General features: G+C 36.1%; 18 protein-coding genes across 22 annotated transcripts in view; 7 read left to right on the top strand and 11 right to left on the bottom strand.

The window, feature by feature from the left end:
- LOC116026696 (AP-4 complex subunit mu-like) overlaps positions 1 to 4,460 on the bottom strand; it is a 6,193-nt gene extending 1,733 nt beyond the window's left edge. Inside the window, exons 1-9 of the mRNA XM_031268057.1 lie at positions 4,293 to 4,460; positions 3,237 to 3,331; positions 2,841 to 3,044; positions 2,331 to 2,447; positions 2,103 to 2,231; positions 994 to 1,120; positions 694 to 797; positions 505 to 609; positions 265 to 359 (exon numbers count right to left, since the gene is read on the bottom strand). Coding sequence (XP_031123917.1) covers positions 265 to 359; positions 505 to 609; positions 694 to 797; positions 994 to 1,120; positions 2,103 to 2,231; positions 2,331 to 2,447; positions 2,841 to 3,044; positions 3,237 to 3,331; positions 4,293 to 4,350 — 1,034 coding nt within the window. The 5' untranslated portion in view covers positions 4,351 to 4,460. The remainder of the gene's footprint in view (positions 1 to 264; positions 360 to 504; positions 610 to 693; positions 798 to 993; positions 1,121 to 2,102; positions 2,232 to 2,330; positions 2,448 to 2,840; positions 3,045 to 3,236; positions 3,332 to 4,292) is intronic.
- Positions 4,461 to 8,832: 4,372 nt separating this feature from the next.
- LOC116028013 lies at positions 8,833 to 10,086 on the bottom strand. The gene is made up of 3 exons (XM_031269813.1): positions 9,850 to 10,086; positions 9,619 to 9,765; positions 8,833 to 9,330 (listed from the first exon to the last, which is right to left on the bottom strand). Exons 1-3 carry the CDS (start codon positions 10,069 to 10,071, stop codon positions 9,196 to 9,198), a joined length of 504 nt encoding a protein of 167 aa, XP_031125673.1. The 5' UTR covers positions 10,072 to 10,086; the 3' UTR covers positions 8,833 to 9,195.
- Positions 10,087 to 10,688: 602 nt separating this feature from the next.
- Positions 10,689 to 14,602, bottom strand: LOC116027988. The gene is made up of 5 exons (XM_031269790.1): positions 14,468 to 14,602; positions 12,211 to 12,290; positions 11,706 to 11,918; positions 11,475 to 11,621; positions 10,689 to 11,186 (listed from the first exon to the last, which is right to left on the bottom strand). The coding sequence occupies exons 2-5, from the start codon at positions 12,226 to 12,228 to the stop codon at positions 11,052 to 11,054; spliced, it is 513 nt and encodes a 170-aa protein (XP_031125650.1). The 5' UTR covers positions 12,229 to 12,290; positions 14,468 to 14,602; the 3' UTR covers positions 10,689 to 11,051.
- Positions 14,603 to 16,510: 1,908 nt separating this feature from the next.
- Positions 16,511 to 19,006, bottom strand: LOC116026859 (H/ACA ribonucleoprotein complex subunit 2-like protein). The gene is made up of 4 exons (XM_031268281.1): positions 18,767 to 19,006; positions 18,576 to 18,645; positions 17,696 to 17,801; positions 16,511 to 17,147 (listed from the first exon to the last, which is right to left on the bottom strand). The coding sequence occupies exons 1-4, from the start codon at positions 18,900 to 18,902 to the stop codon at positions 16,986 to 16,988; spliced, it is 474 nt and encodes a 157-aa protein (XP_031124141.1). The 5' UTR covers positions 18,903 to 19,006; the 3' UTR covers positions 16,511 to 16,985.
- Positions 19,007 to 30,615: 11,609 nt separating this feature from the next.
- Positions 30,616 to 34,160, top strand: LOC116026743 (uncharacterized protein At5g64816). Its single transcript, XM_031268120.1, has 4 exons — positions 30,616 to 30,765; positions 32,037 to 32,108; positions 32,219 to 32,334; positions 33,531 to 34,160. Exons 2-4 carry the CDS (start codon positions 32,056 to 32,058, stop codon positions 33,941 to 33,943), a joined length of 582 nt encoding a protein of 193 aa, XP_031123980.1. The 5' UTR covers positions 30,616 to 30,765; positions 32,037 to 32,055; the 3' UTR covers positions 33,944 to 34,160.
- Positions 34,161 to 35,276: 1,116 nt separating this feature from the next.
- On the bottom strand, positions 35,277 to 36,927 carry LOC116028015. Its single transcript, XM_031269814.1, has one exon. The coding sequence runs from the start codon at positions 36,800 to 36,802 to the stop codon at positions 35,579 to 35,581; it is 1,224 nt and encodes a 407-aa protein (XP_031125674.1). The 5' UTR covers positions 36,803 to 36,927; the 3' UTR covers positions 35,277 to 35,578.
- A 2,567-nt stretch (positions 36,928 to 39,494) lies between these two features.
- Positions 39,495 to 42,610, top strand: LOC116026784 (probable diphthine methyl ester synthase). The gene is made up of 6 exons (XM_031268173.1): positions 39,495 to 39,794; positions 39,893 to 40,017; positions 40,459 to 40,688; positions 41,629 to 41,668; positions 41,752 to 41,843; positions 42,174 to 42,610. Exons 1-6 carry the CDS (start codon positions 39,645 to 39,647, stop codon positions 42,353 to 42,355), a joined length of 819 nt encoding a protein of 272 aa, XP_031124033.1. The 5' UTR covers positions 39,495 to 39,644; the 3' UTR covers positions 42,356 to 42,610.
- A 3,201-nt stretch (positions 42,611 to 45,811) lies between these two features.
- LOC116026713 (MADS-box protein AGL24-like) lies at positions 45,812 to 51,917 on the top strand. Its single transcript, XM_031268080.1, has 9 exons — positions 45,812 to 45,989; positions 46,300 to 46,521; positions 48,423 to 48,507; positions 48,890 to 48,951; positions 49,752 to 49,851; positions 49,948 to 49,989; positions 50,645 to 50,686; positions 50,791 to 50,951; positions 51,659 to 51,917. Exons 2-9 carry the CDS (start codon positions 46,340 to 46,342, stop codon positions 51,672 to 51,674), a joined length of 690 nt encoding a protein of 229 aa, XP_031123940.1. The 5' UTR covers positions 45,812 to 45,989; positions 46,300 to 46,339; the 3' UTR covers positions 51,675 to 51,917.
- Positions 51,918 to 55,512: 3,595 nt separating this feature from the next.
- On the bottom strand, positions 55,513 to 61,631 carry LOC116027231 (mechanosensitive ion channel protein 3, chloroplastic-like). 2 transcript variants are annotated; one of them, XM_031268726.1, is made up of 14 exons: positions 61,431 to 61,630; positions 60,955 to 61,108; positions 60,802 to 60,861; positions 60,255 to 60,415; positions 59,756 to 59,879; positions 59,571 to 59,668; positions 59,337 to 59,450; positions 59,119 to 59,179; positions 58,521 to 58,670; positions 58,283 to 58,393; positions 57,869 to 58,036; positions 57,258 to 57,371; positions 56,935 to 56,991; positions 55,513 to 56,524 (listed from the first exon to the last, which is right to left on the bottom strand). In XM_031268726.1, exons 2-14 carry the CDS (start codon positions 61,030 to 61,032, stop codon positions 55,694 to 55,696), a joined length of 2,127 nt encoding a protein of 708 aa, XP_031124586.1. In that variant the 5' UTR covers positions 61,033 to 61,108; positions 61,431 to 61,630; the 3' UTR covers positions 55,513 to 55,693. The 2 variants fall into 2 exon arrangements, with proteins under 2 accessions (XP_031124586.1, XP_031124587.1); XM_031268727.1 differs by lacking the exon at positions 57,258 to 57,371 and having other exon boundaries at positions 61,431 to 61,631.
- A 918-nt stretch (positions 61,632 to 62,549) lies between these two features.
- Positions 62,550 to 67,088, bottom strand: LOC116027677 (argininosuccinate lyase, chloroplastic). Of its 2 annotated transcripts, none has more exons than XM_031269391.1 (7): positions 66,711 to 67,088; positions 65,389 to 65,652; positions 65,039 to 65,155; positions 64,417 to 64,565; positions 63,742 to 64,033; positions 63,419 to 63,583; positions 62,550 to 63,132 (listed from the first exon to the last, which is right to left on the bottom strand). In XM_031269391.1, the coding sequence occupies exons 1-7, from the start codon at positions 67,023 to 67,025 to the stop codon at positions 62,884 to 62,886; spliced, it is 1,551 nt and encodes a 516-aa protein (XP_031125251.1). In that variant the 5' UTR covers positions 67,026 to 67,088; the 3' UTR covers positions 62,550 to 62,883. The 2 variants fall into 2 exon arrangements, with proteins under 2 accessions (XP_031125251.1, XP_031125252.1); XM_031269392.1 differs by having other exon boundaries at positions 65,389 to 65,629; positions 66,711 to 66,908.
- Positions 67,089 to 71,346: 4,258 nt separating this feature from the next.
- LOC116027678 (lignin-forming anionic peroxidase-like) lies at positions 71,347 to 73,263 on the top strand. The gene is made up of 3 exons (XM_031269393.1): positions 71,347 to 71,365; positions 71,507 to 71,529; positions 71,611 to 73,263. The coding sequence occupies exon 3, from the start codon at positions 72,242 to 72,244 to the stop codon at positions 73,199 to 73,201; it is 960 nt and encodes a 319-aa protein (XP_031125253.1). The 5' UTR covers positions 71,347 to 71,365; positions 71,507 to 71,529; positions 71,611 to 72,241; the 3' UTR covers positions 73,202 to 73,263.
- A 982-nt stretch (positions 73,264 to 74,245) lies between these two features.
- LOC116027626 (protein NETWORKED 2A-like) lies at positions 74,246 to 79,153 on the top strand. The gene is made up of 4 exons (XM_031269331.1): positions 74,246 to 74,339; positions 75,459 to 77,093; positions 77,184 to 78,388; positions 78,938 to 79,153. The coding sequence occupies exons 1-4, from the start codon at positions 74,246 to 74,248 to the stop codon at positions 79,151 to 79,153; spliced, it is 3,150 nt and encodes a 1,049-aa protein (XP_031125191.1).
- On the bottom strand, positions 79,075 to 87,018 carry LOC116027375. The gene is made up of 7 exons (XM_031268958.1): positions 86,956 to 87,018; positions 83,940 to 84,074; positions 83,591 to 83,792; positions 82,734 to 82,820; positions 81,172 to 81,558; positions 80,523 to 80,670; positions 79,075 to 80,037 (listed from the first exon to the last, which is right to left on the bottom strand). The coding sequence occupies exons 2-7, from the start codon at positions 84,008 to 84,010 to the stop codon at positions 79,211 to 79,213; spliced, it is 1,722 nt and encodes a 573-aa protein (XP_031124818.1). The 5' UTR covers positions 84,011 to 84,074; positions 86,956 to 87,018; the 3' UTR covers positions 79,075 to 79,210.
- On the top strand, positions 86,552 to 90,329 carry LOC116027376. 3 transcript variants are annotated; one of them, XM_031268960.1, is made up of 7 exons: positions 86,552 to 86,811; positions 86,973 to 86,999; positions 87,123 to 87,245; positions 87,971 to 88,223; positions 88,377 to 88,463; positions 88,847 to 89,071; positions 89,255 to 90,329. In XM_031268960.1, the coding sequence occupies exons 1-7, from the start codon at positions 86,753 to 86,755 to the stop codon at positions 90,035 to 90,037; spliced, it is 1,557 nt and encodes a 518-aa protein (XP_031124820.1). In that variant the 5' UTR covers positions 86,552 to 86,752; the 3' UTR covers positions 90,038 to 90,329. The 3 variants fall into 3 exon arrangements, with proteins under 3 accessions (XP_031124820.1, XP_031124821.1, XP_031124822.1); XM_031268961.1 differs by lacking the exon at positions 86,973 to 86,999; XM_031268962.1 differs by lacking the exon at positions 88,377 to 88,463.
- Positions 90,330 to 91,133: 804 nt separating this feature from the next.
- LOC116027895 (E3 ubiquitin-protein ligase UPL2-like) lies at positions 91,134 to 107,634 on the bottom strand. The gene is made up of 17 exons (XM_031269663.1): positions 107,439 to 107,634; positions 107,124 to 107,264; positions 104,114 to 104,209; positions 103,835 to 104,041; positions 97,138 to 103,732; positions 95,944 to 97,007; positions 95,566 to 95,847; positions 95,279 to 95,483; positions 94,556 to 94,821; positions 94,196 to 94,470; positions 92,722 to 93,838; positions 92,497 to 92,643; positions 92,296 to 92,376; positions 91,988 to 92,213; positions 91,720 to 91,859; positions 91,516 to 91,622; positions 91,134 to 91,421 (listed from the first exon to the last, which is right to left on the bottom strand). Exons 2-17 carry the CDS (start codon positions 107,217 to 107,219, stop codon positions 91,319 to 91,321), a joined length of 11,007 nt encoding a protein of 3,668 aa, XP_031125523.1. The 5' UTR covers positions 107,220 to 107,264; positions 107,439 to 107,634; the 3' UTR covers positions 91,134 to 91,318.
- Positions 107,635 to 111,313: 3,679 nt separating this feature from the next.
- On the top strand, positions 111,314 to 117,082 carry LOC116027271 (pre-mRNA-splicing factor ATP-dependent RNA helicase DEAH10-like). The gene is made up of 12 exons (XM_031268790.1): positions 111,314 to 111,636; positions 111,790 to 111,836; positions 112,074 to 112,154; positions 113,078 to 113,294; positions 113,416 to 113,833; positions 114,235 to 114,438; positions 114,543 to 114,703; positions 115,048 to 115,233; positions 115,463 to 115,694; positions 115,849 to 116,048; positions 116,414 to 116,548; positions 116,639 to 117,082. Exons 1-12 carry the CDS (start codon positions 111,563 to 111,565, stop codon positions 116,820 to 116,822), a joined length of 2,139 nt encoding a protein of 712 aa, XP_031124650.1. The 5' UTR covers positions 111,314 to 111,562; the 3' UTR covers positions 116,823 to 117,082.
- On the bottom strand, positions 117,030 to 121,824 carry LOC116027272 (probable rhamnogalacturonate lyase B). The gene is made up of 15 exons (XM_031268791.1): positions 121,756 to 121,824; positions 121,520 to 121,641; positions 120,910 to 120,969; positions 120,702 to 120,821; positions 120,492 to 120,611; positions 120,222 to 120,363; positions 119,865 to 120,035; positions 119,610 to 119,765; positions 119,290 to 119,396; positions 119,098 to 119,188; positions 118,746 to 118,887; positions 118,484 to 118,643; positions 117,972 to 118,088; positions 117,596 to 117,722; positions 117,030 to 117,293 (listed from the first exon to the last, which is right to left on the bottom strand). The coding sequence occupies exons 1-15, from the start codon at positions 121,795 to 121,797 to the stop codon at positions 117,045 to 117,047; spliced, it is 1,926 nt and encodes a 641-aa protein (XP_031124651.1). The 5' UTR covers positions 121,798 to 121,824; the 3' UTR covers positions 117,030 to 117,044.
- Positions 121,825 to 123,910: 2,086 nt separating this feature from the next.
- LOC116026559 (probable rhamnogalacturonate lyase B) overlaps positions 123,911 to 128,578 on the bottom strand; it is a 5,859-nt gene continuing 1,191 nt past the window's right edge. The window contains exons 3-15 of the mRNA XM_031267880.1: positions 128,433 to 128,492; positions 128,064 to 128,183; positions 127,855 to 127,974; positions 127,360 to 127,501; positions 127,080 to 127,250; positions 126,835 to 126,990; positions 126,582 to 126,688; positions 126,176 to 126,266; positions 125,881 to 126,022; positions 125,630 to 125,786; positions 125,275 to 125,391; positions 124,736 to 124,862; positions 123,911 to 124,635 (exon numbers count right to left, since the gene is read on the bottom strand). Of these exons, the coding sequence (XP_031123740.1) occupies positions 124,390 to 124,635; positions 124,736 to 124,862; positions 125,275 to 125,391; positions 125,630 to 125,786; positions 125,881 to 126,022; positions 126,176 to 126,266; positions 126,582 to 126,688; positions 126,835 to 126,990; positions 127,080 to 127,250; positions 127,360 to 127,501; positions 127,855 to 127,974; positions 128,064 to 128,183; positions 128,433 to 128,492 (1,756 nt within the window). The 3' untranslated portion in view covers positions 123,911 to 124,389. The remainder of the gene's footprint in view (positions 124,636 to 124,735; positions 124,863 to 125,274; positions 125,392 to 125,629; positions 125,787 to 125,880; positions 126,023 to 126,175; positions 126,267 to 126,581; positions 126,689 to 126,834; positions 126,991 to 127,079; positions 127,251 to 127,359; positions 127,502 to 127,854; positions 127,975 to 128,063; positions 128,184 to 128,432; positions 128,493 to 128,578) is intronic.

The following is a 128,578-nucleotide window of genomic DNA, read 5'->3' as shown; positions in this document are numbered from 1 at the left end:
CCCCCCCCCCCCCCCCCCCCCATTTTTACCTCCAGACTTTCCCCTCATGATGTGTCTTTCATTCATTGGGTGCCAATGAATCGGCTAACCCACTACCTAATAAATAAATTTAACTACCAATCACATGATGACACATTAGGAGGGGAAATTTGTAGGTAAAATACAGGAGGGGTTTGTAGCATTGCTCTAATCAATATACATATTAGTAGCAGGTTTGGACTTGTCTCCATATCCCAAAAAAGAATATGTAGAGTAGACAATTACCTGGATGTGTATGATGGCACTGGCATCTGCACTGCAACAGTATTTGCAGTTATGTTTGATGGAAACTCAGCTCGAATCTTCAAAATAACTTCAGCCTAGTAAATCATGACAAGATTAGTAGCATGTTCACTAAAAGATGAAATGGAATACGACTATCTTAAGTGTCACAAGTCCCCACAGTTGGCAGCATACATCAAGACTGAAAACTCTGCTGAAAATATATATGAAGGTATTCTCTACCTTGAGCGATCCAGCTTCTTCAATCAAAGCATTAATTCGAAAGGGAGGCTTGAACTCCTGGGTTATACGGTAATTCATTACAGGAAATTCACCATCTGGGGGAACCTAAACAATGAAATCAAGGACTTGATATCACAACATAACAATTTGCAAAAGTAGACCAGATGAACACCATCCTATTCCACTCACTAGAGTCAATGTTTTGTCCATGTCAAAACTATCAAGATGAACAGATTCATGGAAATTGCAATCATCAAATGTTACTGCTCCTGCCCCAGAAGAACCACCATAATCTGTTCCAGCAAATGGGGAAATTATGAAAAAGAAAAGTCAATATATTCTGTATCACTGACATCATTGGCAGAGCTTTATGTATCAGAACATAAATACGGCTGAAAAAAAAAAAAAAAAAAAAAAAAAAAAAAAAAAAAAAAAACCGAGAAAAATAGCATAATATACTGGTGACTGGAGAGTTGTACAAGAGAGTACCATAAATTGATCTCCCGCCTCTCCCTATGCTCAGATCCTCATTAAGAGCTAATCTGATTTCTGGATTACCAGAAAGATAACTCTTCATTTGAATGGTGCCATCAATTTCAGAAGTCAATATATATCCCTGTTATTTAGATGAAAATGGATTAAATCCACATCTTTGAGGAGCAACAATTCTTGGGGAATTCTTGGAGCAAGAATGAAGATTTCAAATCACTTCTTCAGGGAGATTTTAAGAATTGGATTCATCATTAACATTTCTGGCTGGAGTTCCCTCTTAAACTTTATTCTATTCATTAAATTCATTGATTGTTATTTGTTATATAATGATTGAAATGATTTCAACAAATATGGTGATTGTTTCTAATTTTGAATAGCAAAATTCTCATCTACGGTAGGTGTAGTCTTCTGAACATACCATGTTTATCTATGTTTGAGGGAATTGAATGAATCTTATTAAACTAATCATTTGTCTTAGGATTAATTCTTGTGAACAACTTACGATTATTTGCATGTTTAAGGTGTTATCCAATGGATCAAAAGAGGAAGCATAGCACGAGTTCATTAAGACATTAGACCTAAGGTATGTGTTTTATAGAAACATAAGCACTAACTCAGATCTTATGACTGCAACTCTGCATTCAAGGCCGTTACATTGACCAAATGCATAGATTGTTATAGATCTTAATGGTTTTTGTTATCACGAAAGTAGACACAGCTATATTATGAACATGTGCGTCAACAGAGAACATATAACTTAGGTGATCTAGTCATTCGTTCCAACAAGGAAATGTTCATTCAAGTAAATATTGGATAACCATAGGAATTAAATTGATGAAATATAAACTCTAGAGAAACCTCCATTAAAATTGAAACAGATTCATGTCTTAGTATTAAGAATTCCTTGATTTAGTTTTCTTTAGTTAAACTTCCTTAAATCTTCTTCTTTTTTTTTCAAATAATAGATAAAACTATAATTTTATCATTCCTCCTCAGGGGATCAACAATCTACCTACTCTTTATTACTTGTTCATGACCTGTGCACTTGTGGATTTAGCACAACACAGAGCTTATAAATTGAGTCCAGAACAAACAAGATTACTCACACTTGAGCTGAATGTAAGGCTTATTTTCTCAATGATATCCACAAAAATTTCCTCCCTCTTTCTACCAGCTGGTTCATTTGCTACAACAGACTTTGTAATAGCTGTCCCAGGCATTCTTTTTGTCCCTTGCTGCACATGACAAAGTGGAAGGGCATTAGTGATGGGCTATATGAGTGCTGAGGGAAGTAAATTTGATCTTAGTCCCATCACTTGGGCAATAGAAAATACCATAAATATAGCAGCTGGGCCGATTGGTGGCAAACGCCCACCATCAACTACAATTGGCTCATTAAATATGTAGGATTTCAAGACTTCAGTGGATGTCGTTTGGACATAACCAAAATCCTGGTATAAAATGGATATGAGTTTAAGCACTTTCACCTTTGGTGATATATTTAAAATAAATAAATAAAACAAAAGATAACAGAAGTAATTTGATACTTGATTGCATAATGCATGAAATAACAAGCCTAAATATCATGTAATGAAGAAAAATTGAAGGAACCATTATTCATTAAAAAGTCCTAGCTGAATTTAATAACAAAAGTACAAAACTTCATAGATGCAGTGCTTTGTCCAGTGTCAAATAGGATGGCATGTATTTTTGTTTTTAAAGTAATGAAAAACTAACACATTTGCAATTTCAGTACTAAACAACAAAATTATTGATTCAATGACAGATATTTTGTTATTTAGATTCACAAATTCATTGCACACTATCCCAACCATATTACTTACAATCACTTCATCAAGTAGCTCATACACAAGTACAAAATTTTTTCTCAAGGAATCTTCATTCAGAATGCCAAGGTAATCTTTTGTAACTCGTGCAATCCTCTGTAGAAGCTCCAGCACCAGAGAAGGTGACACATTGGTCCTAGTAGTTGCAGCAAAAAGCAGACCAACAACCTTCACATGGAAGTAGTTTACACCATCCACATTCTGTAGAGAACATACAATAAAAACTGGATATAAGCTCACAGAAACAGCATCTAACATAAATCACTATATACATGTTTAAAAATTACAAAGGTTTAATGATGAAAAAGAAAAAGAAAAAGAAAAAAAAATTCAAAGAAACCTATACTGCTTAGCAAACAATGAAAACAGTGCTACACTGGAAAAGATACCTACAAATACAGGTGGTGCTTCCTCTTCACCATCTTCTTTCCAAAACTTTACTTTGCGGAAGAAAATCTCTGCACTTCCTTTTTGTACATCTCCTCTATCTGCATTTGGGAGCAGTGGAGTTAAGAGAAGAATATCATATTTGAAATTGTCCAAAGACAACAAAAATTTAGGTGGACAAGTTGCTTATCTCCATCTAACTTACAGAGAACCCTTCCACTAGCAAGGCTATTCAGTCTGTACACGCATATTAATCAAGCTTGGAAGTATTATCCTTCTCTGGGTACATTATAAATCTGAACTTGTTTTTTCAAATGCACCGAATGTCTTTTAGATGATTCAAAATTCATATAGTCAGTGAACAAACCTTTAGGCTTCCTTGGGAGCATTACTAGAAAATCGTTACTTGCCACAGGCCCACAAGAGACCCCCCAACTTGACACACAATCTAAGTTCGTAGAAGCTATGGCTTTCAAGAATACCTAAACACCACATTTAATTACAACCTCAGGATGACAGGAACCTACTGACCAACACATTGTTACCTAACATCTACGATCATTCACAAAGTAGCAACAAACTAAATTCACCTCTCACCTCTAACTTACATGTCTTAAAAGCATCAGTTAGCAAACTCTTAATTGCAGCAATATATGTCAATCCGTTCAATCAAACAAGCAAGCTGCAAATTGACTTCTAAATTGAAGCCCCTATAAAACTGAATATATTTACTAGATTGAAAACAACTTCCTCCATATTTCAACCAAAAAAAATCACCTAGAATTAAACTACTCGATTTAATTCGCATTCTATAGAAACCGAAACGGTAAAGCCATATAGTAATTCGGATCAGCGAGCTCAATCTGAGTTCCGATAACTTCAATTCCAATTCAAAACTACGAACTCGTGAAAATTGGAGTTGAGAACTGAAATCTCGGCACAGTTTCGTTTCCGCAATAAGATCAGGAATCCAGAAAATGCAACGCTCAAACAACAATTGCGTATAGACACGCACTTGTACGCATTACATGTATATGTGTAGGTAATAGATAGATAACTCACAGTCGCGGAAGACAATGCTGTCGCCCCTCTGTGAGAGCACGAAGAACTGCGAGATCATCCCTCACTGCTACTGTTGAATCTTCAGATCGTAAGCTCTCTGTGATCTTGGCTAGGGGCTACTGCGTCTTTGATTTGATCGAGGTCGTTACAGCTCCGACGAGGCTACAAGAGCTCCTTCATTTTGTTGAAATTTCGGACGCAGTCTTACTTTTTCCTCTATTTCCATTAGAGCCCACAGGTATTCTGTTTATTCTCATGCAGCCCAAAACTGTATCTTATTTTTCTAGAATGGAATGTTAAAACATTTTCGTTAATATGTACTTTGTTACATTATCACTTTTAAGCTTGAAGCGTGGTGAGTTTAGAGCATTTAGAGCGGGAGTTTTTCACCTTTTTTGTCATACGAGTATTGTGACACTAGCAATGTTGATCCATAAAATTCAAAACTTGCATAATTGGTTCATGAGTATTAAATTTTTAGCGCAAATTGTCATTCCGATGAAATTTCTGTCAATTTTTTACCGAAAAATTTACTTCCCCTTTATTACAAGATATAATGGTCTTTTTCTTTTGCGGAGGTTTCACGGGAATGACCATTTGCGCTAAGAAATTGATACTTGTGGACCAATTATTCAAATTTTTAAAGTTGTTAATCAACATTGTTAGTGCTAAAATACTCGTAGGACTAAAAGTGCAAAAAATTATAGGGAGGAAACGTGGTGGTAAAATGTAAAGAACATTATACCCCTACAAAAAATGGAAAATAGGTTTTTTCGTGAAAAATTGACGAAGATTTCATTGGAAGGACCATTTGCGCTAAGAAATTAATACTTGTTGACCAATTATGCAAGTTTTGAAAGTTGTGAATCAACACGGTTAGAGTGTTAGTGCTATAATATTAGTGAGACCAAAAGTGCAAAAAAACTCTTTAGAGCAACAATGGCAAGTTTGGAGCAGTAGTGGTGATGTCGTGATGGGGATGTGTCATGGGCTAGATCCAATGGGCTTGGCTTGAGCAGTACAGGTCAGGAAGAGGGTGGTGGGTTGACTGGAGGGGTGTTACCAACCGCTGGTGATCGGTCGGATGAGGCTGCCAGTGGGGGCGTTGGCCCCCACCGGAGGGGGCGTGTCCCGCGCACCCCACATACGCCCCCATTTCTGAAGAAGCACGGGGGGTGGTGCAAGGGGTGCCGCAGGCTACCGCCAACCGATCGGCCGGCCAAGGCGTGAATCGCGCCTCGCCCCTTCCTCTTGAGGGGGCGGGGTGTGATCCCCATCCGCACCCCCGTCTTCTTGAGGCGGTGGGGTGTGGTGTGGTGTGGTGGGCTGCAGGTGTGGTGTGCAGGGTTGTGTGGTGCGTGGGCGTGAAGACATGGGACACGTGGAGGATGATGAGCAAAAAAGATCAGGTTTTACACGTGGATGATGCAGGGGTGGGGGCTTTTGCTATAAATAGGGTGCCTTGCAATACAAGCACCCTAGTCCAATGGCTTGAGGTCCCAACCTTTAGCATTTGTATTCTTGGCCCTCTATTTGTGCTATAGCTCTTGTTATTTATTTATTATTTGGGTCGGGACCTCGGGTCTTTGTACGTACTATTTTGGGTCTGGCACCTCGAGTAATAAATGGTCGTTTTGTTAAGCGATCTGCAAATTGTGTCGTCCACAATGTGGCTTGGCCTCGGGAAGTGATTGGACATTCTGCCTATGTTTTTGTTGATTGTCTTTCTTATGATTTAATGAATTAAGTTATTCCGTTCAAAAAAAAACAAAGCATGAATTTAAGTTGGTTGTGATCTAGTACGAATCTTTTTACATTTGAACAACTTATGAAAGAAAATGTTTTAAAAACAACTACCTTTCATTTTATACTTTTCAAATTAAGGAACATTCTCATTTTGAACATAAAATTAATAAGCTTCCAAACACCTTACTAAACAGGTTCTAAGAATTGGGAATAATTCTCACGCAATGCAAAAATCACTACTAGACGTGCATTAATAGTTAACCTTCACAAGATTATGGAATGGAAATTCACAACAAATTAAGGGCGTGTTTAGTTCGCACATGAAAATCAAAATTAGAATGGAATCAAATACTTGATAATGATTTTCAAAAAAAAAAAAAATACTTGATAATCATAATAGGTTTTGGTAAAAGTATTTTGCATGCTTGGTGGTAGGGTGGAATCGGAATGAGTACCAATATTGATGTTTGGTTATATATGACCCTATAATGTGAAAAAAAAATACAAAAAACAAAAATAAAAAATAAAAAATCAAGGCAACTAATCTTAATATGACATCCAAAGCACCAATAAGAAAAAAAAAAATCAAAACAAAAATCTAAAAACATTAATCCAAACTTAAAAATCAGATTACCAGACTCGTTTTTAATTAGGTGATGAGGTTTTTAATTGAAGGGGTAATCAAATCTCATAGTTGTATTTTTAAAAAATGTCAACCAAACACTAATTATGATTTTGATTCTCATTCATGATGTGTAAACCCATGAACCAAACACACCCTAAATTTGATCATCAATAGCTGTGTCTGCTTGGGTTGTTATGCCGTGGACCCAGGTCCACCTTGAGGTGGACCTGGATCTACATTCACATACACTATACTCTACATTCACATACGCTATACTCTACATTCACAATTTGTAAACTTCACATTCACACATTACAGGATTATATATTTAGTAACTATACTCTACATTCACATACATTATACTCTACATTCACAATTTGTAAACTCCACATTCACACATTCAAAACTCTATATTCGCAGGTCCTATATTCCACATTCATAACTTGAGAACTCCACATTCACACATTACAGGGCTACAAGTTGGTAGAACTTCTTAACTCTATTACAGATCCACACATGCATAACTCTACATTCACGATTTCTATACTCCATATTCACAATTTGAAAACTCCACATTCNTTATGATTTAATGAATTAAGTTATTCCGTTCAAAAAAAAACAAAGCATGAATTTAAGTTGGTTGTGATCTAGTACGAATCTTTTTACATTTGAACAACTTATGAAAGAAAATGTTTTAAAAACAACTACCTTTCATTTTATACTTTTCAAATTAAGGAACATTCTCATTTTGAACATAAAATTAATAAGCTTCCAAACACCTTACTAAACAGGTTCTAAGAATTGGGAATAATTCTCACGCAATGCAAAAATCACTACTAGACGTGCATTAATAGTTAACCTTCACAAGATTATGGAATGGAAATTCACAACAAATTAAGGGCGTGTTTAGTTCGCACATGAAAATCAAAATTAGAATGGAATCAAATACTTGATAATGATTTTCAAAAAAAAAAAAAATACTTGATAATCATAATAGGTTTTGGTAAAAGTATTTTGCATGCTTGGTGGTAGGGTGGAATCGGAATGAGTACCAATATTGATGTTTGGTTATATATGACCCTATAATGTGAAAAAAAAATACAAAAAACAAAAATAAAAAATAAAAAATCAAGGCAACTAATCTTAATATGACATCCAAAGCACCAATAAGAAAAAAAAAAATCAAAACAAAAATCTAAAAACATTAATCCAAACTTAAAAATCAGATTACCAGACTCGTTTTTAATTAGGTGATGAGGTTTTTAATTGAAGGGGTAATCAAATCTCATAGTTGTATTTTTAAAAAATGTCAACCAAACACTAATTATGATTTTGATTCTCATTCATGATGTGTAAACCCATGAACCAAACACACCCTAAATTTGATCATCAATAGCTGTGTCTGCTTGGGTTGTTATGCCGTGGACCCAGGTCCACCTTGAGGTGGACCTGGATCTACATTCACATACACTATACTCTACATTCACATACGCTATACTCTACATTCACAATTTGTAAACTTCACATTCACACATTACAGGATTATATATTTAGTAACTATACTCTACATTCACATACATTATACTCTACATTCACAATTTGTAAACTCCACATTCACACATTCAAAACTCTATATTCGCAGGTCCTATATTCCACATTCATAACTTGAGAACTCCACATTCACACATTACAGGGCTACAAGTTGGTAGAACTTCTTAACTCTATTACAGATCCACACATGCATAACTCTACATTCACGATTTCTATACTCTACATTCACACTTTGAAACCTCTACATTCACACATTTTTGGACAACTCTATATTCAGCAATATGTTTACTTAAAAAAAAAAAAGAAAAAAAAAAGAAGACAAAAACGAAGTAATTTTGGACCAGGTCCACAGCATAATTTGCGTGTCTGGGGTCTAGACTCTAGATAGCCCTTTTACGAATTGGAACTAACCCACCAAGCATTGAGGGCCTTACATTTGTAATGAATGTTCCATCATAATTATAATGGATGTTATTAATTCATATAAATGTTAATTATATGCCAAGGACATTGTAATCCAGTGGCATCAAACCCTTCTCGTTATACAGGAGGTGGTGAGTTCGAGCCTCATAATAGAGTTAGTAGTATTCAAAAAAATTAAATTTGGCATAAATAATCAACTCAAAAATAAATAGCATTCAATATAGTAGTAAATAAATCTCATGCGTGGTTTGCGAGTTATTATATAAGAACAAAATTTACCCAATACACACCCTTAAACCGGACTCTATTCTACATGTGGGCTAATAGAAAAGCTTGACATATATATACACATTCAATTCAATATCCACAAATGTCAAGTCATTACTAATAATTGCTTGATACCTTAATATCATATTTAACAAAAGAAGATTATGCTGACCAGAACAAGCTAAGCACTTTACAAGGAGCACAAAAGAGACAACCTGGGCAGCATCTAGAGCATCTCTAGTTGCAAATGCTCGAAGACAAAATTTAGATACTGCAGCAGCTCGAAACATCTTACTTAACTCGTTTCAGAGAACTGATCCGTTTTTGTTGGAATGGGGAACCGGTAGGAGCAGCCAAACCAAGAGCTTGCATTATTTTGATTTTACGTGCGCTTGGTTCTTTAACTGCCTTAACTGAAGTTGTTTCCTGAGAGTGGAGGGGCTACAAATGTGATTTTCAAGCAATATAGAGAACATATATGTTGGGCTCAACCCCTGTTCGATTAGAGACGTGGCGTTGTGACTTACTGAGGGATGTGGTTAAATGGTTAATGTCCACCTACTTACTACCATTTGGTTTTAAGTAGATATGACAACCAGATAGTCAAAGACTTACAGTAGTCACAGGATGAGTGACCCACTAGAAGTAAGCATAGTGTAGCGCTAAGAAAACAAATCAAATAAAATGTATCGGAGTCAAAACTTGTGCACTTACCCGTTTTGGGCTTTTAGTAGGGGTTTTCTTGCTCGTGCTACCTAGTTTCTGCTTGTTTTTCTCTTGCTTGGTCTTCTCTGGACGTAAGTTTGCCTTCTCCTTCACTTTTTGACTTGTAGCCGAAGACTTTCCTGTAGAGGTTTTCGCCTGAAAGTTCATTCTTTAACTGTTATGCAGCATAATATATGATACATTTAAACAAAAGATTTTCTGTTTTCGGTATTCACTTACAGATTTGTTACTTGGCTTCGGTTTCTCCTGAACTTTATCAATTTTCCTTTTCCTGCTTCCACTTTCCTTGTTATTGTCCGAGACTGAATTTCCTTTCCCCGTTTCTTTTGTTGGTTTTTTCCCATCTGATTTGTTATTGTCTGAGACTGAATTTCCTTTCCCCGTTTCTTTTGTTGGTTTTTTCCCATCTGATTTCTTGGAAGACGACCTCAGCTGAATCATAAACAAGTTAAAACAGGCTTACAACAGGTAAACCATCAGAGAAGCAATAAAACTTGAATCATGGCATTTTGTCTATACTCTCGACAATATTACTTCTAATTTCATAAAAACATCATCAATGTGAAAATTTAGGTCAAGCACAGCCTTAGATATTTTAGTCTTCTGGATCTCTCGTATTTCCTNCACAATCATAAATCTACATTCACGATTTCTATACTCTACATTCACACTTTGAAACCTCTACATTCACACATTTTTGGACAACTCTATATTCAGCAATATGTTTACTTAAAAAAAAAAAAGAAAAAAAAAAGAAGACAAAAACGAAGTAATTTTGGACCAGGTCCACAGCATAATTTGCGTGTCTGGGGTCTAGACTCTAGATAGCCCTTTTACGAATTGGAACTAACCCACCAAGCATTGAGGGCCTTACATTTGTAATGAATGTTCCATCATAATTATAATGGATGTTATTAATTCATATAAATGTTAATTATATGCCAAGGACATTGTAATCCAGTGGCATCAAACCCTTCTCGTTATACAGGAGGTGGTGAGTTCGAGCCTCATAATAGAGTTAGTAGTATTCAAAAAAATTAAATTTGGCATAAATAATCAACTCAAAAATAAATAGCATTCAATATAGTAGTAAATAAATCTCATGCGTGGTTTGCGAGTTATTATATAAGAACAAAATTTACCCAATACACACCCTTAAACCGGACTCTATTCTACATGTGGGCTAATAGAAAAGCTTGACATATATATACACATTCAATTCAATATCCACAAATGTCAAGTCATTACTAATAATTGCTTGATACCTTAATATCATATTTAACAAAAGAAGATTATGCTGACCAGAACAAGCTAAGCACTTTACAAGGAGCACAAAAGAGACAACCTGGGCAGCATCTAGAGCATCTCTAGTTGCAAATGCTCGAAGACAAAATTTAGATACTGCAGCAGCTCGAAACATCTTACTTAACTCGTTTCAGAGAACTGATCCGTTTTTGTTGGAATGGGGAACCGGTAGGAGCAGCCAAACCAAGAGCTTGCATTATTTTGATTTTACGTGCGCTTGGTTCTTTAACTGCCTTAACTGAAGTTGTTTCCTGAGAGTGGAGGGGCTACAAATGTGATTTTCAAGCAATATAGAGAACATATATGTTGGGCTCAACCCCTGTTCGATTAGAGACGTGGCGTTGTGACTTACTGAGGGATGTGGTTAAATGGTTAATGTCCACCTACTTACTACCATTTGGTTTTAAGTAGATATGACAACCAGATAGTCAAAGACTTACAGTAGTCACAGGATGAGTGACCCACTAGAAGTAAGCATAGTGTAGCGCTAAGAAAACAAATCAAATAAAATGTATCGGAGTCAAAACTTGTGCACTTACCCGTTTTGGGCTTTTAGTAGGGGTTTTCTTGCTCGTGCTACCTAGTTTCTGCTTGTTTTTCTCTTGCTTGGTCTTCTCTGGACGTAAGTTTGCCTTCTCCTTCACTTTTTGACTTGTAGCCGAAGACTTTCCTGTAGAGGTTTTCGCCTGAAAGTTCATTCTTTAACTGTTATGCAGCATAATATATGATACATTTAAACAAAAGATTTTCTGTTTTCGGTATTCACTTACAGATTTGTTACTTGGCTTCGGTTTCTCCTGAACTTTATCAATTTTCCTTTTCCTGCTTCCACTTTCCTTGTTATTGTCCGAGACTGAATTTCCTTTCCCCGTTTCTTTTGTTGGTTTTTTCCCATCTGATTTGTTATTGTCTGAGACTGAATTTCCTTTCCCCGTTTCTTTTGTTGGTTTTTTCCCATCTGATTTCTTGGAAGACGACCTCAGCTGAATCATAAACAAGTTAAAACAGGCTTACAACAGGTAAACCATCAGAGAAGCAATAAAACTTGAATCATGGCATTTTGTCTATACTCTCGACAATATTACTTCTAATTTCATAAAAACATCATCAATGTGAAAATTTAGGTCAAGCACAGCCTTAGATATTTTAGTCTTCTGGATCTCTCGTATTTCCTTTCAAGGCACCACATTCCAAAGACAACCTTAAAACCCTTTGTTACCACTCATGAGCTATTAGCAAGATTAGCACTATACAACAGAAGTGCCATCAACTTACAGAATTAGAGGACACCATTGCCTGGTCTTTGTTGGCTATTTTTTTGCTTTTGTCTCGAGATGCCTAGACTGCAATTATTACTGCAGGAAGCCAAGAAGCGAGTGGTCAAGATGGACAGAATTTAATGTTAAACTTCATAAACAATTGAAACAAAACATAAACATTTGAACTGCTTAACATTTAGCTAATATTCTCTTAACAGTTGGGTAATACAAAAGTCAGCCAGTTAATAAAATCTATCAACTCTATGCAGAGACACGGAAATTGGAAATTAATGACAAGAAAGTCCTCAAGTTAGCCATCTATGACTGCCATGAATATAAATTTCTAATCAACGCCAGATTTGTTCCTAGAGCTAATATTGTACTCTAGTCGACCCTTCCTGCCAAATGAGGTGGGTTGAAAAAACACAGAATGAGTGAGATAAATGCTCCTCTCAGTCAAACAAAATGGAACAATTCTGGGGGCAACCCCAACCAAGTTGGTTGGGCTGTTGGCTTGATAACCACAAAGTTCCAAGTTCGACTCTCAATGAGAGCAGCCTATTGGACTTCTTGGTTTGGGCTGGTCAGTTATGGACAACCTAGACTGATTTACCTCCTTGTGATCCTTTGCCAGCTAGGGTAACAAGGCGGGGTTTACCCATGCACACCCTCGGGTAGTCGCTGTGGATTTCCCTCGTAGCCCAAAAAAAAAAAAAAAATTGGAACAATTCTAAACAAAGTCAGTCAGAAGGCAATTACCATATCAAGAATCTCCATTTTCCTTTCCCATCTATTATTGACATGCAACACTGTACATGGGGAAAAAATGCCAACTTTTTTCATTTTCAACAGAGCAGAGTTGAATCCTATGATTCCTAGCTATCTTATTGCTTTCATAGCTTTTCATTATACAATATGCTAGACTCTGAAGGTGATTAATGATACAAAATCATAAGCACATTAATTAAACTAATCATTTATAGGAGCATCATTATGGCACTTCTAAATACTTAGTGAGTAATAAAGTTTCTATGTACTATAGCACCATGTGAAGATAGCAAGTGTGCTATCAAAGACCAAAGAAGGAAAATTCATTTCGTGTCAAAATTTTGTAGATAAGCATGATACAAGTTACATTTATCAACTCTCGTAGTATTGCAGCTAAATATTTATAATTAGTCACCATTCTATTACACGGTGCAGCATTCTCCCATGTCTAGCAAAAAAAAAAAAAAATCTTGCAGAAGGCACTTCAACGCACTTGTAAGTTACTAAACAATCCGTAAGCTTCAAAAGATTATGCACAAGAGAAAGCGATTGCGGTGCACACTAAGCATTGCATACAAATGTAAGCAAGGACTTCTACTCACCACAACGTACTATCTCCTTTTTCTTACACAAGCCATATCTAAGTCTACTTTTTTTTTAGTACTACTGACTCTATTACAATGTAGTATCTGTTGAACCCATAACCTCCTATATAGGAGAGCCACTTCATGACACTAGACCACAAGGTCATTGGCGCCATGTCTAAGTCTACAACAAAGCTTAACCCCACAGCAAACCAATGGGTTTCCTCAATTAAGCATTATCAAATGTTCTTGGAAATTTTTTACAATGTTGTATTTTCCCACTACCTGAGGGTGTGCGGTAAACCCTGCGTTGTGACCTTAGTTAGCAAATGATAGGTAAATCAGCCTAAATTGACCATAGCTGACCGGCTAAAATCAAGAAGGCAAATAGGCCAATAGTCCCTTATGGTTACAATGCTAATAACCCGACCAACTTGGCTGGGATAGCTATACTTTGTAAAGTAATATCTTATTCCTTACAAGTTATAATCTCACACCCTATGTATCTTTGGCAAAGTACAAGGAACTTTACAAATCACACAACAGTGTAAAATTTTCCAAGGTTTTTGTACTAAATTTCCAGAATAGTCAATGAGGCATTCGTGATTTAGCAGCAAGTTTTTGAGCCATTAGAAAGTTTAAAACTTGGAGCTCAACTAAAGTCTAAAACCTGCAGCCTGTTTTTGCAAATCAAACCTACATTTTACTCTGAACAGATGATCAGATAAATGCTAATATGCATTTTTTTTTAAATGATGAATTGATAAGTAAAGATGGAAAAGGGGTGACATTTCATCTGCACCGTTTTCCCGACTTAACAAATCATCAAGAAATGAAGCAAAAGCACCAAAGAAATTTCAAAAGAACAGAAAAAATGAAGCAGAGTAATCAAATAACCAGGAAGAGAAGAAGAATGCCCACCAATATGCAGATGGAAAATCAGCTACGAAGCCCACCGAGAAATGAATTGAAGCCTCTCTCTCTCTCTCTTCTTTTTCTTTCCAGAAAACTGAAGTACCTGCTAGCCAAGAATCAAGATCCCATTTCAGTGATGAATTTGTTTGATTGCTGGGCTTCGGTTTGAAGCTTTAAATGCACTTTAATAATGGCGTTCAATGCCAACTTCAGTATGCTCGTAAAGCAATGACTTTAACTGTCCTTTCTATTTTTTTTTTATTTTTTTTTTGGGAAAAGGGTAAAGCTCTCAACTTTATTCAAAAGTGTAATTAGACTCTTGAACTTTGCATTTTTTTTTTTTTTGAAAGAATTGAACTTTGCATTTAAACACTCATACTTGTTAAATTGAGTCAAATAGTATTAAACACTCATACTTATTTATAATTAGTATTACATTTTCTAATATGAATATTACATTTTAGATTAATATTTAATACACTACCGATGTATAGATGCAATATACCTATGAATGAGAAGATGTCACATCATTAAAAAACAAAATCAATACTAATTAAGTCTTTTTTAAAAAATTACCTAAAACTTGTATTTTATTAGAAAATTCTTTTATTTCTAATTAACAAAACATATCTACTCTCCTAAACATATTTATTACTTAAATATTATATATCTAATTTCCTACACATTTTTAATTATTAGATTACATTATTAATTGTTCTCAGTTACATACACTATTATTATTATTTATTTATTAATAATATAATTAAATATTTTACTAAATATAAATTGGATTATATATAATCAAATATTATAATCAACTATGTTTAGGAAAATATTTTATTATATTATTAATAAATATATAACTATAATTAAAATCAACTAATAATTAATAAATGTCAACTCTGTTTAGTAAAATTTTTAATTATATTATTTATAAATTAACAATCATAATTAGAATTAATTGATAAATGTTACGTGAATATGAATAAATCAATGATCATTATTAAAATCGATTAGTAATTCTATTTAGTAAAATATTTAACTATATTATTAATAAATCAACGATTATAACTAAAATCAATTGATAGCTATAAACGACGAGTCTGTTTAAAAAATATTTAATCATATTATTATATAATCAAATATGTTTAGTAAAATATTTAATTATATTATTAATAAATGCATAATCACAAATCACAATTAAAGATCATAATAGCTTTACGTGTGATTAATATATATTAATTGTTTGGTAACAAATAATAATGTATCTAATTGGGACCAATTAATTAATAATGTATCTAATAATTAAAAATGTGGATGAATTTAGATATATAATAATTAAATAATAAATATGTTTAGGAAAGTATATATATTTTGTTAATTAGAAATAAAAGAGTTTCTTAATAATAAGTCTTAGATATTTTGCAAAAGAAAAAAAAGACTCCATTAATATTGACTTTGTTGTTTAATAATGTGATAATGTGATATATTCTCTTTTGTTGTCGATGTATAACATCTATACATATGCATCAAATATTAATCCTTACATTTTTATTATAACTCGACCTATCTCATACATAGGGTTGTAAATAGGTCAAGCCAAGCCAGGCTTTGTGTATTTAGGCCTGGACTTGTTATGAAAATACAAGGCCTGAGGCTGGGCCTACAGAAAGCATGGCCTGACCTGAAAGTCTGTTTAAAGGCCTACATAATATATAGGCCTTTAAAAAGGCTTCAAAATATGTACTCCGTATTAAATAGGCTTTTGAGCCTATTTAAATAGGCCTTTGAACCTATTTAAATTGGCTTTGAGCCTATTTAAGACCTACATTTATACCTATACAAAATTTATAAAAACATAATAATACATAAACATGAACTTGTAATAGAATAAAAATGAACTTGTACCAGTAGTTCCAGGTCCATGGTATAATTAACAAATGACTGGGAAGTTCAACTGATAGGCAATGTTCCAAAATACAGTCCAAATATTATCCCTCTAACATAAACACAACCCCCATTCCTCAATCAAGGTTCAAAAGACAGGAATTTTAATGAGCAATATATATATCAAGAATGGAAGCTCGAAAGTCAATGTAATAATTTACAATTACCAAAACGAAACTGATCATAAACCATAAAAAGTAAACAAAAATTTGCTTGCTCAGTGCTGGATTTTTATCAACACTTTGGTTCAAGCAATGCACTAAGCAGAGAAATACTGGGTTAAAATCTTGTTCATTCAGTCGCGGAAAATGGATCCTGTGAACACTGCAACGAGCATTTCGTACCTGGAAGATCTTCTCGACATAAAATTCTATCATCATGAAATGGAAATGAAACAAGACTAGACTTTCACTTCCTCAAAGCATCAGTAGAGTTGTGAAAAACATTTGCTCCCTAGTAAATCGAAGATGCAGTATGGTGTAATTCACTTCAAAAATTCAAGTCAAGCTGTCCATCCACTCAAAGTACAAATGAAGCAGAGTACATTTCTAAGTACAAACTTCAAAATCATAAAAATTCAAAACATAGATGATGTTAGCTCACGAACTTCGGCCACAGCCTGATCATAATCTCCTTTCAATTTTTCTTGATCCTCCGGGGTGAGTTCTCCTTTAGCAGGCTTTGTTAACACCAATACACAGCATGTTGGCCTTTTTGTAGCTCCAGCATTTGCAAGATCCTGAAACAAATTTTTTGGCAATTTAGTATATGATATCTTCATATATAACAACAGAAACCAGAGTTCCCTATTTAACTAGAGTGATGTGTGCAAGTTGCAAGAACAAAAGCCTCATCAAAAGCCACTGTTGTAAAGATCAGCCTAGCCAGCTGCCTAGGCACCTGACTCAGCCAAGTCAATCGAGGAACTTGTTAGCGCATCTTATATCATAAATCATGACAGCTAGGAGGAAGCCATAAGGTCCCTGCTGAATCAATCCAAAATGCCTTAGGAAATTTCCTCATAAAGTTAACCTCCGCGTGATATGTTCAATTTTTTTAAATGCTACAACACTCTTCAAAAACCATAGTTCAGGTAATCACACAAATAGTGCTCCTAGTTAAACAATTTTACAAGTTCTCAAATCGTCTCTAGTTCTACCATCAAATGCTCATATATACACTAAAACTGGAAGCATTGAAGTTAATGGCTTGCATTGGCCAGTAAAGGAACCAAAGACGATCACAATTGAAAGAGTATTAGATAAAGATGGGGTAAATCAGGCTTACTTCTTTTGATGCAACATAAACATATGGTATATCAGATTCTTCACATAGGATAGGAACATGGGTGATCACATCAATTGGAGATATGTTCCCCGCAATCACACAAAACCTGCAATCACAACGCTATAAAATTTAAAATTTCAATTTACAATATAAATAGCAGAACCCAGGATGTAGATTTTAATTGCAAGCTATTTAACTCTGCATAATACGCATACATGCTTTACTAATCACAAGCCAGAGAAAGTGTAAACTACCCCACTGAAATCCAGTTTTGTTTATCTTATTCATTAAACAGATCCACAAGATAAATGGATTTGGTTCCAATAATACTCATAGCAAAAGCAATAGCTTAAGATTAAATTCATATACCTAATTGTTGTTGCAATAAGTTTCATACTCTGCCATACAAGGAAAAGATACTGTTTAACCATTTTTGTTTATACATTGTATCTATATGATTCCTAAATAACTTTAGCTCTATACAAATTTATATTACATTAGATCCCATTGTTCATTATGCCCACATGGGATAAACTGGACATCCATAAATATCCTTTCAAAGTTTCTCAAATTAGACTCATAAGAAATGACAGTGTCTAAAACATCATACTCTAACATTACTTACATTAGCAATGGTTGGTTAACTGAAGTGAACTTTTACTAGTTCATATGGAAATAAGCATAGTAAAAAAAAAATAAAAAAAAAAAAAAACACAGACACACACACAGACACACAGAAAAAATAACCCATTTTTAACCATGAAAATTAGAATTGTAACAAACACAAAAATCAAATAAATAAATAAGTATATAAATCATTCATCAGCACAATCAAATTAAAATGAAGGTAAATCAAGGAAAGGAATGAGCTTGAGCTAACCCTTTGTGGCCACGACGAATGCTTTTGACCACCTCCTTCACACCTCTCTTCAAGCACTTGAGCTCCGCAGCTAATATCCAACGTCGGAAAAGAAAAGATAAAAAAAATAAAATTGTGCCCCAAAAAAAGAGTAAATTTGCATATACAGAGTCGGACTATGCATAAAGATGAACAGAGATAACCGGTCACACCTCGTCGGACGAGTTTGAAAGTGCGCTTGCTGAGCTTTTTACCGGCTAAGGGTTTTGCAATAGGGGCGAGGGCCAAGACCTTCTTCTTCTCCCTCTCCTTTTGCGCACTTTTCTCTGTTTCGCTGTCGCTTCCCATCTCTCTCTCTCTCTCTCTCTATCTGTGGCAACGGAGCTAGGGTTTATGCACGGCTAAGAGGTTCGACTTATAGGGTTTAAGCCTTTAATGTGGACGAAGATGGCGAACGAGAAGGGAGAATTCAAATTTAGGTCATTAGGAATTAGGATTTAAATTTTAGGAATTTAGGTGTGGACAGTGGACTCACTGGACTGGGTCACAAGGTTTAGTGGGTTATGGACTTATGGTTTATCATTTATGGGTTTAATGGGCTACACCTGGTCACAAGCTATAATTTAGATATAATATTAATATCTGTTATGAAACAAAAAGAAAATGGTGGATGTCCAAGCTATGATTCGAGCCTTGGACCTATTGCTTAGAACTCAAGATTCAATCCACTTTGTTACTGCTGCTATTAATGATAGTTCAGAGACCATTTAATACCTAAATGTTTCCCTGAAAGCTAGATGAAGCTAATACCAGATGAAGACAAAAGCTATGAGCTAGGAGGAATCGATCCCGTAACCATAGGGCGGCGAGAGGAGCATCTAGCAGTTGACAAAGCCAGCAAAGCTAAGCGGCAATTATGAACCATCCCTGTACATATATGTATTTATTTATTCATTTCCGGGTACTATAAATACCCCTTCACTCCTCTGTAAAAGATCATCCAGAAACATCATCAATACGAATTGCTTCCTTCTTCTACTCCATTTCAGTGTTCTTCATCTCTATATTCTTCATTTTTAATATCACAATTATTGTTATTATTCATAACACGTTATCAGCACGAATGCTTTACCCAAAAGCCACGACAATCACTTTCACCATTTTTTTTTTCGGCGAAAACCAAACCCACGCCACCATTTTTTCCGGCCAAAACAAAAATATAAACCAACAACAAAAATAATGAAGTTCGACGGCGACGAACTATGACCAACACAGAAACCTCACACCTTGCCGAACCACCACCATCCCTCCTTCACGCCGGCCCGGCACACCACTGCACCGCCATAGCCGACCTCTCCCTCGCGCTCTCTCTCTCCGGCGAAAAAGGCAACGAAGAAGATGATGATGAACAATGCTTCTTGTGCACTGTGAGTGTGTATATAATAATATATGTTCTATTGTGTATTATATATATACATATAATATATTTATGTGTGTGGCAGTGGCGTGTAGTATATATATATAATATTATATGTTTGTATGTATATTAGTGCTCCTTGAGCCATGGGAGTTCTCAATTGTCTTGTATGTATATATAATAATATATGCATGTATATAATTGTTATGTGTACCGTGTGGATATATATGTATATATATATATATGTGGTGAAATTTCGAAATTTATTATTATAATTGATGAAATTATTAGAAGATGATGAATTTATGTGACAATTAATTTTGTGTCACAACTTGCTTTCTTATGCTATGGCCATGTGAATCATCAATATTATGCTAACGGCCATAAAGTTTATCCCATATGTTATAAATGAAAGGTATTTTGATATGTTTATCAAAATCATGGGATAAAAATGTATAATTATGCTTGTTTGGCATATGCTATCTCCAAATTAAATACCATATGGAGAAAATTGGATGATAAATCATGTGATGCCTAATCCTTGAAAGATATGTGCTTCAAAGAAGCAAATAAATGCATCATCACTCTTGATTGGATCAAGAAAGGAATGAGGAAAATGTATGTGTTGTGGATATTGGAACCACACATACAATGATTAAAAGTGCAAAGTGTTTCTGCACATTGAAAAGGTGAGGAATTTGTTACTACAATATTTGGTAGTACGAAATGATTGAAAGCTCTGAATGAGCCAATATATTATTGCCTGGAGGAACAAATTTATAATATGCATTGAAAAATTGTAATGCATTGTTCCCTCCGAAGTCTCATCAAAAGGTTATTGAATTTGAATGTTTGTAATGACGAATGTCAAGTTGAGACTATAAAATAAAGGAATTGAGAATTTCTTTAAATTACAAAGGCAATGTCAGGGAAGAAATATGTATTGGAAAATTCCCTTGTTTTTCCTCATGTTGCACTGTAATGAGTGCCATTGAAGCCAATCTTATTGTAAACTAAAAGTTTACTGATTTGTATAATTTTATGATTTGGCACGACTGATTAAATCATCATGAATATGTGATGATAATGATGATGATGATTTCTCATAAATTGAGAAAATGGATTAGCCTGGCATCCTATTATCAAAGTGAAGTGACTTTCACTTTAACTGCTTTAATTTTGATTAATGTTATTTTGGCACTTTATGTAATAATATGGAATCGTATATGCTTAAATTTTAAGGGCTATATATATGCTTGAAAGAAGCAAATTAAATGATCAAGTTGATGAGAAAGTTTAAGATGAACAATAAGTCATAATGTTTTTAATTGTCATTAGTATTATTGGGAGGAGGAACATCTTCATCTAACAAAGCGAGTACTTCCCGTATGTCCTCCGGTGCTAATTCAGGAATATCAGGAAATATAGGAGCTTGTGATGAACTCTCAGGAATAGTTGAAGGAATAGCTGTCGGATCTATATACCTTCTCTTTTTAGAACTATTCCTGTCACATTTGTCTCTGAGTCTTGTTGTTGCCTCAGCCAACTCTATGTTTGGATCCTGTAGAATTGCTTTCTTCTCATCTTCTAGCCCCTTTATTACCATTTGCAGTTCAGCTTGATCTTTGATTTCACCGAATTCCTACACCACAAATTGTTAAACCTACTTCAATAATATCAAGTTGAAAGTAAATTAGAAATTACCTGGACATTTGCTAATAGCCTGTCCAAACTCACAAGTTTCCGATAAGGCCAGTAGGCAATCCCTACTTCCCTACATTTTTTCTTGAAAGTTGCTCTCCCGACCTGCAATTCTTCTGCAGCTTGATCAGCGGTCAAATAGAAATATTTAGAAAACATTTCAAAAGTTAATGTGGTAGTATCACAAAATGTTCTCCTAGTCCTCTTTCTCCCAATAAATACATTGGCATTTATATTTGCTACATCTACCGCTGTAATGGTATTATCTTCCTCTACCACTACAGTATTACTTTGGTCTGCAGCCACAACATCTGTAACTGCAGTACCTGCATTAAAAGCTATAAGTTAATATTACACTTATAGAATAAGAATTCTTGAAAAAGGTTGAACCCTTACCAACTATCTCATTCAATTCTGTTGGAGCATTCTCAAAATTTTCGACAGAAGTATGATATGTACTCTGTGCACTATCCCTTAACGGTGATAGGTGAATCTCATCCCAAAAGGAAGAATTATCTTGAGATGAGGAATGAGTAGTACTTGCCATTTGCAAAAGGTGCAAATGAAGTAAACGAGTAATAAGTCTAGAACGGAAAATGCTCAGAAGTGAATGTGAGCGATAGAATGGCAAAAAGGGAATAACGAATAATGAATTTATAGCAATAAGCAATCAGTATTAGAATGCTAATACTGTTTAAACCGATTGAGTATTTCAAAGTCAGTTGTCCCGTGAAAAGATAACAATTACTGCATCTTACTGTTTACAACGATTGCGGTTTTCAAAACATCTTTAGGGAATACTGATTTGTCGGGGCTACCATTGATTTGGACTAAATATTGATAAGTCAGATTTGAAATAATATGAATAAGACATCGTATATATGTCAAACAGTAGTCTCCCTATTTGCATGATTATTTTATGAAGCATGCTTAAATGAAAATTTTCAAATTATATGGGAGTCTAATTTGATATACTACTGTTTATGAAATCTGACATACTGCATACAATGAATATTCCCCTTACATCTAGTACGTGGTGAAAATTGAACATTTCCCAAATCTGTGTTTTATCAATATGCAGTCTATTTTATTATCACATCATTGCGTATCTCTACGAGCTATTAAATAAAGCTAGGTATACATGTTGATTATAAATATCCATGTATTGTATAAAAACCTAGAGCCCATGATATAAGATCATTTGATACGCTGACTGCATGAAGATCATTTCTCAGCATTAGGGGGAGAATATATGCCCAAATTATTTTAAAAAATTTGAATGCCGAGAAAATTTCATGAAATGAAAAGATCTTAAAAAATTTCACATACTAGATTGACTGAACTAAATGTACAGTAGATTATTAATTCCTGCCAAATATATATCTATTGATATACCTATCAATAATTTCTAAAAGAGACATTCGTCAAAAGACGAAATACCCAGTGGTGCACCAAATAATTAATACTGGGATGCGAAACGACCAGATTTGAGTATTGATTGGAAATGTTTATCATCTGGTTGATTTTGAAATTGCCATGGATATGGGAGAAAATTATGAAAATGTTGTCGACAACTCAATTGCCTTTATATTTGCTCTATCTGGATCCAGAGTTAGGCATAAGAATTGGCCTAATCATTTGATAAATAAAATGAGCAATTAAGGAAGGCAAATAGCTCAGCTCGATATTCTCTAAATTATGTACACACCATTGAATAGGTTTTGGTACGAAAGAGAATAATAATATGATGTGATTAAAAGCGAGGCTTGGAGCTCATGGGATTACATAGATGCCCATAATTGATATACTCTCCCATATTCTTGTCATAATAAATGGATGGCAATAAGTTTCGCTGATTATATCATTGGCAGTGAATAATATGCAGTTGATTAAAGTCATGACCGCATAAAGATGGGTCATTGGACAATATGTCATGACCTCATAAATATGGGTCATTGGACAGTATATTCGAAAATCCATGATGGATTTTAAGGTCTATATATGACCTGAAACATACTGAGTATTTTTCCCTTCTGAAGAAGGAATAATATGTGTCATTTTGTGTTCAATAAAGAGTTAACAATGAACATCTCAGTCAATATTGATGGTATAAACATCAATGAAATATATAAAGAGCTTAATGATGTTAGCTCATGTCTAAAGACGGGGATTTTGAAATGAAAAGCTTGTATGTGAAAGCTAAATATTATCTCAACTTGAAAGATCGAGTATTTCCTTGAAAATGAATTTATACACCAGTTAGCCCATAAATGATTCTGGTTGGCTACTTAGACAAGCCACTATATAATGGGCTACTTGGGTACTGGCTATTATTATTATATGCCCATGATGCCAAGTTCCAAAAACTGGTTGTACTATAATTTTCACCATTGTTCTATAAGTGGACAATAAGAATTATGTTATGGGTATATTATGAAAATTAACTAGACATGATAATGTCAGTATTATACCCACATCAGCTCTAAAAAGAGTCACGCAATTATTATGAAATATATTTTTCCCATTGACAGTTGAACATGATTGTTCACAAAATCCCTCTACATTTTGGAAGTTTAAAATAAGGGATTTGTAGAATGTTATCTTCAGGGGAGCATAATGAATCATGAATATTATGTCCTGAAGTTTATGGGGAGCATAATGAATCATGAATATTATGTCCTGAAGTTTATGTTGGGGTTATGGTTATATGAATATTATGTCCTGAAGTTTATGTTGGGGTTATGGTTATACTCTTTTTCCCTTAGCTAAGTTTTTTCCCACTGGGTTTTCTTAGCGTAAGGTTTTTAATGAGGCAACCAGTGCAATACATAATTAGACATACCATGTACTCTTTTTCCCTCGGCCAGTACATAATTAGACATACCATGTACTCTTTTTCCCTCGGCCAGATTTTTTCCCACAGGGTTTTTCTAGCGAAATTTTTTTTTAATGAGGCATGAGTATGATAAGGTGATGGCCAATGGAAAACGTTATTAATCAGTATGGCATCATCTCAAAAATCTTCAGAAGCAAGGAGGAGCACACAAATCACAAATCTGATCTTCAATGATGTCTTTATCAGGAGCACATATTGTACTCTTTTTCCCTTACCCAAAGTTTTTTTTTTTTTTGTACCCAATGGGTTTTTCTTTGGTAAGGTTTTTAACGAGGCAATATAGTGTTAATCCTTTGGACATCCAAGGGGGAGTGTTATGAAACAAAAAGAAAATGGTGGATGTCCAAGCTATGATTCGAGCCTTGGACCTATTGCTTAGAACTCAAGATTCAATCCACTTTGTTACTGCTGCTATTAATGATAGTTCAGAGACCATTTAATACCTAAATGTTTCCCTGAAAGCTAGATGAAGCTAATACCAGATGAAGACAAAAGCTATGAGCTAGGAGGAATCGATCCCGTAACCATAGGGCGGCGAGAGGAGCATCTAGCAGTTGACAAAGCCAGCAAAGCTAAGCGGCAATTATGAACCATCCCTGTACATATATGTATTTATTTATTCATTTCCGGGTACTATAAATACCCCTTCACTCCTCTGTAAAAGATCATCCAGAAACATCATCAATACGAATTGCTTCCTTCTTCTACTCCATTTCAGTGTTCTTCATCTCTATATTCTTCATTTTTAATATCACAATTATTGTTATTATTCATAACAATATCTAATATATTATCACATAATTCAAAACATAGCACATCTTAATACTTAGATCAACTAACTCGTAAGACTAATTTAGTTTTTTTTTTTTCTAATGTATGTATGTATTACAAATTTAGCTAATATATTTATACGCTATGAAGGGATTATAATTAAGATTTAATATTGAGTTTTTTTTTGGGTAATATTGAGTTTTATTATCATGTTCAAATGTAAAATGTTTATATTATTTTTGTAAAAAAAAAAATAGAAAGAAAACAAAACTTTATTGACCATATTCAAGTCAAGGTTGAGATTTGATTTTTCAAATTGAATCAAGTTTTGAACTTTAAGTATTCATGTTCACCATGATTAGAGTATATCCCTAGTTAACATGGGGTGCGGTTGAGTGAAAAGATTTAAGAGTTCGATCATTGACTTTAGGTATGGGACAACTTTAAATCTCTAGGCTAGCTATCTCACCTAACACAGATGCTTATTTATATATATATATATATATATATATATATATATATATATATATATATATATATAAAAAAGATGTACTAACTTTTTAATAGTTTGTAATTTAGATTAGTTTTTTTAACAATTTACAAAGAAATTTTTAAAAATTTGTAATTTTGATTAGTTATTTAGTCAAAATAACGTTTAATCTAAAATCATAACATTTATACTTAAATTTTCCATACCGCGCACCACACGAGCAAAATACTAGTTTCCTTAATAATCCAAACAATCAAATCTGGACATCATACTTGGATCAAATTGAATATCAAATTATCAATGCACAAACGGAATGTGAAATAGTATGCACCGAACTAAGAGAGACAGACAATGTGTGAATATACATCTCTCGCAAAATAACTCAGTTCTTGCATTAATATCTCCTGTGCATATTTACTAGCTTAGTATTTACATTTAATTGCATATAGTATTTCCGAGCGTGTATACTCAGACTAGTACTCTTTTAGGTTACCATTATATTAAAAGAGTATCATTATATTGTGCAATCATACACATTTGTTATGTTATGTTGCAATAGAAATTAGACATTAGGAGTAAAAGTTGGAAATAGAAAATGGGAATACATATAGATGATATAGTATTTTTCTTTATTTCATTCCTAATTTATTTGACCAACCAAACATATACGGAGTATTACGGGGCGTTTGGTTGGGAGGAGTGAATTAGGGTGGAAAAGAATTGTAATTCTGTGGAATTGCAATTCAATGAATAAAGTAAGAATTGAAATTACAGTGTTTGGTATGCAGAAATAGGAGTACAGGGAATTGAAAGGTAAAAAGTGACAAAATGACTAAAATGCCTTTATGGTGTGGTAGATGTTGTAGTAATAGTAGTAATAGTACTAGTAGTAATAGTAATAATAATAATAATAATTCTTTCAAAAATTAATAATTTAATAATAATAATAATAATAATAATAATAATTCTTTCAAAATAATAATAATGATGATAATAATAATAATAATAATAATAATTCTTTCAAAATAATAATAATAATAATTATTATTATTATTATTCGAAATTTATTTAAAAAAATAAATAAATAAAAGACAAAGGGTATGGGAAGAGGGGCAAAATTGTCTTTACACCAACAAATTGCCCCTCCTCTCCACCGAATTGCAATTCATGGGGTACCCCCCATGAATTGCAATTCATCATTTGGAGGGAATTACAATACTGCGGAATTGCAATTCCCTCCAACCAAACACTGTAGTTTGGGAATTTACTGAATTGCAATTCAATCCTCCCAAACTACATCCAACCAAACAGGCCGTAGTGTTGTGTGTGAGTCAAATCATAAATGTCCACTCTTGATTAGACCAAAACAAAAGCCTCCAATTAATTCATGTTCATCTTTCAATTACATATATACACAATTTTTAAACACAAATGTTTAAACTCATCAACAGCCTTGACCTTCATCTTCCTATAAATGTTAGCTCCTTGCATGTATTATAGGTTTATAGCTGCAGAGATAAGACATTAAATAGCAAGTTGCAAATTGAACTAGCTGTCCATATCTTGTGAACCTTAAATTAGTACAGCCCTCCAGTGGAAGAGATGAGAACAGTAGTGAATTGTTGATGCACTAAAACTATAAAACAAAAGGTTTGACCAAAATAAAACCTAACACATGAATACAACTCCATAGTTACAGCTCCATGATGGATTGCAATAAATAAATAGCAAAGATGCATTCAATTGAACAGCTGACCAAAATAAAATCTCTAATCTAAGTGCATTTGATGAAACAATTGATGAAAAAGCATTTACCTTCAAACTTCTCTTGCACATTTTGTTCATTATAAAACTGCAATGCTTCATTAAGAGTTGCCAGATGGTTCATCCTAGAGAACAACGTCCAATAGTCCAATAGGACTTTAAGCCATTAATAAGTTAAAAAAAAAAAAAAAAAAAAANCGCAAAATAACTCAGTTCTTGCATTAATATCTCCTGTGCATATTTACTAGCTTAGTATTTACATTTAATTGCATATAGTATTTCCGAGCGTGTATACTCAGACTAGTACTCTTTTAGGTTACCATTATATTAAAAGAGTATCATTATATTGTGCAATCATACACATTTGTTATGTTATGTTGCAATAGAAATTAGACATTAGGAGTAAAAGTTGGAAATAGAAAATGGGAATACATATAGATGATATAGTATTTTTCTTTATTTCATTCCTAATTTATTTGACCAACCAAACATATACGGAGTATTACGGGGCGTTTGGTTGGGAGGAGTGAATTAGGGTGGAAAAGAATTGTAATTCTGTGGAATTGCAATTCAATGAATAAAGTAAGAATTGAAATTACAGTGTTTGGTATGCAGAAATAGGAGTACAGGGAATTGAAAGGTAAAAAGTGACAAAATGACTAAAATGCCTTTATGGTGTGGTAGATGTTGTAGTAATAGTAGTAATAGTACTAGTAGTAATAGTAATAATAATAATAATAATTCTTTCAAAAATTAATAATTTAATAATAATAATAATAATAATAATAATAATTCTTTCAAAATAATAATAATGATGATAATAATAATAATAATAATAATAATTCTTTCAAAATAATAATAATAATAATTATTATTATTATTATTCGAAATTTATTTAAAAAAATAAATAAATAAAAGACAAAGGGTATGGGAAGAGGGGCAAAATTGTCTTTACACCAACAAATTGCCCCTCCTCTCCACCGAATTGCAATTCATGGGGTACCCCCCATGAATTGCAATTCATCATTTGGAGGGAATTACAATACTGCGGAATTGCAATTCCCTCCAACCAAACACTGTAGTTTGGGAATTTACTGAATTGCAATTCAATCCTCCCAAACTACATCCAACCAAACAGGCCGTAGTGTTGTGTGTGAGTCAAATCATAAATGTCCACTCTTGATTAGACCAAAACAAAAGCCTCCAATTAATTCATGTTCATCTTTCAATTACATATATACACAATTTTTAAACACAAATGTTTAAACTCATCAACAGCCTTGACCTTCATCTTCCTATAAATGTTAGCTCCTTGCATGTATTATAGGTTTATAGCTGCAGAGATAAGACATTAAATAGCAAGTTGCAAATTGAACTAGCTGTCCATATCTTGTGAACCTTAAATTAGTACAGCCCTCCAGTGGAAGAGATGAGAACAGTAGTGAATTGTTGATGCACTAAAACTATAAAACAAAAGGTTTGACCAAAATAAAACCTAACACATGAATACAACTCCATAGTTACAGCTCCATGATGGATTGCAATAAATAAATAGCAAAGATGCATTCAATTGAACAGCTGACCAAAATAAAATCTCTAATCTAAGTGCATTTGATGAAACAATTGATGAAAAAGCATTTACCTTCAAACTTCTCTTGCACATTTTGTTCATTATAAAACTGCAATGCTTCATTAAGAGTTGCCAGATGGTTCATCCTAGAGAACAACGTCCAATAGTCCAATAGGACTTTAAGCCATTAATAAGTTAAAAAAAAAAAAAAAAAAAAGCTATCAGGTAAGTGACAAGCTGAATTCCAATTCCTAAACCTACCTAAGAAGCAAAACTTTAACTTCCGTTTCAGTTTATCACACACCTTTGGGCAGACGAGTTAAACTATCAAATAAGATACTGGAAGGACAGTGAAACGGTTGGATATGTGGACCCTATTTTGAGAGAGAGGGCAGGTTCATTGTCCGACTTTGTAAATGTGAGCTCTCATGCCTATACATTTGTATTTTAACGCTACATAAATTTTAAATTATTATAAAAATATAAAGAAGCATGATATGATATTCAAGTTAGTGTAATATAGTTTTTACAAGTAAATATGACATAAATATGATGTAAAATTGAGTCATTTTGACTTATTTTTTCTTTTTTTAGCTTGACAATATCCCTCGATAATCTAAAATGTTTTGAATAGGGTTGGTTTCATTTGCTGTATATTAGTTTTGAGTTCACTTTTTTCATCACATATAATGTTATTTGATTGAAATTGAAATTGTTTGTCTTACTTTCTTGGTGCATTATATTGATTTGTTACATTTCAATTTGTAATATATTGATGTTTTTTGTTTTTTATTTTCCAAACCAACAAAGACAGTGAAATTAAGGATGTAAAATGAGGTCGTAAGACTTTTAGAGTATCCCATCAGTGCTTTTGGGATGGTTTTTGCACTGTTTTTGAAGTCATGTATCCTAAGCTTGAACTATTAAAAAAGAAGTATAAGCTTGAACTATTACCATGTATAATAATTTAGCATAAGACGAGGGGTTGGGAATGAAATGGTGATGAATGATGATTGAATGGTCTAGAGTATGGTGATAATTTTTTGATTTACAATAAATTTGTGATTGCTATCTGAATATATGCTTTGAGTGAACTCACATTGTGATTCTAACTGATAACGAATCATAAGGAGGTAAATCAACATAAAGTACTCATAATTTAATCGATAAGTCTAATAAAAGGCACCCGCACCCTGCAAGAAATCGAATTTGGAATCCTATACCCAAGAAAACAATGTAATAGAGTCAGTAGAATTCTTATATAGGAGGTCATGAAATCGAGACTCAGTGGAAACATTATTGACTCTTTGTACTACAACAGGTTCAGAAAGTATGTATGAACGGATACTAAAATATAATAGTCCAGTAGAATTAAGAAAAAAAAAACTCAAAAAAAAAAAAAAAGAGTGCTAAAGTTCTCTAAAATATACCTCATCAAGGGTTTCTGTTTACAGGGAGACCCCTTCACTCCCCCTCTCTCGTAGTCTCGTTTCCTTGGCTCAAACATATAAACCTCGCAACAACAAAAAGAAAAAATAAGAACAGAAGAAAATTTATCACTACTGTCGATAGCAGATCGCCGCGACATATCTGAGCAAAGAGGTATGCAGCTAACTTCCTTATTTGTTGTTATCATAATTGTTTAAATTCCACTGAACCAGAAAATTTGTCATAGTTGTCTTCAAATCACAAAATTTGAAAAATGACTAAGTGATGAGTCTAATCTCAAAACTCAGACAAGTATCAGAATCAGTAGAACTAGTGTGATATTGCTCAGCTCTCAGTTTGCTCCTTGAGTCTTCTGATGATTGTGCTTCTGACTGTCACGGCAGTGTTCCAGGTAGTAATGTAGTATATGTGTTTGTGAAAATGCCCAAGAAGAAAATACAGAAAAAATGTATATTGCGAAGTTTGCACAGTCGAATGTGATAGAATTGAGAAATTGTGAATAAGTGAGTGTTGTCAGACTGCAATCAGAGGGTTCGCTGGGTTGAAAAATACTTGTGATGCAGAACAGTTTTTGAGGGGAATGGTTGAGAGAGAATATGGGCTTAGTACCTACATTTAATATCTGTTATGCATTTTGGTAATGGGATTTGTTGCCAAGAGGAATGAAAGGTAGTCTATGAGTAATCTGGTAGTGAACTTTAAACCTGTGTTTTGTGACTGTAGTTAGCGTGGAAATATTAATATATGTTGGGGAAGCACTAGTGGATGACTTAAGGTGAAGATAACTAGGCTATGGTTTAGTTTAGCTGTTGCTAAAATGGGCAAGACGTTTTGTTGATGTGATGAGATCAAGAAATTGAAATAGATTGTGTCATTTAGTCTGGACGATGTTTTTGAGGTATTGAGAGGGATTCATAGTTTGGGTAGAAGTGGAGGAAGACAATAGTTTGAAACATGCAGAGAGCCCCTACTAGCTGAATTTTGTTCCCCTGTGGGACAACTCATTGTCTCCTGTCAACCTTAAGAAAAATCTTCCTTGACGGTTCCTTTACGGGGGAAGGGCAGGCTATTTGATATTATGCAATTTATATTGTCTTCAAGTTGCAAAATGTAGTTTTCCTCTAAATGTCAAAGGTTATGTGCAGCACTATGTGAACACATCTTCTGTGCTTGTCATAGACTCATAGAGCTTCATCTTTCAATGCTACAAGAGTGTACTCATATAAATGGTTGTGCAATTCTCTTCTAACTTTTCCATTGCTTTGGCCTGTTCACCTGCATCTTTTTTGAGTTCAACACTTCAATGGGACCAAATGACAAATTCACTTGGCATGGTTGTATCCATTTGTCGTGAGAGGAATGAAACAGTAGTGATCCATGAATAATCTAGTAGTGAACTTTGATTCTATGTTTTGTGATTGTAGTTGGTTTTTCTAAGGAAGTATGCTTGGTGGAAATAAGGATTTTTGCCACGGAGCACCTGTAGATGACATAAGGTAAAGATTTGTGTTTAGCATTAATGTTACCTAGGTTTGGTTGATATCAGTGAGTTCTTGGAAGAATTGAGGGGAACCAGAGCTTGGTATTAAGTGGAGGATGGCTATAGGTTCAAATATGAGGAGGGCTGCTGGCAGCTGGATTTGGTCCCCTGTTGGACAACTCAACTCTGGGCTACATTAAGAAAACTCCTCCGTAATGGTTTCTTTGACTTGGAAGGGCAAGGTATTTAGCAAGATATTCCATAATTGATAATTATCCTCCAGTTGCAAAATGTAGTTTTCATTAAGATGCAGGGGCTTCCATGAATGTGACTATTGAAACACATATGCTATGGTTAACCTATAGCTTCATCTTTAGATGCTACAAGAGAGTCCATAAAGGACCATAATTTAAGGAATGATTGTGTAATTATCTACTAAATTTCCCATTGCCTTGCTCTCCTGCCCTTATTTTTTTTCTCAAACGGTCACCAGACAACATATTCGCTTGGCTCTAGTTGTATCCAATTGACCACTTCACCCAATTCTTTTTTATGAATTATAGTTTGTTTATGTCTAGGGCACATCAATTCCTTGTGACAAGATGCCTCTTGTTTGAGTTACATTTTATTCAGCAACGAAATTATTATTCTGAAATTCTTATAAAACCGTCAGATGCATCAATGTAACAGTTTCTTTAGCAGTGCCTTCTGGTTAAAACCCTTTTTCCTTTTTCTACCTGTATGAATATTCTTTCAGCAGGTCAGAACATGCTCTTTAGTTTTTAAGGCAAATGCTAAAGTGTTAACTGTGAATTTGGGCCACCCTTGAATTGGGTGTTGGAAATGCAATCATTTGAACTGCAGTTTACTCTCTGGTTAGTACTGATAAGTTTACTTCTTTGTTCTTGTACACCTGTGTTTTTAGGTACAGATGTCTTATGTCTATTTAGTTTATACAGGCAATGTATTTCCTCTTGCCATTGAAGTTTTGTTTATTTCATGTCATTTGAAGAACTGACTTATTAGTCCAGGTATTCTAAAACTTGAAGCCACAGATCAAATTTTGACTACTGGAACCAAGGATAGATAGTGTACTGTATGAATATGTTGCTGGGCAGTTGTTGAAATTACACCTCACAGTGATGTGAAGTTTGGACTTTTATTTTATTTTATTAAAAAAAAAAACTTCCTAACCAATATGGCTTTCATGGCTAAAATGCTAGATCACTGTAATTGTTGTGTATTGCATACCAACTTACCACGTGAATTTTGAATTGCCTAAAAATTACTTGAAAATAGGTTACAAAATATTATGTTGTGCAATTAAGTGGAAAATTTGCTGATCATAATTCAAAAATAGTGTTTCCTTCTGCTCACTAGTAACTGATTGCTAACTTGATTATTTTCCTTTTGTGTTTTTCCTACACTATAAACAAAGAGGTCCAAGAATTTAGTTTTCAAGCAGCAGTGATGGTGGAATTATGGTGGTCTTTACTGGGTGCAGCTGTTCCAGCTGTACTGGCAGGTCAAGCTTTCAGGATGAAGAAGAGACGAGATGATGAACAGAGGCTAAAGAGGGCGAGAGGACGCGAAAAGAACTCAGATGATATATTTGTCTGCGAGAGGGTTTGTACTTCGAAGAGGATGTTGAAGAAGGTCGGTGCATTTTCTAAAGACCCAACGCCCGATACTTGTGTCACTGTTTGTGGTGTTTCCGAGCTCGATGCTTGCGCTGATGCATGTGCACGGACTGTCTGTGTTAACCAGCATCAAGTGCCTAACTGGAATGACATTTGCCTGAAGAGGTGTCAAAGTGAGTGCCTTCGCCTCTCGACTTCTTCTTTGTCTTGATCCGCAAACCATTTCTCTTTTTCTGCTCCCGCATTTCTTCAAGAACTCTGTTGAAGACTGTAAACGATCCTCTAATGAAGGATACCCAGCCATTGAAACTGTGGATCATGTATTTTATGTTATACTCCAAGTGCTTTTTCTCCCCTAGCTTGATTATAATAGCTTAGTGCATTCCCCATTTACAATATGGCTTGAGGATGCATATCATTTTTTTTTATTACATTAGTTATCCAAGCTTACGCCGTACTAATTCTAAACTCTCAGAACCTTTGGAGGAGGTAAATTGCAAAATGACCCGTCTCTCACCCCTTTCTATACACTCAATGCACATAGGGTCTTTCATCTCCTTTGATCGATTAAAATTTGGGTTAAATTAACTGTTTACGTTAGACTAATCTTAAGCTCCCAGAGCCTTTGGAGGAGATATATCGTAAAATAACATGTCATTTTTCAGGTTCTCACCCTTTTTAATACACTCAGTGCATTAAACTCCCAGAGCCTTTGGAGGAGATAAATTGTAAAATGATCTGTCATTCTTTAGATTCTCACCCCTTTCTATACACTCAAAGCTTTTGAAGGAGATAAACTCTTTAGATTCTTACCCCTTTCTATACACTCAAAGCTTTTGGAGGAGATAAACTGTAAAATGATTCTCACCTCTTTCTATACACTCAAAGCCTTTGGAGGAGATAAATTGTAAAAATGATTCTCACCTCTTTCTATACACTCAAAGCCTTTGGAGGAGATAAATTGTAAAATGACCTGTCATTCTCCAGGTTCTCACCGCTTTCTATACACTCAGTGCACACATGATCTTCATCTCCTTTGATCAATCAAAATCTAGGTTAAATCAACTTAACTAGACCTGCACCGCCGTTAGATGCATATCATTTTTGTGTGGCTTGCGGATGCATATCATTTTTTCCCTTTGGCATTCCAATGCCATATGCATTATGCCCAAAATTGCTTTATTGTTCTCCAGATGCATGAAAACTCTATAGGATTTTAATGTTTCTATGTTTCAAAAACATTTCTTCACACATTTGCAAAAACTCGATAAAATGTTTCAAAGCCATTTCACTAATATTTGAAATTTTGAATGTCTCAACATCCTCATACTCGTTAATGTACCAATACAAAAACAACCAAATAGCACAAATTGAATATCAAGGTTTATTTCTTCTACTTCAGGCTATATTGCCAGAAAGAGTGAATGCAGGATTAATCAATGATGACACTTTCAAGCTTGCAATGCATTGGTCCCAAATCCAATTCTTTGGGAGATTTGGAAAAAAAAAAAATCTAAAATTCTTGAACCATTTCAAGTCATTCACATCTGGACCATCTGAAAATCATCTAATAAATATTCAAATTTTTCTACAAGTACAAACAGGAAGAGTTACAATTTAAAGTACAGCAGTCGAAATTTGAAACTACCTTAACTTACATTTGAAACAAGAGCAATTTCTAATGCTCGGTTTTCGACAGCAGCTTAGAACAAGTAAAATGCAGACAATCACGAGCTTAAGTACATTTGGATCACCTACTCAACCTGCCCTCGAGCACGATATGCATATGCAACCCGGAAAATTTTCTTGAGATACAAAGTTCTCGAGGGCAAAACGAACCTACCTTCTATAGTGGATTCTTCCTAGGCCTACCTCTCTTCCTAGGCCCTCCCGACACTGGCTGGGGCGACGGTTTTGGCTTAGGCTTTGGCGCAGCAGGCGCAGCTCCCCCGGCCGCAATCCCCATTACAGTAACATTCGTGCCGCCCACATTACCCTCGGCAACAGGCACAAACCCCTCTCCATTGGCAGGGGCGGTGGGGGCCACAGCAGCAGCCGGGGCTGCTGCTGGCGGTGCTCCTCCTCCACCACCGCCTCCTCCCGGGAACATCGGAGGCATCCAATTGGGGAAACCACTAGCAGCATTAGCAGAATTAGAGATACTTCTCTTTCCATCAGTGTTCCCTATCACAAACCCCATTGGGAAAAATCCCCAACAGCAATAGTAAGCATTCTTCCCCGGCACTCGCGGCGGCATCTGCCGTATCTCCGCCGCCGTGAACGCCCTCTCGCAATTCTCACACCTCAAACAACACCCTAAATAAGTCCTCTCATACTCGTACAGATTATAACAGTACGGACACACCGACCAAAAAGTCGCCCTCTGAGCTTTCACTCCACCCCCAATTCCACTCCTAGGGTTCGTATTTCTCCCCCCTCCACTCTGATTATTCCCACCGCTATTATTGAAATTACTATTCTCATTACCGCTATTACTATTACTATTCTCATTATTATTGCTATTATTACCGCTTACTCTCGAGCTCCTCCTCACCGGGAGTTTCTGACCTTGATCCTCAGATCGGCGCGCGGCAGCCGCCGTCGGCGGCTGCCATTTCGCCGCCGGTTTCTTCGTCGGCACCAAATCGACCTTCGTATAAAGCGACATCTCGTTATCGTACAGCGATTTCTTAGTAGGGTCCGACAAAACGGCCCATGCGTCCGCGACGAGGCCGAACGCGGCATCGGCGAACATGTACTTGTTCTTGTCGGGGTGGAGGAGGAGCGCGAAACGGCGGTACTGCTTCTTGATCTGCTCGGCGTCGTCGGTGCGGTTTCCGATTTGGAGAATGGAGTACCAGTCCTGGTGGTTGTTGATCTTCCTGGTGGAGGCCAATAGGACCTCCGCGACGGCCAAGATCTGGTCGGAGCCTTCCAGTAACGGCTCCGTTTCTTGCGCCAACAGCGCGAAGTCTTTGCAGCCGGAGTAGTCCTTGTTCCTCAGAAGCTTCTCGGCGATTCCAAGTAGCCGCTCTGCTTCAGCTCGGCTCGTGGTGGTATGGTGTTCCATTTTTTTCTTCGCTTTCCCGATTTTTTTTGAGGAGTTTTTGAGAATTTTTTGGGGATTTTTGTTCCGATTTTGGTTTCCCCACTGTGTTTCAAATGGGGACGGTAGAAATGAGGAATGTGTAGTGGTTAGATGCAGGTTAAATTTTGATGAAAGTTGAGGTTTTGTGAGTGGGTGTGGGTGTGCTGCTTGATTTTACCAATTTGGTGCTCCTATTTATCAAAATTAAGCTTATACCCCTAATTAAGAGGGGTATATATGTCTTTTTATATATTTACCTTTTTGCCCTATATGTGCAAACCTGTTGTGTTATTAAGGTTAACCTCAAAAGTTTGAGTTTTTTCTCAAGTTTTTTGTAAGTCCAAACATTCACATTATTATCCGCTATCTCACTCAATTCTTAAAATTCTTTCTTTTTATTAATTTTTGTGGACCCACCATATCTATCTTATATTTTATTTTTTATTTACTTATTTGAATTATAAATTTATAATTGTAATGAAAATTAATTTAAATAAATATAATTATATTTAATTATTTGTGGACCTAACATATCTATCCGCTTAGGCGCTAGGCGCTAGTCGACCGTCCGACTAGCGCCTAGCGCCTACTGCAAACATGGTTGTGAGATGTATATAAATAAAAAACACACCAACACAAACACATATATACATACACATTGTCATTCCATAAGAATCCTTCAAAATTTTGAAAAATTATCATCAATACCAAAAACTATTTAGTGCTACTAGTAATGAAGTTGCAATTTTGTTGCAAGACTTTAAGTATTATTAACAAGTAACAAATGAATATGAAACATGAGATTAATGCCCTGTTTGGTGCCCTGTTTGGTAAATGATCGTTAGCTGATTGGGTTAGAATGTATGATTAGTTAATAACATTAGCTGATTGTAGAAAGTTGTTTGATAGATTAGCTGTTAGCTGATAGCTGTTTGGTATAATTTTTTTTCTCAAAAAGCTAATTGAAAAGGCTGCTTTGAGTAGCCTTTTGAATTTTAGTTTTTGAAGTTACAAAAAGCTTATTAACCAAACAACTAATAGTGATCAAATAAGCTAAAATTGACTGATTATTTACCAAACTGGGCCTAAGTACAATTATCTCTCACACACACACATATAACCTTATTAATCGCATACAATCATTATACAATGGACTATAATTTACGTTATTAGGGCAAATCATTGACATATATATTTATTTTTAGTATACACTTTAAATATTTTTAAAATCTTCAGAATACTAAATATGAACTTACAATATGGTCAGGGCCGATCCAAAGTTTTAATAGGTCCCGAGGCGAAATTAAAAAAGGACCCCTTATGAAAAATTTGTTTCTGGATGATCAATTTGTTTTCTTCGTTTTCTTTTTTCACCAATGAATTTTTTTAGGCAACATTGTATAAAAAAAAAAAAAGCATTATAAAATCGATCTTAACAAAAAAGAAACAAAAGCATATGGCACTTATGAATCAATCAATCCAAATCAGTCAATTGAAAATCTTTAGATCGACCAACGGTAAACATGTCCCTTCAATCCCTCCATATAATAAACCTAATAAACTTACAATTTCATTTTACATAGAAATCCTAATAAATAAAATTAAAGCAGAAATAAAATTCCTAATTCCAAACTCTTAAACATTTAAACAACAATACAATATAATTAGAAATATATTAGAATTCCTAAACAACAATACAATGCAAAAAAAAAAAAAAATGCAATTCTGCAAACTAAATTCCTAATTCCAAAATTACAATTCGTCAATTCCTTATTAATCCACAATTATGCATTTCTGCGATTCATCTGCAAACTAAATTCCTAATTTATTTAATTATTTAAATAGCAAAGTGACAATTACTCAGTTAGGAATTTAGGATTTCACAAACAACATTACAACAATACATCATTACGGTATAATATGCATTCTGCAATTCATAAAATACCTGTACAATGGTAGATTAGGCAGGCCGCAGGCGATTAGAGCATTTACGCATTAGGCGACATCGCGAAGGCACTATGAATCTACAATTTGCGAAGATGATTAGGTTAAGGCGCAACGAACCGGCGAAGCATTGGTTGGGTGGCGAAGCAGTGAATATTGTTTATTGAGTATTTGAGTGGTTGATGTGGCGTAGGCACGACCGACGACCTTTATACTCTTGGGCGGCTGGGTAGCGTGAGTGGTGGGTGTGCGACAACGTCTCATTCCGTCTTCGTGAGTTCAGTTCTTGACTTCCAGAAACAATTAACCCTATTATTTTTTTAATATATAATACTCCGTATATCTTATGGCCTATGGACCCCTATAGAGATGGGCCCTGGGCAGGTGCCCACCCTGCACCCCTCAGGGCCGACCCTGAATATAGCAGGAACGTTATTTATCAGTAGTTCCATAGTATAATTTGCCGCTAATTAATAAATAAAACCTACTTGTCAGTTGCTAATTAATAAAAAAATCTACTTGCTAACTTCCATGTAGTGTGATAAAATCTCATTTACCATTCTAAATATATGATAATAAGTTCAAACTCTAGTAGGGACTTAGATTATTTGAGTTGAAAATATTTTACAAAAGTGTAGAACTACCCGAATAATAAGTATTTCTTTAAAAAAAAAAAAAAAAAAAACCTACTTAATAGTTAATAGCCGGAAGCCTCATAAGTCCCATTACGCTTCTCGTGCAAATCAGCGTCTCCTTCAGTTCCAACTTCCAAGTCTCGCTGCCAGAGGGTTTTTCTAGGGTTTAGGTTCAGTGATCTTTCAATTTGAGCTGCGAACTCAACTAATTTCGTACAATTAATAGCAGCTGAAAATCTAATAAGATGTTGTATATAATCGGATTGGGCTTAGGGGATGAGAAAGACATCACCCTGAAAGGACTTGAAGCAGTGAAGAAATGCAGCCAAGTGTATATGGAAGCCTACACTTCTCTTCTCTCTTTTGGACTCTCCTCTGATGGCCTTTCTACTCTGGTTAACACTTGCTCATTGCTCTAATAATTTTTTCCGTCTTTCAAGCGTTTTGGCGATTTGTTTTGGGCGCTTATGCGATCAAGTTTCAATCTTTGCAGGAAAACTTATACGGAAAATCGATTACTCTTGCGGATAGAGAAACTGTTGAGGAGAAAGCTGATGCCATACTATTGGAAGCGCAGTCCTCCGACATTGCTTTCCTTGTAGTTGGAGACCCTTTCGGGTATTGAATGCTTTTTTCATTTAATTCAACTTGTGATTTTCTTTTCTCTATCAGTATATGCTCGGTTTTCGTGATTACGCTTTATTTGATTTGTTGTATGCCATTTTGTTTTTGTTAAATTTGTTGTTTTTTCCTGTCATACATTTCTTAGTTAGTTGGGTGTTTATAATCATTGATTCTGGATCAGTCTAGATGCAGATGTTTCACCATTTGGCTCAATTGATAAAGATTTGATTATTTTCCAAGTTTAACTTGATTGTTGAAGATACCTTTGTAGATCAGTTTACATATGAAATGGCTTATACATCTAAATACATTTGCTGGTGGAGCGATTGTTAATACTGCTTAGGAAAAATTTCAATTTTGTTCTTTAAAACTTGTAATTTAGCCTGCTTGTTGACAATTACAATTTGTTTCTTCATACTTTCGAATTGGACCCAGGGCAACTACCCACAGTGACCTTGTTGTTAGAGCAAAAAAGTTGGGGGTGGATGTAAAGGTTGTGCATAATGCATCAGTAATGAATGCTGTTGGCGTTTGTGGCTTGCAGCTCTATCGTTACGGAGAGACAATCTCCATACCCTTCTTCACAGACACTTGGAGGCCTGACAGTTTCTATGAGAAGATTCGTGAAAATCGAAAGCTTGGATTGCATACTCTCTGTTTGCTAGGTACCGCTGATACCTTGGTTACATAATGCTCATCATATAAAAGATATGTGTGTCTGTGTGTGTGTGTATAGTTTTTCATTGCTGGATTTGATGTTTCTGACTTGTATTTCTCAAGTATTAGACACCAGATGGCATAAAAGAATTTCGATTTATGGAAATAATACAAAACTTGTGTTCTTTTTTATTTTCTTTGTTTCACATCTTCCCCAGTCTTCCAATGAGCGCAATAAAATGTGGCATTGATTCTTGTTCATGGAACAGTCCACTATGTGTACAGTGTACTGCTTCAAAAAAGTGGTTTTATGGAACATTACACTGAGTTTGACTACTTGCTTAAGTTTAAAGTTCTCCAATCAACGTCCCCCTTGTTGTCAAAGTTTCCCCTCATTAGTCCCTTGGAGAACTAACAGGGGAAACTTTTGAAACAGTGGGTATGCTAATTGAAATATTGAATACTTTTTAACTATAGAGACCAATTATGGGAATGGTAATTTTTTCATTTTAACTAATATCTACACATGTTGGTTGCTCGTGTGGCTTTTGATGGTGTGAGACTGAGGGATGAAGGGATTAACATGGGAAGCCTTGGAAACAAGGGGGACAGTGACTGGACAATTTTGTACTTGAGGGTTAACACTGTCAATACCGGGACATGAGGGCCCAAAAATAGCAAAATTTCATATAGAAAAACATTATTTTTACTTTTTTGAAGCATTTAGTTATTATCTCTTCTGGAGTTGGAATGCTGGTTTCTTTATGACGTTGAGTATTTGTTTCCGTCCTATATGTCTAGAAAAAAGCTTTCTCTCGCATATCTGTTGACAGTGCAGCATAACCCCCTGCTCAGTTGTTCACCACTCATAGTATTAATATATACGTCAATGTATTCTGTTATAATAATTTTCTTTTATGCACTTAATTCTACAATTTGATATTGCAGATATACGGGTGAAAGAACCCTCATTGGAATCCTTGGCTAGGTTAGATTTACTATCTATCTATTTAAGTACATTCTTCATGAAATAGGTTAACTTAGTTGTTCAGAACCTCATCTTATTCTCAGAGGCAAAAAGCAATATGAGCCACCAAGGTACATGACAATAAACACTGCCATTGAGCAACTCTTAGAAGTTGAAGAATCCCGTGGGGAATCAGGTATTTGAATGCACTATAACAACGTTAGTAAAACTAAATCTAGTTTTAACTCTTTTTTTTTTTTTTTTTTTTTTTTTGAGTACTATTGACTCTGTTACAATGTAGTATCTGTTCATAGTTACTTTCTCAACCAAATGAAACACAAAGAGCCAATATCGCCTCCACTGAGGCTCAAACCCACCCCTCCCATGTGGAGGTGTAACCGGGTGCCGCTAGACCACAAGGTCTTTGGCTATATTAACAGTACTCATTCTCAGTATCGCTTCTCAGTGAAAACCGAAGAATTTGATTAATGCTATATCTACTTTCATTTACTTTCTCGAATTGCAGCCTACAATGAAGACACTGCTTGTGTTGGTTTTGCCCGGCTGGGCAGCGAAGACCAGAAGGTTGTTGCAGGTTCTATGAAGCGATTGCTAACGTACGACTTCGGGCCTCCTCTACACTGTCTAGTCATTGTTGGCACTACTCACCCAGTGGAAGAAGAGATGCTGGAATTCTATGCCTGTTGAAAGTTCAGTTATTTGGCCATCAACCTGTGACAATGTTTTTCAATTGTTGTAACAAATGTACCTTATACATCTCATCCCTTTAGGAGGTTCCTGATTACTGAACACTGTCTAGTCTGCTAGATAATTTAAGCAACTTACTACAAGGTTTGAAAAGTTTTAAGATTTTTGTTACCTTAAAAGTTTTGTTTTCCTTACCAGTTGTCAGACAATTCTCTTTTAACTGTAGCAATGATCCAGCAGAAATGTGTGTAATGATGTGATTGAGTGATATGAGTTAAATAAGTTAGGGTGCTTAGTTTAGAATGAAAATCAAAATCATAGTTAGCGTTTGGTTGACAATTCTGTAACACACAACTATGGGAATTGATTATCTCTTCAATTTTTTATTATGATTTTTTTTTGTTCATATTGATGTTTTGGATGGCATTATATTAGGATAAATTGTCTAGATTTTTTTGTTTTTGTATTTTTAAAAGATTTATTCCTATTATAAGGTCACACATAACGAAACATCAATATTAGTAATCATTCCAATTCTACCATACTATCAAACATGTAAAATGTTTTCACTAAAATTTATTCCCATTACTAAATATTTAATTTTCATTCCGATTTTAATTTCCATGAACCAAACACACCCTTAATGATTTCACGATGGGTATTCAAAATCGGTCGTGTCTCTGACTACGAAGAAGTTTGGGAGAATATTGAAATTAGAACAGTTAAATATACAATCTCAAGCATGTATATGTGTGTTATTTTAAAAAGAATTTATTTCACTTTTAGTCACTTGATTATGATAATCATCACGATTAATGAATCTTATTGGAAGGGAGTTTTTACAACACTTACTGTTTCATTCACAAGATTTTAATTCAAAATAATCTTCTCTCTCATCTAATTGAAATAATCCCAAAAAATTATTAATGATAGGATGAAATTGTAATTACACTCCTACAAAATTCCATGGAATTGCAATTTCATGGTTTGATTAGAGAGAATTGTAATTCTTAGGGTCCTATGAAATTGCAATTTCACACTTTGTGGAATTATGTGTGGAATTGTAATTCCATCATGAATTACTATTATTATTATTATTATTATTATTATTATTATTATTATTATACAATGACATTTTAGTTCTCATTCACTTCTTCCATTTCAATTCCCAATCATTCTATTCCTCACATTTCAATTTCAATTTTCACTTTATTCTTTTCTCACAGAATTACAATTCATTTTTCCTCTAATTCATTCTTTCCAAGAAACGCCTCGTGGATGTTCTAAGGTTAGACTATATATTTTTTTATGAAAAAAAAAGGAAAAAAATGTCAAATTGACCCCCTAATGGTGCAACATCATTGCCGCTCCAACCACTTGAATGTGCACTAAGAGCAACATTCACAATTCTACTTACAACAAAAGTGGAAGTCATCAACTTATTCACAAAAGAAATCGATTTTAAGATTGTAGGTTGTGAATAAGTCGATAGAACAAATTATATATATATAAAATAATTCCAACCGCAAACTAGTACGAAACTAGCATGTTCGATTTTTTTCTCTTGAGTACTACTGACTCTGTTACAACGTAGTATCTGTCGAGTCAATAGACTCCACTGAAGCTCGAACCCACTTCCATCATCCATGTGTGAGTGTTAATCGGGACACCGGGTGCCACTAGAGCACAAGGTCATTGGCACATGTTCGAATTTATTTATACAAAATAAATAAAAACGAAAATGAGGATTTTATAAATTAGAATATAAACTCAATGATCAAGAAAAGGAGGAAGAAGCAGTAGAAATATGAGTTGTGTGTACTCGCACTCTCTTCAAAATCGATTCGCTACCTCTTGAGGAGCGTTGTAGCGATAGCCTCCCAGAATTAAATGGATTACGGTTTAACGTTTGAGCACTCAAATGAATAAACCTGGCAAACTAGAACACAGACGTACCGAGCACTTCGATTATTTTCAAAAGTGTTGGAAGAAATTTTCCTTTCAAGAAAATGAGAGAAAGGTAGAGAGAAAATAAAGATTTTGATGACTCAAAACCAACGCGTAAACAATCTGCCAACAACAAGGCTTTTATAAGAGATGGAGAAATAAATAGCATTAAACCATGGCATTATCACTGGTTTAAAAATCAGTCTGTAACCTTCAACCCATTAACCTAGATTTTAATTCTAGAATTAAAAATTTGAATTAATTTAAAAGAGTCAGAATTAAATCTTTCAAAATGGTACTTCGAAGAGTAGTTCGAGCAATACCCACAAATTACACCATCTTCAACCCACTATAAATCTTTCCAACTTTACTTTATTGCATTTTTATTCACACTTAGTCTTATTTGTTTTGGAAAAGGTTCTTACAAAGCCATTTATTCACATGTGCTATTCGGTAGAGGCTTGGATGGCTAAGTCTTGCATCTTGTCATCGAAATGTGACGTTGAAGAGTACACGCGCTTTCGCTATTAGTTATAACTTTTTGCGTGGTGGTAATTGTTTGATTCTGACATGTGCTAATACAACTTTCCGCTACAAAATATCTGATCTTAAAGTATTTGTGACTCTATCTCTCTCTATCCTAATTTCTTTAATTTCTATTGAGCTTAACATTCATACATATTCACATGCTCTTACTTCAAGGTACACAAATCTCTTTAAGGTAAGATTAAAGACTTCCTTTGCGTAAACACTATCACTTTCAAAAATTTTAAATTGTTAAAAGTCTATTCAACTCTTCCCTCATCTCCTTATACCTTGGGGCCAACATATATGAGGAGGACAACCAACTCACGAGTAGTAAATGAATAAAAAAATTGAATTCACTTCTTTATGTGACAATATTTGATTGATTCTTTTTATATTTAATGAATAAACATATTTTTTTTAAAACATTAAGTGAAGTCGTCCAATTCACGGTAGCCCATGAACAAAAATAAATTATTACCATGTCAAGATGTAAACATCAAAACAAAGATATATGAACCCTAGACATTAAAACTTCCGCCATGTGTGTTGTGATTTTATTGATAGAAAGAAATAGAGTAATAAAAACTGTAACTCACTATTTTTTTTTCTAGATGAATTAATTAGAAGATGTTCATGTAATTAAGTAGAGAGTAAAAAAGGGAATAATAAATAAAATCAACAGTGAAGAATAGCATTATTCAAAATAAAAAAATTATAATACCACTCAAGAGATCAGCATAAAAAACACAAGTCTTTCTTTCCTAAAATGTATTGGTGAGGTAAGCAGCCATATATATACATGATAATAAAGGAAGTGAGGGAGAGGATAAGAAACTACCATTAATAGTAACCTTAAACTTTGGGCAATTCAAGTTCTCTTGAAAGCAAGGGTTTTTTTACTCATTTATTTTATTAACCAGGGAGCAGACTTTCCTTTCTTGAACCACTTATCTCTCACAACAGTACCCATTCCCCACTCTCTCTCTCTCTCTTTCTTTTCTACGGAGTACTTTGGAAGAGGACCACAAAAGGGTTTTACATAAAAAAGAAAGGCATTATATTCATCAGTTCATCAGATCGATCAGCTGGAATCCCATCACTCCCAATAAGGAGATAGAAAGCCAAACAGTCCCTACACTCCAATATTCATTCACCTCAGGTCTGCACGTTCATGCCAATTTATTGGTCAGATTTTTCTGGGGTTTTCCGCCCCAGTCTGAAATGGGATTTTCTTTTTCTTCATCTTCTAGGGTTTCTGCGAAACACCACGCTTTTGTAATTTGTATTATACTAAATTTAGCAGAAAAAAAGAGAAAGAAAAAAAGGCAATTTTTTTTTTCTTTCCAAGAAACCTCGTCTGCTTCATTCTAGCAAACCCAGATTTGTTTAATTCTCAAACTTTTTCTCTTCAACTCATATGTTCATTATGATAATGGGCTTGATGTTGTTTTTCATGATGATATGTTCAGGTAGAGGAATTGATCTGAGCTAGAAATTAATTAAAAATTGATGGCTCGAGAGAAGATAAAGATAAAGAAGATAGATAACATAACGGCTCGGCAAGTGACATTCTCAAAGAGGAGAAGAGGGCTTTTCAAGAAAGCTCAAGAACTCTCTGTGCTCTGCGATGCTCAGATCGCCCTCATCGTCTTCTCCGCTACCGGCAAGCTCTACGACTTTTCTAGCTCCAGGTATCTATCTATATATCTATCTGTATATATTTTTGTAAGAACTACTGACTCTCTGTTACAATGTAGTATCTGTTCATAGCTACTTTCTCAACCTACTGAAGGAGCACATATCTATCTGTATATATATTCATTTAAAAAAAAATAAAAATAAAAAAGTTGAATTGTTTGAATTGATTTGTGCTTCGTAGATATCTATGTTGTTTGAGTTGTTTGATGCTCCGTATGTTTGACGAGGTTTTATGTGCATCATCAGCTCGACTTGTCCCATGATTTATTATGCTGCTTTCTGCACACTATATCACTTTTCTTGCTTTTCTAGTCTTTGAGCTGACCAGCAGCACATGTAGCAGAGTAATTTTACATGTATTTTCATTCTATACTCTCTATAATGTGGCTTGATTGCTTACTAAAACTTTACAAGGGGTCATGATTTTTATCCATTATTTTTTTTTCTTCAATAAAATTTAAATACTTAATGAGAGTAAAAAATTTGGAGTAGTTTTTGGAATGAAAATAGTATTTTTGGTAACAATGTCTGTTGTTGCAGTTGGGATTCTTAAATTTGATCTCCCCTACCTTGTCCAGTCATATCAATCATATCACTTCTTAATTATCTGCATATGGATGAATGCTTCAGTTTATTGCTATTTTTGGCAGACTTAGGTGACTTTTCCTTCAAATATTTAAATATAAATACTTGGTAATTGTAATGAGATTTAGTAAGGAAATTGTCTTTGTTTTGTTATAATCAAGAATTAGAATCTAATTAATTGTAAATATAAATAAATAGATGAATAAAAAAAATATAATGCATACATATATGTCAATGTGCATTCAAGTTTTACATTGAAAGGAGGGATGCTAATATTTTTATTTTTATTTTTATTTTTATTTTTATTTCAATATGAAGGAGAAAATGCTAATATTGCACATTCTAATTTTACATGCTTTTACACAAAGTTATCTGTGCTTTCAGATCAAACTACTATACTATTCAATACTTAATTAGCATCTTATGGTATAGATAAAGTCAAATCAATTTTGTGTAAAAGCATGTAAAAATTTAAATGAGCAAAAAATATTATTCTATAGAAAAATAAAGTATAGAATTTATTATTTTATAGAAAAATAAAGTATAGAATTTTTCTTTGAAAGTATGACATGATAATGCATGATACCGTATAAAATTCTTTTACAATATAGTTTATTAAAATGAAATTACAAATTTTTTGGCACAAATATATAGATGTCCATAAGTTTGTAGCCCATACAATTCATAATCCAAAATATTTGTCAAGTAAAAGGTAGATTACTTAGGCCTCCAAGTTTGACAAATTGTATGACTATAAATTGTGAATAATCCTTAATTTACTTTAAATGATTGATTGATATGATTATTGTCTTAAATAAACTACAACAATGCTATACAGTCAATAGTTATAACTTATAATATTGCCAAATATAGTACTCCTATTTGTGGGTTATTGTCTATCCATTCCATAGTTCTAACCAAATGGTCATTATTTGATTAATAAATAAAATATATAATAATATTAAGTTATTTACAATTTAATTTGTCATAATATTAAGTTTATCATTAATATATAAAATTTATATATTTAGAAACTACATTAAAAATACTACTGAAGTATTGAACGCAAAAAAAAAAAAAAAAAAATTAAAAAAATAATTCCCACATGAACACTCAAAATTGCAAGGATTTGCACGAAAACAGTAGCTGAATGGGAGGAATTGAACAAGATTCTCGTACCTAAAGATCATATCAGAAATTTGATTCTTGCCAACACCTTCTCGATTTGAAAAACCTCAATTATTATGAATAAACTAAACAGTCTATTGATGAAGTTAATGTCATTATTGGTTTGTTTTATTGATTGTAGCATGAAGGATATCCTTGGAAAATACAAGTTGCACTCTAGTGACAATAATGAGAAAACAAATCTCCAACCTTCTCTTGAACTTCAGGTATGTATTTCAATTATATTATTGCATTTTAAACTGCAAGTAATGTTATACATACCTCTATAAAAATCACTTTTTTTTTTTTTGAATACATAAAAATCACTTTTTGTTTTTCACTTTGAACAAGTCAGTTATAGGCAATATAAACTAATTTACCTCTTTATGGTCATTTGTCGATTTCATCAATAGCACATCTTCGAATAATAGCTGCATGGTAGACTTTCCCATAAATTAAAGAGAAAAAAAAAACTTACATCTGATTTATGGGAATTTTTTTTTTTGAAATCACATGCACACATATATAACACCAAATTCATGTGCACAAATAATTCTAATGCTCATATTTAGTAAGTAATTAAAGCATTCTTTTGTCCTCGACGTTTAGCTAGAGAACAGTCTTCATGTGAGACTGAGCAAGGAAATTGCTGACAAGACTCACGAATTCAGGTACAATTTTTTCATATAATATGTGATACATGTCGTAGTTGAAAATAATGATAAGGTAGAAAAATGTATAATTAATAAATTTAGTTGAAACATATATATATGCCATCTCAATTAAAAAGCTAGGCTGATAGTTAGATTGCACATTTATGTTTATATATTATATATATGCTCAACATGCCCCTCACATGTGTAAGAATGTCCACTTGGCTGCCACAAACCAGTTATTCATGTGGTAACTTTTCTGACACCTCTAGCTTCGAATTTCAAAAGTCTAAAGGATCGTTAAGCCATGCTTTCATGGTTCATATTCCTACTAGAAATCATAATCAACCGAGCTAGCTTTTACCCTGTTGCTCATCTTAGGACACCAACCGACCTACGTTATCTTTTAATAGATGTGCCGCTCCAGCCAAACTCCCCACCCGACAATGTCTTCTGCTCAGATTGGTGAGCGAGCGAGCCTTAGGTCAAAAAGAGGGGTTGTGCCCCGCCTCCAATTCATGAAAAAAGTAAAATAACGTTAAAAGGTGTGATATTTTACTTTCGCCTCTAAACAACACAAGACTACTATACCTTTAGCACGAGGATGACTTTGATACCAAAACATGTGTTCCATCCCAACTAAAAGTCTAAACTGATAATAAAATTGCACATTTATGTTTATATATTATATGTTTAACAAATTTTCTTTATGTCGAAAGGATTTCATCACTGTACCCTCTAAAGGGTCGGAAAAAATGTAATATTTGATGAGTATGAGTGTATGAATCATGTAACTAGGTTAAATGAACAACATACAGGATGTTGAAGGGGGAGGAACTTCAAGGGTTAAGTATAGAAGAGCTACAACAATTGGAAAAAAGGCTTGAAGGTGGACTATCTCGTGTGGTCGAGACCAAGGTTTATATATATAAATAAATAAAATTAATATCCATTATTCTTTTTTTTTTTAAATACTGATTTTTTGCAACAATTTTGTTGATTGATGCATTTCAGGGTGAAAGAATTATGAACGAGATTTCTACCCTTCAAAGGAAGGTTTGCAAACCAAAAAGCTAATAAGCTTCAAATTGCATTATGTATTATTAGTAGAATTGTTTTCACTCTTGGTCCTCATCACAAGAATTAGCTAGGTTATTTTCATTTATGGTTTCCAAATATATCATGATTTTTTTAATTTGAGCTTTACTAAATTTAGTACTTCTAACAAAATCTCTTATAGAAAATAGTTCACACTTCTAGTTCAAAATCATATTAGATTGAACATCTCGGCATTCTTTAGATGCATTTCATCGGTTGTTTTTTATCAGAGATTTGGTTGAGAAATTGAAAGTTGTACACCAAAATATGATAAAAGTAATGCTTTAGAAGTGGACGTAGAACTGTGGAAGTGACCTAATATTAGTAAGATTAAGGGTGTGTTGGGAAAGTAGGGAAAGAAAAATGAATTATTTTCCAAAAAACAATTTCTTGTATTCTAGAAAACTGTCTTGTTATTTGGTTCATTTTCTGAAAAATAAGCATAATTATTTAGAATACATGCCTGGTATATATATAATAGATTTAGGTGTTTCCTATTTCAATGGCAAAAAGGGAAAAAAAATATGGAATAATTCTGAAGTAAAATATATTTTACTATTAAAATTTTTTGCTTTGTTTCTTCTTCTGATCTTTTCCCATATTTCTTCTGCAGGGTGCTGAGCTTTTGGAAGAAAATAAACAATTGCGACAGAAAGTAAAGTGTTTTTTAATAATAATAATAATTTTATAGTTTCTATTATTGTTTAATCGTAATTATTCTGGGAGAAGTAGAAAGCCGGGCTGAATTATAAAGTACAGGTGGCGATGATCGGCGACGGGAAGTTTCCGGCGAGTGCTGACGTGGAATGCATGGTGGCAGAAGAAGGCATTTCATCGGAGTCCATCACCACCAACGTGAACAGCTGTAGCAGTGCTCCACCTGCAGAGGATTATTGCTCGGATACTTCGTTGAAATTAGGGTAAGCTAAGAATAATATATTATATATATATATAATAGATTAATAGAATATAATGCAGTGCTTTACGTTTCTCCCATTTTTCCAAATCACACATTCACACACATTTATGGATTTCAATTCTCATTCACATTCGTGGCCAATATGGTCTAGTGGCACTCAGTTATACTCTCGGAATGAGTCCGGGCCTTAGTAAAGGTGAAATTGACTTTTTGTGCTTAGGTTGAGAAACTAGTTATGAATAGATACAACATTGCAATAGAGTCAATAGTACTCAAAAAAATGTTCGTTTTTATTAAAAACTTATTTCAATTATTAAATATTTGATTCTCAGTCAAACTCAACCAAACTGGTTAGACAGTATTGGCCTTCTTGATTTGTGATGGTCAGCTATGAACAACTTAGGATGGTCTAATATTCCAACCAAATGCCCCCTTGATATTACCTACAAAAAAATAAAATTGAATCTTAGAAAATATTTTAATCGAACCAGACATATAAAATGGAATGGACGGATTACTTGACCAAGGGAACGGATACAACCTTAGAAAGAACTCCCCACGCAAGGGCGGATTTCTATTAAGCCTTCCCATCGGACTCACCTCTTGAAACAGGATATCCCTGTTAGATATTCCCTGTTGGATAGTAGTCTTTAGTCAGGTGTTATTTTGTATCATGGCTTAGTTTAATATATATTGTATGATATGCAGGCTACCATATTACTAGCTCCTATGAGAATGGGAAGTTTGCACGTACAAAGGAAATGGAGATGGCATTCCCGGCTTGGTTGCTGCTTCAATCACCTATTAAGTATAAACCTTGTTTTAATGATAGAGTATCAGCTCTATGGCGTGCAATTAATTATTTGTTTTTTAAAATAATTTTGTATTGCACTCAGCTCGTAATTAAATATTGCCGGTTAAGGTTCAAATTTAATTATATATTTATAATAGAGAAATATCTTCTCGATGTTTTGTCTATTTTTCTATTTGTACTGCGTAATTTGCTTTCAATATATTATTATAATAAAAACTTAATTAATATTACATTTCAATTAACGTTATTTTATAATAGAATACTGCTAGGTACCCCTCCTTAATTTTCACTTAAATGCATCCCTCATGATATAATCGATATTATCCAATTGGTAACTAAGCTAGCTTTCTTTTTAATAATTAGTGATAGAGGTCAAACAATTCATGACACTAATGAATGGAAGTCAAAACAAGAAAAAATATCAGAGCGAAAATTTAGGAGGGAAAGAAATTGTTGGAAATTAACTTTGAAAATTATTTTCATAACAAGCACAAAACGAAAGGGTAAAGGCCGGGTTTGTGCCCATTTTCTTTAGGAAACTTTTCTCTATTTTCTGTTTTTAAAATTTTCAGTTTTCATTTTATGTTTTTAATTCTCTATTTTTTATTTAGAAAACTTGTTTGCGAACACTCATTTTTTTCAAGTTTATTTTTTTGAGTAACGTTAGAAATTAACACAAGCGTAATTTCGAGTAATTTTTAGACCTTATAGTTAAAATATTTTTGGATATATTTGGTTTAAATGGAATAAATATAATTTTTAGTTTTAAATCTAATATAATCTATGTAAATTTTACATTTGATATCCGAACCAAATTTATATATGTATATAGCATAACTAAAAATATATATCCGAACCAATAACATATTAAGTTCACCTAAAATTTAGTTTACATACTATTATTATTTTTCGAGCTAATATATAAAATATTTTTTGATATATTTATTTGAATGAAATGTATATATATATATATATATATATATATATATATATATATAATTTTTACCATGAAATTTAATATATGTGAAATTTCAATATCTGATACATGGACAAAAATTGTATTACTATATAACATAACTAAAAATATATGAATCAATAATCTAATGAGTTCAATCAAAATCTAAAACTTGTTGTAGAGTTTAAGTTTCAATTGTGATAATGTGAATAATGTCTAATTTTAAGCATAAGCAAATACGTTATGTTTATATAAGTAAATGTGTGTAGAAAAGATCGAATAGGGTGATAAGTAATAAAAGAAGATGATAATGAAAGTAATCATAGTAATGAAAACAATATGTAAGTAGATAATGGTGAAAATGTGATTATAGTGACATATAGTCAAAGAGATGATAGATTATTCTATTTTCAATTTAGAAAAAAGTTTCTAAAAGTTCTCTAATTTTCTAAAAAGGGGGCTAGTTGATAGGGATAAATTCCCGATCTACGTAGCCCGGTATGATGTTACCGTTACCGGTCTAAACGTAGATATCGGTCTGTTTAAATCTGGGGTATGATGTTACCGTTACCGGTCTAAACGTAGATACCGGTCTGTTTAAATCTACCGGCCTACTGATATGTGCGGCCCTTGGTCGTTGCCCGGTCTGGCCGGTCAGGTGCGTTGTCCGACCCATTGGGGTTGGGGTGGGGCGCTAAACCCCCCGGTCTGGCCGGTCAGGTGCGTTGTCCAACCCATTGGGGTGGGGCGCTAAACCCCTGAAGCCGTGGCTAACTTTGGTAACTGGGCGGTCTGGCCGGTCAGGTGCGTTGTCCAACCCATTGGGGTGGGGCGCTAAACCCCTGAAGCCGTGGCTAACTTTGGTAACTGGGTATCCTGGCCCCTGCTTGGGAGTATTCACCTACGAAGACTTGACCCGTTCGGGGGCTTCCATCTGGCCTTCGCCTTCGCCTGTAGGGCCTTATTTCGGACCGGTGCATGCTTGACACGCGTATGCGCATGCCGCCGGCCTGGAACTTGTCCCCAAGGTCACCTATAAAAAGCGCATTTAATGCTAGCAGAAGGACTTTTGGCTGTTTCTACTATATAACAGTCAAGAAAACCTCTGACGAAAACCTCTGACACACTGTCACGTAGACCGGATTCTCTGTCTTGTATTATACCCGTTCTAAACATCAATAAAGAGTATTTCATTCGTATTCCAGTATATTACTCTATCATTTTGGCGTCGTTTGTGGGGATCGAATCCACGACCACGCATATTTGAGCACTCATACAAATAAGCTCGACGAACTAGAACATTGGTTAGAACACATAATTTTATAGGGAGTAAAGCTATTTTCTTTTCTAGAAAGAAAAACTTAGGTTCGTATCGCTTATATAAATTCATCTGCTCAACAAAGGTATATATAGTAGAATGATGGTCAAATAACATTCAAACCATTGCATTAACATTGATTTAAAATCAATTTTGAAACCTTCATAACAAACAATTTAATCTGAAAAATAATTCTAAAAATTAAAATTGAAATTAATTCCTTAGGATCATTCTTTCCAGAATTGTACTCCAAAAACTACAACCGAAAAATTTAAGTAAAATTTAACTTTACGATCGAAATCAAAAACGGATTTATTTATTGGTCAAACTCATTTTCACCAAAAAATTGACTTTTTGGTCAAATTGAGTTTTGACCGAAAAGTCATGCCCTCATTCACTGAAAAGTGGAATTACCTCTCGAAAATTTTTACAAAATAAGTCAAGCTTTTTAATCACATTTTGGATTTGATTTGCATCTCTCCCTTCTTACACGCTGTGAACAAAGAAGATTTGAATAATATATATGAAATTCAAAATTCCTGTTACATGTATATATATCAATATGGGGTGTGGGTACAAGCTCTGGATATATAGTTCTCTGATTCTTCAGTTGATGTCTTGAAGACTCCATTGAAGGGCCTCCGGGTTTCAAGTGGCTTGATCTTCAGAGAAGAACTTATATGCTTGTTCTTCTGAAGGGCCTCCGGAATTCAAATGGCTTAATCTTTAGGAGGTTTGGATCAATATGATAGGCATGATTTTCAAGGAGGAACTTTTACATTTAGGATCATGGGGCTTTTATTTTCATGATCATGATCTCTAATTCTCTAAATAAGCTTCAAAGCTATTTCTATGATTTTTCCTCGGAGAAATAAAAGGTCCTATTTATAGCTGTAGGATAAAGAGTTTTGATAGGTTCAAACTCTTTTGATATTATCTAATTTATAAATTAGATAATATCAATATTATCCAAATACATTCAAATATACTAATATTGATAAATAATCAAAATTTGTAAATTTTCAGTGTCAACACACGCAAAAGAGAGTCTTACGATTTTTTTTTTTGGTTAAATGCATTGTCTCTGTACGAATTCTGTGCGCGTTAATGCCCAATTTTAAATTTATTACATCACATATTTTTTATTCTTTTTTTCCGTTTTTTTCTCTCTTTCCCTACCCTCTACTAGTTGACACAAAAACTCAAAAAAATCACCACTATTGAGGATGCTCTAGTGGTCGTGCCACATCTCATTTTGGGAGTGCTTGGCCAGCAATGTTTGCAATCACTACATGGTGGATTTAGAATTTTGAGAAATAATGCGATATACACAAACGAGAGGTAGCCAATTACAAGGATATTAGATTAGATTGTGCTAAATGCAAGCAAGAATCAGAGAGCGTTTGAGAAGGGCAAGGGGACTGTATGCTAGGAATGATGATCTCAACAATATGAACTGGAAAACAAGAATGATCTCAAACTGAAATAAGAAGCACAATTTTCATTGACCAATTTAAATACTTTAATGGTGGCAGATTCTTGTTTTACAGTACAACAGTGGAACTTTGGTAACATGTACGACTCTACAAGTGCACAATGCCGGCGCTAAAAACATGGCCTTACTGCATTATTGCGCACACTCAAATCACTCCTTTATCATTCTTTCGAATCGCTCGGGGAGCTTTGAACTCCGGCGTCATCCTTCTTATCTTTGCCGCCGCTGGTGGTGGCGGCAGTCGTCGCGCTGTTCCCATTCCGGCAGGCGGAGCCGGCCAGCTCCTTCGACTCTGCAGCTGCAGGGGATGGAGTCATTTCTTCTTCAATCGGGAGCGTGCGCTTTGATCCTTCGAGTGCAACGCCAAGAAGTATGTTTTCCTCTAGCGTTGGCCTCGCCACTGCCTGAGATGGCGCTGGGGCGGGTCTTTCACCGTCTTGTTTTGCCTGTGGAACACCCGAAGGCGCATCTATCTTCTCGGGGCTCAATTCCGGGAAAGATTCCAATCCTGTTGAACTTACCAATGGCTCCCCGGGACCCACCTTGTCAACTTGCTGCCTCTCGTTTTTACTTTGAACTGAATCGGGAAAGCCAGTGTTTGGCGTTTTGCCATCCAATTCCGAGGTCGCTACTCCCGCTTCGGTGTCAGCACTAGACCCCGAAGAGCCGCGAGTATCTATTCTGTTGCCATCGAGAATTGGCGGGGAACCGTCAGCCTTGGAAGCCGTCTGCACCTCAGATTTCCCGTCTTTTTCTTGGTTAGGTCTTGGAGGCGTGGCCGCTTTGGGCTTATCCTCGCTGCTATTAATTTTATAAGAAGGCTCAATCAGGAGGAACGGGTGGTTAGCACGGTTAACAGTGATAACAGAATCAGCAAGCGGCACTTCATCCACATCGGCCTCCTTGTATATTTTCTGCACGGTGCGGATAGGCGTGGCAAGGCGAGCACGATGATGACTGATAACTCTAAGAAGATCCAGCAATACGACTTCCTGTTCAAAGGTTTGAAATGGTAATGAATTCCAAAAATAAATCTTACTAAATATTTGAACTCAAAAGTAATATTCGGGGCTCGTGAAGAAGTATAGCGAAGATCCATAACTGTGAACCTCACCACACTTCATAACCACTAAAAGTGCTATCATAGTTCGTTAGTCATCCATAATGCATAACACGCTCGCCCCTCGGGCCCGCCTTTTCTTTTATGGGCCTCCGCATTTTGGCCCAACCTCACAACCCTAGGCCCAAAATGCACCCCTCGGCCCATCTACACCAGACCCATCAATAATACATTCCAAATGATAAAGATATGATCATATCTAATGTTTCCATTATATGCTCACCATGTAAGTGCATGAACTATCTATGATCATATAATCATGTTATAGTGAACAACTCTCACCTTGACTCGAAGGTACTCTTCAAAATGTGAAGTCTTTACAAAGCAAGACACCATGATCTGTTATGAAAATGAAAATGTATTCAATGAAAGAATTAGGATCATTAACACCGGGATGCAATAATAATAAAATATCAAACGTGCAGAAGGTAATGAAAATTTTCCGTATATTTACACACATTTAGTGTGATGTAAAAACAAATCCCGTGCCCCACCAACACCAGTGTGCCGGTGGCATCAATGGCCATCATCGGTTTCTCTTACATAATAGAAAAACTAATCACTTTGTAAATAAAAGCACTTGTCCGCACATTAAAACAACTTACCAAAAGAGCCTGATTCTCTCGATCAATATTATCGAGGAAAACTCGTCTATGTAATCTTTGTTGTTCCACTTGAGGGTTTTTGGCTAAAACTTTCCGCATGTCAGCAACAATATTCTGTTCACGAAATAGTTACCGTTGTCAGAAATTGGGAAACAATTTCTCAAACACACACTGACATGTTTGGTAGAGAGGAATTGTAATTCCTTTCCCACTTAATTCCAAGAAATGGAAAATTCCAGAGTTTGGTTGGGAGGGATTGCAATTCTATGGAATTACAATTCCCACCTCACCCCCTAGGGATTGCAATTCCATAATACATGGGAAGAAAGTTCGGAGTGTGAGGACCAAATTGCACTCCCTACTAATCTTACATATTTCCCTAGGAATTGCAATTACACAAGCATTTTGATCTTTATACTACTTATATTCCCTTTCAATTTCCATATATACCAAACACTATAATTGAAATTCCCAGTAATTCTATTCCTGCCTACCAAACAATGGAATTTGAATTCCTACTTTATTTTCACCCTATTCCTTTCCCCCTTAATTCCCTCCTTGCAACCAAACGGCAAATATATATGTATTCATGACTGCAATTTACTCCTTACATTGATCTTATTCACATCCAGGTGACTGATAGCAAGGTGAGTCTTGATACGCCAATGAGTCTTCTGGGTAAGATTCCTAACCACGTTTACCGTGAATTTATGATTTGGAATATGAATTGCTTCACGATCATCACCTCTTATGACCGTTGGCGACCACCAGCCGACATGCTATGACAACAGAAACATCGATCATTAAACAACTTAACATTTTAACACAAGTTATAATCAACTGATTCTTAAAAACACCAAAAGTATCGTGCAGTCTTTCTAAATTAGGCTTCATACAAACCATAGGTACTAAGTGTCTACCAAAGCCACTATTGACTATAGATAGCTAGCAAGCCATAGTGGACGGTGTTTCCCATCCCAGTACATGATTTATAGCAGAAAGACAGCAGATTAGTAAAAGCATACCTCGACTGTACCAGATACTTCATAACCGTCTATCTTTGTTTGAATCCAATTATTCAGAACAAAAGGCCTTGTCGCATGGATCATTACGCTTGAAAGAAAATTTGTAAATATCTGGAAAAAAATAAGTATTGGAAATACACTTACGGAAGAAATTACACAGAGATCTAACATAAGAACGACGAAGTAGAATATGGTATGAGAGATGAAGAAACGGCAGTAAGAGATGCAAATTCATTACCTCACGACCAGCAAGAGTGAGCAATACAGTACCAAGACCCCCAGCAGTTAGCCACTTTTGCGTGGAAAATCCAAGCAGCTCCATGAACAATGACACAGCCGCAATCCATACAGCTGTATACACAGCTTTTCCTGCAAACTCAAATCCCATCTACAAAAGCAAGAATAACGTTGGAGGGTGAGAATTCTTTATACCGGAAACAGAAAATAATAGCAAAAATCCAGTAAAGAGGAGAAAACATGTTGCTCCAACAGTTTCTTGATACATTGCCAATGCAGGAAGAATATAATAAATACTAAATGATTTTTAAAAATATAAAAGGAAAGCACAAAAAAGAATCGAAAATCTTGGGATAACCCCAGAACACGCTTTCGTGGAAACTAGGTAACCTTTTGAGAGGGTATGGAAAGATAACTAGAAAACAAAGATAAGAATAGACGAATAGATTTGGTACCAACTAAAGGGGACTGTAGGGACAAATACTTAAAACGTTTCTTGACTGGTTTTGAAAGCTGCTTGAAAGTTTTTTCATTACCAAGATAATGTTCAACAGTCAACACAAGTATGAGAAAAAATTACATAAAGAAATGACACGTACATTTCTTGCATCACTTGAGTCTTTTGTCTCTCCAAAAAATTTGTGTGTTTGCTGAATCAAGCTGCCAAAACAATGTTTAAACATCACGAAGCACTTTTCTAACTAATCACCCAGAAAATAAGTTGTGGGAAAATCATTAGTCATCAAAAAATCACAACTAAAGAAGCCTGATAGGAAATTTCGGCAAATTTTCCATGACAAATTCGTGAAAAAGGTACCTTGATAAACAATAGGCAAAAGAGACTACTGTAGATAATGACTGTATAAAAGTTAAAAGCCTTTGCTTGACAGCTTGTGCTCGGACTGAAGGTAAAATTACTGGGTCTAGCGTCCTGCAGAATTTCCATATTAATTAGAACATCTTGAAAAGTACACAAATTGAATCCATATAGCCTTCAAGTGTACAGGAAAAGCAGAAATTTAAATTAAATTTTTAAAAATGCAATTATAACCTGCATATAAGTGTAGCTCCAGCCCATAGCAACAAAGGTTGAAGATAAGATGTCACAACATAATGTGTGTTACTGTTTTTCCAATTATTATCACTCTTCTGCACAAAATTTTCAGACAAATATAGTTATAAATCAAACAATATAAACAGGCTATAGCAAGAAAGGCCATTGAGGGAAGTATGTACATGAAGGAAAAGAATCCAGCCAAAACGTATGAGTGGGCTGAGACCCCAAGCAGCAAATGCAATTACGCCAACAGCTGGAGCCAACTTATGCACAAGGGGGCTTCCGTGCAGGGCATTAAATGAACTGTGAAATAACAGTCAAAACAGCATGACTTTCTGATATTGACAATGTGAAGTATGAGCATAACATAACTGTCTTAGACAAAAGACCATTATTAACAAAAATTGAATTTGAAACTTTGGCTTCTAAGGTCATTTAGAAAGAGAGCCAAGAACATGAATAAGTTTTTAAAGGCCAAAGCTATGATTCAGAAAAAAATCAAGTTGATGGTGTAGTTACTGAGAGAGAATGCCCCTCCAGTAATAAGTATATTTGTGACTTTTAACTAGCACATCAAAAGGAATCCTCTTAAGAACAAAATATGGGATAGGCTTTCACAAGAGGGAATCTTACATCAGATTGCTTTTGTAAGTTCAAGATAGGCAATGCAAGAGATACCTTGTCAATATCGAAGCGGCTGTTTTGAGAACAGAAACATCAAAGCCTCCAGTAGGCTTTAATATGGACTGGCAAAGGAAAATATTATGTCTACTATATACAGGACTGAGACATAAAGGCCGTACACAGTTCAGTAGGTGGACACTCCAAAAGTCCTGCCGCTGAAGATGCAATACAAAGGAGTATGAATTTGGCACAACAAAATACAGATATGTGAACACCAGTGTATATACTATATAATATAAAAATGAATATCACAATAGCTAATAAGAATAATTACAGTAAATGCTAGTTAAAGACAAAAGACTGAACAAGAAAGAAAGTTTAGCAGTGCTCTTAGTCTCTTACCAAACAGTAGGCTGAAGAACTTCAAAAATTTTACCATCAAACAAACATATGCATTCTCAATTAAGATGAACAATCAAAAGATTTAAGTCCAAAGCTAATAATTTATAGAACTGTTTGAAGACAAGGCTTGTAAAAGACAGGGAAAAAAGCCAAAATTAAAACAGTAACTAGATTTTCAAGCCAAAACTGAGAATTGTACCGAAAAATGTGATGAAAGAAACGAAGTAGATGAATGTATCTGGCTCTTATCAAACATGCCCTGAAAAGATAAATAACCAAATCTATTATCATGGCTACTGAATACTGAAGTACAAGTCATTCAGGCCATGGATTGGCAGAGCAGACCATGTACCTTAGATGGGCAATTGTAGCCATATTTCCCATGAATCCCCATTTCACGGGGCAACAGCAATGAGCTAGCAGCCGCCATTGTTGAAAACTAAGGAAGAAATTCCAGTAAAAAAACAATCTTTATGCACATAAGGGGAGAACCTTATATTCAAGACCTAGATTACCCAAAAATAGAAAAAGAGAAAAAAGGAAGCATAAATTAATGAACTTCACCAACACACCCAAGATTATTAAAATAATAAAAAATAATAATAATAAAAACACACGCACAAAGTATTATGCAGTACTCGGATCTCTCACATCAAAATTTGAAATTATCAATGCAGAAATCCGTTTTCTCCCAATCTCCAGACAACCTCAAAAACTCAAAGCCCTAACCCCCAAACAAAATTGAATCTTTACAAAATCCAAGCAAAATTGAAGCAGCAAAAACACAGAAATCGACAAAATAAAACCAGAATTGGGCAAAGTTTTCACCTAAAACACCTCGAAATGGAAAGATTTTTTCAGCAGTTTTCCGTTTGGGGAAACCGGAATAGTTTGATGTGGGGTTGGGAATAGGAAATCGCGGGTCGCCGCCGGAAGTGATCGGAAACTACGCTACAGTTGCGTGGTCAAGTGGATTACACCAACTGTTTTGGATAATTCCTCACAGGGTTCGATGTACGGTTAATTCTTACGTGTCACGATTGGATTCAGACAAGAGATTTATTAATATTAAAAAGAAAACGTGGCGAATTGAGACGTGTGCTTCTCGCCAACCTATCTTTTTCCTTTCAACCGAGGCGCTGCGGGCCAGGGGTTTCCAAACATCCTTTCAAAAAAAAAAAAAAACATTTTAAAATTTTTTTTAAAAAAATGATTGTTGAATTTTCGATTTGATTAATGATTTTAAGTTGTTGAATTTTTTATTTGATTAATGTTATTATTCGAATAGTTTGTTGCTCAATGACATTTCGGTGAATCTCCCAAATAATAATTTTATCATTTTTAATTTTAAAATTTTAAAATTGATCACTCAATAGTTAATTTGGCGAAAATTCCTAATGGTATTAATTCTTATTTGGTTTATGAATACTTGCACTTATTTATTGATAAATCACGCTTATTAGTATATTAATTCTTTTTTCTTTTTTGAGAAAATATTAATTCTTTTTTTAAAATGGTAGATGCTTGTAATTTGCTTAACGTTAAAGTTACACATTTGGTTTAGTGAACAATTTATGATTTTTGATAATGCAAATGAATTGAGAATCCATCTTGTATTATAAATCAAAATGACATCTAAATTATATGCATGTAATATGCCAGTTAACAAATTATGTGTCTATAAATAAATTAAAGACACATAATAATATTTACTTCAAATATACATAATATGTTAACTATAGGTGCATAATATGTTAATTACAAACACATAATATGCAATTAACATATTATGTGTATATAGTTAAAACATATTATTCGTCTGCAGTTAACAAATTTTATGCCTTCAATTTATTTACAGACACATAATTAATTAACTGAAGGCACATAATAAGTTAATGACACATAATTTGTAAGCCAAAGTCCACAATGCAAGAGGACCATGTTCCATGGTATAACAATTGCCTTTAACCCATTCATTTTCAAGATTAATCCCACTCTCATAACAGCAATTTCAACATACCAATATACCAATCTCAGCAAATGAGTTTTATCAATAGAAAGGAAATAAGGTTAAATTACTACTGGTACATAAGATTGGTAGTGTAATTTTTCATGCATTTTAGAAGCTAATGACAATATAAACTGACTCACAGATCAAAAGTTGTAGGAAATGTCTGTCATCCCTTTTCCCCTGTGCTGTTTTGTGGTCCTCTAATTGTAGATATAGGAAATCTTTCACCCCAAAGTTTAGCCACAGGTGCTTTCTTTACAGATCTGTATCTTATTGAATCTTGAGCTTTGCGATCCAGTAATCGAGTTGACTAGCGACGCATTCTGAACCAGTAGAGCCATAAGAACTGAACTTCTTAATCGAATTCTCGACTCCTAGAAACTCGTAGACTTCATTGTCAAACACTGGGCTAATGCTGTTCAACTCGTCGAGACTAAGATCTAGAAGTTGAGAATTTCTTGAAACACACAAAGCAACAGCCCTCCCGACTATGTCGTGTGATGTTCTGAACGGGATTCCCTGCAGAATTACAGAGTTCTGCCTGTTAATTGTCATTAAGTCGCAACTTTATAGAAGAAAGGGATCTCATGGACCACGGTTTTCATATGATGAAGAGAAATAAGGACTTCTTCCCCTAAGTAATACTGGATTCCCTAGTTTATAGCAGCTGATTATACAATGACGAATAAAAAATACTCCGTATCAAAATTCTCCATACAAATGCCCTGTGATTCTGTGAGAAACATCCAAAACGGTCCAAACATATAGCTTGAAAATTAACTGAAGAATGTTTAGTACCACTTGCCTTTTTCACAAGGTAATCTGCTAAGGTAGTGGCATCAAGATGACCAGCTGGTAAAGCCTTTTGTATTCGTTCCTGATTAAAAGTAATGTTCTGGGCAAACTCTGTTGACACTTCAAGCATTCCTGCTATGGTCTTCACGCTATCAAATACCGGTTCCTTATCCTCCTATTTTAGAAGGGCAGAAAGAGATTAATTTCTCATTGAAACACATGATAATTTAAATTGATTTGTTTGGTCTCTTGTTCTTTTGGGCTGTGGGAGATTATGAAAAGACAAATTTTTCGGTATGAAGTTAATTTCTAATCTAGAAAAACTTATATTACCTGTAAATCCCGGTTATATGCCTGTGGGAGTCCCTTGCACAAAACAAGAAGCGAGACCAGGTCACCTACAACTCTGGCAGACTTGCCGCGAACAAGTTCCATAGGATCGGGGTTCTTCTTCTGAGGCATAATACTGCTTCCAGTGGAAACTGCGTCACTAGGTGTGACAAAGCCAAATTCCTCTGAAGCCCACAATATCCATTCTTCACCAAGTCGAGAGAGATGAATGGCCGTGATGGAATTCGCTGACAGAAGTTCCATAACAAAATCACGGTCTGAAACAGCATCAATACTATTGCACAAAATGGTGCGAGCATCAGTGTAGATACTAGATCCTTAAATAATAAATATTGGAGTTCAATGCAATCTTTTAGTTAGATGTCAAAGAGTGAGCAAAGAGACACCAAAAGGGAGCATACTGTCAGATAACCAAAATTATTCCTTTTCCTATTGCATTTTTTTCGACAACCATTCCATTACCTTTAAAATATGCCTAAATTAATCACAAAAAAATAAAGGTACCTAGTTATCACTCAAAACGATTGCATGGCAAGTAAAAACTTCACGGAGAAATGCCCAAACTAAGAATGCATCAGAGTTCACTGTTGTCTAGGTGGAAAAGGAAAAATCTTTAGAAAGATAATGATATTGTTCTAAGAAGATACAGCTGGATACCTGTTCCTCATGGGTGCAGTGAATCCCAATGCATCAGAAGTCATAAATCGATCAATGGGAAGACCGGTACCAGCTAAAGCACATGCTCCTAGAGGACAGTAGTTCAGCCTCTCTCTACAATCTGCTAAGCGGCCAGCATCACGTTCAAGCTACAAGAAATCATTGCTTCATTGATTTAAAAATGAGTTGAAGAACTTTAGCAGCCAAGTCCATTAGAGAAACATAGATGATGACAATACACCAACAGTACAAAAAAGAAAGCAAAAATAATTGAAAGTAGTGAAAACGTGCAAATAGGCCAACCTCAAGTATTAAAGTCTTCATATATAAGGTGCATGTCAATCAAAAAAGGATAAAAATACTTTGTACACTGTATAAAAAATATAACTAGCAGTAAAGAATTGCTAATATAAGACTAAATATCCTCCTTCATAGAGGTAAATTTCAAATTTCTAAATTCAAGATATGTTAAATATGGCATGAGCAAATAAAAACGAAACTTGTATATGGAGTAATAAACATGAGAATTAGATAAAACTCAGCAGAAATTCTTTATTCTTCAGAAGCAACTGACTACTGTCAGTCTGTCACTACTAACCTATTAATAAATCTCATTTCATACCTGCTCAACATATGCTAAGAGAAGATGTTGCAGCAGAACTGGTTGTGCTCTTTGCAAATGGGTATATCCAGGAACGATCAGACCCTCATTTTTTATAGCAAGTTTAATCAAAGCAACCTGTATATATAGCAAGTTTAATCATGAGTGAGGTCCAATTCACAACATTAGATTAGGCATCTTCAGTCTCACACTAGGGTTATGCAAAATTCCAGCCTATTTGCTGACAAGATTACTTATTTCTCTGATATGAAATCCTATGAAAATTCTTTTCATATGGTCAGTAGGGGAAAAATCCCGAGAAAATCTTTAGAATAACTATAACCTAACACCAAAGTAGAAAAGCATATGACCTGAAGATTTTTGATACGTGAAATAATTCTGTCAATAGCATCACGGCACCATAAACGGAAGTCAGTTGCAACTTGATCATTTCGACTCCTAGCAGTATGAAGCTTCTTTGCAGATTCACCCACTAAATCAGTAAGAGCTGCTTCAATGTTCATGTGCACATCCTCTCTGTCAGTCCTCCACAAGAACTTGCCTGCTTCAATTTGCCTTTCTATCTCATCTAGACCTTGTAGAATTGTATCCCTGTCATTTTCGCTAATCAATCCCTACGATACACCAAAACAATAGTGCACATTTGAATACTACTCTTTCACATTTCACTTGTTAAGGAAATAGAAGTCATGAACTAAATTCGGTCCTCTTTATGTTTGTGCAAAATAGGGATTTGGAACCCACATTCTTACTGCGGATTTTTTTTCATCATTGGAACTGAAAGAAGAATATAAATGAATTTAATAGGAAATTTAAGGCCCAAACTTTGTTACTGAAAGTTTAAAAAAAAAAATATTGGATTGAACATATGAACAAGAACCACAGGAAATTTTAATTCCATATGAATTGAAACTTTCAAGTGGCACAAAATTCTTAGCAGGTCAGGATTTTCAAATTTTGCCACTAGTTTATGCGAAATCAAACTTGGAAGTTTTGAGAACACATGTTTCATTTTTTTTTTTTCATTAAGGTTAGTGGCACATTAAGCCTCCCAGGTTTTCATTTCTTTGAATTGTATTCCTCAAAAGCAAAGCTTAGACTGCATGAAGTTAGAAATCCTCTACTTTGATAAGATCATAAAATTGTAGATTTGTCCACTCCCACACCCAACCGAATCCCATGTTAAAACAATAATCAATCAATTAATTAATTAATTAATTAATTAAGGGAAAATTGCATTTTTTTGTCCTTCAGTTATACCAGTAGAACTTGATACATACTTAGTCCCAGAGCTCTCAAATAAGTTTGTACCACGGGTATAATTGAAGGACAACAAATGTGATTTTCCCATTAATAAATGAATAACCAGATTTTTTAATTTCCGTTTCTGAGCCTCACCACCACACCACTAAATTTCAGCTCACAGTTTAGTATTCCCCTCCTTTTCACATGTAATTTCATAGTTCCAATGAATAAATTGTTCTTACTGATCCCTAGCCAAAAGGAAAAGGTTTGCGGATTGAGAATTCCTGAGATAAATGTAACATATAGTAGAAAATTACTCCGTGATTAACAGTTCAACCAAAAAATACAAGCGAAACTTCGAAACTTTTAACTCAATAAACTAAAGTGTTAAAAAAATGAAATGATTGGGAAAATGCAATATACAGACCTGGACTGCAAGCATAGAGGCGTGGGCTCGGCTGCCCATGATATCATGCTTGTAGAGAGCTTTGTCGAAGGATATGGACTCGGTGAACTTCTCCACGGCGTCCGTCACGCTCTCCTCGAAGCGTCCCCCCCACAGCTTCGCTTCCTTCTCTTTTGCCATGGGAGGTGGCGGCGCGTTCACGTGCTGCGAGGCGTGCGCGAGAAACGGAAGGCGCGCAGCTCGGGCGAAGAAGGGTTTCGCCGTAAGGGCGTGCTTGTGTGGAGAGAGAATAGGGGAAAATGTCGAACAGGTTGAGCTCACTAACAATGACTCCATCGACGGCGCACTGAGCTGAAACAATCCAGACCGAAGAGAGTGCGATTGAGCGAGAATCTCATACTCTCTGTCACTGTATTTATGTTCGGGTTCATCTTCGGGTCGGGTCTATCCCATTTAGGTCCTCCTTTTTTCTTCTTCTTTTCTTTTTTTTTTCTTCTTCTTCTTCTTCTTCTTCTTTTTTTTTTTTTTTTTTTCTGTTTTTTTCCCCTCAATTTTACATGCTTTTTTTTTTTTAGGTTTTTTTTAGGGAGGGGGTGGGGGGAGTCGAATAAACCCCTAAATTTTACTTAAAAATTTAAGGATAAATCACTGATTTGGTCCCTCAATTATTATGAAACTGTCAATGTTACCCTTAACTCCGTATTCATCGATTTAATCCCTGAAAATAATTGTTTTGGTCACATAACTTCATCCGGCCATTTTTCGGCGAACACTCTGATTTAGGTAGGGTAAATTAGTCTTTTCCTTTCTTCAATCCTCCCTCCCTCTTCGTATAACACCAGGACAACAAAGTTGCCATTCCAATTGATGATTATGTGTTCGCGGCGATTCGTTACGCTTTTGTTTCTTCCGAATTTCTTCATCGTTGTCGGCGTGACGCAAATCTTCCCGACAATAGCAGGAATCTCCCCTTTTGGCCTCGACCAGTTTCGGAAACACAGCACCGGCGACTGAAGACCACACCACCTTGCCAAATTTTGCGCGGCGAGTTGCCTTTCACCGTCGTACACTGATCAAGATCAATAGGGACAGTCTTTAGAACCCTGGGAGAAGCAAAAACCTCCGTTCCCCACGACGGTCGGAGATTTATTGCTAATTACACTTTTTAAAATTTTAAAGGCATAATTGATTTTTCAAGTAAAATTTAGAGGCTTATTCGATCCATTAACTNTTAATTTAAATTTTTAGGTTTTTTTTTTTTTTTAATTTTTTTTTTTTTTTTTTTTTTTTTTTTTTTTTTTTTTTTTTTTTTTTTTTGGGTGTGTGACTTATATCTCTCAACTTTTATAGCCTATTTAGTGGTGCAAAATAATTGAAGCCAAATGAAATTTATATACACACGCACATATATATTACAAATATAAACCTAAAAAGAATAAAAATCAAAATATACAAGTATTTATAGGAATATTATGAAACATATAGTAAAATTTGACAGATGAAAAATTTGTTTCATTTATATATTTAGTAAGAAAAAGTTTGAAGATAGAGATAAAAGTTTATAGGAATCGAAAAATTATTAAAGGAGAAGTTGAGATGTAAATATATTATATATATGAAGATAGCAGCGAGTACGAAGTTGATGAAAAATAGAAAATGAGAAAGTATATATAACAAAATATTTGAAATTAAAAAAAAAAAAAGGCAGACCAAGCATCTTGGTATGTGACTATGTGTAACTGTGTATCTTGCAAAATATGCTACATATAAAGTTATAAACCGGGAAGAAAAAGTGATCGCCATTTGTACACATCAATCAGCTGTCAATGTTGGGGGGATTGAGCCAGAAAATTTTTGTTTGATTCAGTCGACGTAATTTTACATTCTCATAATCTCATCCTATTTTGGGTTGCTTGCGAACGCAGAAGAAGGAAACAATTACACGTTATTCGACGTTGAAGAAAAGAACAGCTCAAAAAATCTGTCTTTTACGCGATCTCTATCTTTTTTCTTTTAAATTCTCTATCAAAGGATCAAATGGAAAAAGGGAATTTCAGCTGAATCTTCGATAAACATTCCAAGTCTGATACAGAAGCAAAGTAGAATCATTCTTTACAGGGAAGCCCAGTTTGGAATGTCCCCAAAAGTGACTTTTCTGGGTTCATTCTAGTATCCTTCATATATGCGTCTGCCTAATTTTATCGTTTAAAAGTTTTTTATCTTCGTATTTGATTTTTGTATCTGGAAACGTATTTGTTCTTGTTCTTGTTCTTGATATTGTTTGAGCATAAGTATTTTAATTAGGTGGATTCAGAATTCCAGATTATAGCTTCACCCCTTCTGCCTCGTTTGCTGGGGTGGCTTCATAATTGCATTTTCCATATTGTTATTGCTTTTATTGCATTCTAATTCGTTTGTTTCGGGTAAAATTTTTCTAGTTTTTTTTGGAGAAAGGGATAAATTTAGCTCAGAATTTCAGATTTTAGCTTCAATCTTTCTGGCTCTTTTGTTGGGTGGCTTCATAATTGCATTTTCCATATTATTATTGCTTTTATTACATTCTAATAATTCGTTTGTTTTGGGTAAATTTTTTATTGTTTTTTAGGAGAAAGGGGTAAATTTAGCTCAGAATTTCAGATTTTAGCTTCAATCTTTCTGGCTCTTTTGTTGGGTGGCTTCATAATTGCAATTTCCATATCATTATTGCTTGTATTATATTCTAATTCATTTTTCTTTAGGGGATAAATATTCTTTTTGAGTGAGGAGGGAAACCATTATTCGTGGGTGTGCACGGTAAATTCCATCTTGTGAACCTTTCAAAGAACCATAAGGAGCTAAACCGGCTTAGGTTGTCCATAAGCTGACCGACTCAAACCAAGAAGGCCAATAAGTTGCTCCTACCGAGAGTCAGTCGAACTTGAAATTTTATGATTACTAAATTAATAGCCAGACCAACTTGGCAGTTGTTGTTGTCGGGGGTGGGGGTGGGGGTGGGGGGATAAATGTTCTTGTTTTTATGAGAAATGGATATATTTGGCTATTTTTCGGGGTCAAAATTGAGTATTTCTCCACAAATTTGGACCTATTCTTGTAGGGTTTTGGTCAAGCTGGATATACCTTTAACTTTAACATCTGATTGTTGAAAAAAAAAAAAACTAAGAAAGTGAGAGGGGAAATGAAGAATTGATAATAGTAAATGGTTTTGCAGCACAACTTCTAGATTGATTTTCTTGAATGTTTTACATGAGGATGTTATAACTTATAACCAAATCTAACAGACCAAAGGGCCCTGTTATCATTATATTCTTATCATTCACACTATGCTTGAAATTCCTTTGCTGGTGATGTTTTCTGTGCAATTTGGTTGTTCTGTTTTCTAGTTAGTAGTTTTGTCGAACGAGAACAAAATTTATCCATTGAACCTGTGCTGTGTCAGGCTGCAGATATATATACTTTCTGCTCATGTTTTCTGTATGCATACCTAATATAAGATTCTGTGTTCTATTTAGGATCCCCAAATTCTTATGGTTTAGATAGAATGTCTGAAGCATTCACCCCGCTTTCATGGTGGCTGTGGAGCGGGAAACATCGAGAACTTAAAAAAGTTTCCAAAGGGTCCTCCATAAATACATTGCCTGAAATGGAGGTGTTGGAAGTGGATAAGATGAAACTTCAGCGTCAAAACATAGCCTCCGCTTCTAGAAGGGGGGTTAAACGCAAATGGCAAAGCCGGGAGGAGAGGAAGATTGACAAGGAGCATGACATTGTTCTCGTGGCATCGGATGGTGGTTGTGTATCAGGCTCCGAGTCTGATGACACTGATTGGTCGATTGGATGGGTGGAGCCTCATGGCTCGGGGTTCAATAGTGACGGTGGTTCAGATGATAGCTTCGCTGTGCTGGTTCCTTGCTATGGACGCGGTTGCTTGAACTTCGAGAATGATTCGAAAGATAAGCTTCTCGGGACCATTGGAAACATCACAGATATATATGCAGCAGGTAAGAGTGTTTCTGGAATTGTTTTCTAATTTATGCCTTTAATATCTGCTTTTTGTTCAATTCATCTTTCCTTTATGTGCTTAGTTCAGATAATATCCATCTCCATACCTGCATATGACTTGCAAAAATCATTTTTGAAAAACTACTCTTCGGTTAACTAATGCCAATATCAAAACTATGAAATGTGGTTGCGGGTTATTGGCTTTCTTGGTTTGAGCTGGTCAGCTATGGAAAACCTAGACTGGTTTACCTACATCTGGTCCTTTGTCGGCTAGGGTCACAAGGCGGGGTTTACTCAGTGCACAACCTCGAGTAGTGATTGTACTATGGTTTCCCTCGTCACTCCCCCCTCGCCCACAAAAAAAGAAAAAAAAAAAAAAGAACTACTATGACATGTGATTGCGATGTCAATTATCAACAAATTTGTTTGGGACTCTCTTTTTATCTAAAGAACATGGTGGGTGGCATTTTGACAATAACATTTCGAGGGTGTTTTTAAGGTTCCAAGCTACTTATAACAGACTATATACAGAAGTTGTATGTGATTCCCATGCTAAAATCTCTGTAACATGCTCTCATAAACTCACCTTAATTTGCAGAGAACAAGAATTATATGGAGCAATGGCTATCTTCCCTCCGGAGTATCTGACAATATCAAGCATTTGGTACAAACTTGATGTATGCAAACCTAATTATAAACTTATCATAATTTATAAGAAAAAAAAAAGACAAAAACCATGTTTGTGTGTGTGTGTGTGTATATATATATATATATATATATATACCGTGATATCTGTGGGATTTATCTACACTATGCAGGGAACAAACAGCAGAGGATCAAGGTATGATGTTTCCTAAATCACTAAATGTTTGCGTTGAAAAGGATAATGCATAAATGTAACATGTTCCTTTGCAACAAGTAGGTGAAGTGCGTTCTGGCGTGCTGTCTTGAATGAAGGGCTTGCAAATCTTCTAGAGGGAGAAGAGAAACTGAAGATGGGAGAAAAGAAACAATAAAAGGCCAAAAAACATGGTTGTGTTGTTACATCCTTAAATGCAAATATTGCTTTTGATGTGTAAATATGGTCAGGCAGAGATCAGTTGACCTGATTGTTGTAAATGGATCATTATGGCTCATGATAAAACATGACTGCTTCAGTTCTCAATTCTGATGTCAAAACTGGAAATTACTCCCTGATAGTACAACCGAAGCTTTGGCTTTCAAAGGAAGTCTCTCTTAAATTTATTATCCCTCTCTCTATATTATTATGAATAATACTTTTATCATTTCTTATCTGATTAGGACTATTTATATCTCTCTCTATATTATTGTTATTGTGAATATTCTTTTTATCATTCCTTATCTAACTAGTATTATTTGTATCCCTATAAATAATCTCTACATGTACTTTGTATAGCCAAACTATTCAATATCAATAATCTTCCCAGAATTATTGTTCTTACCTCACGGAGAACATTCCTCATTAATCGCCCAGTTATTACATTAGCTAACCTAAACCTTGCGCCATTTCTCTATCTATATATAATATATATATGGCTTCTCATACTACGCCATGCATGGCAGCTTTATCATATTTGCTTTTGCTGCTCTCCTCCTTCTCGCAATGCCAAGCGCAGCTCTCCCCTACATTTTACAACAAAACATGCCCTAATGCTCTAAACATCATTCGCACTGTCGTAAGGCAAGCCGTGTCCACTGAGCGTCGCATGGCTGCTTCCTTGGTTCGTCTCCATTTTCACGATTGCTTTGTCCAGGGTTGCGACGCTTCTATCTTATTGGACGAGTCATCGACCATTAAGAGCGAAAAGACATCATTGCCCAATCTTGGCTCTGCCAGGGGTTATGATGTGATAGAGGCTGCAAAGGGAGAGCTAGAGAAAGCTTGTCCTGGTATTGTATCTTGTGCTGATGTATTGTCTGTGGCTGCACGTGATGCGATTGCTGCTGTGGGAGGTCCGTCTTGGACCGTGAAGCTGGGAAGAAGAGATTCCACCATGGCTAGTCGTATCATAGATCTCCCTAGCCCTTTTGACAATTTGGATAGACTTATATCTAGCTTTGCAAGCAGAGGTCTTAATACAAGAGACATGGTTGCCTTGTCTGGTGCACATACTCTCGGCCAAGCTCAATGCTTCCTATTTCGCGATAGAATATATGGCAATGGTACTGACATTGATGCCGGTTTTGCTAACACTAGAAGACGGAATTGTCCAAAAGACACCGGAAATGGAAATTTGGCACCCCTTGATTTGGTGACACCCAATTCCTTTGATAACAACTACTATAAGAACCTGTTGCAAAAGAAAGGTCTGCTTCAATCGGATCAAATTCTATTTAGCGGTGGAGCAACAGACAACATAGTTTCAGAATATGCAAGGAGCCCTCAGGCATTTCAAGCAGATTTCGCGTCAGCAATGATTAAAATGTCTGAAATTCAACCTCTCACAAGTCAAAATGGGATCATTAGGAAGGTTTGTAGTGCTTTAGACTAGCTTCATTTCTTCAATTTAGTTTTTCCTCTCCATCAATTTAATTAATTGTAATCTCTTTTTCATAACTGTACTCATTGATTCGTATTTCATAAAAATGCATGTATTTGTTGTACTTTTCATTATATACCTATAACGCAACCTCTTTCTTTTATTGTAACATTATTCCAACTAATTGAAGGTTACGTTATTGTCAACAAAGTTAAAATCATGCACTGATCCACTCAAATTACATATAATTGTTTATAATTTCATCTTTAATTTTATTACCTAAATATATAATAAAAAAAATTTATCCGTGCATCACATGGGTAACTAGGCATTTATTTGCTCGAATTCAAGCAAGAATAACATCAAAAAATATAATTTCAACACATTTCATCAATTGCACTATATAATATTCGTTGTTATAATTTATATAATTGTATATCGATCCAAATATTCTTAAAATATTATAACAAATCCATTCCGTGCAATGAACGGGTGAAAATACTAGTTCTTGTGTAATTCAAAAATATATTTAAAGATTAAATTAGCTATTATTAAAAAAATGTTATTAGGTTTATTATTATTATTTATACACACCCATATCCACATCCACATGCATGTTAACACTACTTAGAGACCAAATCAAATAAAATGAAAGAATATATAGGCTAAAATTCAGGCAAGCCATAATAGTGTTGAAAAAAGAACATGCAAGCTAGCCTCAATATCAGTTGTCTGCAACTTACATGGCAGATTCAAGATTTGCCAATTGGCCAACCAGACATGAAACAGGCTCCTACATTTGTGCTTCTCTGATCTAAGGATGCAACTTCCCAACCTTGACCAAGTATCCTTAACTCCAATATCAAGCACATTACCCTAAGCATATCTTCTTTTTTTTCCCCACTTTTTCTCTTCACTGCAAATCCTTTATTTACAGATCTCTGCAATATGTTTTAGATATAACAGAGAAAAGGCAATTAAGATGTATCACAGGTTCAGATAGGTAATGACCTTTTACAGATAGTTTGAAGGGAGAAGGAGAAGGAGAAGGAGAAAATGTTGCAGAGAGCAGCAAGAAATGCATATTCATGGTGGGCTGCTAGCCATATTAGGACAAAACAGTCAAAATGGCTGCAGCAGAATTTACAAGGTAATTCATTGTTTATTCCAATCCCCATTATTGATCTTGCGTTTCATTCCCAAATCCCAAATCCCAAATCTATTTTTGCTTCAAGGATGGAGAAAAAGATTTTGATTGTATTGTATATCACACACTAAACTACACTCCATGGTTCAAGTTATATTGCGTAACTGGCGAAATGTGAGCACTAGGATGTTTATGCCCTTGTTTGGTTCAAGAGAACGCGAGGATGCCTCTTTAGAGAATGTGAGATTCTAAAACTCGATTTTCAGTTCCTTTTGTGTCAAGTCGACGGGAATCTCATTCCCCTCAACTTCTTATGTTATGTAAAATTCCCAGAATAAACATTCATTGAACTAAACACTCAGATGCATGTAGTGACTCTCCCAAATGTAAGGTCATGAGATTGAGCCTCAGTGTAGGCGGTATTAATTCTTTGTGCTTCAACATGCTAAGAAAGTATAGATGAACAGATACTACAATGTAACAGAGTTAATACTACCCAAAAAAAAACACAGATGCAATTACAATCATCACATAGGAGAGAACTGTTTCCTGTAAACCTACTTCAAAGCCCTTCTTTTGTGATGAGTGTTGTTCAAAACCACTTAAGAAAAGAAAGGGAAGAAGTAATAAAAAAGGAAAAAAAAAAAAAAAGAAAATTAACCAAAAGAGTGTTTGTGATTGTTGAGATAAACAAGAACAAGAATCGAAAATAATAGGAGAAAGTAAAGAAGACAAGAATTGTTTCCTGTAAACCTACTACAAAGCCCTTCTTTTGTGATGAGTGTTGTTCAAAACCACTTAAGAAAAGAAAAGAAAAGGAAGAAGCAATAAAAAAGGAAAAAAAAAAAAAAAGCAATTAACCAAAAGAGTGTTTGTGATTGTTGAGATAAACGAGAACAAGAATCGAAAATAATAACAGAAAGTAAAGAAGACAAGATTTACGTGGTTCAATAATGTGCTTACTTCCATTGGAGCGAAGCTGTTCTTTTATTAATTGTGATGGTAAAACATCCAGAATCATAAGCAACATATTTATATGCACACCTATCATTTTTCAGTACATATGAGACATACACAACAATGTACACAACAATGAACAATGATGTTACCTTGTGGCTGCAGATATTGAGGAGAAGGTTGTTTACATAATGAAGATACTGGAAGATGATGGGGACTCCTTTGCAAGAAGGGCAGAAATGTACTACAGAGGAAGGCCTGAGCTTTTGAACTTTGTGGAAGATTTCTTCAAGAGTTACAAAGCTCTAGCAGAGAGATATGATTACATCTCAAAAGAGCTTCAGAGTGCTAATAAAACCATTGCAACAATTTACCCAGAGAGAGTTCATGTAGACATGGATGAGTATGAAGACGGCGAAAGTTACCTTGCAGCAGCAGCAGCAGCAGGAGGCAATGGAAGCCCGGAGAAAGGGAATAGCGCCCCGAAAGATTTGCCACCTCCCCCGAAGATGACCATTCCTGATGTCGTTTCAATGGTTACCAAGAAGGCGAAGGCGAAGGCGAAGACGACATCAAGGTTAATGTCTAAGAAGGGGCTTCTGAAGTTCAATGGCGCGGGTGATCAAGCTGGCGCCAGTCCAGCAGCATCGGGGCTGAGCAAAGACGAGGCGCTTCAGGAGATTGATGCGCTTCAGAAGCAGATTCTGGGACTGCAAACCGAGAGGGAGTTTGTGAAAAGTTCATACGAAAATGGGCTTGCAAAGTACTGGGATATCGAGAACCATGTCACAGATTTGCAGGCAAGAGTTAGCAGCTTACAGGATGAGTTCGGGATAGGCACTTTCATTGAGGACGACGAGGCGCAAACTCTGATGGCATCCACCGCGCTCAAGTCTTGCCAAGACACACTGACGCAATTGCAAGAACAACAGACGCAGACAGATAAAGACGCCAAGATTGAGCATCGCAAGCTGCAAAATGCACAGCTCAAATTTCAGTCTCTCGTCGAACAATTCGAGGTATCTCAGCTCGATAGGCAACAGTCACCGCCTGCTGCAGCCAAGGAGAAATCGCCCGCTGAAAATTTTGAGGAATGTCAACAGATACAGCCTGCTGCAGCCAGGGAGAAATCGCCCGAGAAGCCAAATCAGGAGCCGAGCAAATCAGAGAATCAGCAAATGGGGATTACTGCAGAAGGAAAGGGTGATTTGGAGTCATTAAGCGAAAAGATTAAAGAAGAGATGCAACTCAGTACAAGCACTCACCTTACTATGTCTGGGCTTGAAGAAAAGGTTGATGAACTTGTAGATAAGATCATAAATTTGGAAGGTTTAGTGGTGTCTCAGAATGCTCAAGTTAACAAATTGAAAGCCGAGGCCAATGAACTTCATGCTCATCTTCAAAGTGCAGAAGACGAGAAGGAGACTTTGCTCAAAGATTCAGAGAAGATGAGCAAGAAGATCAGAGAACTCGAAGAACAGCTTCAGAGAGTTCAGAATCTCAATCAAACCGTCAACAACCAGAGCAACTACATCTATAAGCGCATTACTGAAGCGAGTTGTAGAGTTGATCACCTCTCCGGGAAACTACAAAGCGTGTTGCCAGATGAAGGGGTCAATGATACTTCTTCTGGCAAAGCTGCAAACGCTTCAGGCGATAAAACAGATTCCAGAACACAGGAGCAGCCAAATGAAAGTGTGAATCCAAAGGGGTTTCAAACGCGTGAATCCAAAGCCACTGCTCATAGCGCTTCGGCCCTCTCAGGGGATGAACCAGTTGAAGAGAAACAAACAAAAGATGGTAATAAAGATCATGGTAATCTGCACCCAGCTAAGAAATAAGGAAAAAATTTAATCTCGTTAACTGGTACTGACTCATATTTTATTTCAGGAATACCTCAAGATTTAAGTACACGTGGGGAGCAAGATGAATCTGGCACAGACGATGCTGAGCCAAACTGGAGAGCGCTATTTCTAAATGGTTTGGATGACAGAGACAAGCTTCTGCTAGAGGAGTACATCTCGGTCCTAAGAAATTACAAGGAATCAAAGAGGAAGCTTAATGAAGCAGAGAAAAAAAGGAGGGCTAACCACTTCCAATATGTAGTTCAGATAAAAGTACTGAAAAATTCTATAGCCTTAAAGGATGCAGAGATCCAATCTTTGCGGAAAAAACTAAAGCCGCTTCATGGGGATCATGTGGAAACTATGAAGTCGAACGAAAGCACAACTAAAGCTAGCGTTGAAGGTACAGATGAAAACACAAGTAAAACTGACCTTGAGGATAAGGATGAAAAGAAAAAGTCTCAGCATGCGCATAGAAGGACTCTCTCTGAATTCTTAGATGTTCCAATCCCTGAAGATGCTCCTGCAAAAGAAGAAGCAACATATCGAGAAAGTTTGAAGCTGTCCAGCATTGAAGAGTGTGAAGATCTTAAGGGAAACAGCGTTGATGAAAATCATGCTTTTTCAGCCATTGAAGAAAAGATATGCACAGACATTGATGAATTGGTGGAAGAGAACATGGATTTCTGGCTCCGGTTTAGCACCGCCTTCCATCAGATAGGGAAGTTTCAAAGTACAGTCAGAGACTTACAAGACGAACTGGAGAAAAAAAAACCAAGCAAACAGCAACTGGACAATAAACCACTGGAACAACTCTCAGAGATCCGCCCTATATACAATCACTTGAAAGAGATACAGACCGAGTTAACATTATGGTTGGAACATAGTGTAGTGCTGAAAGATGACTTACATAACAGGTTGTCGTCTCTTTGCAACCTCCAAGAAGAGATAACAAGGTATTCTCAGGAAGTCCATAAAGAAGAAGAGAAAGAGCTGATTGCCTGTCAAGCTGCAAAACTACAAGGTGAGATTCTTAACATGAAACGTGAGAACAAGAAGGTAGAAAATGAATTACAAGCTGGAGCTAGGCGTGTAGAGAAGCTGCATGAAGAGATTAAGACGACTATCCAAGAACTGGATGAATTTGGGGTAAAAAGAGAGAGCGCAAACCCTCATAGGATTCCCTTGAGATCTTTCTTGTTTGGAGTGAAGTTGAAGAAGCAGAAGCAGAGATCATCACTCTTTGCATGTGTAAGTCCATCACTGCCGAGACAGTATAGTCAATTACCAATGCCCAAATAGCTGTCTGATAATTTCCTCTTTATAGTTACTGTGGTGTAGACTAACCAGCTGCAAAATTTATGAGAAACACTAGAAGAGGGTTCTTCCCCTGTGGAAATATTTTCCTCATTTCATGGGATATGATATTATTACAGTAACTGCAAGATTTATAGTCTTTTGCAGTTAAAGGCACCGAAGACCTAAGCCTGTGATCCAACTCTCAAGATTTTGTATTTATACAGCTTCACATGTGCAGTTAAAGCCATGCAAGAACCAATAAGATGCATGTGAGCCATCTTCATACATTTTATCATTAACAAGAAAACACATCAAAGATTCTGTATCTGAACACTGTAGATACCTTACAATACTTCATTTACAAACCTAAAGTAATAAGATAAGGTGTTTTTGTGTGTGTTGGCAGTCAGGGGGGGGGGGAGGGGGGAGGGGGGTTGAGGATAAAAAAATATATGTACAATTTAGGTCCAAAACTACAACTTTATTTGCTCACATTCTCAGTCCAAATCAGGATTAGGTGAGTCTCTCATCAGCAACATCAACAATCATACTTCTCAGATCCTCCAGGTCACCATTTCTGATTTGCTTTTCGCGCAGCTCCTTGAGCTCCGGTTGTTCATACTGTCACACCATTTTCATTTCATTTATGCAATCAGCTCCAGCGTCGTTGCCATTATTGAGGGGAATGGCAATTGTAGCTTTCTGCACCCTAGATGACCAGTTGATTTGCTTGCCTTTAACATTTAATCTTGGAGCAGTACCTCGAACGAAGCTTTATGATTCCTTGCCGTTCTCCTTTACTGGGCCATCTGAAACACAAGTCATTCCAATCTTCTCTCTAGATGAGTTCCCTGGAAAAGCATTTTGATCCCCTTGGGCATTCTCCACCACTGCATTTCTTGTAGAAGCAGATATTTGATCTCCTTCAGAAGCTATATTTGGGCAAGTAGCTTGGTTTTGTTGGGGAACAACTTTTTCTGTTAGAATTTCCAAACTAGAAACAGCAGTTTCCTTCACATTTTTTATGCCAAGCTCAGCAACTGGATTAGAGTGTGTGCCATTTGAGACAACCTTGGCTGAAGCATTTAGTCCTGAGGCCATACCAACTACATTAGATTGAACCACAGGTGATGCAGGATTTACAGGTTGGCATTGCACGGGCTTAGGTTCAGTCCGTGAGGCGCTCAGTAGGGACGTTGAATTAGATGGTAAACTTGTATGAATGAGGTGCACATTACTTGATAATGCATTCGTGTTGCCAGAAAATGATGATTTAATCAAAGGACCTCCACCAGTACTGATATGGACAGCATTCGTAGACTGTGCAGCCCTAAAAAGTGATGCAGCATCTGAAGGGGAAGCAATGCGGGCCCCAGCAGCAACTGCAGCTGCTTTGACCATTAAATTTGTGCTGATATTTGGCTTTGTAGATGGTTTTTCTGATACCAGCAATTTTGAAGGTCCCAGTGTCGCTAACTTTGGTGCTGCATTTGATGCAAAATCTTGTTGACCCTGATGCTGGGATTTTCTGTTAACTGAGGAAGTATCGTAAGCAAGAGGATTAACAGGATTACCAGGTGCAGCATTTGCATTTGTGCCCTCTGTATAACAAAGTGGATTAGTCAAAGCTAGTAGAGATGGGAAGAAGACAATTCGGAAAAAAAAACACTACTGCAGTTAAAGGGAATAAAAACCCATCTACTCCCTCCCCCAGCTCCCAAAAAAGAAAAAAAAAATCAATAACCACATGGAAAAAAGAAAATGTAAAACATTTTTAGACCATATTCAACTGACCGCCATGGGGGAGCTGCTAACAAACAGGACAAATATGCATTAAATACTATGAAACTTTTGATAAAATCTGATGCCGCCTTATCTAGGTCAGACTAAAAAACCATAGAGAATCATAGATCTCAATACCTCGGACAGTAAACACCCACTGGTGAGACCTGCGCCACCCAGTCCTAAGTAAAAGAAAATGCAGGGGTTCCTTGCATTTTCAAGTCCAAAACTTGAAATCTTATTTCTAGAAAGCTCTATTTACTTGCTCAACTACAAGCGTATTAATAAGTGCCAAGAGAATTACCGCTACGGATTGAAGAAGCTGCTTTTGAATTATCCCCCATAGGCACATCAAGAGCCAGTGACATTGCCCGGTGAGCCAAATGCATTTCTGAGAGTTCTGAATTGTTCCCAACCAAGGCACCTTGTTGCTTCCTAAGAACGGCCCACCTCTGCAGAAATTGTACCAGGGTAAATTACAAAGTGGAAAAAAATAGAAGAGACTCAGTAATATGAAGTAATTATTATTGTTGCTTTTTACAACATTTAGGTCAAACAAGTCATACACATACACTTCATGATATCATTCCGTTGCCGGGATTTGAACCCGGGAATCTTGGGCAAAGCCAAAATATCTTTTCCAGAGTAGATAACAACGGACATCATATATATGTTCTTCTCTTCTAGTGCTAAAAATGAAGCAGTGAACTGTTTCTATTGCAATCAAAAAGTGTAAAACTAACCACATCTATCCCAATTAAATGTGTACAACAAACTTTCAATTTGCTTCTTTTTTTTTTTTTTGGTTGTATCTCTTTTTCATTTTCTTCTTATTTTGCCCCTAAAGTTCCTTATTTACACGAAAGATTAGTGCAAAGAAGAAATGCTTTTCAGAAGGTTCTCAAATAATCTTAAAGCTACAAAGAATATTTGGGTGCAAATAAAAAGGGCACCTTAGATAGCTGTGAAGCTGTTCTGTCGCCCTTAAAATCTCCTTTTGAGATACTTGCCCAATTTCCTTCACCGCGTTTTTTGACGGCAGCAATAAGTTCCATATCCTCTGCTTCTGACCAGAATTTTCTTTTGCGTGGTGGAGGCAAATTTGCATCTGATGGCCCATTGGTATCTAAACCCTTGGTTGATATCACGTTGGCCAGCGGCTTTTTTGGCACAAAAACTGGAATTATAACTTTTGATTCTTGCATTGAAATACTTTGGTCTGAAGTTCCTGAAGAATTTATAGATCTTTGGCCATTGGGTATACTTATAGTCAATGGAGCCTCAACAGTCATGCCATTTGACATATGGGAATCGTTTGCTGTCCCAGAACCAACCAATACCTATTCAAGCCGAAGACAAACCCCACCACAAAGGATATATACATGCTTCAGTACTTGTGAACCAATAAAAAATAAAAGAAATATGAGCTCAGTTTACAATAATAATTAGTTGACAGTTTAGCACTATCAAAGAATGCACACAATCTTGAGGGGCGGAAAATAATTTGGTCAACCATTATGTACGTCATACTACCACAATGACATAAAACGTCAGTAGTATTTCAGGATTCAAAAAGACCATATGTCCAAAATATTTCTCATTTAAGAGAGACAAGGCAGTATCCACATTTCCAGCAGTTATGAATTGTGAAATCTAAATGGCAGTGTTGCAAAAATCGCGCCTAGGCGCTAGGCGGCGCCTGGCCGCGTCGAGGAAGGCCGAAATCGGCCTCCTCCGTGGCTGACTAGGCACCGCCTAGCCCGCCTGGCCGTCTTTTTTTGTTTTTTTGTTTTTGTTTTTTTTTTTTTTTTTAATTTTAAATCTTAAACATTTAAACTATTAATGTTATAATGTATTAACTAATACTCTAAGAGTCTAATAAGTAATAACTAATAAAGTAATAAGTAATAACTTAATAAAATAATAAGTAATAACTAAATTAAACTAATACGTAATGCACTAATAATTAATAAATAATAACTAATAACTTAATAAGTATTAACTATTTAACTATTAAAGTGTAAAGACTTACAATATTAAACACTTTACAATTATTAAAACTTAAAATATTTTTAAAAAATTTTTTTAATTTAAAAAAAAAAAAAAAAAAAAAAAAAAAAAAAAAAAATACTAGGAGCGATTTTTGCAACCTTGCTAAATGGTAAATGCAGAAAATGCAGTATCTCTGTGTACAAAAACTAAAGATTCAGAAAGATCAGTGTATCCAGAATGAATATTTCATTGAACACTAACTATCTACATGTTCAGAATAGACCAAATCTAGGGTGTTTGTAGTGACTGACTACAATAGGGAATTTATAAACAGTTTCTCCAGAAGCTTCACAATTGTTATTAACCATCATCAAATCCATAGCAATTAGTTGTCTATAGTGGGTTTTAAAAGCTCATAATATTGAAAATAACTTTAATAACATAAACAAGATTGATGCAGCTTTTCCACAAAGGGTATAAAATTACTGGATGAAATTACTCGGTGCATTCATATTTGTTTCACCTTCACAAATGCTGAAGCTTCTGCTGATGCTTCACTACTTACTGCTGGGTAAGCTTCCAATTCACATTCTAAATCACTGGCATCATCCTGCCATCCAAAATTTTCAAAACTATAAGCCAACAAAAACTTAGAGGCAAAGCAGCCATAGCAAATCAACCACTAGACATCAGTGTGTTAGAACATATTCCAACTACTCATTTAAAGTAAGACTCGTGAAAGGAAAGGGCGAAAGGCTAGCATTCAACTTATGCCCTGTGCATTCTAGTCCGCAATGCTATAGCATATCATAGAAAGTGTGAAATTGGTTTGTTTATAAACTGCATAATTAATCAAATCACGGTAAATGGCACATTCAAGGATGCACAACATACAGATACAAACAAAAGTAAATCAGTTATTATGTTGGAGGAAATCCAGACAAAAAAGTCTAGTAACTTTCACGACACCCTATTACCCCCTATACATACATGATTTCCACAAAGTTATACCAGACATTTTAAACCTTTAAGGCTGTAATCCCACCAAAACCTTAATCAAGTAACTCTGTACCCCACCCCTCCAAAGAAGGGGGAAAAAAAAAATCAAAATTTCAGCAGTAGAGATCTTCAGCTAAAAAAAAAAAAAAACATCCAATAGGGGCTTTAAAAACTGTTATGTAAAACACCACAACACTTTTGACACATAAAGTTAGCATTTTATAGACAGGTTCCATAATATCTCCCTTGGCAGTTTTCCTCAATCCTCATTGCCTTGCCATAGGCTTTTCAATCATAAAAAATATGAATTTCTCTAAACTCCACTAAAATTTCACGTGTAAAAACCATAAATAATCATTTTTGAAAAAGGAATATACAGACCAGAGGTTGAGCTTCATCAACCAATCCATCGACAAATGCATGGCCATAAGCCAAATGACGCCATAGCATTTGATACTCCCTGGCATTCGTAATCCCAGTCTTGGTCTTCTTCACCAACGCATTCCAATCATACTTGACTTCCTTCGCCTGCTCAACCTGATCAACCTCTTCCAACAATGCCAGAACCGTTTTAAGGGTGTATCTACAAGAATCCCCAAAAAACAAAAGGGAAATTAAATCAAAATTCACGAATTTCATCAGCTACCAAAAGAATCAGAATTCAAACAATCGCTCTTTTGTGCTTTTTAAATCACATTTAAAAGTATAAAAAAAAAAAAAAAAAGATCACCTCTGAAGAAGAGTGGAGATTTCTTCGTCACTGACATAGCACTTTTTGTGGTCCTTTGATTTCTCTGACATTGTGAATTCCACTTGTTTTATACGTAATCTGAACGAAAGAATTGCATGCCACTGTGGAAAGCTTCTGTGAATAAAAATGGAAGAAAGGGTTTTAGAGAAGAGAGAGAAGAAAACCCCTAGACGGAGAGAGAGACGACGTTACGGGGCACCACATAACTAAACAAGGAAAGAAATGACCGCCTTTTGAAGCGCGTGGAACACACCAGCTCCTCGGTGAAGATTTTTTTTTTTTTTTTAATAATGAAATATTAATTTGACTTTCAAGTTATTCATGCTCTATGGAAAAACAAAAAAGGTAAAAAAAAAATATTATTTAGGATCTAGGAGGAGTTTTCCCAAAAAAAAAAAAAAAAAGGATCTAGGTGAAGTGGGCCCACAAATTATTGCCAAAACAATAATTAGGTAATAACCATAGTAGAAAATTACCCAAGTATAAGTGAGCGTTTAATTGTCAATTTGCGATCGTTTTAAGTAATATGATATTTTTAAAAGGTACTATGATATTATAAAAATGTAACATTCTTTTGAGTATTTAGCTATAGGTATAATATAATACTTTTACAATCTCATTTTATATGTCATACTTATTATTTATGAGTTAAATTATTTATGTCTTATTTGATTATTTCTATTAACATTTTCTTATATTTTTTAAATTTGATTTTTTTTGTGTTTAATAGTACTTTTAATGTAATTTCTAAATATATAACTTTTATATACTAATTCTAAACTTAATATTATGAAAATTAAATTGTAACTTCCGTCAAGGCTAGATAGTCGAACCCGACACATAAAATGAGATTGAAGAAGTATTGCATTAAAATTTACTACAAAAATAATGCAATATAGAAAATGTAAGTCAAATGGCTATGACTTTTATGAAGATAATCAAGCTTGATTCGAATGACCATGGTAAAAAATGGTGTGGAAAGCAATAATACCTAATTTTCCACATGGGAATGTATAACTTTGGAGTATATACATAAGCTTGAAGACAAATTGAAGACAACTTACGGAGAGTTAGTGGCAAATTATGTAAAAGAAAATATATTTTATAGATAAATTATTTAAGTGGATGGGAAAACGGGCTATAAATTATTTACAAGATTAGATCATAAATCTTAAAATTACTTAAACCTCTCATCGTATAGCTATTATTACACTAGCAAGAGAGAAACTCTCTATAGTTTCCTCTTTACTACATAGAAAGAAATTGTAATATTCTCCTTATAGTGAAAATACCTTCTTCTTTGTTCGTGGTATCCTATTGGGGATTTCCACGTAAAATCTTCGTCTTATTTATTATTATCCCCTCATATTATCAATTAATATTTTAATCATATCGTAATATCGTATAGATGAGAATCATGCTTGGTAGAATGACCTTATATGTCTAGAAACATCTCTTAGAGTTTAAGTAGTCAATTTGTGACTCACCTTTCTTCTCTAGAGTTATTTTCATGGTGTATTGTTTATAAAATCATTATTATTCCACTATACCATACTTTTCAAACATACCATAGTTATTCATAAGACATAGTATTGGTCTGTCATTGACTACCCTGTAGTCATGAAACCAACCAACAGATTACTAAGACCCTCCCCATTAATTAATTTTGCACGAGTTTTTTTATGAATTTGTTGACATAGTGGAAGAGAGAGAAGGGAAGGGTATGACCTGCAAATAAGGGGTTTTTGCAGACTTTGGTGGGCCCTCCAGTGTGAGAAAGGATTGTGCCTCACATGCGTGAGGCGCGGTCCTCGCACTCAGGCGGGCGCGTAAATACATCATTTTTTTTTAGTTTTATATTTTGTTTTGTTTCTTCTTTTTTATTTTTTTTCTCCACCTATTTTCTCTTTCTTAATCACACTTATAAAAACTTTTCAAAAATTGCACCAAAATCTTAACTATTGAGAAGGCCTAATATAATTGTTATAGAGTTAATACCCAATATAGTCCTCGACTATAGTGGTTTTACTCAATTTAGTCTTAAACGACTTTTTGTGCTTAATTTAGTCATCGACTTTGATGGTTTTACACAATTTAGTTCTCTTGTTAAAAATTTTGTTAGTTGACTGTTAGAAATAGGGCTATAATGGTGATTTCTCATCATTCATCCCATTTGGGATGATTCCTTATTCTTCCCCTTATTCAGATCAACGCAAAAATGCAAATTTTTCATACCAAATCAACTTCAACTCTAAATAAATAAATACAGAGTAAATAAATATTTGGGTATAAAGATTTACATTTTTGCGTGGATTTTAATAAGGGGAAGAAGCAAATGCGACGAAGGATGAGAAATTACCATTAGGATCCTATTTCTAAGCGTCAACTAGCAGAATTTTTAACAAAGGACTAAATTGGGTAAAATCATCAAAGTCGAAGACTAAATTAAGCACAAAAAATTATTTAGGACTAAATTGAGTAAAAACACTATATTCGAGGACTATATTGGGTATTAACTCAACTGTTATAAGTTGACTCACGGTGTAAAAAATGAAAATGGTGTGAAATATCTTTGATCACTTTCTGCGACTTTTCCCACTTTCACACTTAGTCTGAAAGTCTTCTCATTTTCCTTTGCTTTTCGTTTTCAATTTTCCTCGACTCTTCCATCTCGATCAACAAATGTAGATTCCATAAACTCAAATATGTATACTATATTTATATCACTCCAATCAAAGTTTGGATAAAACACAAGTATTTACTAAAAAAAGAGCAGCAAAAACAAGTAAAAAATGGAGTTGGTCAGTCTCCTCCTCCAAGCAACAAGATTCGCTTTCCACGTTCTCTCCTGGTAATTTATTTATTTATTTTCTCTTTTCATGTTTAAAGTTTCAGGGTTTTGCTTAATTTTTTATTGAATATTGTGTTTGCTTAAAAAAAAAAGGAATTTGGAATGCAAGCGGTTGCTTTCAATATAGAGAGTTGAGACTGTTACCTTTTGAAAATTTGCAGGCCTTCAGTGACTGTGGTGTGCCCTTTGTAAGTTCTATGGAGCTGCTTGAGAGTTATTTGCTGTGTTTCTTTGCAATTTGATGAGAAATGAGAAATTGAGGTTATTTTTATCTTTAATTTTGTGTTTTTTGTTAATTGGGGGCGAAACAGGTATACTTCAATAAGGGCTATAGAGAGTGATAAGGAATCCTGCTACCAGCACTGCCTTAAATGTTGGGTCTTGTTTGCTATAATCACTCTCCTGGAATGGACTTTTGCAGAATTTGTACTATGGTAATCTTTTTCTTCTTATTTATTTATTTATTTATTTATTTATTTATTTTTATGATTATTAGGTGCAACTTAGTGGCATTAAAATAGAAAGTTTTCCTTTGCTAAGCCAAAGCCTTATTAAAATGCCAGGGAGGGAATATTAATGAGTGATTTTACTTTCCTCAAAAAAAAAAAAGAGTGATTTTACTAATTTAGTAGGAGAATATACCAATTTTCTTTTAACATTTGGAGGCTTTTGTTTAGTTCTAGCCCACTCTCCCACATTCTTAGGTGGTATATTTTGATGGAGTCACTTTCTCTAGTAATGGGATTACTTGCCCACAAAAAGCGAAATTCTTTCGCCCCAACACCCCGACCCCACAGGATAATGGAGGGGTAAATCACGGTTACTCAACCATGGTCCATTAAGTGGGAGGACCAGCTGGTGTCCACCTCCTTGGGGTGGTGTAACTCCACCCTTCGGCTGCTGGGCTCAATCTTGTGTCTTTGCCCACAATTTACCACCCAGGAACCAACTGAGCTATGCGTGCGGCTAAATGGGGTTACTTGCTCATGAATATGGATTAAGGCTTTAAATTGGTCTTTCTTTTTTCATTTTTAAAATATAGAATAGTATACAATTGAGTTTTCTAATTGCAAAAGGGTTCTTGGCTGTTATCTTCATCAGTTGATTGGCATTTGGTACCATATATCTTACTTCTCATATGGTATTCTGTTACCCACAGGATTTACTATTGGCCTCACGTAAAAGGATTAGCATATCTCTTGCTTGCTCTGCCTTATTCTGGTTCTGCTTCTTTCATCTATTCACGATATGTTAAGCCATACATCACACCAGATTCCTGCGTGCATAGCATCTTTCTTATCCCAGAAATGATAAATTTCACATTCGGCAAACAGAACGAGTGCACTGATGCAGCATTGGCACATATCGAAGAATATGAAGAGGAAAAATGGGAAAGTTTATTCAATCATAAGGTGAAGTTTTGAGTCTGTCAAATGGTTATTAAATTGTTCCAATCAAGAGGTTGATGTTCTGTTGAATTTACGAACTCAAGATAATAGTATTGCACCGCAACTAGGCTTACTTAGGCCTTGATTAGAGTATTGAGTATTTTTCCTTTGTTTTAGATTGAATCTTATCATACTTTGGAGCAGAAATCCAGTTTAAAGGAAATTCAATATGAGGAAGTACGTGAGAATTTTGTTACTTTCAAGGTAAGTATACAAAGATTTGAGTCTATGATAATGAAACGATCACACATGGGCTCCATAAGAGATTGTGGAATGGTACTTGAGCTAGGGCCAAACCTTCACTCATGAGCTAACTTTTTTGGTGGAGTTAGGGTCTTGGCTTGAATGTCGTATCATTTGGTGCTCTCGTTGAGTGGCTGGAGTGTGGACTCATGAGCTAGTTTTTGTTGTGGAGTTAGGGTCTTGGCTTGAGTGTCATATCAGTCTATCAAGTGCTTACCATTACTGCTATTATATTTGAGAGAGCTTTTCGTGTTTATTGATTTGTATGAAGTTGATAATAATTTTACCGTGCAATTGGCTTGCTTGATCATTTATTCTGAACATATATTTCTTTCTGGGTTCAGGGTGAATCTGATCTTACTTTGAACCAGCACAGCAAACCACAGAAAGTTCAAAAGCAATGGAACTGTGCAGTCTGTGAAGTGAGTGCAACGAGTAAGAATTATGTGGGGAAGCATATGAAGGGAACGAAACAGAATCAGGAAGAGGAACTGATTGCCACTAACAAATTAGCGAGATCAGCTCAAGAATATAGAGAGGAAGTATCAGCAAGATCGGTAATTTGTGAGGTAAACGTTGAGCATTTCAAATGGTTATCATTTCGAGCTTTTTCGTCTCCATGGAATTATAAAGATAAGGAAATAGAACAGTTACACCATATGAAGTCAATGATTGATATTTCATTTTCTTGCCAATATGCTACTTCCTATCCAACTTATTGTTGCCCTCTTTATTTCCCCATTTTGGGTCAGACTTATTACCAGCCAGCCAATTTGAAGAATGTTCAAAAGGAGTGGAGCTGTCCTCTGTGTCTAGTGAGCACTAGCGGTGAGAAAAACTTGAGGGAACACATGCAAGGTAAGAAGCACAAGCTGAAGGAAAAGGAATTCAAAGAAATCGAAGCAGTCTGTTTAAAAGAAGTCCAAAGTGCATCAAAAATAAATGCAGCAGATTATCGTGTGACGGGTTTACTTGAGAGTTTGAAGTTGATACAATTGACAGGCTTATTTAATCGGCCCATTAAGTTATGCAGTTGGAAAAAGCCTGATCGTGGATGGATCAAGTTGAACACAGATGGGTCTGTAGACAAGGGACACGCAGGGTTTGGTGGGTTGTTGCGTGACCACAATGGTGCGCCTATATGTGCTTATGTTTGTAAAGCTCCACGAGTTGATTCATTCATGGTCGAACTGTGGGGCATATGGAGAGGCGTCCAACTTGCCTCGAATATGGGGATTAAGTTTATATGGGTGGAGTCGGACTCGATGAGCGCTGTGAAAAGCATAAACCGAGAACAACCGTTGTACGCCCCAATGGCTAGCGCCTGCCTTGAGTGTATTTGGGAAACACTGACGAAATTTGACAAGTACCGAGTGAGTCATTCGTATAGAGAGAGTAACAAAGCAGCTGACTGTTTATCAAAGATAGAGGTAAAGGGAAGAGATGATGTTGTACTATTGCCAGTTGATTTTCCCAGATGCCTCAAGAAAATGATTCAAGATGATGCCCAGGGGAAGTGGTATTATAGATCATGAAACTCCATTTGATTCTGGGTGTGTCTTTTTGCTTTGTACTTATCCTTTCTCTTGTACCTAAAGAAAGACTTGGTGGGGAGTGGGGAGTGCCTAACATAATCTTTAAACACTTACTCCAGCTCAAGACTCAAGGGGTAGTACTCTCTTGTACCAATGTACATGTTAACGTGTAGCCACTTTGCCATTATGTTACTAATATTGTTGGATAGATAGTAATTTCACGGTCTTGAAAGTAATGACGTTCTAACTTCTAATGTAGGTTGGCCCTATGCCAATCTGACAAATTATTCTGTGGATTCGAATTCAAAAACACAATTTATATACTTAATACAATTTTTATATACTAAATGTTCACAATTTACATATTGAATGTTCATATATTAAATATTAACAATTTACCTATCTAATGGACCCGAATCCACCATGCAAAGGGTACTCAGGTGGCATAACTGTTCTGCCAATCTATTTTAATTTATTAAAAAAGAAAGGAAAAAAGAAAAAGGTGGGCTATTAATTAACTTTCTCAGTGGAATTTCTACTAATTTTTTTAAAAAGTACATAATAATGCAGAAATTTTAAATATAAATCATCATAAAAGTGAGCTAGCCTGTCAACACAACAATATTGCAGTTTAAACGCGAAGGTAGCTGATTATAACAAAACCACTCTTCAAAGTTCATACATTTTCCAAAAAGCTTCAAAGCTGTAAAATTTGCCCCTTTATAACATCAAAACACTCATCTATGCAATGAGCACAACAGCACCACCTGCTTCCTTATCTTCTTCTCATAAAAATGTCCCAATTACACATCTATAAATCATATTGCATATTGTTATAAATTACGGAGTATTTATTTTATTACATATTCATATAATTGTTTGTTTTAGTCCGACTGAAAGGCAGGCATTTTCAGAAGAGTCACGTCCTGTCCTTCTCGGTCAAGTTTTGCCAGGCAACATAACAGTGCTTCCTTGAAAGCAATGAGGTCAAGATCAATTTGGCTTGGTAAAGAGTGCAAAAGAGGCATTGAAGCTGTTGCTCTAATGACCACTAGGCACCAACCCACATACCAATAAAAAACTTACCCGGGGGATATGAATTATTGGCAAAATAAAAACTGCCCAAAAACACTTGTCATAAAAAATATAATCTGTACAGTAAGTATATAGACAAGCATATCAAAGATTTAGAAATGCCCTTCGGCAACATTTCTGTAAACGAACAAGTTTTAGCAGAAAGATTTATCTACACTCTTCTCCCCAACCTATGCCTGCCCCCCCTTAACCGAATCCAAAACCTTCATTTGCTTCATGAATAGCCAGCAGTAGCCTCTCCTCTAGATGCTGCTTAGAAGGATACTCTGGCAGATCCAACTGGTTGAAACTGCACAATCATATCATATCAAATAAGCCATCCACACCAAAACAAAACAAAACAAATCAAACTACACGTGTTTAGATTACAGAATGATGATTACCATGTATGTGCCGAAGGCAAGTGATTGGCGCTACCATATGCCTTGTGGATCTGAAACTTCTGGGACCCGGATATACCTTGCAGAGCACTAAAACCTTCAAGGGGAACCTGAAAATGGTGGGTAGTTGCCAAGTGTTATTCAATCCTGTTTGCACAACCACTGATACTCAAGTGGAAAAATACAACACAAAGCCGTAAAATGTACCTTAGAGGTACCAGTCACAAACTGTAGCAACCGAGCCTTATCTTCCTTGCTGAAACCCTGAACAACCTCCCAAAACCATTGTATAACAGGTGATGCTGCACTATACCCAGAGTACTCCGTATTTGCTCTCATGTCGTCCACTGAATACCATTATGAAAATACATTACCAAAAGAATAACATTTATTAAGCACACTCTCTACCTCACATGGTTAACCAGATAAAAACAGGTTTTATTTTTTGAGTAACTAACTAGACAAATTTACTTACAATCAATATCAGGCAGGCCACTTATCAATAGTTCCAATTCCTTATCATTAAAGATTGATATCAGTTCCCGTGGAATTAATTCAGTGAACCCTTCCAAGAATGCATTTATCTGAGGACGGATGGCAGTTGTCAAGCGGTGTTCCGCAACCAAGTCAACATATTGGTGCTTATTTTCCTCAGTAACTCGAATGTTTCGACCACCAGGGATAAGTTCATAATCAGTAACCTATATCAAGTAAAAGAAATCTTAGAAAAATGGTAGGGAGGAACATTAAACACATAACATATAACAACTTCAGTTTTCATACCTCATTGCGTTCATAAAGTATCAGCTTCTCTTCATCAGCATCGATGCTGAATGTAAGGTCCAAAACATCACTTATGTCATTCTACAGATTTTTTTTTAAAAATAAGAAAAAAAGAAAAATAACAAAATTGAATTAGTCATGAGCATCAGCAAAACAATGCAAAATGAGAAGATGCAGAAAAAAGGCCAGAATATAGCAAACCTCAAGCAGCCATTTCAAATTTTTAAAGTAATCAGGATCAATGGCTTCAATGTCATGATACGTCACTTTAGACCCAAGAATATGCTTGTAGAAGGACCTTGTGAAGTGAACATCCAAAAGTTGACCATCAAAAAGTGCCTTCCCAACCTGGATACATACCATAGACAGATTAGGAATACAGATTACAGAACATCCAATGCCAAGAACAAGATAGAAGGTACTTACAACTCGCCCCACAAATTTGAAGTATGAGAGATGCTCAGTTTGGTAAACAGAGTTGGGATTTGGCTGAAATGTAGATTCATTGCCAACTGTTGTAAATAATAATGCTCCTTTGTCAAAAATTACCCTGGACAACAACTGGTACCATTCCCTGGTAAGTCCACCAGCATCAATTCCTTCTTCCCCTTGGAAGTGAACAGTTAACCTCCCTTTCAGTTCTTGAGTTGACCTCATGCGCAACTGATTATACGAATCTTCAAGAATATATGCACGTCTCACAGAAATTCTCAAGGGACTGTGGTGATGATCATGCTGATGTTTAATCTTAGATCTAAAATGAGATCTTTTATTGTCAAAATCAACAAAGCGAGGAACCTTCAGCATAATTGAGAAAGACTTCTCAAGTAATCCAGGGTTTTGGCGAATGAAAGCATTCAGAAGTTTCCTGTGCTTTTCAGCAAACTTCACAAAAGCAACATTTTTTTCATCAAACTTGATTGCAAGTCCTAAAGATTTCTGCTGGGAAGCAGAAGCAATGGCATCTTCAACATCAGAAACAGCAATACCAAAATCACCTCCTGCACCTGATTGACCAGGTTGCAACTTCTCACACATCACAAAAAAGGACTCAATGTAAGGTAAGATATTCTGAGTACCAGCAGGAAGTGGAGGCATAACACCAGAAGCCTTAGATGTGGAAACAATTGAAGATCGTGACACATCAGCTGATGTATCAGAGAAGCTTTCTATTTTGCTTATGCAAGTACTGAGCTCAAGCCAAAGAGGCTCTAAAGCAGTATTGATATCCGAAACCAAGGAAATGTCAGCAGCATGCTCTGTCCCAGCAGGAACTTGAGGATCCTTGCCCTTTTCACTAAGTGATGGAACAAGAGAGGTCAATGCCTGGAGAACCCTGAGAATTGCAGCCCCATCAGTGGAACTAGTACTGAATAGTGCTTTCTCTACTTCAGCAAAGTTGCGTAACTCATCCATTGCAGACTTGGTCAGAATTTGAATAGAGCTAGCCAGTTCAGCAGTAAATAAATGGCAATGCACAGGGACAATAGCCACCAGCTTTTTCAGTACCTCTGCTACCAAAGCATATGCATTGTCTGACAGGCTGAGAGAAGTAAGAGAACGTCAACAAGTCAGAATAACAAGATAGTGAGAACCCTAAACATATAAACACTTCAAAAAATAGCAAAAGAGTAGCTCAACCATTCCTGCACAGTGTAAAACCTCATCATATGAAACTAATCAGTTGTACAAAATACTTTTTTTCCTAAACAAACAAGCAATCTTACATCACAGCATTGAAATATATATATATATCACAATTATTGAATGCAAGAGAGATGTTAAACAGATTATTATACCCAAAAATATTTCATTGCCAAGAGAATATCACAAATGAAGTAGAATGATGACATATAAATGTGTTGCATAACACTAGAGATAACTACTTTATAAGTATTACCCTTCTCGTGCAAGTAATGAACACAGAAGTTGGAGCTCTGCTCGTGGGAGATTAAGCAGAATACTATGGGCATCATTTTCTCTTTCAGTGGATGATGAAGGCTTAGACTGTTCATCAACTTCTGATGACGTAATACGAGATTCATCATTCATTTCAGCATCTGAGGAAGAATTTTGAGGAGCAGATGGCTGCTCGGTGGTAGATGGTGCAGGCTCATCAGGAGCATTTGACTTGCCTTCAACATTATCAACAATGACATCCAACAGGTTTAAAAGCTGAAATGAAATGAAGAATGCATGTTAGATAATTGAAATACAAAAGACTAGAGATTTTCCACATAATTGTTCATGTGTAAGCTACCTGCTCTAAATGGGCAACACTCCTTAAATAAAGTGGGTGATTCAACAGCCCCAACAATAATGCCAGAGATACTTGTCCTTCAAGCTGCTGCTCATCATAGTCAACAACCATCACAGCCTTTCCTTGTCTCTGTTCAGGGTTCCTGGATTCTTCTTGTAGTGATGGCGTGACTCTAAACTCCAGTAGAGCCTTTGCAACTAAGGAATGATTCCGGGCCAAGTATGTAAGTGTCTCTAAGACACGCCGCGATACCAGAGGTGGGATGCCTTTGGAAATGAAAAACTCATGTTATTACAGCAACATTTCATAAGACAGAAATGAAAGGAAATAACAGTACAAAAACCAATTTGGAATCCATACAATAAAAAGATACAGATGAACCTTTATTATATATACACACACACACGCATGCACGCACAAAAATACAATGTTCAATACTCAATAAGTCAATAGTTAATGATAATTTCCAACTTAGAAACTGTATGAAGTATGAAAACATAATCAGCGATTTATTGGCTTATTGCAAAAAAATTGGTAAAAATGAGTTTTCATTCATGAACTCGCTTGAATTGGCTAATGATCACAATGGCTAAGTGTTGCAAAGAATTGGTAAAAATGAGTTGAAAACTACAGACTTTTCAGTCATTAACTTGCTTGAATTGGCTAATGATCACAATGGCTAAGGGTCTAATCAATGATATTAAAGTGGGAAAAAAGCCTTACCGTCAAAATGTTGTGGGCGAGAATACATGACATTACTTTGGCAGGCATACAACCTATAAGGAGGCTCAGAAGTATTCAGACTGTTGGCAGGCTTCCTTACATCAAGCATCAACAAGTCCATAAGGATTTTTATTAGAGAAGTTCTGGTAACAGCATGTGCACTGAGATTCAGTAAAACCCTCTGTAGCTGGCCTTTGTAAAGTGGCTGAACACAAACAGATATTCAGACCCCTTAATATTTAAAATCATAAGTCAAATTTTGCAATTCAATTCCACCAACAGAATACCTGGACTATACGAAGCAAACGAATCAACGCCTTCAAATCCTCTACGTCAACTAAAGGTGACCCATCTGCCTCCACAGGCTTGTTTCCAAGGGATCTACGAGCTCCACCTGCCCTATCAATGCCTTCACCTCTTCTAGAGGATTCACCTCTACGACTTCTAGGATATACACCAAAAAGTGTTCGATTGTATCTCCGTGCAAACCTTTCACGCAACAAATTTGCTTCTGCCACAAGTGCAGGTGTGAGGTTTGCAAGTATAGCATCTGAAGATGTCAAAAGAACCTAAGACAAAAAGAAAGTGGAAAACATCAGAAGATATATGTTTAAACAAATAGGATAAAAATATAATAGAAGCTCAATTTCTATGTACTAATATACCTCTTCTCGTAAATCAGAAGGGAATGTTGCGATAATAGAGACTGTATCCATCTCAACAGGTTGCCCTTCTAGCTCCTGTGATTGCTGCAGCCTTTGTGCTCGTTGCTGAGCCAAAACTTCTTCCCGGATATCTGGTGGCAGTGCAGCTAAAAACTCTGGATCAATATCTCCAGTGTTCTGTGCGTCAGCATTTTGAGGTTGAGCCACTTGACCCTGTTGAGCAGAAAGAACCTCTGCTCTCAACTCCTCTGGAAGTGCCTCTAAAAATGCAGGATCAATAGACACAGTATCAGTATCAGTATTTTCTTGCTGTTCCTCAGATGGACCAGTTTGTTCTGCTTCTTGATTTGGAGGTTCAGAAACCTCAGATACACTAGTGAGTGGTGCATCCCTGCCACTAACTGGTGCAGTATTTCCAAATGATACATTGGTCCGTCTTGTCCGATTATCTGCCACACCATGCCTATCCCCACCATCATCATGGCCATCTGCACTTCCAATTTCAACATCAAGACTTCGAAGACTCTCCCCTAGAGTTGCCCCACTTTCACTGCTCTCCTGGCTAACAGCTTCAACATCACGCACAACCTCATTCTGCTCAAACTGCATTTCAATAGATTGAGGTGGTCTGCTGGATGCATCTGTTCTCTGAGTAGCTGCATTTGCCACAGGTGCCATATCAGAATTTCCAGAACCATCTGGCACCGCAGATAGAGGAGATGTTTGCCTGTTTTCATCGTTCTCATTGGTTTCTGTGGGGTGTTCAGAAGTTGTCCCAGCTGATCCTGGAAATTGGTTTGCATCACCTTTACTCTGAGACTCCACTGCTGCTGCTTCATGGTCAGAAGGCTTCCCTGGTTCTGGTCGCCTCAGATGGCTAACAACTAAATCTTCAAGACCCTGTGGAACAGCAGACACATTAGATCCACCACTTTGTTGGTTATCACTGGACCACAAGTTCAACCGATGACCATGACGCCCATTTCGCAGTGACCGGAAGAAAGACTCTAAACGAGATGGTGTTCCCTCTTGGTTCCTATCAGAGTAATGATCACGGGCATTCTCTGCAAGGAATACAAAGACCAGACTGAGATCTCATGCACAAGGCAAGAAACTAAGATAGCAACTGCCACTATGTAAACAGAGTAGAGAGAGGGAGAGGGAGAGGGAGAGAGAAGTGAACAATGAAGATACCTGATTGTCTTAGATGGCCCACGTGCAATGAAGAAGATGGTTCCACCAAAAGTGGATGCAAAGAAGGAATACTGCTATCACTGCTTCTTCCAAGTAGATTGTATATTGATGTAGTACGCCCTGGTCGCCTGGAGCCAAAAACTTCAACAGGCATAACATGAAGAGTCTCGTTAGAGAAACTGTTATCTCTGCCAAAAACCTCAATATGGTCCAATACATTAAGGCCATTCATTCCATCACCAAACCTAAGTATGAGACCATCATCTTCGTCCTCATCATCCTCATCCTCTTCTTCCATCACCTCCTCATCAAACTCATCTTCATCAATTTCATGGTCATCTTGATCAGTGTCATTATGGGGCAAGTGATGCACTTCATCTTCCTCGAGATCATTGTGTTCTTCCTCTTCCCCATCTTCATCTTCATCGACATCATCTCCTTCATCTGCTGACATCTCGTCATCATCGTCCTCCTCCTCATCATCCTCGTCTTCCCCAAGATTGGCTTGTACATCAGGCTGAATTTCAAATCTTATGCCCACTGCATCAATGCCATTTTCCAGAGCTCTAGTGCCTTCGTTATTCTCATGCATGTAATCATCATCATTCTGCAGACCAAAACCTCCATCAATATCCTGGTCATGTTCCATATCATCAGTCACAGCTTCAGATCCACCATAATTTTGTGTTGCACCAAAAGCTTCATTCTGATCTGTTGGGACTGAGTTCACATTAGCTTGGGAGGCTGTCTCCATAGACTGTGTTACACTAGCACCATTATCACTTCCATGCTGATTGTGCTCCTGTGCCTTTTCTGTTTGGTCAACCCTTCCAGTGTTGGACTCTGCAGCATGGACATGTTCCTTTGTGACCGACTCCAATACTTTAACAAGCCCTGTAACAACCTTCGCTGAATCACCATGATCAAGGTCTAAGACATGAAGAGCTCGAGTCAAAGACCGAACCAGACCAACATCTACAAAAGTGGCTGAAGCCTCTGCTGAAATGTAGGAGCCTGTAGGTGTGCGGGCAGCAAGAATATCATTAAGCAGATCAATGAAAGCCAGAAAATCAACTCCAGGTGCCCTGAAACCCCCCTTGGACAATTCAACAAAATCATGGAACACAGTACTGATATCAGTAAAGACTCTCTTCCTCGCCTCTGATGAGCGAACGCAAGATGCTACCAAAAACTGGTTGGCCCTGCTTGCTAGCTTTTGCCTCCAGTCTACATCAGCTTTCTTTTCCTTTCGAGGATTCTTAGAATATGGAAGGAATTTGTGAAGAACATGGTGAAAGATTCCACCGGAACAATTAACAGAAAGACCACGTGGAGGAGCACTCTTGCTACTGATTTCAGCATCTCTTCGGAGTAGAATATGAATAGATGGAGCATACATCAAAAGGATCTCTGTGAGGAGCTTCAAGATGAACACTATCTTCGCCATGGATGCAGAACTCTCCTGGTTATCAGTACCACTCCCCTCAGATACAGATGCAATTGCTTTTCCTTTATCCTTGCTGGCAGAAACATCAATATCCATGTCTGATGAGGATGAGCCCTCTTTAGTCACAGATTCATCTTTCATGGAAGGAACAAATGCTACAACTGAATCCAAAAGTAGTTCAATGACATTCACAAAGCTATGAGGAGGCTTTCGATGAAGTTTGGCATTCTTAGAACCAGTATCAACACTCTTCCCATGTGAACCAGGGCTCACAGCAGCTACACCAATCTTCAAATCATTATTTTGAAGCTTATCTTTCTCATCAGATTTCTCTTTCTCCTTTTCTTTTTCCCTTTTATCTTTATCCTTCTCTCGATCTTTAAGTAAGGTAACATATGGCCTATCACCAACCATCTCCACTTGGCACACAGACCGAGCAGCCTGCATGAAAATCAATGGATCGCGCTGAATAACAGAAGTCAAATTTGAGAGAAAACTACGAGGTGTAAGCCTTCCTGTGGGCTGTCTATTGGCAGCTGTTACAATGCTATGACGTATCTCAGTTTCCATTGCTTGCTGAAGAGTCTGAGGATCCTCAAGAATGTGACGTATTATGGTAGCAGCTATGTTGTCAAACCCAACAAACATGCTACTTGTTGGCAAGGAAAGCAGTTGATCCAAGCCTCCAGCATCTAGAAAAATTACCGCAACAGAGTGATTTCTTGTGAGGGTAGAACAGAGTTGCAGAGCAGCATGCATCATCTCTGATGGAAGCTGATTCCTAATACATGCACAAGCAATTTCAACAAGCTGTTTTTGTTCCTGTTGATCCAGATATTTTGGAGACAAACCCAGAGATGAATGCAATTTATTTTGTTTATCCTCATCAATTGAAACAGCTGTCTGGCAAACAACATCCTTCTTTAATACCTCTAGCATATCAGCATTCAACTTTTGATCCACCTGGGCAAGTCGATCAATGGCAATGAAAGCTGCTGTAACCCATTTGGGGATTTTCTCCCTGTCAAATGGGCTTGAAACCCACTGTGAAAGAATATCTGATGTAACTTTGGCCAGACCATTTTTGGCAGCTGCTTCTCTTGCAGATTGATCTTCATTAAGGATTAGAGCAAGGACATGAAAAAGATTAGACAGCATATTTATGTTCCCAGTGTCAGAGATGTTGGTGCACAGCTTCACTTGATCAATCATTAACGAAATCACACTGGACCGATGTTCACCATCATTCTGGGAGCATATGATCACAAGAAGATCCCTGACAGGAAATGCTAGAGAGTCCTTCATTTGTAGAAGTTTTTTACATGTTGACAACAGATCATCCATAGGAGGAGGTTGGACAATTTCTTCTTCAATTGTGTGGCTGCTTTCATGTGCAACATCTTCCTTTGCATCAGATCCAGAATTCCCAAGTGACATTGCCAGTGCACGGGCAAGCTCATCATCCTCTTGTGCTTCCTCTGGATGTGAGAACAACCATTCCATTGCCAGCTCCACACTATTTGAACCAACCTGCCTAAGAGCCTCTTCAGCTCGAGACCTAGAGAACCCCATTTCGACAATTGTTGAAATAGCTGCTTCATTTGGGGGAGGACCAGAAACACGAGTAGCATTGGTATTTGTGTTCTTCACTTCTACTCCTGAGTAGATGTGTCTCATGATGTTAAGAACTGTAGCAATGAACTCATAACTGCATTCTGTAAATTGAGGATGAGTCCAAACAGGCAGTACTGCCTTCAGTACCATGGACTGGAGGACCTTTACAAATGTCTCAGCATCTCGGGGAAATGGAATACCCCCACTTATTAAAGGTTGGGTAAGTAAGTGCTTTGTGAAAGGAGACAAAATTAAAGATGAAGTCACAAGGTGATCCATCAGCTTTCCATAACTACCCAAAGGACCATGTATCCATGAATTATCAGATTCCTGGACCCCATCCTGCCTCAAACAACTTTCATCAGTCTCCATAGGAGAAGCAGGGCCTCTATTAACAGCAAAAAGCAACTGATTAGTAGCTTCAAATGTGGTCAAAACTGACTGAATAACTCCACGCCCATACAGGCAATTCAGTACAACAGGATTGCATGCATCAGGCTTATCCAGTATAATCCCATCAATAAATTCAATGACTTTGCCAAAATAACGGCACTTTGTTGACACGGAGACCTCTGCTCCAGATGTATTTACATGGCCTCCATAATTCATGTGGTCCAATGCAATGGAAGCAATGGTAGATGCAACTGATTTTGAAGGAGGAGACACATTCAGCATATCATCCCGTCTACGAGACGGAAGCAACATAACCTTACCCAACTCTTGAATCAAATGCATGATATGAATGGATAAGGACCTAACCATATCACAACATGAATGATAATAGGATCTTTGCTTATCATCATCCTTTGGAGCACTAGTTCCAGCACCATCAACAGAGCTTGACTGTTGCAGTTGATTGCTAGCACCCAGCTCCATGTTTGAAGTACCATCTCCACTCTGTCGCTGCTGAAGACCAGAAGCTCGTGTGAGAGCAGCAGCTCGTGTCAGATCACGATATAGAGATATGATATCAAAAAACTGGGACTCAAAACTCCACCCAGTCATTCTCCTCCTCAGTAAAGGATCAAGAAACTGCCTGAAGGAGCTCAACCTCTGTTCTTCACTATCAGCTGAACCAAATTCAGAATTCTTTGATTCATCACCAGAACCATCACAGACACCATCTTCCTCAATCTTGGCATCCTCAAGCAGTGCAATTTGCCAGAGAATTTCACGGTGTATCCTCCCAATATCTTCTAAAACATCTTTACTTCCATTTCCAAATTCATTTAGCAAAGCAGTTACCCAACGATTGTCTTTAGATGCAGCCAGAAACAGAAGAAATTCAACAAGAAAAAGTGAGGAGAAAGTCGTGCTATCTTGACTCGCTTTAGGATCCAGTAGAAAAGATCCTGAAACACCACTCAACCCCATCAAAGCTTTCTTCATATGATCTCGGAGGAAGGAACAGCATGCACGAGCAAGAGCAGCAGAGTGATGCTGAGTAAAAGTCTTGAAGACCATGGTACTGTGTAATGCAATAGACATCCCTTCTGAAGATTGTGCAATACTAGGCCATAGTAGGAGTTTCAGCAAAGCTTCAATTCCTGATTTTTCAACAAACAGCCTACATGTTTCAGAATTCTCCATTGTGCGGTGAACAAGCACCATCACATGAAAGATAGCCAACTGGATGAATTGTTCATCACCCATAGCCTCTGTGGGTGAATTTGTTGCCTCAATTAGAGTGCAAGGACCAACATTCTCATGGTTGTCTGAATCCATTTCCATTTCATTGCCCACACTCGCTTTCCCAGATGACTCTCCATGCTCAAACTGTTCAAATGATGCAATTTTCTTAATAATTTCAATTATCAGATCCACACCTGTAGCTCTCAATGAAGAAACATGGCGCAAAAGTTCCTCTACAGCATTTGCCAATGGGACAATACCTTCATTCATAGCAATCACATATTTTTTGTCAGTGAAAATGTCAACAAGGAAGCGCAGTGCTGACATTTCTTTAACTGCTTCTAGCCCCTTAGCATTAAGACAAATTGCACCAAGGCCATTAGGAACACAAGTAAGGGCCTTTGGAGAAGGTAGTATTCCGGCCACAACTGAAGACAGAAAAGCATTTGGAAGACCCAGATCGTGCAAAGTAGGAAAACATGTAGGATCCTTGTGAATTATCTCACTCATGACAGTCACTGCTGAGGAGTAAATATCACCTCCGAACTTTTCAACATTGCCAAAAATCAGCGACAGTGTGACAGGCAAAGAGACATCATTAGAACTCTGAGATCTTGCAGTATTTGCAGGTGCATAAGTAGCAGACCCTAGTGTCTTCAGTAAAGCCCTGATGAGTCTCTTATGAGAGTGTACTTCGTCGTCCTTACATCTAGAAGATTCTACAATCTCCATTGACTTGTCATCTCGCCCAGCCAAGTTAATCACTTTTTGCACTTCTATTTGCAGCCTATGAGCCAAAAGCTCAACCCCACCCAAGTCTTTAAAAAGTGTTACTGCTGCATTACTGTAGTCTAAGAGCTTCTGTAAAGTCTTAACAGCCAAACAAACAAGGTGTAAATGTCCAGGATCAGAATCCTCCACTAGTGGTAAGAAAGTGGGTACCATTCCTGATCCTCTAATAGCACTTCCTGAGCTTGAGGATGATATGACATGCAAAAGATAGAACTGTAGAACAGCTTCAACAAAAGCAACAGATGATGGATCATTGGAGCTATTCAGTGACAAAATTGCTCTTTGTAGCACATTTAGGAGGATCATACGATTACCGCCGGCAAAACTGATGCTTGACCCACTCAAAATACGTGCTCGCTCATGCGATGATGCATATGCAGCTAACTGTGCTCCCAAGGCATTCATTGCAAGTGTTCTAATTGCTCCAGAGATGGTTTCTTCAGATCGAACAATCCTGATTAATTCATTGGTATACTCAGGTTCATTTGCAAAAAAGGATGCAAGTTCATCATGAGAGTCACTGGCTTGGATAAGCACAATGAAAGCAAGAAGGCAAATCTTGCTGTAAAGCTTGCACACTCTGGGTGAACTTAAGGCATGTGCATATCTGATTCTGGTCAACAATGAGAATCTCTGGTCAGTAGGTACATTGTATTGCTCAATGCAAGACTTCATAAGAGATAGGTCATCCTCTTTCCGCAAATATAGATCACTCATGTGAATCACACTCATAGCAGAAGATATTGAAGCATCACTACCCTCCCCTGTACTCTGAGAGCAGCTACCATTACCATGCAATTCAAAATAAACTGTCGAACCCAAGCGATACAACTTATTGTCATCAACACTTTCTACATCAGACGGAAATAAACAGAGTCCTTCATCTTGAGTTCTTTCATTAATTGTAACACAAGAATACAAGCCCAACCCCTCTTCTTTGCTTCCCCAACCCTGTGCAAGTGACAGAAGGCAGCTATTCACTGACCCACAGCCAATCAACTTCCCACTTGCATGTAGCTTGGATGGATTTATTTTCACTAATGCGGAAAGAGTCTCTAAAGTTGCAATAAGAATTTCAGGGTCTGTTGAAGCCAGCAAGATCTTGAAATGCTGCCATGAAACAAGCACAAAATTATTAGTCAAATAAGTCCTACAATATCCATCTATGATGCATAATATAAGAAATCCAAACCTATGGAATAACCAGCATACCTCCAGACCACTGAACGAACTCTTGTTATGACAGTTTTCTAAAATAATTTGCATCACCCGCAAAATTTGTAGAATTGCCTGTTTAGGGAACGGACTAGCATCTCCTAAAATATCATCACACATCAGAAGGTCATTCCTACAAGACACATATGTCTTGAAATATGTTTCAAAATGAAGAAACAATGGTCTCCAGTGATGAAAATTTCCCTGCAAAGAGGGAGCATAGAGTTAAAAGAAAGATTAATGAAGAGAAGAAAAACATAAGGAAAAGAAGCCCACCTTGCCATACTCCCACCGAAATCCAGATAGAGGTATTGCTATATCTTGCAATGGACATTGGATGACCTTGTCAATAAATGCCTTTATTCTTTGAGGCTGCATGACAGACATACAGATTAGTAAAGAGAGAGCAAGGAAGCCATCATACCCATAAATGCAAACATCATCATGTCTTGAAATAATAAATGCGAGAATTGGGTAGCAAATATTTGGTTTCTTATTTGTAAATTTGTAAATAATATATAAAGGGTAAAGCATTGAGTTGATCAGAAATTACAAATTAATATATATATATATATATATATATATTAAGCTCACATCTAAAGAACAGGGAAAAATGAAAAAACAACAAATAGTATATAAGAAAGCCAATATTTGAAATCATCTCATACTAGCTGCAAAAATAAATTCTGCATCATGCTGTTACTACCAAGAGGTACTAAATCTTCAACTAAGTACCATTAGTATTGATATAGGAGACATAACGAGGCGGATTTTCACCTGCTCTTTCTTGCGATGTTTACTTATTAAATACCTATGCCCTAATGTTCTTAAAATGAAACCTGATTTTTAAGACATCTACAAGTATGAATTTAACCCTCCGCATAAATGCTAAAAAAGGGTGTCGATGGTACCAACAAGCAAGGAGGAAAGCTTGGAAGCAGGGTAAAGCCTAACATGAACAAAATATGCTTGAATGATTTGTCAAGTGATAAGTACGATTTTGATAGAACAAAGGGAGTCTTATGAACAATTTTATAGTATCAAGCTGAATACTTCTTGTTATAGATTTGAATACAGGAGACACAAAGCATGCATTATTCAAAAGACTAGCTGACTATGAAGATGTTCAGAATCTGGGAGTCTAATAGATCAGATGGAAAAGGGCTAAAAAGTTCCTAACATGAATTGAACCACAACGAAAAACAGGAACTGACAGAAAATGAGAATCCCATAAGAACATAATAACCTAAAGGTGGAACAGATGAGACTTGAAAGCAATGTCAATAATGAGAGAAGACAAAAGATACATGGTAAATTCAGAAGCTAAAAAAGAACCAATGGCCTCCAATGAACTAGTCTTTTTTTAATTGAGATTTAAGGTTTATGATTGGGAATTGGGAAAGATCATTTATTTTATAGGATTTATTGAATTATGCTTTGGGAAGATTATTTTACAATATCATGATAATCTTCTTGATCTTTCTGTCGTGCACCTTTATGTACTTGGTTTGCACCTTTTGAGCACAACTCAACAGACTTATCATAAAAGTAAGTGTTCACTGCTTCACAACTACAAAACTCAATGCAGAGTAAGTTAACATTAACACTACATGTTCATGACCATACTATATATGCCAACTGAATCTTGAACGCCATAGTTATCACGGCGCCCAGTTAAGTTGCGGCGCCCCCGGACCGCCTTTTCGCCCGCCTAGGCAACAAGTTAATATATATATACACAGACACACACACACACACATAATATACAAGTGGCAGTCAGTGAGCACCACCTCTGCCCACTGCCCCTAATATATACAGAGTATATTTATATATAATATACAAGTGGCAGGCACTGAACACTGCCTCTGCCCACTGTCCCCACTGCCCAGCCCCCTCTGGCCCTCTGCTAATATAAACCAAAAAGAAACAAGTGACTGGTTAGCCTCAAGTGGTGAAGCAAGAAGCAAAAAAAAAACTCTCAGCACCAAAGAAAATGGAGAAGCAAGAAGACCGGCGAAGATTCAGGAGTCGCGGCGGTGCTACGGCAACGGCAACAGCAGTAGGAAGGTGACGGCAATGGGAGGGCGATGAGTTTCTTCTTCTTTGTGAGTCCGAGAGAAGTCGACGCAGATCTGAAATGTTTCTCTCTCTTCTCTATTCTTATTAGGTTTTAGGCATACCATTTAAAAATAAATAAAAATTAAAAATAAAAAAATAAAAAGGTCAGGTATTGGGTTTGGACGCTGGGTCTGGCGTCCAAGGTGTTGGGACGCCTGGCCAACGCCGGAGCTCGCCTCACCATTTTCAGGCGAGGCGAAGCGTCCTGTCTCCACCGACAGGACGCCAAGGCGTCAACTAGGCGACGCCGTGATAACTATGTTGAACGCCTTAGAAAAAACTATTTCTTTTTTAGAGTTATTGAGACTAGGAAGTGATGAAATATACTAATTAGATAAAGAAAACTATAGAATTCTCCCAGGAAATTATTTAAGCAATCCTTAGAATTCTCCCAGTAAACTATTTAAGCTTATCTGGAGTTTCAAATATCGACAATTTATTAGGATCATGGTGAACGTAATCTATGTTGGGATTCCGGAGACCTTTTCCTTCTTTTCTTTGTTCTGTGTCCCCAATATAGAAGGCAATTGCTGATTAAGCAAAATAAGATTTCATGCATCCCATAAAGTTTTAAGCTTTCTTTGGATTTTAAAATAAACACAATTTCCCTGGATTATGGTGACAGTGCTGTAAGTTGGAATTCTAGAAACCTTTTCTTAATCTCTTTGGACTATTCCTTTCCTTCTTGCCCTCTTATGACTTTTGACACAGGAAACATAAAAAGGCAACAGAAAAAGGAAAAAAGAAAATAAAACATAGGAAAAACATCCGCAATTCCCACTCTCAACCAGTCAACCCCCAAGAAATAATAAAAGGTACAGTAAATTATAAAGCAGCATGGATTTCTTAAGAAATCACAGCTAAAAATGCAAATGTATTGATCAAAGAAAACCTAAAGCCAACAAGGCTGTGCTGCAATGCAGTATGTGATGATAGAGAAAACACCAAACAGAATAAGTCTCCAAAAAAATGTGTTTACTAAATAAGAGAATTTCGCCATTTTTATGGAGAAGAGGATAGGAAAGCAGAGAATTGAAGTACACGACCTAACTTTTGAAGAAAAATGAATTAAACCCTAATGTCAGTTTAGTAATCAGCAACACAAAAGCCAACAAAGGCACACTTGACAAATAATGGAAGGTAAAAGCAGAAAAAAACAATCACATACCGGTTCGGAGTCGAGTTTTACAGAAGGACCGATGGCACCATCGCTGGAAAAGAGCTGCCGTAGCCGCGACGGCAAGCTCGATCTCAGAGTCGACATATCAAAATCACTACTCCTCCACTACTATTTACTGTGAAAAACAATCTGCACAGAAATCACCCCAAAAAATAAATTAAAAACAAACATAAATCGCATATTTTCAGCATCAATCGGTAACAGCGAGAAATCCGAACAAACAGTCACACAAATAGAATAAAATCGATCAAACAAACAGCCGTACGAATAGATTAATCGAGTGTTTTTCCATTCCTCACTGACCTGAATAAACAAAGTCGGCGGATGCTCATACATCCAAAGGTCTCTAGAACTGTACAGAGGGGTTTTAGAGAGAAGAAGGAGGAGAATAAGACGAAGAAGAAGAAAACCCCAGTGGCGAAACGAGGGTTGAATGGAGAGGAGAAAAATGAGTTCCTTTGGTCTATGGAATTGGTTTAACTATTAACCCTGGGAGGAGCGATGAAGAGGCGATTTTATACCAAAATCACACCCCAGCTGCGCACAAAGAAGAGTGTCCCTGGGTCTTCGTCTAAAGGCGATTTTGCAGTTTGGTCCTTTGCTTTCTCAATTATTCCGCCCTCGCCCTACTTTCTCCTCTTCTAATCCTTTCCCATCCCTTTCTAGTTTTTCAGATTATAATTTACGGAGTATTAATTAATTTGTTAGAAGTTAATGCCATATAACTCCTTCAAGTTCTCATGTTTAGTTCTAAACTTTTAAATTTATCAATTGTGATTCTTCGACTTTTAAATTGTTATCATCTGTGCTCCAAGTCTACCATTGTGGTTCTTCAACTTTTAAAATTTAACCAATTGCGGTCTTCCTGGAATGACCATATGTGGTTAAAATTTGATAATTGAAGGATCATAATGATTAACTTGGAGCACAAATGGTAACAATTTGAAAATTACTATACTTAGTATGTATGTAATATTTAAATTGTTTATAATTATAAAATGCAATATTAAATTATTATTTTTATAATTATATGATGTATTAAAAGCAATGTAAAGAAATATATCAAAATGAGGGGTATATTTAACTAATTGTGTCAAGGTATATTGGAAATAATTGTAAATACAAAGTTGTGTAATTCATCTATATGGAATTAATATAACTGTTGCTATCAAAATCAAAATCTTCTAAAAAGATATAACAATAATTTACAAATATTCATAAATTTGTGTTTTAATATAATTTAATTTTTTCCTATGGCAAGTGCACCGAAATAAATTGCATTTACTTTCATTTCAAATATGTGTTGCGTATGCATTCAAATTCTAATCTCCTATATTTACCTAGTTATGAAACTCTCAACCACTATTTGAGAATATATGTATTTAATAATTCCGTTCATGCGTAATAACTTACAAACCACATAATATAAAATGTTGGCAATAATTTAACTCGTGACATTAAAATACAATAATCATGTTCAACCTTCTCGGCCACTAATTTCAATGCCCAAATTCAAATCTCTATGCATAACAAAGTGGAGTCAAATTCGAGTGAGGGTATTTTATCCATATCAAAATCTGGCATTTATAGTAACAACTGCGACACAAATTATTTTAAATAAAGTAAATATATTTTGCGAACTTAATCAATTATTTAAGGAGTTATTTTTAGCGGAGATCTATTGTCTTTGGTGGTAATTCTAAATTTAGTACTATAATATTTTAGACATTTTTTGTCATTCAAAATACTTTTTTGGTGAAATCGTATTTTAGACCATGGTATTTTTGTGGCAAGTGAACTCTCTTTGTGGGGAAGAATTTCGGGAGAACCCGGGAATCCCCTGGGCCAGCTCCCGTGCCTCCTGGAGCGAACGTGGGTGTACCTAGACTATTAAACGGACGGAGAAAGACCCCGTGAATTTACCAAAAAAATAATAATGAGATATACAATATGCTAAAATCTATACTACTACAAATTTTGCAGTTCAAATCATAGTAGGACAGTGTAGTTGTAGTGCTTAAATTGTATAAATACTGTAACACTTTTGAAATTTTATACAATAAGGAAGGATTAATATTGCCTAAATCCCAATCGTTAAATTTTTTTTTTATTTGAATTCACATTTTTTTTTCTTTATCTCATTGAAACGGTACACAAGGGAACTTAAGAACATGAGTTTCACGGAATTTAGGCACATATAATCCTTGTTACTGTAAATTTTGTGACACCGAGTAGTTTAAGATTCTTACTCCATACCTGACCTATATTTGATTATCTGCATATTCCATTTCTTATAAAATAAGATTCATATTTATCTAAAATTCATTTTATGAACTAACTCTCGAACTATTTTAGGTTTTATAGTCATAATTAATATAGTGACCTCAATGAGTTTCACCAAGACGGCGGCTAATTGTGCTAATGACAATAATTTTAAGTGATGGTTGACTAAGTGAAGATATCAAGTTCACTTTAATGAAACATTTATAACACTCTTTCTCAACCTGGGAGAATTTTGGCAATATCATGGGGGCCAAACATTAACGGAAGTACGAAGTTAATGATTCCATCGGTGCCAAACATTAACAGAGCCATGGGGCTATTTAAGAGAATAGTCAATAATAATTAAGGGTAAGATAAGAAAATCTTTTAAAATATTTAATCAGAAATTAATATGAACCATTCATTTGAGAAAGTAATTACACTAACATTTTGTTGTTCCCGTTAAGAGCCTAAATTTATCGGCTCTTATTAAATTTGTAGATTTAAAACTAAAAAATTAAATAAGAAAGACCAAGACCGACATTCGTCTTTGCCACCTATCTTCATCCAAGTATAGACGAAGAGAAGCCATGCCTGACCGCTCACCCTAGTTCAATTTTAAAAAAATAAATTATAGAAATATAAAATAATGGTGTGTTTGGAAACTAGGAAAATGACTTTTGGAAAAAGTTTTATGGAAAATGAGTCATTTTCGAAAAAAAAAAAGTTTCATTTTCCTTGTTTGGTTGCATTATGGAAAATTGTTTTAGTGTATTTGGTTCATGTTTTGGAAAATGAGTAGAATTGTAGAATTAAACATTTTAATTGTTTTATTTAGAATATAAAATATTTATAATAATGTTATTTATGATATTTAAAAAAAAAACCTTGGATTTCCGGTAGAAACCAGAAAATATTGGTTTTTGTCTAAAATCAGACCTATTTTGCAGAGGTTGTGATTTTAGCTGAAGGTTGTGATTTTGGCTGAAGGTTGTGCCTAGTTGTGATTGTTGGAAGGTATGTGAAAAATGACTTTCGTCAAAAATCATTTTCCTCAAAAACAACCTCATTTTCTCAAGTTAACGAAAACTAATTTTATATTTACTTGACTTTTCAGGCATATTCAAACACTAGATACCTGAAAAATAATTTCCTAAAATCATTTTTTCGATTATCAAACACATCCTAATATAACATGACATCCAAGTTAGTAGTAAACGGAAGTCTACATGCAAAATTAGGTAAATATAATATAACTGTATTGTTTTTATGAGTGTAAAAATTCAATAGAAACTTTTTATAATTTAATGGTGTTTTTGTTTATTTTCTACCGTTTTTAGTATGATTGACTTTGTTAAAATGTATTATTTGTTCATAACTACTTTTTCAACCTACTAAGCACATGAGGCTTGAACCCCATCCTCTTTCATATAAAAATACAACTGGGTGTCACTAGAGCACAAAATTTTGACTTATTTTCTACCGTTTCATAACATATGTATTCACTTTTTTTTTTCTAATTAATTATTACTATATTAACTCGATTTATGTCAAAGACCTTGTGGTCTAGTGGCACACGGTGTATACTCCCTCATGGAAGGGGTGGGTTCTCGCCTCGATAGATACAATTGTTGACTCTTTGTGTTTCAGTAAGTTGTAGAAGTAATTATAAACAGATACTACATTGTAACAGAGTCAGTAATATTAAAATAAAAACTCGATTTATCTTCTTATAATTTTGAAAATAAATTGATAAGATACTCCAGTAATATCTAAAAACCTATACTTCAGGTAACCATCAAGTCTGCTCAAGTGCTCAACAGCTCAAGGCACTTCGGCGGCCGCTAGTAAATCCTAGGAAAAGATGCTAAAAAAAGGTTAAAAGACAACAAACTGTTAAAGAAAACGGAAAAAAAAAAGAAGAAAGAAGAAAAAAGAAAAAGATATCTCGGCTGTCACTTTGCCACTTCGTCGAGGACCCCATTGTTCTTTGGTCCCCGGCGGCGCCTCCCCGTCGCGTAACAGGGAAAAGAAAAAAAAGCTCTTTCCCTTGTGACGGCGACTGGATACCAGCTCTTTTCTCCGGTGAGCTTCGGCTCTCTTCTCCGGAGAATTTCATACCTTTGCTTTTGTAATCCGTTCGCGACAAAAGCTCAAAGACAGACATGCCTTCGATGGCTAATGCCGCACAGAATAATCAGCACGATCAACTCGCTAACGGAAAAGATGACCTCCTCAGGTAGGTCTCTAAGTAATATTAAGCTCGCCTATCAATTCATACAAATTTTTTGCTTTTCCTGCTTTATATATATATATATATATATATATATATATATATATATATATATATATATATATACATGTTTTATTTACTGTCTGTAAATGTCTGCAGGCGGCAGAAGATTGAAAAACAAAGAAAATCTTTACCAATTGCTTCTGGTAATTGTTATTCTTCTGTGGCATTTGTTTAGTGATGTCTGTTGAGGAGCTGGAGTTCTATACTGCTTTTTTAAGGACTGTTTGTTTTTTTACAAAATCATAGAATTGAAGCATATGCTACATCTAAACTAAAAGACAGTTGGATTGCAAATTTATGTTTATATATTATATGCTCAACACATAGAGTAGAAACTGCACATTGTACTTAACTCATTGTTTTTTGTTTGTTTTGCCTAGTTGAAAAGCAACTTGTGAAGGAGGTTCATAACAACAACACATTAATAATTGTTGGAGAGACTGGTAGTGGAAAGACAACACGTAAGTTTTCGTGCTTGTGGACTGGAGAAAATACATTTTAACTGAAATTTCTTGACGAATAATTGTTGCATACTGTACAAAATTTAATCTTTACTTGATACTGTATTGATTATGGGTTTCCTAGAAGTGGTTTCCATCCTTATGTTATTTTATACCAGAAGATAAAGTTCATTTATTTTCTGTTGTGTTATTCTTTTTATAAAACCTTTGCTATTATTTCATTTTGCATAGAGTGCATATTGCTTTCCTGTTACGGCAGGGGCAAGGACAATTTCCACATAATACAAGTTTGTAGGGTTTGGGGCACGAACGTTTACCTATGATTTTAAAAATGTTGTTCTAGGGTTTGAAAAATTGACCAAACTTTCAACTAGTAGCACTTTGTTGCCATGGACAACCTTCAAAGGGCCTTTAAGCTATTGCTTAAATCTATTACAACAAAGGATTAGTATAGGGAAAATGACACTTTCTGTCCTTGAGTTATAGGGAAATAGCACTTTTCATCCCTCAATAATGCCGTCTCCGGTTTTCGTTGCAAAATGATTTTTTTTTTCGTCTCTCAATTGTCTACAATGTGACTTTTAAACTCAACCTTAACAAAATTTAGAGACGAAAAAAGCCACTTTGCAACAATTAAGGGGACCCTAAAAACTACGCTGCAGACAATTGAGGGATTAAAAGGGGTGACAATATAATTGAGGGACGAAAAGTGCCATTTTCCTATCATTTAAGAATGAAAATTGCCATTTCCCTATTAGTATATGATTTCCAAAAGAAAATGGGTACATTAATTGCTCAAGATATTTAAAAGCCTGTAATTTTAAGATTTCATAAAATGTCATTCGAAGATAACAAAGCATGCTTCAAACTGCTATTCGTCTCTTTGGCTTATGTTTTAACTTTTAATGGCCACATTGTTTCAGAGTTACCTCAGTACCTTTATCACGGGGGATTCTGTCGTGATGGTGGAATTATTGGGGTCACTCAACCAAGACGTGTTGCAGCCATAACTGTTGCAAAACGAGTTGCTGAGGAATGCGGTGTTGAATTGGGTCAACGGGTTGGATATGCCATTAGATTCGAGGATGTAACTTCCAACTCAACAAAGATCAAATACATGACTGATGGTTTGCTTCTGAGGTAACATGAGATATGATGTTGTTGCATATAAAGTCTGTTCTATCCGGGGAAGAACAAATATTTATCTTGATAATTGCATTTGATTCATTTACACAATTTTATAATATATATATGATTACAGGGAAGCATTATTGGATCCATACCTCTCCAAGTATTCTGTTATTATTGTTGATGAGGCTCACGAGAGAACAGTCCACACTGATGTCTTACTTGGCTTGTTGAAGAATGTACAGAAAGCAAGGTTACAAAATGCCGATGAAGGGGTAAGTGTTGGTAGTACAAAGCCTAAGAATGAGCTGCTGTTAGAGGATAAACAGGATGCTCATTCTGATGGTATCTTCAAAAAGTGTCGGGCCAAAAACTATACCCCATTGAAACTGATCATCATGTCTGCTAGTCTGGATGCACGAGTTTTTTCTGAGTACTTCTGTGGTGCTAGAGCTGTTCATGTTCAGGGGCGACAATTTCCCGTAGATATATTTTACACCCATCAGCCGGAGACGGATTACATAGATGCAGCATTGATTACTATCTTTCAGGTGTTTATCTAATTCTATTTGCCTATTTCATGTCATTTGTTGGGTATGCCTCATATGTACGGAACGGAGCGGAGTGGGTCAGGGGCACGGTACAGTACATGGGTATTTTAGTACATGTACATGTTTAGGGTTGCATATAAATATGATGCTTATAACCCTGGATGTTTGATCATCACCATCACAATTAATAAAAGAACAGCTTAGCTCCGCTCCCGTGGATGTAAGCACATTTCCGAATCACGTAAATCTTGTTTTATTTACTTTCTGCCATTGTTATTGATTCTTGTTCTCGTTAATCTCTTCATAAATGTTTTAATTGTTGTATATCTAATAATGTTCGTGTTGTCCAATTCAAAATCTATTGTAACAATTTGTCATTACTTCATTTCCTTGTGTTTTAGATCCATTTGGAGGAAGGCCCGGGAGATGTACTGGTTTTCCTTACTGGCCAAGAAGAGATTGAATCTGTCGAGAGGCTTGTTCATGACCGCCTACAACATTTGCCTGAAGGCAATAGGAAGCTCTTAACCTTCCCCATATTTTCTTCTCTTCCTTTTGAGAAGCAAATGAAAGCTTTTATGCCCGCACCAGCTGGATTTCGTAAGGTTGGTTTATTGCCACGCTATACTTTTCTCATAAATGGCAATAGGGGTGTTTAGTTTCTTGTATGTTTTTGCCAGCTCTATATATGCTTCCCTTTGTCTTATAGGTGATACTGGCAACTAATATTGCCGAGACATCAGTGACAATACCTGGAATCAAGTATGTTATTGATCCCGGGCTGGTGAAAGCACGCACCTATGATGCTGATATGGGAATTGACTCGCTGATTGTTGTGAAAACGTCCAAAGCGCAAGCACTACAGAGAAGGTAAGATTTTTAATGTGAAAATGTTTGTGCGAAATTCTGTCACATGTCGTTCCCCCTGCCCTGTGTCGAGTATAGCATTAATATCCATTTATGCAAGTTGGTTACGAGTTTAAGAAGAAAATCTTTTGTTAAAGTTCACACTAGCTTTTCCATGAATAAGGTCTTTGGTGAGTAAGTGGGTTGACATACACGGGGTTTTCAGTTTGGATTTGAGTTCTAGTGGTATGAAAAAATGTATCAAAGTATTAAACTGGAATCACGAAAGTTAGTGTTAGGAAATTGGTTTACTTTCCTTTCCCGCTTTTGAATCAAACCAAGTCTTGATTTAATTCGGTTTTAATTAGTGGGCGTGCTGGCCGTGAAGGACCTGGAAAATGCTACCGCCTTTATCCGGAAAGTGAGTTTGAGAAACTTGATGATTCCACGATTCCGGAAATCAAGAGATGCAATCTCTCGAATGTTGTGTTGCAGCTCAAGGCTCTAGGGATTGACAATATTGTTGATTTTGACTTCATCGAGAAACCAAAAAGGTGATTACGAGAAATTACCTGTTGTGTCTGCCTCTTTGTTTTCTAATTTTATTTAAGGTGGTTGTATTGTCTATTCTATTTAAACTTGATGAATGAGTGGTAAATACTATACGCCTTTTGCTCTCTTTTATTAAAACGAATTTTGAGAATATAAGAAAATAAAATAACAGGTCATCCCGATCATCACGAATCTCGCTTTGCTTCCCTCACTGGTTCTTTATTATGACAGGATGGCATTGGTCAAATCACTTGAGACTCTCTTTTTATTGGGTGCTATAACAGAAAATAATGAACTGTCTGATCCTATCGGGCATCAAATGGCCAGGCTGCCATTAGAACCCATGCATTCGAAGGCTCTCATTCTTGCCAGTCAGTTTGGCTGCTTGGAAGAAATGCTAATATCTGTTGCAATGCTCTCGGTCGAATCCATCTTTTATGCTCCTCGTGAAAAGTTGGAGGAGGTATGCCTTCGAAACCCTACCCGACCCTCTTGATGCGTCCTTGTACCAAGTAATATCAATTCTTTGATTTCTTGAGAGGACTTCATGTCATCTGCGCATCATAGCTTCGTTTATTTCTGTGTAAACCTGAACAGTTCCTCTTCATTTTGGGCAGTCACGAAATGCATTGAAAAGCTTTGCGAGTCTCGAAGGAGATCATTTGACCTTGCTTAGTGTATATCGTGCTTCAAATGAGCTCTTTGAGAAGAGCAAGATCGCAAACGGTGAACTTAAAGCTGAAAAGAATCTCAGAAAGTGGGGCAAGGATAATTTCATTAACAGCCGCTCCCTAAGACATGCACGTGACATTCACAGGTTTGTTATTGTTATATTCTAAGATTGGGCCGAGGCCATTTAACTGGATGCACATGGGCCAAACCACAGTAAAAGAGTTAATCCAATCAATTAGCTAGTGTAATTCATAACCTTATAAACTCATATGTTCTCTCTTATACCGGGCCAACGGAAGCCCTAAAGTCCACCAAAGTGGACTGAATAGGCCCTGATACTATGTTATATTCTAAGATTGGGCCAAAGTCACTCAACTGGGCTATAATGTACATAGACCAAACCACACTAAAAGATTGAATCCAATCGTGGTAGTTTCAGAACAGAATAGTTTTCACGATACATGTCTAGCTTTTTCTTGATTTTGTTTCTTTCTTCTGGTTCTTTTGCAGTCAAATTCACAGGAACGTTGAACAAATGGGTCTTCGGATCTCTTCCTGTGGAGAAGACACGCTTCTCTTTCGTAGATGCCTGGCCGCTTCATTTTTCCTGAACGCAGCTCTGAAGCAGCCCGACAGTACATACAGGTATTGCGTTGGACTTCATTTTCCCATCTGAATCGTATAACCTAGTTACTCACACACTACTTCAAACTTCGTTATCTCTTCGTTTGGCAGGGTTTTATCGAGTGGTTCCACAGTTCAAATCCACCCGTCTTCTGTGCTGTTTCGAGCGAAACCCGAGTGCATTGTGTTTAATGAACTAGTGCAGACTAACTATACCTACGTTCGCAACATCTCCAGAATCGATTACTTGTGGTTAGCTGAGCTAGCTCCTCATTTCTATGCCTTGCAAGACTGACTGATCGAGTGATAATTTAGTTCTTAAAATTCTTTGTTCGGGGAAATCATAGGATTACTTGTATAACGTTTGTTTTAGAAGGAAATTAACGATGTTATCAATCTTTTTAGTACATTTAATGAGGGATAAAGAGTTAAGATTTGATACATAGGATGATACAAACAGAGACAGGATTGAAACATTCAGACTTATTGTATGAAATTTGGATTGGAAACTATGCAATCAAATTGGATTGGGAGTAGGAGGACCCTCCAAACGAATGTAGTCATACATAAGACCATGAAAGGCACTTGTATTCCTTGATTGTGTAAGGTACACATTATTGTCTCCTTGTAGCAACTTCCCACTTTGTATCTCAATGTTGAACAAATAGTAGAGGCCATGAATGCCATGCCTTGCTATCGCGTTGTCGCTCCCGATTAACCCACTCGAGAACTCAGGTGGACTCGCTTCTGGGTCGTTAATCCTCACCTGCCCCAATGTGTTATGCAAAACTTAAAAGAGATTAACGCATTTAAAAATCTAACGATGTTCATTTTGTGAAAGTTGAGTGACGAGGAAAGCACGCAACTATTACTCGAGGGTATGCACGGGTAAATCCCACTTTGTGACTTTAACCGTTAAAGGACAGTAAATTATAGCTGATCGCTTGGGAGTCAAACTTGTAACCTTATGGTTATTAAGTCAACAACCTGATCAACTTGACTGGGTTACCCCTAACATTTTCTATTTTACAAGAGTGAAAAGACTAGCAAATGAAATGTAAATCACACCTCTAAAATAGAGAATGTGGCAGAAGAAAGTGCAACTCTTAGGGTGTAGTTTCCTGTCTGATCAACACTGTCTAGTTTGAATTTTACTTGCCAAGTTGTTGCTTTAAATGAATTGTCGCCTACTTTCCTGCAATGCCAAAAAACAAATAACATGCCATAGAATAATATAATGATTTTTTTCTAAAATGTCAGTGTCTTTTGTACCAAGTACAACTATGTATAGTATATTTGATTGCATCGGATACTATAGAAAATAGTATCCAGTACAACTTAAATAACATACACAATTGTACCTAGTACAAAATGACACGGAATGTTAAGAAGTAGAGATTCTCGAAATAATATCAATGTAACTAATAATATGAAATATTTGCACCTATTCACATGGGCATAAAACCAATCTTTCTGGTAGTCACTAGTCCCAACTGTATACACCAAATCCCCATCTGGATACAACTCTGCATATCTCTCCCACAGTCCATATTGTCTAAACCTGTTTAAAGAAACAAAACATCATTAAATGCCAACACAATCCTTTAATAGATGTTGCGTATGTCTCCTATGTTACTTGGAAAATAACAGGTGTTGAAGCCTAACAAATGAAGCAAAAACACATGTTTCCGTGGTTCAAACCCAAACCACGTTCAATGGGTTGGGGGATACAGTACAAGGGTAATTTTGTAATTGTACCGTTGTCTCTAAAGGTTTTATCATCACAATTAATAAAAAGCTCATCACTTCAGTAGATGTAGGCTCTCAGCCTATCCACCAAAACTCTTCTTTTTTTCGTTTTTCTGTTCTTGATCTCTTGATCCCGTTTTTTCTCAACAATTGAGAACACCAGTAACACAGGTGTTTGGAGAAAGAATCCAAGAAGGAAAATGTTACCTTTCTGCAGGGAGGTTCACTAAGAGCTTATTGATGTACATGGGATCAGGTTCAGGGATGAAGAACTCTGCAGCAGTGCGATCGGGGCAGCCGATTTCCCACAATGTTGGGCCATTTCTTGGAGGGTTGTACACAAGATCACCAACATCAATTTCACAACCTGGACACAATGCATTAATCTCATTCCATAATCCACTCATTTGATGTGGTCGAAGTTAAAGACACTGTAAAGTTTTTGCAGGCTGTGATGAGAGACTAGAACCTGCAGTGATTTCAATGGCTTCTGCACACTTATAGTCCCCAACAAAGCCCGGGACCCAAGCGTAAAGATTATAGTCCCCGGGGCGAATGTTGTTGATCATGAAAACGCCTTCGTTGTCTGCTTTTGTCCAGAACTGATAGCCCTGATAATATAAGTTTGCTCAACACAAACTCTCAGTATCTATAGCGAAGACGCAACTTTATTTCCTTATATTACCACATTTTTGAGAGGTAGGGTACTGGACCGCCTGGACGCTTGGACTTAGCCCTTCAGGCCTCTGCCCAACGGCCAACACATTGGCTACTATACATGTTTATTATAGTCATAAAGTTAAGATAAACAAAATTTTTACCTTGTTTTCCTTTTGAAATGATCCAGTGGCTCCAGGGGGAGCCAGCCCTACATAAGCACCCTCTGCTGATATACAGTCTTCACTGATATAGCTTCGCGACAATAATTTTTCAACAACACAAAAACCGAGTTTTCATTTGATAGTTAAGGTTTATGATGATTGCAGATAAGAAGACAACACAGATATACATACCTGTCTTGAACTAGTAGTCTCCCACTTATGGCGCCTCGTTGATCAGCGCGTGGAAAATCTTCTGAAGCCGGGAAACTGTAAGGCCAACTTTGAACTTCATTCTTCATCTAAATCAGTACAGGCAATGAGAATGTGATTAAAAAAAAAAATCAACATTGTACCCATGAAAGTACTAAACTAACTTTACTTTGGCCCTGTTTGGTAAATTGCTGTTAGCTGATTGGGTTAGAAGGTATAATTAATTGATAATATTGGCTGATTGTAGAAAATTGTTTGGTAAATTAGCCGATAGATGTTTGGTAAATGTTTTCTATGTATACCTGTTCCTTAGCATCATCCCAGAGTGAATAGGCATCATCTCTGTCCACAACAGAATTAAGATAGATGAAAACAGGACCGAACACTTTCTTCCACGGCTCGCCTGGTGCAAATTTGATCACCAAATCCTCTCCCCCATAGTGAGTACTCACAAACATCTGAAGGGGACAGTTTGATCAACATGGAGACAAAACAAGAGTACATATATAGTTAAGGTTGTTGAGTTTAAGGTCAAGATTCCTAGGAAAGTAGCATACTGCAAGAGTTGTTGGATTGACATGGGAAGTGAGATCCTGCTTAATAGGTCCACCAGTCCTGAACTCATTGCTGGGAGTGATTTGCCAGAACCCCACTGGAGGGTCGAAACATATAAACCCGTGCACTTTGTCATCCTTATTCTCGCACGAGTATTGATACTTGTCATCAACCTGATCACGAAATCCGGGACCAAAAAACATAACAAGCACACAAGTTAAGCACTGCAGCACATTGTTGGATTTGGAAAAAATAAGGTTGATATATAAATGCTATGAACAGATAGTGCATTGTAACAGAGTCAATCGTACTAAAAAAAAAGGGTTGATATATAATAATAATAATAATAATAATAATACTTCTCCTTTGAATTCTGGCTCAACGGGATCAACAAGCAGGACCGCTTCTGGATAGGCTAATTCTTCGCCTCTTGGGGGTAAGCGATCTTCGGGGAGGGGCAAGAATCTCTGCCTGTCATCTGCCATGGCCATGTAATGGAACCTGAAATTGACGAATATGTTCTGTCTCAACTAAAAGGCTAAGCTGATACTGAGACTGCGCGCATAAATTGTATATATTATGCTCAACAAACACAATTACACAACCTAATTAACTACAGATCACTTTACTTTTCAATTTTGAGCATGAAAGCTATCCTGGTTTCATTGAGGTTGAATGCTGGCATATCCTGTGTGTGTTCATAAATTGCATAAGAGTAGAAGCCCGAGGAGCCTTGGAGAATTATGAACCTAAGAACAGCCATAAAAGGGTCATTGTTACATACACAATATAGACTCTAACAATCACTATATTTATACTTAAAACTTTAACCATCAGACCTCTTATCTATACTTAATGGTGAATGCTCTCCCTGCAAAGAGGGATCCCATTTTCGCGTGAATGAAAGCTCTACCACTTCATCACTGAAAGTGATGACTTGAAAACTAGTTCCTTCAATCCTTCATTGTTAGAGCCAAATGCACCTTTCAGTTCAGAATTAACTATAAAAGATTAGATCATATCTATGCATGATATAATAGGATTTACGTGTCGAATTTTCCTCTTGTTCCAGAGCTTCCAGCTTCACTCCAGTTTAAGTCCCAGAACCTGTATGATGAGGTTAATCACCCCAAATATATTCTTTAAGTTGTATAGCTATCTTGCCCACAAAGGCGAAATAACTCGCCATAAGGCGATATTGACTCTTTGTGCTTCAACAGGTTGAGAAAGTATAAATGAATAGATACTACAATGTAATAGGGTCAGTTGTAAAAAAAAAAAAAAAACAAAAACAAAAAAAAAAAACTCGCCCTAAGGCCCCTCACATTCCGGCCGAACAGAATTGTGGAGGGATGTCTCATAGTGATTCAACAATCGATTAGGTAGGAGGACTTGTCCACAAGGAGCCACCCCCGTAAGAGGGTGAAACTTCCACACTGCGGTTGTCAGGGGGGTGGGAGGACCTGTCCACAATGAGCTACCCTCGTAAGAGGATGAAACTTCCCACTGTGACTGTCAGGGCTCGACCTTGCGTCCTTACCCACAATCTGCCACCCAAAAACCAACTGAGCTACTCGTGCTGGTTGTGTAGCTATCTTGATGAAACAAAAGGTTATTTATTTAATTTTCTTTTTTTAAGATGTGAAATGGAACAAACCCTCCATTCAAGCTTGGATTACTAAGCTCAAGTAAATTGTCAATTCCACCATATTGAATTCCAACAATTGTTCCACCAGGATTTGTCAGCCTGAGCTGAAATATACCATTATCTACCACCACCTGCAACAAATAACATTAACAATTTTATCCTATAATTTTAAGAAAAATGAAACTTTTTAAACAGTTTTCACATCACTGATTTGTGGACATGCAGTAAGACTAAATGGAACATACTTGATCATCTTGTTGAATAAGTTGCACAGCAGCAGTTGACATTTTGATGCTTTTAAGGTTATGAGTCTGTGATCTCCAAAAGCCAAAAACTCATTGTCAATAAATATACTTTGATCAGTATAGTTCACCAGTAGTTTATATGAAAAACAAAAACAAAGGAGCAAAGGGGTTTACCTTTTGGACTTCCCTTCAATGTGGATGGAGAAAGCAGAAGGGGTTTCTTGATATATATATAATGTGTTATTAGCCTTGAAGTGTCAGCCAAGCATGATTTCTTTAAGGAAAAGCTAGTTTTGCCATCCTGTCAATAAAAGTGTAGCCCAGGATTTTCACCATCGAATACAGTGACTAATCCGATTTAAGGTTACTCCATATCCAAAGTCAAGGATCGAACATGACCTTTAATTATAAGAATGGATGAGTCTCTTTCAGTCAACCACACCTGAAGTTCCTAACTTTATAAGTTTGATTAGAGATTTAGAGCACATGTTGCCATGGACATAAGCAAAAGATTAAATTAATTGCCAACATTTCATGCATATATCCCTCTATTATTTCAGAATTTTGAGAAATGGTTTCCTCAACCTTTTGTTGACATTGACATAATAACAGTACTACTTTCCTCTGGGAATTGTAATAACCTCACATCACCATGTTGACAAAGAGACAAAAGGGAAATCTTTTTTATCTTTTCTTCCACATGCAAATAAAACTCCCATACTCTCATGCCCATATAGAGGAGGCAAGTTTAGAATGACAAGAAAGTATTTGCCATGCGTTTAGAACTTTATAGTTACCAAGCCAACTGTACTTCACTGGGATTGTCATAAGAATTGTGTACGAGGATCTGACTAACTTAACTAGGATTGTCCCAATTATGTTGTCTGACTAACTTGACTGGGATTGCCCTAATTGTGTATGAGAATCCACCCACATATACTAATCCAAGAGTGTTGTCTGACTAACTTGACTGAGATTGCCTTAATTATCATAAGAATTGTGTATGAGGATCCACCCACATATACTAATCCAAGAGTCACCAACGCCTCCACGGAAGCTAGATCTCATGACCTCCTATATGCGTGATCACTACATGTCATCTGAACACAAGGTGCTTGGCAACTTTCTTTTCTTATTTGTTTTAAATTACTCCGTATTTATTTACTTTTATTTTGGATGATGAAAATTCAAACTGTCACTTTCTATCATAATTATTGTCCAACATCTTAAAGTCAATAATTTAATACCAAAGTTTCAAACAATGGTACAAAAGCTTAACTAGTTTCATACATAATGACTTTTTATATTCATTGCATAGATTATATGATTGTAATTTTAATAACAATTTGTATAAACTATTTCACCTTTATTTTTTATTTGAGAAATAATATCAATTTTTTAATATATGATGAACATATAAACTAAATGACTAAATCAAGTTAGACCAATTTTTTTAAATTAAGTTTTAAAAAAAATTGATTTTAATTATACCAACATTTTGCGAGAGTCTGACTCTTACTTAGAGAAGACTTGGTAAATAATTCTTTCACACACAAAAATCTTACAATGTATTAACAGCTCGATTAACAATTGTTTCAAGTTGTTGGGTTACTAACATATAGGAGCAACCCCTTGTCCAATTAAATTACAAGGTTCCAAGTTAAAATCTTCATATGAGCAATCTATTAGCCTTGCTTCTTGGCTTAAATTGGCCTTGCTTTTTGGCTTAAATTGGTTAGTTATGATCAACTTAAATTAGATTACCTTAGTCATTTGCCACAAGTCAAGCTTCACCCAAAAAGTATTTATTGTGAACTTTCTCCTAAATCAAATGGTTACTAACATTTATTTTTTAATAATAAATTACCAACCTTAAAATATTTTTTTTGAGTACTATTGACTCTGTTACAATGTAGTATCTGTTTATACATACTTTCTCAACCTACTGAAACACAGTAGCCGCTCGACTACAAGGTCTTTGACACCAACCTTAAAATATTTGATTATTACAAGAAGTTATGATTTTTTTTTTCCACCGCCTTTTGTTGTAGCTTTGTATTAGGAGAACCAGCAGCAGAAGGCCCACTATTTGTACCTATGCTGTTGTTTTTGTTAGCAAACAAAATTGAAACTTCAAAGTTTGGGAACAAGGAAAAAACAGACAAAAAGTTTTCTTTCCAAAGACTTTTGCAGAGAGGCAGAGAAGATGAGGCTTAAAAGAAAGGTCACAATGTAACAGAGACAAGCAACAACACTAAAATGTATTTTCTTGAATGAATCTCTGCTAAAGAGCCCACCTTTTGAAGCCATTACAACACACCTCGATCTAGTGTTCATGAAAAGATTGCACCCCAATCCCGAGGGCTCTTACTGGTCCTGCCTCAAAACATTAGTAGCAAATCGATAGGTTCTCCAACGTGTTTATAGACTCTGCCCATAATAGGGCCAATTCGGGTCATGAAAAGATTGCACCCCAATCACGAGGGCTCTTACTGGTCCTGTCTCAAAACGTTAGTAGCAAATCGATAGGTTCTCCAACGTGTTTATAGACTCTGCCCATAATAGGGCCAATTCCATACCAGTTGCACTCCCCTAGTGTTTATGAATAATTAATAAACGAGCAGCAACACCTAGCTAGGGCATACAAGATTCAGGGCCTTCCAAGCGGATATAGTCATACATAATCCCTTGGAAGGGGCTGGTGCTCTTCGCTTGTGTTAAAAATATAGTATTTTCTTCTTCGACAAGTTGTGTGCCTGGTATGTCCACACTGAACAGCCAGTAGATCCCGTGAATGCCGTGTCTTGCAATGGCATTGTCAGCTCCAATCTCTCCGGTTGAGAATAGAGGAGGATCGGCCGTTGAATCATTCAACCGGACCTATCACAAGAGTTCAATGTTGCAACAGTGTAAATACTCACTCTGAGGCAAAACTGGGGATGGTCTGAATTTGTTCTTAAATATTGCATTTAATTCATACCTGTAAATCTGAATGGTTAACAGATGCAAGAGCTAGTCGTAATTTGTACGTTCCAGCTTGATCAACGTTATCAATCTTAAACCTGATTTGCCATGTAGTACTTGCATACATCTTATCCCCCGTTTTCCTGAATGCCAAGGATTGATTATGGAATCAAGAAATTATTTGGAGCTCTTGCTATTGATAGTCATATTGAGTTTTGATATATGATGGTATCTTGAACAATATGATTATAGCAAATTCCGCTATGCTCTTTCCAAAAATTTAAAGAAATTGTTGGGTGGGGCCCGGTGAAGGGCTAAGTCCAGCATCAGGTGGCTAGGGGATTCTTGGGCGGAGGCCTAAAGGGCCAGGTCCAGCACCCTGCCTCTCGAAAATGTGGCGGTATGAGGAAATAAAGTTGCGCCTTCGCTACTGGCTATAGCTTTTGGCGTAGTGGTAAGCGTTTGATCCTAACAGAAACATTATCTGCTCTAAAAAGAAAGTAATTGGTAGATTGCAAGAACACCGCATCTCAAATCAGAAATCAAGATAGTCACCTGTTAACCTGAGCAAAGAACCAGTCTTTGCTATAGTCGCTGGCTCCAACTGTGTAGACTAAATCTTCATCGGGGTATAAATCTGTATATCTTTCCCACAGTCCATACTGCCTAAATCTGGGATATAAAGAAACCATATAATCTTTTATTAAGAATCCAAATAGTGTTCACGGAGCATAAATGAAACACTATTCCTCAATAATCAAACAGCTCAATTTGAAGACGACTTGAACAAACTGTAGGTACGTTTAATTCCTATTTCTTTATCTAATTAGTCAAAATTTCTAAACTTTCCTTGATGGTGATGGATTAAGAATTCAATGTAATGTTATAGGGAGACTGAAAGGGAACTCACTTGTCTGGATGGTTCACGTAAAGTCTGTTTATGTATTCTGGATTGGGATCGGGAATATAGAATTCTGCAGCAGAGCGATCGGACACTCCAATCTCCCACAATGTGGGACCGTCTCTTGGAGGTTTATAAACAAGTTCGTTCAGCACAATTTCAAAACCTGCTTTGACATTGAGTGCAATGATCGAATTATGCCAAACGAACATTATTTATTCCATATTTTCAATGTGAAAATTATGTTGATCACTCGGGACCTGCTGTAATAGTAATTGCAACTTCATATTTGTAATCACCAATAAATCCAGGGACTGATGCATAAAGATTATATATTCCTTCACGTATGTTGTTAATGATAAAGTAGCCGTTTTCATCTGTTGTAGTCCAAAATTGGTAGCCCTGGTAAAATGCAGGTTTATGTACCATATCTGTTAATTGTTATGATTCGTGAACAATAAGACAAGGTTAAATGACGTTTTTCACTCGAGTCTACACTGCCATGACTGTTTAGCCAACATAATCCTACACAATTTCGTAAATGACCAAAATTACCTTGTGCTCTCGTTGCCATGATCCAGCATCTCCTGGTGGGGCCAACCCCACATACGCAGCGTTTGCTGATATATTCTCCTTATCGATGTATCTATTCATTCATATGATTGCCAAGAGTGATTAAAAATGTAATGAAATGTACGAACTGATGGAAACCATTATGAAGTGTTAAGAGCCACATTGAAAAAATAAGAGAGAACATATGGGTTTATAAAGCCATGGGTTAGACTAGCTAATTTATTGGATTAAGTCTTTTAGTGTAGTTTGACCCATATGCATTATAGCCTAATTAAGTGATCTTAGCCCAAACTTAGATTTTAACATGGTTTCATAGCCTGTTCGGTCCACTTTGTGTTAACCTTGGCCCAAATCTTAGATTTTTAACATAAAGCTAAGAGGTTAATACCTGTCTTGTACTAAAAGTCTACCGCAAACTGAGCCTCTTTGATCACAGTTTGGGAAGTCTTCAGAAGCTGGGAAACTATAGGGCCAAGCTTGAACTTCTTTCTCCATCTAAAAAGCATTTGAAAGTCTGTATAATCTAAATTTGGAAAGAGATGTGTTTAACTTCATTTTCTTTTAAAAAAAAAAAAATACTTTTTTTGCAGCAATTCGTAATCTTTTGTGTTAAAAAAAAAAAAAATCTCTTTGGCACTAACCCGTTCCTTAGCATCATCCCAGAGTGATAGTGCATCTGCTTTATCATGTACAGAATTAACATATATGAAGACAGGACCAAGAACTTTCTTCCACACCTCTCCGGGTTCGAATTTTACCAGAAGATCCTCTCCAGCATAATGCGAAGTGACAAATATCTACAAGAAATTCTGAAAACTATTCAGTATATTTAATCATTACCTATTAGAGAGGGATCAGACTAATTGGAAGACTGGAAATCGCTCACAGCTAGGGTGGTTGGATTCACGTGGGAGGTCAGATCTTGTTTGAAAGGCCCTCCTGTTCGAAATTCATTGCTAGGAGTGATTTGCCAGAACCCCACGGGAGGGTCAAAACAAATCCATCCATGGACCTTATTGTCTTTATTTTCACACGAATATTGATACTTGTCATCAACCTGTGATTAGGTAATCAGAACGGTTGAAATCTGATGCATTTTTCTTATGATATATTGTGAGTTTCCGAGATGCAAATAATTATCGATGAAGGGCATATGGCGGGCACACCTCTCCTTTGAATTCGGGCTCTACGGGATCAACTAGTAGGACAGCTTCTGGATAGGCGAGTTTTTGGCCTCTTCCTGGAAGCCGGTCATCTGCACCGGGCATAAATCTTTGCCGGTTATCTGCAACAGCCATATAATGGAACCTGATAAAACGAAAATGCAATACCATGATGAGTAGTTCTTGCTTTTACCGTCTACATAACACTACTCCGTTTCAAGAAAGTCACAATTTTTTGAGTACTACTGACTCGGTTACAATGTAGTATCTGTTCATAGCTACTTTCTCAACCTACTGAAGCACAAAGAGTCTACAGTCGCCTCCACTGAGGCTCGAACTCACTCCCATCCATGTGAGAGTGTACTCCGTTTCAAGAAAGTCACGATTTTAGTTATAAAGGTCAGGAAGCTCCATTTTTTTTTTCTTTTTTTTTTTTCATGATCGCATTTATCATCAAGTCAGCGATTTTAGATGGCAGCAGATGAAAGAAATTCTCACTTGTCTTTGTTAAGCATGAAGGCAATTCTGGTGGTGTTAAGGTTGAAAGCAGGCAAGTCTTTTGAGTGTTCAAATATGGCATATGAGTAGAACCCCGGGGAGTCACGGAGAACTATAAACCTACCAAAACAAAAATTGATGTATATGAAAACCCTTGCGAATTAAACAACATATGACGGTATTTAAGGTAGCAGCATTTAACAAAAGACCTTCTATCTATGATCAAGGGAGCTTGTTCACCCTGGACTGATGGATCCCAGGATCTTGTGAACGAAAGCTCAATCTGCTCATCAGTTTCCACTATAACCTTTGAACTAGTTCCTTTAATCCTGCATTATTTAATCTCAGCCAAAATAAGAACAAATTGGAGAAACCCTATATTATATAAGCTATGCGATGATCTGTTAAAACATCCTGCCCAAAATAACAGGTTTATGTTATTAGACTATCTTGAGCAGACAAATCATTATAATGTATTTATTTTCCTATTTTTCAACTTGTCAATCTGCATATGCAAATATATCTAGTTTTCCATATTCTAAAAGGAGGGTGGTGTAAGAATTAAGATAAACACATACGTATCAAATTTTCCCCGAGTTTTTCTACTCCCTGCTTCACTCCAATTAAGGTCCCAGAACCTGTTTATTTCAAAAGGATAAAAATATTACTCTACTTCATCCATAGCGGGATTCATGGCTGATTAAAAGAAATGAGAAACAGACTA

Source organism: Ipomoea triloba, chromosome 8, assembly GCF_003576645.1.
Source record: "Ipomoea triloba cultivar NCNSP0323 chromosome 8, ASM357664v1".
Lineage (NCBI taxonomy): Eukaryota > Viridiplantae > Streptophyta > Magnoliopsida > Solanales > Convolvulaceae > Ipomoea > Ipomoea triloba.
This window is presented reverse-complemented; position numbering and strand designations above follow the sequence as displayed.

Excerpts from the sequence above, each read along its gene's own strand:
- LOC116028013 (XM_031269813.1), bottom strand. The coding sequence starts at position 10,071 with ATGATTCAGCTGAGGTCGTCTTCCAAGAAATCAGATGGGAAAAAACCA. Across the intron at positions 9,766-9,849 it reads CGAAGCCAAGTAACAAATCT|GCGAAAACCTCTACAGGAAA; the intron begins GTAAGTGAATAC and ends ATGAACTTTCAG. Across the intron at positions 9,331-9,618 it reads CTACTAAAAGCCCAAAACGG|GAAACAACTTCAGTTAAGGC; the intron begins GTAAGTGCACAA and ends CTCCACTCTCAG.
- LOC116027988 (XM_031269790.1), bottom strand. Across the intron at positions 11,622-11,705 it reads CGAAGCCAAGTAACAAATCT|GCGAAAACCTCTACAGGAAA; the intron begins GTAAGTGAATAC and ends ATGAACTTTCAG. Across the intron at positions 11,187-11,474 it reads CTACTAAAAGCCCAAAACGG|GAAACAACTTCAGTTAAGGC; the intron begins GTAAGTGCACAA and ends CTCCACTCTCAG.
- LOC116026859 (XM_031268281.1), bottom strand. The coding sequence starts at position 18,902 with ATGGGAAGCGACAGCGAAACAGAGAAAAGTGCGCAAAAGGAGAGGGAG. Across the intron at positions 18,646-18,766 it reads TTTCAAACTCGTCCGACGAG|CTGCGGAGCTCAAGTGCTTG; the intron begins GTGTGACCGGTT and ends GTTGGATATTAG. Across the intron at positions 17,802-18,575 it reads ATTCGTCGTGGCCACAAAGG|GTTTTGTGTGATTGCGGGGA; the intron begins GTTAGCTCAAGC and ends TTGTGATTGCAG.
- LOC116026743 (XM_031268120.1), top strand. The coding sequence starts at position 32,056 with ATGCTTGGTGGAAATAAGGATTTTTGCCACGGAGCACCTGTAGATGAC. Across the intron at positions 32,109-32,218 it reads GCACCTGTAGATGACATAAG|GTTCAAATATGAGGAGGGCT; the intron begins GTAAAGATTTGT and ends GGATGGCTATAG. Across the intron at positions 32,335-33,530 it reads CTTTGACTTGGAAGGGCAAG|AGGTCCAAGAATTTAGTTTT; the intron begins GTATTTAGCAAG and ends CTATAAACAAAG.
- LOC116028015 (XM_031269814.1), bottom strand. The coding sequence starts at position 36,802 with ATGGAACACCATACCACCACGAGCCGAGCTGAAGCAGAGCGGCTACTT.
- LOC116026784 (XM_031268173.1), top strand. The coding sequence starts at position 39,645 with ATGTTGTATATAATCGGATTGGGCTTAGGGGATGAGAAAGACATCACC. Across the intron at positions 40,018-40,458 it reads GTAGTTGGAGACCCTTTCGG|GGCAACTACCCACAGTGACC; the intron begins GTATTGAATGCT and ends AATTGGACCCAG. Across the intron at positions 41,844-42,173 it reads AGAATCCCGTGGGGAATCAG|CCTACAATGAAGACACTGCT; the intron begins GTATTTGAATGC and ends CTCGAATTGCAG.
- LOC116026713 (XM_031268080.1), top strand. The coding sequence starts at position 46,340 with ATGGCTCGAGAGAAGATAAAGATAAAGAAGATAGATAACATAACGGCT. Across the intron at positions 48,508-48,889 it reads AACCTTCTCTTGAACTTCAG|CTAGAGAACAGTCTTCATGT; the intron begins GTATGTATTTCA and ends CTCGACGTTTAG. Across the intron at positions 49,990-50,644 it reads TTTCTACCCTTCAAAGGAAG|GGTGCTGAGCTTTTGGAAGA; the intron begins GTTTGCAAACCA and ends TTTCTTCTGCAG.
- LOC116027231 (XM_031268726.1), bottom strand. The coding sequence starts at position 61,032 with ATGGCGGCTGCTAGCTCATTGCTGTTGCCCCGTGAAATGGGGATTCAT. Across the intron at positions 60,862-60,954 it reads GCTACAATTGCCCATCTAAG|GGCATGTTTGATAAGAGCCA; the intron begins GTACATGGTCTG and ends TTATCTTTTCAG. Across the intron at positions 59,669-59,755 it reads GCTGGATTCTTTTCCTTCAT|AAGAGTGATAATAATTGGAA; the intron begins GTACATACTTCC and ends AATTTTGTGCAG.
- LOC116027677 (XM_031269391.1), bottom strand. The coding sequence starts at position 67,025 with ATGGAGTCATTGTTAGTGAGCTCAACCTGTTCGACATTTTCCCCTATT. Across the intron at positions 65,156-65,388 it reads CACGTATCAAAAATCTTCAG|GTTGCTTTGATTAAACTTGC; the intron begins GTCATATGCTTT and ends CTATATATACAG. Across the intron at positions 63,584-63,741 it reads CATATAACCGGGATTTACAG|GAGGATAAGGAACCGGTATT; the intron begins GTAATATAAGTT and ends CTTCTAAAATAG.
- LOC116027678 (XM_031269393.1), top strand. The coding sequence starts at position 72,242 with ATGGCTTCTCATACTACGCCATGCATGGCAGCTTTATCATATTTGCTT.
- LOC116027626 (XM_031269331.1), top strand. The coding sequence starts at position 74,246 with ATGTTGCAGAGAGCAGCAAGAAATGCATATTCATGGTGGGCTGCTAGC. Across the intron at positions 74,340-75,458 it reads GCTGCAGCAGAATTTACAAG|ATATTGAGGAGAAGGTTGTT; the intron begins GTAATTCATTGT and ends TTGTGGCTGCAG. Across the intron at positions 77,094-77,183 it reads AGAGAAACAAACAAAAGATG|GAATACCTCAAGATTTAAGT; the intron begins GTAATAAAGATC and ends ATTTTATTTCAG.
- LOC116027375 (XM_031268958.1), bottom strand. The coding sequence starts at position 84,010 with ATGTCAGAGAAATCAAAGGACCACAAAAAGTGCTATGTCAGTGACGAA. Across the intron at positions 83,793-83,939 it reads ATCTCCACTCTTCTTCAGAG|ATACACCCTTAAAACGGTTC; the intron begins GTGATCTTTTTT and ends GGATTCTTGTAG. Across the intron at positions 81,559-82,733 it reads AAGCTTCAGCATTTGTGAAG|GTATTGGTTGGTTCTGGGAC; the intron begins GTGAAACAAATA and ends CGGCTTGAATAG.
- LOC116027376 (XM_031268960.1), top strand. The coding sequence starts at position 86,753 with ATGGAGTTGGTCAGTCTCCTCCTCCAAGCAACAAGATTCGCTTTCCAC. Across the intron at positions 87,000-87,122 it reads GTGACTGTGGTGTGCCCTTT|GTATACTTCAATAAGGGCTA; the intron begins GTAAGTTCTATG and ends GGGGCGAAACAG. Across the intron at positions 87,246-87,970 it reads TTTGCAGAATTTGTACTATG|GATTTACTATTGGCCTCACG; the intron begins GTAATCTTTTTC and ends TGTTACCCACAG.
- LOC116027895 (XM_031269663.1), bottom strand. The coding sequence starts at position 107,219 with ATGTCGACTCTGAGATCGAGCTTGCCGTCGCGGCTACGGCAGCTCTTT. Across the intron at positions 94,822-95,278 it reads TCGCCCACAACATTTTGACG|GCATCCCACCTCTGGTATCG; the intron begins GTAAGGCTTTTT and ends TCATTTCCAAAG. Across the intron at positions 94,471-94,555 it reads GTGTTGCCCATTTAGAGCAG|CTTTTAAACCTGTTGGATGT; the intron begins GTAGCTTACACA and ends ATTTCATTTCAG.
- LOC116027271 (XM_031268790.1), top strand. The coding sequence starts at position 111,563 with ATGCCTTCGATGGCTAATGCCGCACAGAATAATCAGCACGATCAACTC. Across the intron at positions 112,155-113,077 it reads TGGTAGTGGAAAGACAACAC|AGTTACCTCAGTACCTTTAT; the intron begins GTAAGTTTTCGT and ends ACATTGTTTCAG. Across the intron at positions 113,834-114,234 it reads CATTGATTACTATCTTTCAG|ATCCATTTGGAGGAAGGCCC; the intron begins GTGTTTATCTAA and ends CTTGTGTTTTAG.
- LOC116027272 (XM_031268791.1), bottom strand. The coding sequence starts at position 121,797 with ATGTCAACTGCTGCTGTGCAACTTATTCAACAAGATGATCAA. Across the intron at positions 119,189-119,289 it reads AGACTACTAGTTCAAGACAG|CTATATCAGTGAAGACTGTA; the intron begins GTATGTATATCT and ends ATTGTCGCGAAG. Across the intron at positions 118,644-118,745 it reads AGCCATTGAAATCACTGCAG|GTTGTGAAATTGATGTTGGT; the intron begins GTTCTAGTCTCT and ends CATTGTGTCCAG.